The sequence below is a fragment of the Anarhichas minor genome, unplaced genomic scaffold (assembly GCF_050575085.1).
Source record: "Anarhichas minor isolate MPS153535 unplaced genomic scaffold, ASM5057508v1 ptg000005l, whole genome shotgun sequence".
In the NCBI taxonomy this organism is placed as follows: Eukaryota; Metazoa; Chordata; class Actinopteri; order Perciformes; family Anarhichadidae; genus Anarhichas; species Anarhichas minor.
The window spans coordinates 1,699,338-1,805,845 of record NW_027466451.1 but is presented as its reverse complement, the minus strand read 5'-3'; the positions used below and the strand labels follow the sequence as shown (position 1 = coordinate 1,805,845).

The 106,508-nt window shown below is 42.9% G+C and overlaps 2 protein-coding genes and 1 non-coding gene across 5 annotated transcripts in view; 1 reads left to right on the top strand and 2 right to left on the bottom strand.

Moving 5' to 3' along the window:
- Nucleotides 1–5,789: 5,789 nt before the first annotated feature.
- trnap-ugg (transfer RNA proline (anticodon UGG)) lies at nucleotides 5,790–5,861 on the top strand. Its single transcript has one exon. It is a non-coding gene; the product is annotated as a tRNA-Pro (tRNA).
- A 4,718-nt stretch (nucleotides 5,862–10,579) lies between these two features.
- Nucleotides 10,580–69,988, bottom strand: lrp5 (low density lipoprotein receptor-related protein 5). Of its 2 annotated transcripts, none has more exons than XM_076075954.1 (27): nucleotides 69,927–69,988; nucleotides 65,207–65,275; nucleotides 64,909–65,037; nucleotides 59,946–60,142; nucleotides 59,691–59,822; nucleotides 53,786–53,874; nucleotides 53,453–53,671; nucleotides 52,366–52,454; nucleotides 51,001–51,172; nucleotides 25,791–26,007; nucleotides 25,533–25,686; nucleotides 24,655–24,790; nucleotides 23,740–23,984; nucleotides 22,440–22,624; nucleotides 20,738–20,886; nucleotides 20,399–20,576; nucleotides 18,953–19,149; nucleotides 17,597–17,802; nucleotides 17,296–17,486; nucleotides 16,435–16,644; nucleotides 16,209–16,334; nucleotides 15,388–15,624; nucleotides 13,535–13,645; nucleotides 13,202–13,441; nucleotides 12,437–12,579; nucleotides 11,967–12,064; nucleotides 10,580–10,904 (listed from the first exon to the last, which is right to left on the bottom strand). In XM_076075954.1, the coding sequence occupies exons 1-27, from the start codon at nucleotides 69,971–69,973 to the stop codon at nucleotides 10,580–10,582; spliced, it is 4,491 nt and encodes a 1,496-aa protein (XP_075932069.1). In that variant the 5' UTR covers nucleotides 69,974–69,988. The 2 variants fall into 2 exon arrangements, with proteins under 2 accessions (XP_075932069.1, XP_075932077.1); XM_076075962.1 differs by having other exon boundaries at nucleotides 13,214–13,441.
- A 33,217-nt stretch (nucleotides 69,989–103,205) lies between these two features.
- cunh11orf24 (chromosome unknown C11orf24 homolog) overlaps nucleotides 103,206–106,508 on the bottom strand; it is a 7,214-nt gene continuing 3,911 nt past the window's right edge. For both annotated transcript variants that reach the window (XM_076075945.1, XM_076075938.1), the window contains one exon: nucleotides 103,206–105,962. In XM_076075945.1, coding sequence (XP_075932060.1) covers nucleotides 105,094–105,962 — 869 coding nt within the window. In that variant the 3' untranslated portion in view covers nucleotides 103,206–105,093. The remainder of the gene's footprint in view (nucleotides 105,963–106,508) is intronic.

Here is a 106,508-nt window from a genome sequence, read left to right as displayed (position 1 = left end):
TTGCTCTTTTGATTTACAGGATATGATTTTACAGGGCAAACATTTCCAGAAGAGTTAAATGTTTGTGCTGTGATTTGTGTACATTTTAAAATTATTATTCAATGATATCAAGTTTGGTCTTTTAGCTTTTGGGTGCTATCTAGAGAAATAAAAATGGTCCTAAATAATGTAAAATTGTATATATTTTTTTTTGTCAAAACATTTCTTTTATTCACTGTAGGAATTCAGAATGTGTATCTTTATGACTGGGACCCTGCTCCTAAAACCTGAAGGAATAGCTCACACGCCTCAGCTCTACATCTGTCTGTCTGTCTGGCTGGTGTAGACTGTAAGCATCCTATAATATGTTATCGAATGATACTTTAGGCTACAATTAACACAGCGAAGCCCTTTAAGTTTAACACTATGAGTAAAGATACATACACACCACCTTAACTCTATAATGTTTCAGTTGGAATATCATTGGAGCATTGAAGGCCTACAATAGAAGATACATAGCTTCTATACAATCTTCTATAAATTCGGACTTCTTTTCGCAGCCAGAGAAGTCGCCCCCTGATGGCCATTCGAGAGAATGCAAGTTTGGGCTGAACAGTCTGGAGCAGTCGGCCTGATGATCTGAGGGACTCCACCTCAGTTTACATTTATAAAAGAAACCCGAAGACGTACCTTTTTTGCTTGGCTTTTACTTAAGGTGCCTCATCAATTATTGCCTTAGTTTTTAAGTCTTAATCACTGTGTTGCTGCTCAAGAAGGATTCATACAGGAATAATAAAGCAATGTTGATTCTTTTATTAATTGTCTTTTTTTTCCACAAAATAATAAAAAAGAACCAATAAGAGTATCGATAAGGAACCGAGCAAATAAGCAGCATCCATAAGAGTACTAGTATTGATAATATCCTAACGATACCCATCACTGCTGGTGACTGTGAAGGCCTTAGCACATGAGTGACATCATTCTCATCAAACCATTCACTGAGCCCTCTGACCTGGGGAAGCATCTGCATTCAGTATGTTTCTACACTGAGTCATCCAGGCTTCACTACTTACTGCTCTCTATACAACAATCAGAGCATTAAAATAGCACGCCGCCATTTCAGCTCTTCCACCTCCATGTTTGCTTGTGACTTCAGAGGTGAGAGCCGTGTGCAGGCGACCCCGACGCGGAATCTGGATTTTGTTCATAGCTTCTCTAAAGTTGTTAATCGTATGCATTTATCACTTACTACAAAGGAGTAACCTACTTTTAACTGAAGGGCATATATTTTCCCTGGTGTTCTTCCCCATTGAAACATTCCTTTTAGGAAACTTGAGCACATCGTCTGTAAATGACCTGGTCTGCTTAACTGCTGTCCTTCAGAAGGGAAACATGAGAGTGATGTAAACTCCTGCAGCCCTCTGTCCCATCGACTTTGCAAAGTCCTAATGATGAGTTTCAGATAGTTCCCACCATATGTCCCACTTCTGTGGGAAACATGTGATCTGCCTTCATCCTCCCTCTCTGCTTTGACAGGATAACAGTCAGGCCCTCCCTCCCTCCCTGACGCCATACAAGTTCCAGGTAAGGCACTCTTCAGTGGCATATATGCCAACAATAGACTTCTGGGGAGACATTTTCATCGACGTAGGCGTGTGAACGGATAGCGGAAATACATCAAAGGAAAAAAATATCAATGGAACAATTTAGGGAATTTATTTCCTTGCCGTTACAAAATGTATGTGTGAAAAGGCCTTTACTTAAAGGAACATTCGGTCTAATTGCAACTTGGATGGTATTTTCACAGTTTTGCCTATTATTTCTATTGGTTATTATAACATAGGATCTGTTGAAAAACAAAGACATAAAATAACAGAAGCCTCATCTTCTACACTGCTGCACAGCTCTCAGTCCTCCTCCTTCTCTATATAGAATATAAAACACCTAGAAATTGTTTATTTCAAAAAGGTGGCAACTGTGGCTCAGTGGTAGAGCGGTACAGCGGTCCGATCCCCGGCTCCGTTAGTCCATGTGGATGTGTCCTTGGGCAAGACCCATAACCCCAAAATTGCTCAATAGGTGTGAATGTGTATGAATGTTAGTTAGTCCTGATGGGCAGGTGGTACCTTGCTTGTTAGCCCCTGTCATCAGTGGATGGGTGTGAATGGGTGAATGATGACATGTAGTGTTAAAGCGCTTTGAGTGGTCGGAGGACTAGAAAAGCGCTACACAAGTACAAGTACATTTACCGTTTAATGGAAGACCATAGACTGTACATATAAATGGAACACGTGTCTCCACTTCCTCCCATTGTACAAAAGCAGTGGCGGGCCGTGCATTTTATACCTGGGCCTTCACTGCTGTCCTGCAGCTGAAACACAGCTACGGTTATTATTTGTAACTAACTGCAGAATGCAGATACATGAATACGCTGAGACTGCGTCTCCTCTCTGCTCTGACTGCAGCTGGGACTGCTGCGCGAGTAGCCACCTGTGAATGCTTTGGTGTGGCTCACGGCAGCACCCGCTGCTCGTTCACGACAGTGCAGAACGTACGTGCTTTCACGTCAGAGTCAAAACACCAGAAAAGTCTCCAACAACACCAGAACAAGTCGCTAGATTTGTCGCTAGTAGCTTTTGACAAAAAAAGTCGCCATGAGAGTTTGGAAAGTCGCCAGATTTAGGAGAAAGTCGCCAAGTTGGCAGCACTGGCACCGGCTAAATATGTCCCCAGAGCAACATTGGACGTAACAATGGTTCCTATCACATATAAAACCAAACAATAATCTAACTTCATAAAAACATATGTAAATATGTAATATGTAAACAAGCATATTAAAGCTACTGCAGATGTAAAAACAAATGTAGTTGACTTACCAAATGCTGTTCACTTAAAGACAAAGTCCATCCTCCTTTCTTTGTTGACAAAGAGTTTAATCTCACGGTTAAATCTCATCTCACCAATCCGTTTCTCCTCCTTCAGCCATTGAGTGTTAAAAAAACAAAGCTAGGTAAAAAAAAAAATCTACACCAAGCAAAATGCAAAAAATTTAATTTCTTCCATATCTTTCAATTTGAACTCTTACTACTCCGACTAAGCCTCTGCTTAGGTTTCGTTTTCCAATAGTCACGTGCACGCCCACTGACCAATCAAAGCACACGCTGCACCTCACTGCAGAGCTGCACCTGAAAACTGAGCTGTGTGTTAATGCTGACGTAGTTGTAGACCAGCTAGCAGGCTCTGGCACGTCAAAGAATACGCCCAACATGTCAAACTAAAGATCTGATTGGTTGAACACTATGACAATCAACAATATTGTCCCCATTCACTTAAACTGCAAAGGGATTCACCTGAGACTCTGCAGGCCTCGGGCCTCTGTTCTTACCTAGAGACACAGAGGTGAGATCTGATTGGATAAAAGCTCTACTTAAAACAAGCTGCACTGGAAGCAGAGCAACTGAGGAAGACAGTAGCTGTGCAATGAGAAAATAAGATAATGGGAAAAATATTTATATAAATTATAATACATGTAGTGTATTTAAGAAAAATTATAAAATTATAAAATAGCTATAACTTTGTGATTCTGTTTAGGCCAGCAGAGAAGGCCTTGCAGGCCCTGACGGCCCGCCACTGTACAAAAGTACTTACATCCGCGAAGCGAGCACGGCCGCAGCTTGACTGCGTAGGCTTAATATAGTCAGTGGAGATGTTTTTAAGATATCTAGCGACACGGTCAGTGATCGTATGAACTATAGATTGTATATTAACATCTTTATGTACAGTCCATGGTTGACACAGACAATCACAGTTATGGAAAGTTGAATTCACATCTCCTGTCTTCATTTCTCCTCCATGTACAATTCCCGACCCATCAGTTCCGCAACTACTGTACTTCCCTCAGAGCAGCTGTCAATCTTGTTTTTTGCAACCATTAGAAATGACCATATTTGGACTGCAGAGGAGTCACGTAGAGACGCTGTATATGGCCCTGGTCAGTCACAAGGTAGCCCCGCCCTAAAGCATACCCTGCTTTATGGTCTGTTTGACTCTAAATGGACCATAATTTACTAAATGAACATCATGCTGTATTGAAGAAGACTTAAACTAGAGATTGAGACCATAAACTCATGTTTACAATGTTTACTGAGGTAATAAATCAAGAGAGAAGTAGAGTCATTTTCTCATAGACTTCTATACAACCAGACTTCTTTTAACAACCAGACTGACGACCATTAGATAGAATGCAACCCCCGCAGCAACTGAGAGAAGAAGCTGAGAAGAAAAGGAATTCAGCCATTGATTTCAAGATTTGACTTATATGTCTCTTTGAGAGCCAATACTGATAGCGATGTACAGAGGACTTAGCTGAGCGCACACATCGAAGGTATCACATTCAAGTCCAGCTGCAATCCAACTCCGTGTAGGCCCATATGTGTGGTCACTTGGCAGGTGCAACACCTTTTTTTGGGAGGGGGGAGGAACAGCGGTGAGGGAGGAGAGGCAACATTTAAAGAACTTCAGGAGAAGAGAAGGAGATAAAACAGAGGTGAGAGGGGAGGCAGAGAGAGAGAGAAAAAAAGACCCACAGGTTGCAGGCAGCTGGTGTAATTACAGAGCGGCAGGCACACAGAGAGGATAAAGGGGGAAGAAAAAACAAAAAGTTGTAGAAGTTGTAGTGCCGGTCTCCACCTCTTTGCTGCCTCTGTTCTGCCCTCAGCACCTGTCCACCAGCTGGACAACCTGCACTGGAAAGTTTCCCACTTCACCTGCACAAGTTTCTCTCCTATGGGCAACAGAGGCCTTCCTTCAATCCGTTTCCCCATGCTTGAACTTCCAATTTAGTTTTGTTTCGGTTACACTCTGGAGTAGCATGGGCATCATTTATGGATTCCATTGCACCTTTTAAAAGACCAGGCCTTTGAGGTTTGTTCATTAGAATGTATCAGGAGATCATTAGGAGAAGAAACCCTCTTACAACCACGGCAATGACCAGTACTCACACTACACTACATGCAGTTAGTTAAATTAACTCTAAAAATGTAACACTATGTCCAGTGTAACTTTAACACTCTGTAGATAGGGACCATATGTTCACTGACTTAGTGTTGAAATTGACTCTTTAAGTGTTACATTGACTCTGTCGATTTTACTGTGAACAAGTCAATAATGCAGTACAGCAACATATGCAGGTGGACTCAGAGAGGGGGGCAATGTTTGAAAGAAACACAGCAAAAGATTCCTCTTGGATGCCGTTCCAGGGGAGAAAACATGACAAAGTCTTCTCGATGGTGCCCTTCGAGTGGAGTTAACCTTATAAAGTGGACTAGATACCTTTCCAGTGGAGAAAACATGATAAAGTGTCCTCTAGGATACCCTTACCTTGGAGAAAATTAGATGCAGTGCACTAGTGGGTCCCATTAAATGGAGAAAGCATGATGGAGGGCAATATCGCCTGCCCTACATGCTAGAAAAACTTCTGCATGCTGGTGCCCTTTTTATTTATTTTTTCGCCCCTTCCACACAGTCACCCTGCCACTGAAAACAGAGTTGGTGTTTTGATCTTTAGCTTTTCCCTTTAAGTTAAATCCAAATCATTTTTAAAACCTCTTTGTCCAACTTCTGTCCAGTTTTTTTTTCCCTGGTGACTAGTAGTTCTCTTGAATACCGATGTTGAATACACATATTGTAAGTCACTTTGGATAACAGCGTCTGCTAAATGACTGAAATGTAATGACAGTAGTTATCACTCTTTAACCAGCTATCCGATAGCGCAGCACCATAGTGCTAACCGCTCCCTGGATCGGCATGGCGGCTCGTTGGTCTAGGGGTATGATTCTCGCTTTGGGTGCGAGAGGTCCCGGGTTCAAATCCCGGACGAGCCCTTCTTTTTTTGTACCTATGTTGAGATGTAAGTAATCTTTCAGTTACACGATAGGAGCGGTCATCAGCTGCATTTTATGGGTTTCAAACTGTTGATAAAATGCTACAACCATTGTTGGTGTTACCTTGACTGTTTTCAACAAATCAACATGCCACATGGCTTACCATGCCAGTGATTTTGGGAATATATGCTCTGACACGTAATATTAGAAATTATTAGAAGAGTGCTGTAGGAATCAGCCCGGAAATAAGTTTGCATTTTTGCAAATATACAGTTTTTTGTGGTGCCTGAAATAAGGTATGTGTTTAAAGCTTAAGAGATTTAAACTTATTGAGTAGTTTAAATTCTATATATTTTTTGTTGTATTGACACTGAATACAATTCTTTATCTATATGTGTTTCATGGTTTCTACTTTCAAGAAACACACAGATGAGACGAGGCCTTATTAATGAATTAAAGGACAAACGCAGTCTTTCAGTGGGCTTGCACTAGCAGCCGTAAACCAGCCGAGGTCAGTAGTTATCAAAGGATTTGAGATTCACTTCACTTAACTGCAAATGTGATGCACATCTATGCTACTTAAATGAGGTGAATAGTCCATTCTCATATCAAGAACAGCAGAATGAATCCAAAAGTTGCAATCATTTTGATTAACTCATGCAGTTTACGTCAAGATTGCAAAGAAGAATGTGACCATGGCACAGTGTGATATACCGTAACACTACAATCACCTATAGTTATATAATTATTCATTTGTTCAATTTAAATCGGGATGACATTACCATTTTTCTCTCCTAATTGTGATTAGCAATTTTCCAAACTAAATAAATCACCTAAAAAATATGCATTGATAATGTAAATATTTTGTCAAACAGGTATAATATATATGCAAAGATTTATATTATGTTCTTATACTTGAATCCCCAAAACTTAAATGAATTGAAGTACAGGGGACACTAAACATAGCTCGATGAGGTAGAAATAGTTCCATCGATTTATCAGATGTAAGGTCACTACATCCAATAGAGAACATCTGGCCTCATCGGACTGGTTGTCTTGTCTCCCTTCTCTGCGCAGGGCTGATGTACATGCTGCTCAAACACCTCGCAGACAGGTACAACCTGTACTACGCCTACCTGCCATCCAAACTGGACAAGAAGATCCATTCTGGAGCATCCACCAAGCAGGGGCTGCTCCTCCTCTCTGTCTCCTTTGGCTCCTGTTCTCCTCCCCTGTTCGCTCGGGTCAGATGAGGACTCCATCTACAGGCCGCTAATGTCCCAACACGTCCCCATATTCATTTGGTCTGAAGCGCTGTAAAGGTCAAGTTCCTGATAAACAAGAGTCCCTCCACCTTCTCTCCCCCAGGGTTTCTAGCTGCCACATCCATGTTCACATTCGTAGTTTTGATTATCTCATATTTATAATTATATATATATATATATATATAATTAGGTATTTGGTATTAGGAAAGCTCACCTGAACCATCCAATCATATTGGTATTAGTTATTGCTCTCATTATAGTTAGTAGTTTGATTCATATTGACAATATTCCCGCCCTTACGTTCCGTCTGTGTGTGACTTTGTGTTACCGGTTCTCTCTGCATGTTGTGGGACGGCTGAGCCTCACGTAGAGCGGTCAGAAGGTCGTTGGTTCCATCAGGAAACCTCAGCGCTCATCGATCCTTCAACTCAAAGCTAATGCAGACGCAACAAAATTCCTTAAAATAGAACCTTTATTATATAAAAATGCTTTTGATACAAAAAAAAATAGTCACAAAGTGTACATTACATAAAGCATTTTTAACTGAGACAACAAATACAGGTTTTAAGGAGTTTTTACTGACACAGTGGTTTGAGGCGGGGCCTATAGCCCTTAATATATAAATGAGTGCTGCTCAGAGTTCAGAGCACATAGAGATCCTCTCCAGGAATGTCCCTGTCTGAGGGTTTGACGGCATCACACGACAATGACATGAGAGGTTCCTGTGGACTTAAACTGTGATCCAAAGGCGACAGCAAGGCCAGTTTAGAGGAAGCTTGGCGTGTTCTCTCTTTTTTATACTGCTGTAACTCCACAGCCAGGGGGAAAAGTCTTCCTTTAATTCCTGGGAAATAATCTCTTTTCTTTTTTCTAAGTGCATAAAACGTCTTCCCACTTTTTGATACCAGGTCTTGTGCAGCTAATATTAACACATAATGATATTAAGTGCTGGATTAACCCTGAAGACACAGTTTGTCTCCACCTATAGAATGATGGGAAAACAAGGACAACACGCTGCACCATGTAGTGAAAAACAGACCTGAAGCCTATTGAACCTTTGACTTTATGTTTGCAATGGCGACGTTTCTTTCTTTGGGAAGGCATTTAAACTTCACAGCGGTGTTTCATAGATAGGTTCACTCTACTGGAGGTGAGCAACTCAAGGCCTCGGTGTGCTTGTCGGACTGAGTGAGGTCCGGATCAGACGCAGCGTGCTTTAGCAGCCCGGTGCACCCTTTTGTACTGTTTTCAATGATTCAATGAAGTGTTCTGCGCGCTGGTATTGCGTTGCTGAGCACCTCGCGTCTTTGGCTCGAGTTGAAACAACTCAGAGCAGAAAAGCACCTGACGTCATCAGCATTTCTTCTCATTGAGGTGACGAGCTTTGAGTTTACTGACCATGATCTGAACTTACAAACAGCAGGAGGCAAATTACTGCAGTACTTGATTGATAAACTGTTCTAATAACTATTCAGGTTGCGTCACATCCAGCAAAACCTACTAAAAATAATGTGAGTACTTTGTAGGTATCCCACGAATGGGCGGGGCCAACAAAGCTAGAAGCCATGCTGATGTTTTCGTCAGGTAACTTGTGTACTTCAGTAACAGCGCTTACGTTGTTGTTTTAACCCAAATGAAGATCTTTTCCAAAACCTAACTGAGTGGTTTTGTTGCCTAAACCTAAACTGTTGTGTCCTGTGAAGACGGAAGTTTATTTTGAAAAGACTGTATGCATGCAACGAGCGGACATTGACACATGTTGCTGGCATTCGTAGGAAAACACGAAAAATGAGGAGTAATCACACGGACCGTTGGTAATAAGTTGAACTATTAGGGAGCATACAGTTCATGGCTTGTGCTAAGCTAACGTTAGCACTCATTCAGGGGTTGCTCTAGCAAAAATTAAAAAAGGGAAAAAGACAGCGAAATACAAAAAAAGCTCTTTATGTTCGGGGCAACTAAATGTCCGTGCGATGCGCCTTTTCCACCAGCAAAGCACTCTGTACGGTCAGCCAGGTGTGTTGATGACAGAACAACTGCAAATGCATCAGAAGCACACCAAGACCTTCAGTTTGATTTCTGCAACAGCTGTGAACTAAATGTCTCAGCTGGAACTCTTTCACTTTTCTAATCCCCCCCCCCCCCCCCCCCCAAAAGACTCCTTCAACCCCAAACACGGCGACCGACACAGACACATACGCGATGATCTACACACAAACAGAAATACGAATAACAAAAGTCGCTATAAGAATAATTTGTTATTAACTGTAAAATAGCTTCATGGTCTACTGTCAGTATGAGAGTGGTTATTTGGGGCTTTCGGTTTAATTATACGTCATAATAATAATAACTGATAGAGTATGTACACGATAGCAGCAAACATACTTTTGGTAAACGGGACGATGAGGGTGAAGAAGACTCCACGGCAGAGGTTCAGATTCACTTCTCACAACTCAATCATTGACTTCATTACACATATGTACAATAGCTTTACACGTTGATATTCATTTGGTATGTTGTTGTGACATGGTGCTTTCATGGGAAATTAAAAGGAAGGACTGTTGGCAGATTAGTCTCTTGGTTGATTTGGGGAAAAGCTCCACCACTCCCCCCTGTGTTCAACGACTAAAGAATTCACAATTTGAAATGTGAGGGACACTATTCCAAAAAAAATATACAAAAAGTTTTCACACTTTGATCTTGGCCCTATTCCATCCGTCCGCTCGTTCATTCATACCGCCGCACATGACTGCGGTCATCATCTATTTTCTCTTTAATCCTACAACAGCTGTACCATCGTCACTCGTTCACGCACACGCGTCCGTCTGTCCTAGGTTTTTCCGTGCGGAGCGGTGGATCAGCCAGCGTGAATAAAATCGTAAAATAATTCCTCTCTGATTTATCTATCATTTTTAAAACTATATACAGTCCTGCCAACAAGGACGCTGTGAGGAAGGAGACACTCTCACTCACTCGGTTGGTGCTGATGAGTTTTAGTGGAGGCCAGGAGCAGTTACTGTGAGTATGGACAGATGGAGGTCTTTTGATGGAGAAGTGAGGCAAAGGAGGTTTCCCTCTTTTGATGATATGAAAATCTAAGAGGGAGCTGCTGGCCGTGTTCACACATCATCTCCTCCTTTGTGCCCTGCGGTGAGGCAACCTGCCACGACTAAGTGAGAGCAGGACACGTGGTAGAACTGATCCGATGCCGGTCACCCTGAGAGCTCCGAGGGGACTGGAATGATGAGATGACCGATGCGGGGACTTAGGGGACCTTGAGCAAGGCACTTGAGCCGAACCAGCTGAAACAAAAGCAGCGAGTGTGAGCCGGTCAGGGCTGGAAGTTGGCACGTGAGTTCTTTCCCTGGTAAAGTGGGGGCCAGACGAGGCCGGTTCTTTGTAGCGAGCGGACTGCATCCTTCCTCACGGGGATACGGGGGCCGTTGGGAGGGGTCACGAGGAGTCGGTGCAGGGCGAGGGGGGCGGGGGGCACAGGTGGAAGTAGGAGCGCTCGGTGGACGGGGACGGGGGGCAGCTCTCCTCGGCCGACAGGTACTGGGAGCGGGGCGTGGGGGGTGGAGGGTAGGGGTCCGAGTCCGAGTTCAGGTCCATGTAGTACTTGTTGTGTTTGCCGTGGCCGCCGTGGCCCGCGGCCTTCCAGCGGCCCGCCGATGACGCCGGCCCGGCCGGCGGGTGGTGGGGGGTGTAGTCGCTGTCGCAGACGTCGGTGCTGCAGGGAGTGGTGGGCGGGGCGGCACCGCGGACCGGGTGGTAGGGTCTGATGGGAAGGGGACAGTTTGTTTAGATCACGGTTCAGGTTCACTTTTACGTCACAGTCGCACACACACACGTGGTGTGAAAGATCTTCAGCGTGAGTTAAGAAGACATAAAGCTCGCAGTTTGTTACAACTCCGAGTCCAAAATAAGCTGTGGAGGAGCAATCTTAAAAACATTTGGAACAACCAACTTCATCAGACACTTATTAAACTGTAATTCAGTCACAGTGACCGGCTCGTCAGCACAGAGCTGAACAGGTAACGCTGACGAAGGTCGCATTGACTTGCATTATGATGCGTTGAAGCTCTACCCAGTAAAATTTGGGCAAGAAACTTGAATAAATCAAGTTGTTTGAAGGAGCTGTTGTCACAGCAAAATAAAATAGATATTAGAGATGGACTTCTGGTGTTTAACTTCCTGATACTAGCTCGAAGCAGCTTATAATACATCATTGAAACAACTAATGCCTAGATTTCTTTTAATCAGAGCAAATATAAAAAAATGAAATACAATCATTTATTTCCTCATCCTTAACGCGTTTCTTATCAATCATTGTGTGTTTTAATAATAAAGACGTTGGGACGGTTTAAGTAATTTTTCAGGACGGAGGTGAAAAAAGTTTGCCTGGAGCCTTATAGTACTGAGAAAAAACAAAAAAATCGAAATCAGCAAAAATCGTAATGGGCAGGTCAGAAAAACCGGGAATCGGCGCATTTCATCTGTATTTGAACTCCCCTTTCAGAGGTTTCTTTTTTCTATAGCAATCAAAAAGATACCTCAACTATAGCTGTGTTCACCTGGAGCCATCGTATGATAATATGATTAAGATCTCAATCTTAGTGTCTCGTGTGAACACATCAATCAGAATAAATTGGCTCAAATGAATCTGTGCATCATTTTAGACACATTTTTTTGGGGGTCTTTGAAAAATCCAGGATCTCCACAAGAATTGAATAGTTCTGTGGAATTGTTTGACTGGATAGCATGGGTTGCAGCCATGACCCAGCAGTGGACAACAATAGAGCCAGGAGAGTGTGTGTGAGACGGAGTGAGTGTGTGTTACCTGTATGATCTGGTGGTGGACGGACTGTTGGAGGAGTAGAAGATCTCTGTGTTGTAGAGAGAGCGGTCAGTAGCCGGGGACGGAGGAGGGTTCAGGATCTGCAGACAGAAATTATCCCTGTGTTATCTGACTGTGGACAGGAAACAGTGTGCACACAAACTGTGTGTGTATGTGTACTTGTACTTGCTACATAGTGAGGACCACAAGTTTTTTACCAACACAGTGAGGACATTTCTTAAAATTTGGTCGGTTCTCCCTTTTTCAAAGGCCCGTTTGAGGGTTAAGACTTGGTGTTAAGATTCAGGTTAGAAATTGGTTTAGGTTAGGGTGAGGGTAAGATTGGGGGTCAGGCATTTAGTCTTCATGGTTAGGGTAAGGGGCTAGGAAATGTTTTAAATTAATGAGGGTCCTCATAAACGTAGAAGTACAAGGATAAGGATATGTGTGTGTGTGTGTGTGTTTTTGTGGACCTGGGGGTAGAAGGCTCCCTTGGTAGATGATGAGCTGCTGGACGAGGCTCCGGTCACATGGTTCCTGTCATACAGAGGAGCTCCACTGCTGCTGCTGCCCATCAGGCTGACTGAGCTCATCATGGACTTTCCACAGGAAATACCTGCACACAGCAGTTCACACTTTACTAATACCGTAGGGCTGGGAAAACAGTAAATATATATTATCTCAATATTTTCATATTTTCCTTCTAAATATAATTTTCTTCTTTTTATATGAATTCTTTATTATCAAGTTTGGCTAATCATTTACATAATTGAGTCCATTTCTCTCTGAAATACAGCTTACAGGCAGTAGTATATATATATATATATATATATATATATATATATATATATATAAAATTGTTCACTTAATTTATTATTAATACAGTTTGTTTTGGATTTAAAAAATGATTTTGTTAATGTTTATCTTCATTCATTCATTTATTTATCTATTTATTATTGACAGACTGACTGACATATGAAATTGAACGTTCACCGGAAAGATGCTTTTATTTTGCTGTTACCGTAATGCCCATTATATACACTACAGTAAAACAACATAGGGGCTAGTTTGACCGTCCCTTTTGAAGTGGAGGCTGGAATCTTCCATCACCGTTTTCCCAACTCAACACGTATAAACTTGCTCTGGCGCTTCACTTATTTCGCTCCCTCCATGCTCTGTCCCTGTTCTCTTCTTCCCTACAGATATTGAAAAAACACATGCTGCCTGTCTGATCTTACCTTGGAAGGTGCCATGCTGCGAGCTGCTGGGGGCGATGAAGTTGAGGGGCACGTGGGGCGTACCACTGATGTACTCGTGGGGAAACGTTCCACTGGGGCCTTTGTAGCGCCGACACACCAGATGCTGGCAGACTAAGTAAGCTCCACCGATGAATAAGACGAGCAGGATGATGGCGATGACCGGAACGATGGTGTTGGGCCCGGCGTTGGGGATGCCACTGGAGGGAGGAGACACGTACTCTAGAAGCAGAAGCAAAGGATGCAGAGTCAGGGGACAAGCACTTGACCAGAAACAACAACACTTGTGCTTACAGTATATTTCAGTGTTGTTACCACAGGCAAGCTCATCTGATCCGTCGGGACAGTCAGAGTAGTTGTCACACTGTTGTTTCTTGGTGATACACTGGTTGTCACCACAGCGGAACTGGTTCGGAGGGCAGATGGCTGGAGGACACAAGACACAGATGGTCAGTTGTCTTACTAATAATAAGGTCTTGTATGGCGATGTGTTAGAAGACAGGCCTCCAGTTTCATTTGATCAACAATTACTCATAAAACTCTGCATCTAAATAGAATTGAGACTGTTTTCATTTGATTATTTACCACTATGTCTAAATGTCAAAAGTTTGCAGAAGGTCTTATACTAAACACATGTTAGTATATTTGATCAATTATCTGGACATGTATTCATTTGCACTCATAGTACTCTCCCAATAAATGTATAAAAACTATTAAGAAAAGAGGCTTTTGGTCTCGGACCCATCAAGTGCATTCTACTTTACTACTGTGACTATAACAGCAGTGTTTCTAAAACATATGTTGATCATAAATGTATTTATAATAGGGCTGGGCTACTAATTAAGTTTTATTTTTAAATTAAGATTTTGTCTTCCAACGATTATGAAAACAAGACTGTTTTTGCTGCATTCCGATGCTCTGGTTTTGTCTTGTGTTATAAATCCAGCGCACTCCTCGTCTTTACAGCGTGTGCTTTCGTCCGGCTCGGCAGGTCAGGGATGTTTGTTTGGTGTGCTGGGCTGGTCGATATGGGGAGAATATAATATCACTATATTTTTGACAAAACACCTTGTATATATTGATATTGAGACGATATTTTCGGGTTGACCACTGGTGCTTTTACAAAATATTCACACAATGAGATTTTTGATAAACGATCATCAGTAATGTGGTAAAAAAAATGATTATAACGGATAATAAACCAGCGAGAACAGTCCAGTAAGCTCAGAAAATAACACCATTGTATTACTGCAATGCAGCCTTTAAAACCAGAAACAAACAACACGTAGGCCATTTTATGTTATCCAAAATCTAAGATGACGTCTAGTCTTGAACCACAATATTGATATAATATTGATGTAAAGCCCCGCCCTACCTACCGACCCGTCCTGAAACACGGACCCCTTCTCGTTTACCATTCTTTGTGTGTGAATTTTTTACCGCGTCATCACCATTCATATCTATAGTTTTTTATGCGGCCTTTGGCTGCGTCTGAAATGCGATATTAACATGCTGTTTTTCAGAATTGTGTGCATTGGTCCATTTTTTGTGTGTGTACAATGGAGAAAAACTATAATAAAGCATTTTTATTCCCGCCCAGTTGTTAATACTGCAAATGTATAAATATTGCAATACTTTCATCAGAGGGCCATGGGGTCAATCACCTTTGTGTGACCTCCTTCGTGAGAGATGACATAACAGACATTTTTTTTTTTTTAAATCTTTGAGATCGCCACTTTACATACAGTAATTGCAATGTCAATAATGACCAAAATAATTGTAAATTATGATTTTAGCACCCTATAATTTATACATTTTCTGATGTTAAGTGTTATCAGTACTGTGCATTTTCTGGAATATTGTGTTTTCGATGAACCTGACGAACAGGAACCCTCCAAGCAAGCAAATCCAGACATACTCTGAGACTGTGAGCTACACTGGCTGTTGTAATGTAAAGTGCAGGAGAGGTTTCTGTAGACTTCCTTCATGGCTGGATGTGTGGGTTCTCTTCGAGCCACCTGCTGTCATTTCTAACTGGATCAAATAAAAATCCCGATCCATTACAGCACTGTATCTCCGAGAACACTTAACTGACTCGGAACCTCATTTCTACAGTATTAGCGTAGCATCTAAAAGCTAATATTCACAGTTCCCGTGCGAGAACCTACTTTCGCAGTCCTGCTCATCGGAGTGATCGGCGCAGTCCGGTTCGCCGTTGCAGCGCCGCTGGGCATCAATGCAGCCTCCTTTGTCACACTGGAACTGGAAGGCTGAGCAGACGGGGCAGTTCTCTTCGTCGCTGCTGTCGTCGCACTCGGGGAAGCCGTCGCAACGCCAGGCCATCGGGATGCAGTCGATCTCCCCCGTGGAGCAGGTGAACTGCTCCGTGGAGCAGGTGGGAGGCTCTGATATGGACAGGGAGATAGAGGAGGCAGCATACGTTCAGCGTGGGGAGCATCCCGGCGGTCAGACTCGTGGGGCAGTGTCAGTTCTGTTTAACAAAAACTGTGATGGAATATGTTCGTCAATAACCTTTGGCTCCATGACGAAGCGATGACGAGACCGATGTCATTAAACATTAAGCGTGACGATATCAACATGCAGTATCGTTGACGGAAAAAAGAGGAGACTAAAATGTCGTTTGAAAAATAAAAGAATTGACCAAATCTCTTATTTCCGTCACTTTTTCACCTTTTTCTTTCCGTCTCTGTCTCGCTCTTTCAAACACAGACAACACACACTGCAGTGCTGAGTCCGTGTCTTTTCTTCTTGGGTCACATACAACACAACGGTGCAGATCGGCTCTCATAATCGACCAGATGGGTGCAACTCACTAACCCGCCCATCACTAATGAGCACAGTCAGGAATACTCGGTGGGGCAAAACTGTATTCTTAATCATTCAATTTGTGTTTTTCATCAAGATCAAATCTATTCTAATCTATAAAATTTGACTTGAGTTTGCCTAAAATGACAAAATCCTTGCTCACCTCCACAGTGCAGCAGGTTCTGCAGTAGCACCAGGTGCACGGGACAGGAGCAGCGAGGTGTTCCGTCGCCCTTAGCGATGCAGATGTGGGAGCAGCCCCCGTTGTCACGGGAACAAGGATGGGATGCTGGAGAGAGGAAACTAATTATTGCACACCACCCAACAAAGCCTGACTTATGCAACCTGTTGCAAAGGACACGGCAGTAACTAGTGCTGACGGTCCGTACCAAACTCCTGTGGGTCCATCTCCTCCACAGCGTGGATGGAGGTCAGGTAGGAGATCCGTCCCTGTATGCGCGTGCGTCCGTCTCCGGTCAACTTGTCCACCCTCTCGATCATCTGCTGCTGCCGGTCGATCCAGTACAGATGATCGCCCAGAACCGTCAGCCCCGTCGGCTGCAGAATGTTGGAGTCCTGGAGGACGATGCGATTGGCTCCTGGTGGAACGATTTCATCAGATAAGAAGAAAGAAAATAGTATGTCCCCACCAATTCAGTCAAAAAACAAAACGATATATATCTGATACGGCATTTTTTCAGCTTAGGTAGACTTTTTTTTAACCATCTAACTTCCCGTTTATTCCTGTCACAGTACAGCAGCTTCACTGTAATATTTACTCCAGTGACACTGCTGCTCCACGGAGTGAACTCCTTCCTTTTACTCTGTTGTGAATGAAACTTAACCAGCATATTTAAATGGAATATTTAAGGACGTTCCTTATGCTAACAGATTTACAACAAGTTTGGGGAATCTGTGTTACATATTGTGTATTTATTGTACATTTCTGTTATGTTTGGTAGTTCTTCATTTATCTGAACCACAAAAAACACCTAAATTAAGCCAAATTTCATAGCCAGAAACAGTAAAATCAGATATTATTGTCCTTGAATGTATCATTTGTGACAAACACTTCCTGAATCAAAACAATTTTTTTTATCAAAGTCACTTTTTTTGGGGTGAAATTTTAAATGAGACACACAAATGTGACAAGAGCAAAAAAAACACCCTGAAACTACTTCTGGTTCAGAGGGTTTAAAGGTGCACTAATATGTGTTTTATTTTAATCATGTCTGTTTACGGTAACTCACCCGTCAGGTCACTGCTCTCGATGTGTTTGAGGTCGGCATCGACCCAGAACAGTTTCCCCAGTTTGTTGTCCAGAGCCAGAGCCACTGGTCTGATCAGACCAGTGGTGAACAGAGACTCTCTCTCTGTCCCGTCCAGACTGGCTCCCTCGATCTTAGCTGAGCGCTCCTGCACTGTGGTGAAATACATGTATCTGCAAGGAAGGGGGGGTTGACACATTGATATGAGACATAGCTCATAGCTGCAGAGAAACCCCAGTAAGTTCACAGTACACAGTGCATTCTTTTGCGGAGGAGAGCTCACCCTTTCTCAGCGTTGACCACAATGGCCCGCGGCTTGTCGGTGTCGTCCTTCAGGACCACGCCCACGATGTGTCCGTCCATCCTCTGGACGTTGACGGTGTTGGTTGTCTCACAGGTCCAGTATATGTGGCGGCTGTAGGGGTCCAGGCTCAGGTCGTGGAGCTGGTTGTCCACCGGCTGAACACTGCTGCTCACGATCATGGACGACTGCAAACGGATCAAAGGTCATGAGTTCAACATTTTACTCAATTTGATATTTAGTCATGTGGCGCTTTATAGATAATCCTGACTCATTGAGAAAATGAAAATAATACCTTCATACATAAAGCACATTAAAACACGTTACAAAAAGCTTTACATACAATAAAAAAGCAACCAGTTAATAAAATATTATGATTAATACAACAAAAGATAATAAAACAACAAAAAAGTGATTTAAAAGAAGACGATGTGTTCCCTGATCTGGTCATTCCACAACAGAAAAGGCCCGCTGACCTTTATTTTGAAGGTTTGACCGGGGAACGGCCAGCATCAACCTACCAGAGGATCTCAGGATGCATTCAGGCTCGTAGGTCGGCTACATATTCTGGAGCTAAACCCCCCCGATAACAAGCCTTACAAGTGACGGTTACATTTTTAAATCCACTCTAAGAGACACTGGGAGCTGATGAAGGGAACCAGTGTGAGGTGTTCTCTCCTGTTGGGCCTGGTTATGTATCAGCTGAAGTGTATCGAGGTTTAGTTGTGTGAGTTGCATGAATTACTGTTTCTAAGTTCTTGGCAGATAAACAAATTTCAGATTTTTGACTATTTCTTATTTTTCAAATGGAAAAACGTGATTGCACAGCAGAACTAATATGCCGGTTTAAGTTAAGGTGGACAAAGACAATACAGAGGTTCCTGCTAGAGTTATTAATGTGAGGGTGCTTTCACGAGCCAGCATTCAGTCAGTTTTAAGCTCTGGTGCGGTTCATTTGGACAGTTGTGAAGGCAGTAAATGTACTCTGGTGCAGAACAAAACAACCAGTCCTAGACCACTTACAAAAGACGGTTTCTGAATGTCTATCCCGTAATGAAGTGATTAGTAACAACCCGCTCACAGCGATCGAGTGCAACTTCCACACAGTAAATCTGGAAATTTCCAGGTGATCTAACTGATCAAAACCTGCTGATTGCACCGTTAGTTTTGGTTCCGGTGAGGAGAATTCTCTGTAAACCACTTTGTTTGGGGAGGAGAATCAGGATAAACCTCCTAACCTTCTCCTAACAAGTTACTGTCCCACAAAAGAACTCCATTATCAAGATCTGACATGTCAGCGTTTAGGTGTCACTGTGTGTCTCAGGGTGAGTTTCGTACCATGGCTCCGTCGTCTCTGGCCCTGCGTATGTTCTGCCGGCCGTCCAGCCAGTAGACCAGCCGGTCCAGCGGGTCGTAGCTGACGGCTCGGACATTCCTGAGGACGTGGATGGGCAGGATGATGTCGGGACTCTGCCCTCCCAGCACCATCCGGCTGATGCTTGCCTTCTGGGTGAAGAGCAGGAAGCTAGAGGGAGCTGCAGACAGAAAGGCAGAGGAGTGAGCGCCATGAGTGGACACAGGGTTGTTCACAAGGGAAGGCTGAAGTTTGCACGATGCCTATTGTGAAATACAAACACGGGGGTCAAAACACAGAAGCCCGAGACACACGCACAAACACATTAGACCAGCTGGAACCGCTCTGGATGATGGTCCAATGAATTAGGATGTGTGGAAGGTCTGGAAGCAACACAAGCATGCTGGATTTCAGTCTGTGTGTGTGTGTGTGTGTGTGTGTGTGCAGATTGCCACATAGTCTGTGTGCTGGCTGTTGTGCAAGAGGCAACTGAGGTTAATCCTTTCACCTTTTACTTCCAGTCATTTTTGTTTCATGTTGTCCTCGTCTTAACTAAAGCCGACTGTTTGTTCCACAGAATCATCTTAGAAACTGTCATTGAGAACTGTTTGGAAAGATTTGGCAGGTGATTGGATGAACCGCCTGTCAATCAAACTCTTACCGAAGCCGTCTGGAGAGAGAAACGTCTTTCAGTGTTCAGTGTTCTCTTTGCTCTTCTTTCAACGAGGAAATGCTCTCCAGTTGTACTGCAGCGTCTATGCTAACCTGTTTAGCCTCCTCTCCACGTTGCGTTACACACGGCAGTCACTGCCCGTAGCTTCTCACAGGACCCCGATTTGTTTGTTTTTGTCATGTTTTTCTTGTGTAACAAATTGGCTACAACTGCATGTCATTGTGCAACACTGTGTTATCCTTGAACCCTTGGCAATTCCACCCATCTCACTGTTAATGTTTTACAACTCAACTGTGAAGTGTTTCAAGTAGCTGAACCGTAGACATATCAAAATATGTTGGAAACATAAACCAGCCTATTTCCAGCTCTTTCTACAATCTTTCTGAAGTCACTTTGTTAGTAAAAGTGCAGTGATCTTCCTACCTCATTGTGTCTGATACTTAAACTTATGTTTAGTAACTCTCGGCATTAGCTGGGAAATGAGTCTTTGAGGCTGGACCTCTGGCTAAATGGCTTCATTTTGAACAGCAGCAGCGTGGTGAGTATGACATGTCTCTGTTCAGTGTTTTGGCCTTTACTGGAGAACAGCATTTGAACACCAGCTATTATTTTAGAGCAGCAGTACTGTATTTTCCTGCCTTGTTCAAGGACACCTTAACTACACTTATTAAAGGAGGGGTCCAGTCCTGGGATTCAACCCAGTGGCTTTCCGTTCCCAGACATGCCTGTGCTTCTCTCCCAGCAGCTCAGTACTTACAGCTACAATTTCGTCCATCGGGGTTCAGAGTGTAGTGGGAGGCGCAGCGGCACTGGGCACCGGCGGGCGTGGCCAGGCAAAGATGGGCGCAGTTGCCGTTGTTGTGGGAGCACTCGTTGGTCCCCTCCTGGCGGGAGGAGTGGAACACCAGGATGTCCAGCATCAGCTCCAGCTGGCCCTGAGGACACAGTGAGGCTCAGTATCTCTGAATTTACCAACTGATATTTTGAGCCAATGTATAATCCTTAAATATCTCTTTAAGAACACATTAGGATCACAATAACTGTAAAAATAACATATTGCATTTGCTGACACCCCTAAATCGAAGTGGTTCCATACCTGCAGCACCACCGTGCGGTTGAGTCCGCTGCGTTTGTCTGCCCGCTCGATGCTGCGCAGGTTAAAATCCGTCCAGTAGATGAAGTCCCGGTACTGAGTCAGACCGAAGGGGTGAGGGAGGTCGTCTACGATGATCTCCCTCTGAAGGCCTGCAGGAGATACGACAACATCTTCATGTCATCATCTGAGCATCAAGCAAAGCCTCCACCGTCATTGCAGATTTGCATACAAGTAAATGGAGATCAGGCGTGTGTTCATCATCAGGAGATTCATTGAAATGACAGAGTTGGCCTGATGGTGGCACTAGAGGAAAGGTCATAAAGTCTCCTGAATCAGTACGTTTCCCATTTCTTCTGCTGTGAGAATGTGAACTGCAAATCTCGTGCATCAGTTTTAGAGATTAGTCTGGTAAAGACAGACAAATAGATAAAGAGATGAGGTAGTAAATAACCTTCACTAATAGACACGCGGTGGGCAGCAACTATTCAGTGGTTGTGCAAAACGCACAAGCCATTCAATGGGTCGTGATAATGCTAATATTGTTAACTGCATCATGGATTCCCACTTTGTGTGTATCACAAATTATTTGTTTCGACCAATTATTCTTAAGTCAAGGTTCACTCATAAGGCCGTGAGAAGTGAACGCTAGAGACTGGACCCTTAAATCTCTTTGGTTTTAACACAATTTACAAGGTCTTGAATATACTTTCACCCTCAATTCAACAATGTAGTCAATAACCAGGTCGGTGTTCTGGTATACTAACTTCTAATCCTGTGTCAGAGGTGCGTGTTTGGATATGAGTAAGCAGAAGGTTTGTTGACAGAGCATGGTTGAGGTCTTATTCATTCATTTTATCCTCCTGAGCTGTGGATGGACGTCAACAGTCCTGTACAGTTTCCTGCTGCACCTCCGTATTTGTAAGCCACGCCCACTCCTGAGTGATCCTGTCAAACTTGTGGATGAGCTTTAAACACTATATAGTTTGGAGGAGATGAGGTGGTTCATCACTGTTACAACTGAGGCCAAATTATTACCTATCATAACTAAAAACAAGACATTTGAAGACTTTTTATGACCTAAAGTTAAAAAAAATCTAATATATTATATAAAGGGTTTGTTAAGGATCTCCAGGAAACATGAAACATACATACATTCTGCTACCATGTTCATTTCAGATGTTAACTCAAAGTGTGTGCCATAAGTGTGCAATTTGATATCTTCAGGAGTGAGTCCTAAAGTCCAGAAATGAGTTTGAATTCTGGTTCTGTCGTTTGAATGTGTGTTTTTGGCTAGATGCCTGAAATAAGGTCTGTGGTTAACACAAGCTGAAGAGATGTTAACGTTTGGTTCTACGATATAAAACTCTCCTGAATTTGTTTTACGTGTCTTAAACAAGGCGGTTCCTAACAAGCGTCTAAATTAGACTACAAACCGTCATCGCTAGAACACTCGTCCTCCTTTAGCTTAGTGGTGGAGAGGTGAAGTCAAGTGACCGTGGTGTAGTTCCTTTATAGCCTAACGTTAGCTTTTTACTTGTAGCGATTGCATTCCCGCTTCAAAAATCAGATAAACGGTGTTAATTTGTGAAGATTCTCTTGCTGAACAAAACGTGAAAGTATCATGAACGTTTGTTTGCCACAGAGATTATTTTCTGCAACAATCCAATGGCTTGTGCGTGGTTGTCGGTGCGTGTGTCTGAACCTTGCATGTTGGTGCTTTCGATCATGCACATGTCCAGGTCAGTCCAGTACAGGCGATGGTCTACGTAGTCGATGGTCAGTCCGTTGGCCCGGCCCACTTTGTCCACCAGGGTTGTGACGGTGCTGCCATCCATGTAGGCTCTGGCTATACGAGGTCGACCCCCCCACTCTGTCCAGTACATGTAGCTGCGGAGACAAATCACCCATTTCAGCCCAGGACGAGTGCACAGGGAGTCCAGAAAGGGTTACTATCGCTTCCCTAAAATCATTTTTTTTCTGATACAATATCTAATTGGATCATCTATTCCAGAGTGAGAACCTGTTTCCACTTTGTAAAAATTTGTTTTGTTAACTTCTATGAAAGGAGACAACTTGTCTTCATTAACGTGTGTGCATAAGTACTATGTGATCATAAAATGACATCAGATGCCCCACGGGCGCGCGTGTTGACAGTCCTGCGCCAATTACTTCATCGAGATACCACCGAGTGAGTGACATGTGCGAGGGAATTTGACACGCTGGCACAGGTACTTAACGCAAACACACACACACACACACAGAGGTGAATGAGAGTGTCTCGAGGTGGTTTGGCCGAGGATGAACAGTGATTATAACAAAGAGGTTTATTAGCAGCATCCCTCTCTCGGCTGGAGGTTATGGGGGGGAAAGAGGCAGGAAGCTGGCTGTTGTACCTACATACCAACAATGTGACATCACTGCCTCAGAAGGAGTGAACAGACACGCTACATGAAGTCATTGGCACCAACTCGTGCCCTTGAAAGACGCGGACCTCCAGCGTAATACAGGTGTCTCACAGTGACTCACTTCCACTGGGCTGCTCCACAAACTGTTTCGAAGCCACACACTGTACTTCACACACTTGTCCATGTTGGAAGTGGAATGTTGAAAATACACAAGGGAAGCCGAATGACCAGGCTGTAGATGTTTTGCATAATTTAGCAAATTTGACCAATATGTCCGCCAGTTTTTTAATGAGCCATTCACATGTTGCTATTGAGATGTAGCAAGTAAAATATTCTGTGGGACAGATAGAGCTCCGGTTAGTCCTTCGATTAAATGATTAACTTCTCCTCCATCTATTTACCGTAGACTGTTATTTACAGAAGAAAGAAAAGATATCTGGCAGCTGTGATTGGTTGTTCCCTGACACATGATATGTGTTGAATGCTGCAGCATTCCAAAAGTAGGACTATTTTTTAAATTGGGACACAGCCGTGAATTTGAAGGCCCAACAAAGAAAACACAACATGGCCCCTAAATGTTGCAGTTCCCATTCCTACCCATTGGCCGGGTCCAGCGCCAGTGATCGAGGGTTGTCCAGCGAGCGCGGGTTGTCAAGGTCCTTGCAGACCAGAACCTGTCGGTACTGGCCGTCCAGCCGGGCCACCTCGATGCGGCTCGTGCCTGTATCGGCCCAGTAGATGTTGCGACCCATCCAGTCGACGGCCATGCCTTCTGGGTAGTCCAGCCCAAACTCTATGACATGTTCTACAGAGCTGCCGTTCATATACGCTCTGGTGATTGTCTGAGAGAAAGAGAAAGGAGTGAGAGTTCAGTTCAAAGTCGTGAAATCCTAAATAAGCCAAAAACATAAATTTGAATAGAAATACACATAATCAACATCCTAATTTGAAGATTGGAACCAACTAAAACTAATAATGTGTGCCAAGTGTGTAGAGGAGCTATGATGGCCGACGCAAAAATGCCAATGTCTCTCTTTAGAGTAAGTGTTTGATGTCCATGATGTTGATATGAACGGCTTATTCTAAGCCAACGAAGACACAACAATTCCTATTTTCAGGTGATTATACACTAATGAAAAGTTATTGAGCCGTCCTCGACCAAAGAAATCCTTCGTCGACTAACACTTATACAATTTTGTTTCGATTAGATGATTTAGTTTCCCCACAAAGAATCACACCAAAGCACCACTTTAAATATTTTGCTTCGCAGAGATGTGTTCATAATTCTCTTACAAATAAGTCAATCAGCATGAAAAACAGGACAAACAAACTTAAGAAATCTTAAGACGTCTAAAACTAAAACGACCGATAAGTCAGCTAATCTCTACATATTTATTACATTTCTGCCAATAGATGCCCCTAAATCCTACACACTGGACCTTTGAATACAATTTAATGATTTGTATTTAACTTGAGTTCCCCCTCAAACATCAGTACATTCCTCCAGCCCACCTTGGCCTGTATGTCTGTCCAGTATATTCTCCTTTCAGAGACATCAAAGTCGAGAGCGGAGGCCTCTTTCACTCCCGTCAGAGGAATGGGCACGTCGTTGCTGTTGGTACCCAGAGAGATACTCCTGATGTTATCCCTGAGGGAAAAACATAGCATTTTGCACATTTAATGCGAGTTAGGACCTCACCGACACTAATCCATTCAGTTTTCACACACATTTATTGCTGTTCGGGGTCATGAAAAAGGCAGGGCTGGAGGCAAAGCCACTTAAGCTGAAACAGAAGTTGAAACGGGCGTGAAACCAAGTCAAGAGTGAGACGACGAAAGAGTTAAAGAAACATGAAACAAAACAGTGGCCGTTGTTAACCCTGTCAAGAGATGCTGTGCCTTTAACTAAGTAAGAGTACAAGAGCTACGAGTACGGAAAAGTAACTAACTAACTAACTGCAGTCTGCTAGCTGCTAGGCTAATTTATGCAGTGTATAAAGCCATAGACATTCAGGAAGTGCCCTGTTAGAGCTGCTATGTGAAAAGCTTATTTTTTTGTAATGTTGATGGCTCACACAGATGATTGATATAGATGCAGCTTTTTATATTATGGCAGATTTTTTATTGCACTTTCTAAATAAAAATGGAGTTTGGATTTATCTGATTGCTTGTGTTAATTGATGAAAAAGTAGCCATGTGCAGTTATATAGAAACATTGATGCGATACATTGAGATGCGTAACCGAATAAAACAGTTAGGCCAGTGAAGAAGATTTACTGATGTTTTGTGACTGATGAATGTCATCTTTACTAAAAGTGGGTAACAGAAACAGTAGAACATCAAGCAGGTGTTTTTTCCCCGCTCTACTGCAGGTGGACAGGTAGGCGTACCTGTTGGTGAAGAGCAGGAAGGCCTCCGGCACCACACAGGACTGCAGGTCTGAGAGGAGCTCCATCCCCATGGGACAGGCGCAGTTGACAGCCTGCCGACACCAGAAACAAAGGTGGCTGCATCCGCCGTTATCCTCCGCGCAGCCATTTGTACCTGGAAACGGATTGACAGTGTCAGCGTTTATTTCACAAATCTTTTTTTCTCATGTTCAGTTCACGGCTGTTCGGTAAATCCCCTGAAAAACCTGTCCCCCTTACCGTGCGTCTCTGTCACTTTGGTGGCCTTCAGCCCCATCAAATCTGGCAGCTGATCGATGATGATCTCTCGCACGGCCGTGGCTTTGTGGACCCTCTCGATGCTGCGCCTCTGCCAGTCTGTCCAGTAGATGTAGTCCCCCAGCAGGGTGAAGCCGAAGATGTGGGGCAGCTTGTCCTCCAGCAGAGTCTGCCTGTTACTGCCGTCCACGTTGATCACCTGAGACGGGAGACAGCGACACCTTTAGAGCTTTTTCCAAGGCTAGAGTGCACGTTAAAAACATTCGCCATTGTCAAAGCTACTGTAGAATATAATAGTTACATTTTACAACTGTAGGAGAAAAAAAAACCTGGAAAAGTAAAACACTTCCTCTAATGACAACTTTACTTTAATGTCCTTGGTTGCTATTCTGTAGCTGACCCTGACCTTTGTCCTCCCAGGGGAGGAGTCCATCCAGGAAGTGATAGAAGAGCACATATGATACAGAGGTTGTTGGGTTAAGAAGCGTTGGAAAGGGAAGAGGAGAGTTGGAGGAAACAGGATGGAGGGAGAAACGGTCTGATGAGGCAAAAAGAGAAAAAACGGGAACGTCCCCAGGAAGTTATGTGTCCAAATGTGTCCACAAACATCCACAGAGCAGGACAAAATAATGGAAACGTGATTTTCAGCTGAAAGGGGGAATTCCACCCACTTTGACATTTTCACATTTCTTTCTCTGCGTCAGATCACAAGAAGCACACGACGAAAGAAGTGGTCCTGGTCTTTTTTAGCGAGGTGAAATGTGAATCGAAATTGAGAACTTGATTATTTGAAAGCCTATTGAGTTTTATTTAATGTCTCCATGTGAATGGACAGTCCAGAGGACCTAGGTGGTGCTAACATTTAGCCTGAGCTTGATACAACACATGCGCAGCACTAGGAACACAAAGCGCTGCAACAAATACTGGTTCCAGGGGACACTAAAAGGGGACACACAAGGCCGGGAGACGCGTGTTGTTGCCATGGTTTGTCATCAAAGACAGCCATCCGTCAGTGTAACATGTGAATCCAATGCGTCCGTCCATTTGCTTGAGTTTTCTTACTTTGCAGTGCGTTGACTCGTCAAGGCCGAACAACTTCAACACTTCGACAACACAGACATGAAAAGAAACACTAAAACACAAACAAATTTAGAAATTCCCCAATTTGACAACACATCCGTGGCATTAAGACATTTCTTCAGATACAGGAAAACTGAGGCAAAAACTGAACTGAGGTACAACAAAAATTGTTAAATCGATTAATCAGTTAGTTGATCGATAGAAAATGAATGGGCCACTAGTGTAATAATAAATGAATGAAAACAGAGTCAGCAGTTAGAAACCAAATGGTTGAGCAGATGATGTGTGAGTATTTAGCACAAATGGAAATCAAACACGCATATGATTTTGGGAAAATAAAGGGTCCCAGTGCATACAGTGGAGCAGACTGAAATCCCCGTTTTGGCACGTTCCTGGATTCAGCAAAGACATGAAAGAAAACCAATAACACTTCCTCATTGTGGTCTGTTCCACAGCCGCTGGCTTCACTCGCATAGCAAACAGCACATAACAATGACATAGTTATGTGTTGTTTGTAAAATACAGTGGAAACACGGTGGAAGCAACTACTAAAGCCCTCGCAAGGGTTCTTAAAAATTCAGGTTCTGGGAAGCCACACGTTTAGGTTGGTTTCCATATTTTTACGACAACGGCCCCTATTTCAATGCTGGTCATTAACATACGCCTCGTCAACCATCAGATCTAAAGAGCATTGAGCATGAGGAGGATTCAGTTTCTTATCTTCAGGTGTCCTTTCTTAAAGTGACACTGAGGAACTTTTAACTGCTAATTAAAATATTTCAATTTAATACTGATGCCTCGATATGACCCACATAAGTAAACGAGACCATCAGCAGTAAGATAGTCTATTTCTATATAATTATTTTTAAGGCTTGTCATCGATGCCACCGGGTTGGATTCTGGTGAAATCAGATGAAATCATGGAACTTTGAAAGAAACTCTGATGTCAACTGATCGGATGAAAATGCAGAATGAATCCAGGACAGGATGAAAGCAGCTCTGAGTTAAAGTTCCATAAAAACTAGCTGAGAGCTTCTTGTTAATTCTTCATTATCAAAAGTTGTGTTTTCGTTCAATTGAACATTGACGCAAAAAAAAAGAAAAAAAAAGAAAAGCGCTTTATGCGTGTTTCAAATCGACTGGTTTGAACATGTAGACTCGCCTACAGAGTAGTTTGGTCAGTAGTTGGCGCTGTAGGCTACACATGGCTGTAATCCGCCAGCAGACAGAGTAGAAGAAGTAGAGGTGGTGAACTAGAAACAAAAAAAAAAAATTGGCTTGGCCGTCTAACCAGCCATGAGAGAGAAATGGAGAGAGGTCTTCAGGAATTTGTTTCAATTGGGCAAGTTTTAATTGTTCTTTCATGTCAGCTAGGAATGGCCATGTTTCATGCTGTCAGGAGACAAACACAATATACATCCTGGAAGCAGAAACAGCTGATCAGCCGTGTGAGTAGCATGAATTTATTCAGCAAACTCTTTTTCAAAAAAGACAAAAAAACACCTCATGTTAGCGTAAAAACGTTTATTTTCCCCCCCAATTGACGGAAGTTTTATCAAATTTATACAACTTTTGTAACGCAATATTTCAAAATGCGCATAAAAAAATAAGTCAATGGAAACTATTGTCAGTAACAGATGGAGAGACAACATTTTGTCCAGCAGAAATGTTGCTGATTACACACTCATACACCAACACACACATAAATGCAAAACCCACAATTCCCCACAACTCGTCTCTCTGTTCTGTGTTTATGTGTGTGTGTGTGTGTGTGTGTGTGTGAATATCAGTCACAGGGCATCTATTACTAGGCCGTTGAAAACTGATACAGCCACCCTTGCCAGCAAACCCCCCGCTGTGTGTGTGTGTGTGTGTGCGCTTGTGGCTGTGTGTGTGCATGTTTCTACGAGCCGAAAGTGAGAGCTGCAATTGACAAGGCTGCAATTAGAACTGGTGTCCAGCCCTCCTCCTCACCGCCCCGTGCTATTACTGGACCACCGTCGACTGAAATAGCCGCGCGCTTTTATTTTAGACGCGCTACAGTCATCTACAGCCCGCGCCTGTGTGTGTGTGTGTGTTTGCCACGCGCTGCCTGAAATTCTTCAGAGTGCAATGCCAGAGATTTCACAAATGGGAAAAGGAATTCTGCCGGACGGTTTGTGACACTCTGTGTGCGCCACAAACGGGTACGTTAAAAACCGGCCGCTTGGAAAATAGTTTGGTGCTGTAGCAGGAAAAATGACCTGTTGCTTTCATGAGCCAAGGATTAAGGTGGGAGGGTAAACCGACTACCTTCACATGAACATTCGCAGCTTGTGAAAACGCATTTCCCGCCAGAGACAACAAAGATTATCTATCTAGCTGTAAAATAGAGGTGGGGGAAAAATCCATAGTATCGCAATATTTTGCATGGCAATATCGTATCGATACACGATGCCGTGTTTCGATCTTTTATTATATAAACTTTTAATATTGCAATGAGGGATGTCGGGATTAACAGATTTGGCCGTAACTGCGATTATTAAGTCACGGTTTCATAACTGTAAGAATTGATAGAATAACCGATTCCTGCTTAGAAGTTTGTCTTGTGTGCGGTGAAATCTCCTCGTATCGTGTCGTGACTTAGGTGTCGTGATAATATCGCATCGTGGGGGCCTCTGGTGATTCCCACCCCTACTGTGAACCCAGCATGGGGTCAGACTTCTAAATCACTGCGCAAATCTCCAGCTCAGAGCATCAAGTAGGTCCGCCGTTGTGTTCACTGACAGACGATCTGATGGAGCAACCCGAGAAAGAGGAGGTCCTCTTGCTAGCTACCGAGCTACATCCATGGAAATAAACAAATGGCCTCTAATTTGCAGCCATCTACAGATGGTTTACTTGTCAGAAATGTTCACCTCTGAGTGACTCGAGTGGAATTACAGATCAGTCAAGGTGAGCTTTGGGTGACAATACACTAAGCCTGTGTAGAAACATGACAGTGAGTTGTCTAACTTGAAGGAGTAGATCAAGTGTGTACGTCATTTTACTTCTGTTTCGAGAGGTATGACAGATGACATCACCATTTTAGACCGATCAGCAGACTGTGGCATTGTGACATTGCTGTAGCTAGGGATGCCCGGTCTGACTGGACCGAGTACCGATCAGATACCAGTGTTTGATTATGAGCCGTCTGCCTCACTGAGATCAATATTGTACGTGTTAAGAAACGTCAGGCTGGACTTACGCATTGCTTTCCTATCTTTGAAACAAAATATCCGCAGCCATTTTAGACCTGATGGCGTAGTACGCGCACGTGATCAGACGTCAACATAGAATATAATTGAACAGATCGGCTACGGTTGCCACCGATGCCAATTATCATTTGAGTCCGATATTACCACATAATTTCCCCCTTTGGAGGAAGTTTTCAGCTCCTGAACACATTGGTAATTTATTTATATAAAGGATTATTAACAGGAATAAAGGTGCGGGAAAATGTTTTTTTCAGTCAGATGAGGCCATCTCCGCAGCAGATGATGGGTCAGTTGGGCGCTGGGAGTAGGCCCCCCATGGTTCACCGGGCTAAATTCTGCATACTTTCGTTATTTAGCTGATTCCAACAACTGAATTGTTTTAAAGCAAAAATGTACAATCTGATCTCATAGTCACAATATGATTCCATTATATGTAATTACAGCCCAGCCTTTATTGCAAACCTCTTTTAAAATAAGAGAACAGTTCCAATGTTGTCTTGATTTAAAAAGTGTTAACAATGTTCGTCTGCAACTTGTGCATTGACATAGTGAGGCTTAAGAAGAAAGAAAAAAAACGAGCAATAGACAAGTTGTTCTGATACTGATACCAGTATCAGAAAGGCCTCCGATACAGCGTAGTAGTAGAACTAGTAGTAGTAGTAGCTAACGAGTGAGCCACCTCGCCTCTTTCTCATCTCTGTTGAGAGTTGCACATGTGCAGTACAGACGGAGCAGGTGCTGGCGGATTGATCTCTATTCAAGTTATTTTCCTGACTTTTAAACTCAAAAGTTTGATATCATTCCTACTCCGTATGTATTTGTTCATGTTTTACCTGAGCCACAATGATCATATCACATCCATAAAGGGTAAGTAGTATACAGCTGTTAAGAAATAATAATAATATAAATATTTAACCGCTACCATCAGATCGGTACTCTGTATCTGCCATTATGCAAGTCCAGGTATTGGAATCAGTATCAAGGACAAAAATGGTATCTGAATGCATGGATACGAACACCGACTCCTCTGTCCACACACACACACACACGCACACACACACATACACACACACACACACACACACACAAGAAATTCCCATTTTATCCCTCAAACCAGAGCCAAACACAATTAAAAACACACACCGATGTGCTTCCACAGAAAACAAAAAGGAAGTGACTGTAAAGACGGAGAGCTGGAGGCGCTCCAGCGACAACGGATGAAACGTTTTGCTCAAACACGCCGCGGCTTTTGATTTCATTTCGTCATCAAGTCTAAACTCTGCACTCTTTAGTCGTAGTGAATCCACGAAGATAATATCCCGACCGTGAAAAGAGCAGAATAAGTACTAGTGTTGTTGCTGTGATGAGGAGCGGTGATTCCAGCTATCTGTTGAATGAATACTCATTTAAATATCCATTCAGGGGGTGGGGGTGAGCAAACATAAAAAAAAATAAAAAAAATAAACCATTCAATTTGACGGGCCTCTGATCCGAGGGAGGTTCCTGACCCCTCCACAAAAAACCCATTCATTTATCACCGTGACACAATTAGACATGGCCATCCCAGTGAAAAGATGGCAGAGAGACTCCCTTTCTCTGCCCTCTCCTCTCTTTGCTCGCCTCTTTCTCTGCGCTGGCTTTTTTTCAGGAAGAATTATGCACTGAGAGTGTGATTTCTTTTTCTTTCTCCCGCAGTCTTTTTTCATTTTGGGTGTGAGAACGTCTCATTTCTTGATGGACACAGGGGCAAAAAATAAAAAAAAGGACAAAAAAGAGAGCAAACAGAAAAGTAACAAAGGGAGCAGGGAAAAGTCAAGACCCTCGCGGGACAGTTCACATACGTTGTCCTCTGATGGACATAATGAAACACGTGGGATGAATGGAGTCCTGCGGGATGGTCGCACAGTGTTTCATCACAGAAAGCCCAGAAAGCTTTGCACCGACCAGAAATCTTTGACTGCTTACTGTGCGTCCATATGCTAAACTCCACTCTTGCCTCGGCCCATTCACTATTATTTCCATTCTCACCTGACTTCAGCGGTGATAAAGCACATCATGTGGAGCTCTGAGGCGCTTGCAGAGAACTGATGCAGGGCTGCAACGAGATTGTTTTCATTCATTTTATAAGTCAACTACTCTTTAGATTTGTTGAGTCGTTAAAATGTGGGAAATAGTAAAAAAAAATGGAAATGAAAACATTTCACTGAGCCTTGAGGTTTTGTCGAACCAACCAAAGGATTTTCGGTTGACAATGATATAAAGCAGCAAACCCTCACACATCAGAAGCTACAGCCAGAGAATGCTTTTCATTTTTTCTAAATAACATGGAAATTTCCTTCAATAACGTGGACATGGTGAATAGGCACATCGTTATACTCTCACTCTACCTCAAATTAAATTGTATTTTTAAAAATGTAAAAATAAAACTGCAACAAATTTGCACACTTGTGTCTAATGTAATATGGTAGTTTGTTTTCCTAAATATTTGATTTTGTAGTTATTGTCGGTATATTCAAAGTGTATTCTAATCTATTCCTTTTATTGAGTATTCTTCATATTTGTCTAGTGTTAATATGTATATGTACAGCTTCTATGCAATGTGTGGATAACCTGCTGACAATAACTAGTACATCTATCTATCCATCTGTCCATCCGTTCATCCGTCAGTCCATCTATCTGTCCGTCTGTCCGTACATCCATCCATCCATCCGTCCGTCAGTCCATCCATCCATCCATCCATCCATCCGTCCAGCCATCTGTCTGTCTGTCCATTAGTCCATCCATCTGTCCATCCATCCAGCCGTTCGTCCGTCCATCCATCCATCTGTTCGTCCGTCCGTCCATACACCTGTATGTCGGTCAATCCATCTGTCCACCTTTCCACCCACTCATCCATCCACTCACCCTTCCATCCATCCAACTATACATTCATCTATCCATCTGTCCATCAGTCCTTCCGTCCGTCTATCTGCCCATCAATATGAATAACCCATTACTAAAATTGTTGCTTATTAATTTCCTGTCAACCGACTATTAGACTCATTGCCATCGTTCCAGCAATAAACAGATGTAGAACACTTTGTGTGCCTATCTGCGACATGAAAAAGAAGACAAAGCTATATTTGCTACTAGCAGTTTCTGTTAGAAATGTGACAGCTTTGGTGCCACTGACTGTAAATTTGACGCTGATATTACATACAGTATAAGTGCCGATGTATTACATCTAGCTACTCACACTGAGAGATCTTTCCTGTTAGTTTGAATGTGTTGTATCAAAATGTGGAAATGTTATCAGCAGGGCAAATGAAAACACTTTAGTTGATCAAATAGGAATCAAACTGGTAACATATCAGTTACCTGATCTTAAACCTTAAAGCTGGTCCGTGGTGAGAACACACATTCACGACACACCCATAAACAAACAGTGAGGCTATCGGTTTCCTACACAAGCAAACAGAGAACGTAAAGATCCCCTGGGAGTGTTTACTTATGTGTGTGGGTGTTTAATAATGGAGGAATTTCTCAGGAATGTGCAACCGGAGAGTAACCAATGTCTGATGGATGATACACTCAAGTCATCCAAGAAGAAACCATAGTTGATCATAACAGCCAACACTGAGTTCCAGTTTGCTTTTTCGCTGTGGCTGCACATTAATCTATTCCAAACATTTAAATGCTAATAATTCCTAACAAACTAACTTAAAGCAAGTTCCTAAATTCCAAGACATTCCTGTCCAACATACGACTTGATCGTATCATCTCATCTATAAAGAGTCGATAAGATGAAATCCACTTTAATGACATGTACAGTCACATGTTTTAACTATGATCCTGGTCCCATTCTATAAAGCGTTCTATTGCTATTTTCCTTTTTCCAGAGAAAACGAGACAGAAAATCTGTTCAAAAATCGATGACATCCCCCCCGCCCCAGAATTACAAGACTATGTCACGTTCACACCCACCTGTCCCTATACACGCCACCCCCCAACCACCGGATATATAAATAGCAGTCAACTGTCAACAGTATGGGGTATGTAAAGACTGCAAACATGCAACTGAGAGTAGCAGCTTTAGAAGTACTACATTGGTAGTAAAACTGGGGGGTGGGGGGTCGTATCAGAGTTCAGAATGCAAGTTAAAATTGGGCGTTAAGTTGCTCTTCCAACACCATGTCATCTGGTGTACAGGTAATGTTTAGCACGCTGGAGAGAAGAGAGAACCAGGACTGAGCGGGGCGGACTGTCAGGCCCTGCTGCAGCTTTTCTAAAGGGACTCTGGTGCTCGGTGAACACTACCTCTTTTGTCCACAGGGACCGCCAAAATCAACACAAAATGAAAGTTGACATCACTTTATACTTCTTTTAGTTTTATATCCATTTATTGTACTAGGACAAATATGATTAAACTAAAATTGACATAAATAAAAGTTAAAAAAAACATTAATCAGAATGTAGTAAAGGTTATTAAAAATGAATAGGTAGTCCATGAAAATAACTACAAATATCAGTAAGGCCATTTAAAGCTGTCGTTGTACAGAAAATAAGTTGACTCGACCTCTATTGTGTCCCACACGGGACACAGTGGAAATAAACACACACATCTGTGGGCTAGTAGCCGCTATTGCATGCTCACCACAACAGTGCTTACATCAGACCACAATATTATCATCCTAATACGAGACATGAGATCAGCCACAACACACACACACACACACACACACACACACACACACACACACACACACACACACACACACACACACACACACACACACACACACACACACACACACAGATGTGGGCCAGAGGCTCCCAGAGGAAATGAGACATGCAGCTACTGTCACTGTTGCTAACAGCGAGGGGGACAGAACGAGGGAAACAGGAAGGAAGAAACAGGGAGGATGGAGAGCTGGCAGGACGCCGTGGAAACTCTGAGCAACAGCAGGTGTTTCTGTTATTTCTCTAACCTGGCCGAGAGCTCGGGCAGGATTTATGGACACATGTCGGAGCAGCGTCAGAGGAGCAATCCGTCCTCACGTCATCATCGGGAGAAATGAAAAACCTCCAAACATGCAGGTTGATAATTATGGGGCTTGAAAGAGGACAGTATATGACATGATTATGATGGAGTGGTGTGTCTGATACTATACTGGTCTATATATTATGAAGTTCGTCATGTTCAAGGGGTGGACACTGTCTGTAAGATCTCATAGTGCACTTCAATACAAAACCTAGCGACTAATAGAATGCCGTATTTACGTGGCTTTTAGACGTAGTTTGGTTTTACACCAAACTACATGATACTACGACAAATCCGTGACAAACTGTGACTTTCTTGACGTGCATAATTATCAGGGGCTACCGTACATGTTCTTTTCCTGAAATAAGGTCCATGGGGGGACACTGGGAGGGGCGGGACTTTGCCTCTCTTTATCAAAAGCCTCAGAAACCGATTCAGGGCCACGAAAATCTCCAACATGCTCGACTTCGGAATGAGCATTATATTAAATTACAACAATGCACACACGGTATAAACTCACTATGTCAAATGCGATCCAAATAGCATACACCAGTAGAGTGAACTATAGCTAAGCATAGCAGGGCTGGTATACTGTGTATATATATATATATATATATATATATATATAAATATATATATTCATATATCCATCAAGCATCTTCAGGTGGTTGGTCAAACCAGTGAACAGACAACTTAGTTTACTTGCTGCCTGTCAGGGAGTCGGAGCCAGTGTGTGTGTGTGTGTTTGCCCGCTCCATTATTACCACTGCCAGTGTTTTAAAGAGACACTCTGCCGTTTCACAAAGCCGCCTCAAATCGTCTTTCACGGCCCTCACAGGGGATAAAGCACCAGGGCAGCACAGACCCACTCAGAGGCCGATGTCCTCACAAAACTGTGTTTCAATCTTTTATCTAATTGATCCATTCAGCTACGCGCCGTTTGCCAGGCAGCCAACCAAAGCACAGATCTTCGCCGTTCTTTCAAGAAACGCCATGAAAGAGAAGAGTCAACATCTATGTCACATTTGTAGAAGACTTATCCTTCATGCCCTTTCTCCTTTTTACAGTATATGTTCTAATGATATTCTGCATGGCCACATGTCCTGATGCAGATAGTCATACTGTCATGCAGTATACATCATGTTTAAAGTAGTGTTGGGCAACAATTAAAATATTTAATCGCGATTAATCGCATGGATTTTTTGCGATTAATCGCATTGTTATGGCAAAGTTCAATAATGAATTCAAAAGTAGTGTATTGCGCACTTTTATTTTAAAAGTACTGCTATATGAACAAAAGGGCAATAACATTTGGTTCACGAGATGCAGGTAGCATGTTTTATACTTAATGTGAATATAATTCATACTTTGTTGGCATCTTATTCTGAAAACCGGATGTTCGTCTGAAGAAACCGGATGTTGTCTCACGTTAATCTTTCCGCTAACTTTCAAAGTCCTTCGCTCGCTCCCGATCTGTGCCGTTTAAATGCGTTTACCGTGAATTTCAGTATATAGGTGCACTAAAATTACTGACTATAGGATGTTTGCTGGCTTTTATCCCACTGTTCTTGTCATCCTCTTGTTGTTATGTATATGTATTGTCTCTTGTCTTTCAATAAAAAAAAATAAAAAAATCATAATAAATTTAAAATATGCGTTAACGCGCGATAAAATAATTGTCGGCGTTAATTAATGAATGCGTTAACGCGAAATTAACGCGTTAACTTACCCAGCACTAGTTTAAAGTTAACACAATACTGCAAAATAGTCTCGGTGGTGTTACCGTTCTGGTCACCATTATTGGCACCCTTGAATTTTTTGCACAACCTGTACAACATCTTAAGAGATAAAGTGAAATGTACCACATTTGTATCTTGAGAATATTTGAGTCGGATGTCCAAAGTAAAAACATTATTCTTCAACTTGCATGTAGTAATTTCAAAGAAGAAATATAAAAATGGCATGGCCAGTAATAAAGTCACCCTTCGTTAATATTTGGTTGCACACCCTTTGGCATCTACAAGTTTCTTGCAACTGTCAGCTGGTAGTTTTTTCCCACTCTTCCTTTGCCAATTGTTCAAGCTCTTGAAGGTTTGCAGGATTTGTTTCCCCAGCGGCAGATTTCAGATCCCTCCAAAGATTTTCAATGGGATTGAGATCAGGAGTCATTGTTGGCCTGTTTAAACCAGTCCATTTTTGCTTTGGGTCTTTATTGTGCTCTGGAAACTGTGATCTTCGACCCAAACCAAGTTTTCTTACGCTGGGTACTACTTTCACTCTGAAAACCCTTGGTAATCCTCTGATTTTATGATTCCTCTGATACAGTCAAGGCCTCCACTACCAGAGGCAACAAAGCAGCCCCACAACATTATGGATCCTCGACCATGCTTAACTGTAGGTAGGGTGTTCTTTGCCTTATAAGCGTAATTTGGTTGTCTAAAAACTGGTCTGCATTGCCAAAAAGCTATATTTTGGCTTTGTCTGTGTACAGAACATTTGTCCAGAAGGATTGTGATTAGTCCAGGTATTCTTTTCTTTTCTTTTCTTTTCAGCAGTAGGGTCTTCCTTGGCCTTGGCCCATAAAGCCCTTTTTGGTTTAGTGTGCCGCATTTGGTCCCTGCTGAAACCATGACTCCAGATTGTTTCAGGTCAGCCTCCAGCTCTTTGGACATTTTACGTGCCATTTTTTCCACAGTTCGCACCAACCTTCTCCTATTCCCTTTTTGATTTTTTTTTACAGCTATTGTTTCATTTGCTGTTCTGTACCAAACATGAGTATCTATAGACCGAAGCTGTTTTTTCAGGTGACATTCTACGTGATATACTTTCAGTGGTGCCATTAATGATGACCAGAAATCGATGTTAACCCCTTAACCGCTTGGCAGAATCCTGTAGCCGTTTTCTGCTACAATTCATTGTAAGCTGAGCTCAAGATGATGTTTGGATTCAGATGTTCTTCACATATTTCTTTGTTATTGAGGCTCTGAGTGTTATGTAAATACTGTGTAAGTATCGAAACACTCAATCCATGAAAAAGTAGACAATATTAAGAAACTGTGCCCGTAAATGAGAACTTTACCATGTGTAAGACCATTTCGCAATCTAAGGTGCCATCCACATGTTGCGTCTAAAAGCTCTTTCGATTGGAAGAAGAATTTCTCTGAGTCACAGCTTCCCAGGTCTGGGTTTGAACCGTGGATGATTTAAGAGAACTGGATACAGGAAGAATGCCAAGCTTTGAAACCAATTTGACATATTAGCTGAACCGTATAATTACAACATCCAGGTTCGTCACATGAGGCCATTGGGCCCAAAAAGACCATTTCCCATGGACTAACATTGTGTAAATCAGCGGATAATATTTTTTCAACTGTTGTGGCAGAAATGAAGAGAAGAGACGTAGTTGTTGGCGTAGCAACCAGCAGAGACTGTTTTATTCTTGTGTACACAAGGACAGTTCACAACGAATCCCAAGAGTCAGAATTCTTACATATGACTTTTATACCCTAGTCCCAAACCTGACACCACATCTCACCAATCAAATCTCATTGACTGAACCAATACAAAACACATCTGGTCCTCTCATTGTGTCATGCCCTCCTTCTCCTGACCGAGTCAGGTTGACACTTTTTGCAGGTCAAATGATGTTTGTGTGTACTTTTCTGGGACATGTTTTGTTGATCTTTTAAACATGTTTATACAAGCTAAGATCAAAGTACCAAATTATATGAGGTCTCGTAAGGTTATTCTATAACACAACTTCTTAATATGTCCCAAATGTTGGGCAGCAGTGCTAACTGCTGTTGATGCTATCGATCTTCACGTAACGCTTGTTTTCTAGGTGGTCTCTGCTGCTCCTGTTTGACCAGATGCGACAACCATTCAGAAAGGTGAGATAATGTCCACCCTCCCTGGCTTCCGTCCGGTCCAAGGACTGGATTTTGGAGCAGAGGGTCTCGTTCTCCCTGGTCTTCAGCTGTAACAGAACTTGGAGTGTGTCCACCTGATCACGGAGCTCGTCCTCGCCCTGGGCTCAGCTCCAGGATCTGACATAGCAGAGTGGAATTTTCCTGGCACACCAGCTTGTTCTGAACCTGGCCTGGAACTTTTCCTCTGTGATGTTGAGGTGGCGGTTCAGCAACCCCGTTTCACCGTGATGGGGCGCCTGTTTCATTTGCAACGTTCCCTCAGGTTTTGTACCAGCTCTTTGTGATCAAGACGTTGCTGCTCCATCTCTCAGGCCCTCAGCTGCAGCTGCACTCGCAGAGATTTTTCCCTTTGGAGGTTGAATTTGTGCTTCTCATTTTCCCGTTGCAGGGTATCGTATTTTTGCCTCGTGGCCTCCGTGTCAGCCTTCAGTGCATTGTAGTTTTCGGTCCAGGCTGTGGGTGCTGTGGTACAGTCTTGAACTGCAGCTTCATGGAGCCTCTTTTCAAGTTAGATTGTTTTTTCGTACTGATCCAGCAGTTTCAGCGCCAGTTTATCTTGCTCCTTCATGTTCTGACGCAGAGCAGCATTTTCTGGCTTCAAGACAACTTTCTGCTTTTTCTCCTTCAAAAGCATTTTGTCCAAGTGCTGGATTTTAAGTTTCAAATCCCCAGCTTCGTCTTCCTGCAGTTGCTGTTTTGTGTGGATCAACTTGTCGCACTCCTCTCTTATGTTGGGCATCACCTTCTTTTGGTGAAGCTCGTTCTCTGCCTCTGAGGGCTTCACCTGCTGGACACTCAAGCTTTGTGCAGAGAGGAGCTTTGTGTTGAGCTTCTAAATGTTTTATCTCAGACCTTCAGCCTGCTGCCTTATGGCCTCTTTTTCTTCCTTTATATTTTTATTAAAAGACTTTCAATTCTTTGACAGGTTCTTTAAGCTCTTGAGTGTTTTGCTCCTGGGAGGGAATTTGTCGGCTCATGGCTTCTTTTTCTTCCATCAGTACATTCAACTTTTCATTAAATGCATTTCCATCTTGAAGCTTTGAGTTGAGCCCCTGAATCCGATCTTTAAGAGCTACTATTTGTTGACTCATGGCCTCCCTGTCTGCCTTGTTTTTCTTTTTCTGGTTGTTGGACCAATGTCTGGTACTCGCGGTGCAGGATCTCGTCCTGTTGGAGCTCCTTAGAGCATCATTCTCTGCTGTCAGAACTCTTTAATACCAGTCAGTTACAGCACCTAGATGTGCTGTGAAGACCTGAAGTTTTAAATTGTCATACTAGTTTCAGTGCAGAAATGCTCGTAATAACTTTGATTAAATATGTTGTCAGGTCTCCTTTGTTAAGATGTTCTGATTAAATCAGATTATATTGTGAGCACGGTTTCTATGGAAATAGAATGCGGCATATAACTAATTAAATTAAGTACAAATATATAAAGGTAGATTGTCCATAATTATCTAAACAGTTATAAAAGAAACAGTATGTTTTATGTTGCTTGAATTTACAGTATGTTCATGTTGTCTAAATTTACAGCACGGTTCTGTATTGGGTTGTGTTTTCTATATCCGCAGTGTGTTTGGTTATGGTGCATATGCATTTTTAAATGCAGACTGTTTTCAACTTCTGGAGCAAGAACTGAACTTCTGACTCACCCAGAATCTCATAGGTATTTTATTATTGCTTCAACTAAGTTGTCTTTATAGCTGTACTTAGGCTTGCCTCAGTGGTGATTGGACTGAAATCATGTCCACACTACTCCGTTTTTACTCCGTATTTGCTACGTTTACACTGAGCAGCCACACTACGCCGGAGTTTTGGAGCACCCTAAACGGAGGGATCTGAAAACTCCGGCGAGGTTGGAGGTGTTTGAGAACTCCGGGGTTGCGTTTGTGTGTGGACGGTCGGATACGGATGTGCTTAGAAAAAATTACGCCCACACCCGTGTTCGCTACTGGATTGGTTCTTGGCAACCATGACGTCTCCGTCCCTGATTCGTCACACTCACTATCACATGACCCGTACCCGGAAGAAAACAAACTGGGCTACCAGCGATTCATTTCAACATGGATAACTAATTGCAAGCGTTGCTGCTAGCACAACAGCTAGCAGCAGCTATGCAGTAAAAGTCTGCATTTCTGTGGAGGAAGCAGCTGTTATTGGAGTGATTAGCGAGCGGCGTGACCGGCATCAGCCCTATGGAGCAGCTCGTTGTTTTTAGATTCTAATGAGAAGACATGCTGCTCTAACGTTTTACTTCTTCCGTTTGGTAGCCTTGAGAGACCTTAGTCTGTAAGTATGTATTTATGAAGCATGAAAAGATGTACGTAGATATATTCTATTCGCGTGTTTAGTATAACATTTGTGTTGTATTAAATGCTAATCGCGGTTAGCATTTCTCCATTGGCGGTAATGTTAAAATTAGCTTAGAAGCTAGCTAGGCGGACATGTTACATGCTGGCTATATCATGGATTGTTGTTTTGTATTCGTGTAATGTGTATAGGGACAGTTCGTAAAGCCATATTTCATATTGTGCTTCCACAGTTTTACAAATAAAGATTAACACTGAAGTCTTGAAACTCTTCTATGGATTCCATGGTCTTTATTTCACGGATCTACTGTTAGCGATCTGCTAAGCTTTCCTGCACGAAGGAAGAGCAGAATAGAGTGAGAGACGTGTGTTGACCACATGTATGGACCCATATTCTAGTAAACGTTTACGTGTAAGTGTTGATTTTAAAGTAAATTTGATGTGAGAGAGATAGACCCGCACCGCTGTAATGCTAATCGCGGTTAGCATTTCAACATTGGCGGTAATGTTAAAATTAGCTTAGAAGCTAGCTAGGCGGACATGACGTTCAGAGCTACTAGTGAGAACAGACATCAACAACACGGAGGAAACGAGTGAGAGACCACATTGATGGACCCATAATCTAGTAAACGTTTATGTGTAAGTGTTGATGTTAAAGTAAATTTGGAGAGAGAGAGACAGAGCGAGTATTTTTTATTTTTTTAACTAAGCAAGCAATTCACTTCCTGTTTACACCGTCACGCGCATGCCCAGTGTAGTTAATGGTCACGTGCTGTCCGCCTTCGACGGCTGCCGTGTGGACGCAGATCAACTCGAGAATGATGCTGAAACTCCCGTGTGGACGGAGATCGTTTCTATTTGACAAATCTGCATCCAAGGAGAAACGGAGTAGTGTGGACAGGGCATGAGTTTCTGCCTGTCTGAGGAGGTGTGATTTAGTCTCAGCTGCTGAATAGCTTTGCTAATTGCAAGGGAGGAGCCTACACTCCTGGCAGACAATCAGTAGATTGCTGTCCTTAAGCACTTCTGTAGGCTGGAAGCGTCAGCTTTCAAGCGTCTGGCAAACGAAGGCTAGGGCGAACAAAGGCAACAAGGTGACTTTTTCAAGCCCGACTTCGTCAAGCTAAGACTTCTCGAACGTGTAGTTACCTCATTTTTATTGTTCAAACCATGTGTTTGCATCCGATCTCGGTCCTCTCTTCTGCTCGGTGGTCATGTAGACATTGGGCCACTCCCAGGTGCCGTGACCCCGCTAACCTCATTTATCCTACTCTCTCAGCTCATGTTGAGCAAGTGGTATCGGGAGGGCTCTGGAATTGCCAGTCGGCAGTGCCGAAAGCTGAGTTTATCTCGGGCTACGCTTCCTTGCTCTCTCTCAGCTTTCTTGCTCTAACTGAGACCTGGATCACGCCAGAAAATACCACCACACCTGCAACTCTGTCAGAAGTGTACTCTTTCTCTCACACTCCCAGAGCTGCGAGGCGGGGTGGTGGTACTGGCTTGCTAATTTCCCCAAAATGGAAATACACTCTTGTCTCGGTTCCTCAGTTCTCCCCGTCCTCTTTCGAATTTCATGCGGTTACTGTCACTTATCCAGTCAAGCTCACCATTGCTGTTGTGTATCGCCCACCAGGCCCTCTTGGTGAGTTCTTGGAAGATCTCGACACATTAGTCTCACACTTCCATGATGATGGCTCCGCACTCATCCTGCTCGGAGACTTTAACATCCAGACTGATAAATTAGAACCGCTTCTTTCCTTCCTCTCCTCATTTGACCTTTACCCCGCCTCTTCTCCTCCTACCCACAAGGCCGGCAACCAGCTGGATCTTATCTTCACTAGACACTGTTCTACTGCTAACCTCTCCGTCACTCCCCTCCAGCTCTCTGACCACTATTTCATGTCGTACTCCCTCTCCCTCTCCTCTCCCCCCCTACTTCCACCACCTACCCACTTGGTTTCTACCCGTAGTCATCTCCCTCTCCCCGGCTGATCTTTCATCTTCTGTTACCTCTGCTCTCCCTGACCCTGAAGCCTTCTCTCTCCTATCCCCTGATATTGCTACTGATCTTCTCCTCTCCACCCTTTCCTCTTCTTTGGACAACCTCTGTCCCTTCACCTCCAGGCCTGCACGGCCAACCCCACCTGCCCCGTGGCTGTCGGACTCAGTGCGTAATGACAGACGGAGCCTAAGAGAGGCTGAGCGTAAATGGAGAAAAGGCAAACTCCCGGGGGACCTTGTTAACTTCCAAGCTCTTCTTTCCACTTTTTCCATCACTCTATCTACTGCTAAAGCTGCTTTCTTTTGCTCCAAAATCCTAACCTCTGCTTCCAATCCTAAAAAACTCTTCGAAACTTTCTCTTCACTCCTCCAACCCCCACCCCCTCCTCCTACGTCCTCCCTTCTCCCTGACGATTTCGCCAACTTCTTTGACAAGAAGGTAAACGATATCAGATCCTCCTTCTCTCAGCCCCCCTGTCCACCCTCTCCCTCTCTACCATCTCCAGCTCTTCCCCCACAGCTCTCCCTCCCCTCTCCATGCCCCATCTTACCCTATCTTGCTCCCCTCTCCCCTAACGAGGTCCTCAACCTTGTTACATCTAACCGCCCCACCACGTGCTCCCTTGACCCGATCCCCTCCCCTCTTCTTCAGTCTATTGCGACTGAACTCCTTCCTTTTCTCACCCACCTCATGAACACATCTCTTGTTTCAGGATACTTTCCCACGGCTTTCAAGACTGCTAGAGTCACCCCCCTTCTGAAGAAACCATCACTTGACCCCTCTGATGTCAAGAACTTCAGACCGGTGTCTCTTCTACCCTTTCTTTCCAAAACACTTGAACGTGCTGTCTTTACTCAACTATCCTCCTATCTCCACCAAAACAACCTCTTGGACCCTCACCAGTCCGGGTTCAAAGTGGGTCACTCGACTGAGACAGCCCTCCTTGCGGTGACGGAGTCGCTTCATGCAGCGAGATCTAAATCTCTCTTCTCTGTCCTGATTCTCCTGGACCTGTCTGCGGCGTTTGACACTGTTAACCACCAGATCCTCCTATCCACCCTCGAGGGGATGGGTGTTTCAGGCTCTGCACTCTCCCTGTTTGCATCCTACCTGACAGGTCGATCCTACCAGGTGTCATGGAGGGGCTCTGTGTCGGAACCACGCATACTGACTACGGGGGTTCCGCAAGGCTCAGTCCTGGGCCCCCTTCTCTTCTCGCTCTACACAACATCTCTGGGTTCTGTTATTCGCTCGCATGACTTCTCCTACCATTGTTATGCCGATGACACCCAGCTGGTCTTGTCATTTCCCCCCGGGGACACTCAAGTGGAGGCACGCATCGCTGCGTGCTTGGCTGACATCTCGAAGTGGATGACGACACACCACCTCAAGCTCAACCTGGACAAAACCGAGCTACTGTTCCTCCCGGGGAAGGGTTGCCCGCACCGAGACCTGTCCATCACCATTGATGATACCGTGGTGACGCCAACTCAGACTGCGAGAAACCTGGGTGTGACCCTGGATGACCAACTGTCGTTCTCAGCAAACATTGCATCGGTTACACGCTCCTGCAGATTCCTGCTCTACAACATCAGGAGGATTCGCCCCTTCCTCACTGATGAGACGGCGCAGGTGCTAATCCAGGCTCTTGTCATCTCCCGCCTGGACTACTGCAACTCACTACTTGCCGGAGCTCCGGCGCTGGCCATCAGACCTCTGGAGCTTCTCCAGAAAGCTGCAGCTCGCCTGGTGTTCAATCGCCCCAAGTTCTCCCACACAACTTGCCTTCTCCGTTCTCTACACTGGCTACCTGTAAGAGCCCGCATCCAGTTTAAGACTCTGGTGCTAGCCTACAGGGCAGTGAAAGGAACAGCTCCTTCCTATCTCCAGGCCATGGTCAAGCCCTACACCCCGGCCCGACCACTTCGCTCTGCTACCTCGGGGCGACTGGTTGCCCCGTCGCTCAGAGGTCCCTGCGGCCGATCGACCCGGTCGCGGCTGTTTTCTGTCCTGGCCCCACAGTGGTGGAATGAACTCCCCACTGACGTCAGAGTCGCTGCCCATCTTTCGGCGCAGGCTGAAAACTCACCTCTTCAAGAAGGCCTACCCTTCCGCTTAGCACTTACCTAGCATCTACTGTATTCATACTAGCTTATTGCACTTATTGTTTTTATATTAGCTTGTGGCACTTATTGCATTCCTTTGTTTCTGCACTGTACGTTGGCTCTGGTTTATGCTCTTAGATGCTTGTTTGAGGTAGGGACATGCACTTATTACTTCTGGTGACTAGTTGTTCTCTCGAAAACCGATGTTGAATACACTTATTGTAAGTCGCTTTGGATAAAAGCGTCTGCTAAATGACTGTAATGTAATGTAATGTAATGTAAATATTTTCTTCATTTGATTGTGTTTTGTCACCTCATATCTGTTTTCTCTAGTTGCCGTGCATTGAGCTCTGGGGCCACCAAATTAAAGTCCTGCATTCTAAATCTTATTAACAGAAAAACAACAATATAGAAAGTTTATTAATTGATTGCATTCATGTGGAGGTGCATTTTACTCTTGTATTTACAAAAACAACTGTCAGATAAATATAGTATAAAAAGTAAAATATTCCCCTCTGAAAGTAAAAATACCATAAAATGGAAACACTTAAGTAAAGTACAAGTGCCTCAAAATGATATTTAAATACCGTACATGAGTAAATGTAACTGGTTGGTATGTCTAAGTTGGTGTTGTAGAGACATTGAGCTGGACGGTTACAGAAACAAGACACAGGCTCACAGACTAGCTATTGAATCAAGGTGCAGGGCCTTAAGCAGGGGAAATTCCACCATATACACCTCCCTGAGCTCCACCTCACACACACACACACACACACACACACACACACACACACACACACACACACACACACACACACACACACGCACACACACACACACACACACAGAGTTACCATATGGTTCAGCAGTGTGATTGAATGGCGCTACACACAGTCAATCTGCATAATCACAACAAAGCAGCCGTTTTTTGTGTGTGTGTGCAGCGAAAGCAACACATCAGTCAAAGCGGCTAACACTCTCAAACACATTCATGCACGCACACACACACACACACACACACTCCTTTTTAGAAAGGGGTGGCTGGGGGGGGGGGGTGCGGTATCTTCAGAGGTTTTTTTTTTCCACAGAGGAGGGGGAGGGGTGGGAGGTTCCAGAGGGGGAGTCAGATTTCTTTAAAAAAGACTTGAAAACATAGAGGGAGAAAGAGAGAGAGGGTGGGGGGGGGGAGAGCATTCCTCCAGTGTTCTTGGACAAAGTCTTCGGTCTGGCTCAGTCATTTATCATTCTCTCTCTTCTTTCTCTCAAAAGGTAAAAAGCTGGGCGCTGTTCAGTTTTCGGCTACTTGGCAGGCTCGCTTTGCACACGCCACTCATACAGTAAATAATATGACATCTTACAGATATTCATACTATCAGGTGACCCAAACATGTTCAATTGACTATAATGCAAGACCAAGAAAAGAAACAACGAAAAGTCACATTTGAGAACCATCAAAAGCACCTTTGATTAAATGGTAAAAGAGTCGCCGTTTCTTTTTCTTTCAAACAATTAATCAATTATTTGTAGTAATTTTCTTTTAAACATTTCAGGTGTCTGTGTGACATTTTATTCTTTTAGCTGTTAATATACCCAACTCTGTTTCATCTATGATCTCCCACACAAACTAACTTAATGGACAGATTTGTAAACGGACTCAAGTCAAGTTCAAGTGAGGCCAAAGTCAAATTGTCAGAATGCGTGAGCGCTCTTCAATCACTCCTCATCTGATTAGAATAAGCCATGTTGCTTGTAGCTTTTCATAACATAGGATTAACCCCGTTTACAAATATAAAATTTATATTTGATCTTGGGATAAAAACAACACTTCATGACTTCACCTTCATTAGTTGCAAATTAAAACGTAACACCACGTCCTAACAGCAAGCTGTGTACCTATCAGCTCCAGATCAGACTGGAGACAGAAGCATTTAAAAGATGGGTCGAGTAGTACTTGCTGTCTTCCTCCGTTTGTACTTATAATTACACATTTTATACGGTGATATTTACTGGAAATTACTTGAATAATGTAGCCAAGAGCAAGTAGGAAACATTTAGGTGATCTCCCTCCACCCAGCTGCCTCCTTATTTAGGTTGTCGAATCTAGACAGTGTCGTAGATTCACAGCGACATAATGCGCACAAATAACAGGTCTTGTCCTGGCCCTGATATGACAAGTTTGGAACCCAATGCAGGAGCCACAAGAGCCACAAACCTGCAACCTGAACGAGTCCCATGCACAGCAAAGATGACACAAGTAGCCTCGTTGATCGTGTCACTCCAGACAGTGTCGGGGAGTTTTGTCAGCCATTTATTTTGAATTCAGCCAGAAACACAAATGAAATTAGAACCAAATCAAATGCAATCTTCTGAATGCTCGTGTTCCTTATCCCCACCTCGACAATGTCACTGTGATCAAGGATCTCAGCAATTCATTTAATAAACAAAAGAATGGACAAAACAACAAAGAAGTTACCGTCAAATTCCAGTGAATGTACAGTATGTGATTGAGATGCAAATTCAGCACGGCTAAAAATCTTAAGGTGGGCATCCTGAGCCATCATACGTGTGTCACAACAAACACTGAACAAAGTCAGACTACACACACACACACACACAGATAGAGAGACGCAGGCAGACATACAATAGAAATGTCTTCACACCCAGCAATTTCTTTTCAACTGGATAAAAACAAGGCTGAAACGTGAAAAAAAGCCCTTTGAGGTGGGTCCTTTTACCCTGACACACACACACACACACACACACACACACACACACAAAGAGAGAGAGAGGGAGGAGAGAGAGAGAGAGAGCAGCCCTTTTCAATTGGTGAGCATTCAGCCAGAAAGCTCAGGCATTCACTATTTTGCACTAGCGTTCACCCTTCTCCTCTCCACCGCTATGAAAATATGTTAAACTTGTCCAATTCTGCGGGCGCCACAACAACCACCAAATCGCAGCGACGACAACGCTGAACAGACAAAAATCGGATACAAATGCTGAGGAGACAGAAATGGAAAGAGAATGGAAAACTGATCAAAGAGTAGTAACAAGCTGAAAGTTGAAAAAAATAAAAACCACAAAAGCAGAGAGAAGAAAAGAGCAGGAGACTGATTTCTGTTTTTTGTAATGTCCAAAACAAGAGACAGTTTGTGATATCGACAGAATGAATGGAGGACACCTACTTTAAAGGAACTAGAGAAGTCGGGGAGAGGGGGGGAAGGGCAGCCAGAACAACAACCAAGCCCGGCCTCTTGGGTGTGGACACCTCCACTGTTGCTGCTTCCTCAGCTGAGTAACAAAATGTAGCCAAATATCTACAGAGTCGGAAATATGTAGGTACTCTATTTTCAAGCTGACCAAGTGGTCTTTTCTTCAATGCCCCTCACGTACACATATAAGAAATATAAATCACTCTCCTGTTAGTCGGTTCAGTTGTCCCACTCTCCTATCAGACCCACGCTACGTTTTAATGCCTTTGATCATTCCGCGATGTGAAAACATCACATTTCCACAGTCTGGTCCTGGTCACAGTTAAGTTCTTAAGTCCTAGCCTCATGGACAGGGTTCCAGCTCTCTTCTACAGATGGTTTTCCAGGACAGATCGCCCCATGCACTAATTCATCTCTTTGTTCTTATGAGTTATATTGACCATTTCTGCCTGAACAACAGTAACACAAATATTAGCCTACAATTTTGACAAATCCAGACTTTAAATACCTAAATGTACCGTATTTTCCGCACTATAAGGCGCACTTAAAAGCCTTTAATTTTCTCAAAAAACGACAGTGCGCCTTGTAATCCAGAGCGCCTTATATATGGATCAATTGGTTAATTGGTTGATCCATACTGGTTGTACACGGCGCTCTGTCAAAATGTTTCAGTACGACTGGTAAACTACAAAGCCGCACCGCGGTAAACACCGGTACTGTGCTTACTCCTAGTCCAACACCACTTGTGTGTATAAAGACCCCAAAATGGCACCTTTCAAGAGACACGCTTACGACGCTATTCTATTCTATGCGCCTTATAATCCGGTGCGCCCTATATATAAAAACAGTTCTAACATAGGCCATTCATTGAAGGTGCGCCTTATAATCCGGTGCGCTTTATAGTGCGGAAAATACGGTACAGAATTTAGAGAAAAGTTTGTTCTAATTATTAACGGTTACTGTCTTTTATCGGTCTGTGTCACCATACTTTAGCCGTTAGTAGTAAGCTAATATTAAGAAGTGTGTTTAAGAAGACTATTCACACCCACTGTGAGCTGCCGCTACAAAGTTTAAACATTTAATGTCATGGTCCATTTTACCATAATAATGCAGCATCACGATTGAAGAGGCAATGCTAGCAAAGTGAAAAAGTCCCATTAGCCGGTGTTTTGTGCTCCCATTCATTGTTTGACCCGATTTCCAGGTAGTTATTATCCAAATCTCTCGACGCACATTTGAAATCATTGCTCCTAGCTAAAGATGAATCACAAACCTTCAACCTTTTGCTGGCAAAACAAGCTCGTCAACTTTAGCGACTGAACCAAACGTGCTAACCAATTTTACATTATTCCACCACTTCGCAAGAAAGTAACGCTAATGTAAAGTCACGTGCTACCATGTGACGTGTTCCACAACATAACCAAAATACTACATAAACTAACATTTGAATGTTATTATGATCCTGAACATGATCAAGCTCTGATAGATAGCCTTGTAGTTCATAATCAGCTAACGGAAAATAGGAGAACGGTAAAATAATTGTAAAATCATATTTCCAGGACATTTTATTTTTTCTTCTCAATTTCCATGTGTTTTCAACCGTTTTACATACAGCACATTGACCTGCTTGACCGACTAAGTGACAAGATGACAGCTGGTAGCATGCAGTCATTTCTGAACATGCTCTTCCTTAGTCACTCGCCAGGCAGGAGTCATAGAAATAGCGTTACTTATCGAAATAATGCCACACAGCCAGAATATCACCGTTTAGACATTGTCATAAGTCAGCCATCCATCGTTGATGGTATCCCCTTCAGGGATTTCTTGTCAGTCCAAAGGGTCAAGTGTTATTTAAAAGATCATTATTTGATTTTTCTATTGTAGCCCCTAACTCATCTTCTTTGTTTCGTCTCACCAAGTTGGAAGCGATCATTCAAGATTCAAAAGTTCAATATTCAGCGACTTGACACTTTGCAGGATGTAAAGTGTATCTGTCGCGAAATGTATGATAGGTCAGACTAGACCCGAACAGACCATACCAAACCGGACCAGACAGGCCGGATCACAACGGACCAGTAGAGACCGGGCTAGATGTCAACAATCTTACACAATGGTGTCCAGCTATTGCATAACTCCACATTCCATTGGGTCACCATTAAAACACACATGCATGCACACACATCCAATTTATCCTCATGCCACCTCTGATTTCTCACGTTTCCTTTCGCTCTTTCAGCGGTCTCCCGGCTGAGAGGGAGCTGGTGAAACCATACATAGACATTGTATGGACCTCCGGTGGACGTACCTCTATCTTGTCGGTCTTGGCGTCCCCCCAGTATAGCTTTCCTTCCGCGTAATCGATCGCCAGTCCATTGGGCCAGCCCAGAGAGCTGTTGAGCAGAACCAACCGCTCCGTTCCATCCAGGTGGGCCCGCTCGATCTTGGGATGCTCGCCCCAGTCGGTCCAGTACATGTAGCTGAAAGAGGCCGAGGCGATGAGACGAATGGAGCTTACTTGCAGTCATTCAATCATACATTTGAAACATTTCCCATGTAGATTAGATGGAGTTTATACATTTCAGTTTAGGAATATTCTTATGCAGATGATGTGCATTTCCACCAACAGCTTTCTAAAGAGGACGAGCCTTGATACCAGTAGAGTTTAATATGCTCTTTATTTCTGGATTGTTCTAAACTTTGTGTCATGTCCTGTAGTTTTTTGATGCATGAGATTGAACATGTTGTTGTTGTTGCTTGATAAGGCCAGGCATTATGCCGGGCTATAGCCGGTCTCTAAAATGTATCAAATTTTGGAATTCTTAATATTTTTTTGGTCTGTCATTTATTTCCCAACGTGAACATCTAAGGTCGCGGTTACGTTTGTCTTTTCAACACAACTTGGGACTCAGCTGTGTCTGCAGGTGTGTGTCCACACTTCGATGTGGGTAGTGATCAGATATATTTTAAAAGTAATTTTTGCTTCTTACTCTTCCTCCCTGAAGTATTAGTAGACTTGTTTTTATTAAAGAAGAGCCGCTAACAAAGCTCCACTAATTCAGTGATGAATATTTTCCTTTGAATTTTTCATAATAAAAGTCCCACGTTATTTCATTATTTAAAAGCTCTTATTTTGAACAAGCAAACCCAGGAAACCCTGTTTTTTCTCCTCTCTTCCCTTTGCTAGTCTCTGGAGAGGAACTCCCGTGTGTGGGGGGAAGACGATGGAGACCTACATTTGATAAATTGTCCGGATTGTATCCACATGCTGTGGACACCTCACTGACAAGCAAACTAAATGTGTGGTCCGATCGCAGAGCGTCCAGACTTAGGTTAATGGCATGATCCTGGCATGATCGGATGACAAAAGTCGCATTGAAAAAACAAGTGGAACCACGGCCTGGATGCTGCAGCAAAGTCTCGTCCACATTAGCAATTATTTATTAGCATTTAGTTGGTCAGAATTTGGACAATGATTTGTTTCTATTTTGGTCAAAATGAAATGTACTGAGCCTAAAAAGTACTTAACTACTGGTTCGTTTTGAATTGTAGAGCGTTAACTCTCTCAAGATTGCCCCCCCCCCCCCCCAAAAAGAAATTCAGACAATTTGACCATACCGTCCTCAGTGATAGCTTCCGTCTTGCTGATACATACACAAATGCTAACACCTACCCATTCATGGGGTCCAGGACAATAGCTCTGGGTTCATCCAGGTTCTCGGATATCAAAATTTTCCGAGATGTTCCATTCAGCCTGGTGACCTGGAATAAAGCATGATACAATATGAAAATACAACATACTTGCAGTTAAACATTGTTTATAACCATCTGAACTGTTTGTTCACATCTGGCTGGTTTCTTTTTTCTTATTATGAATAGGGCCGAACAATTAATCTAAATGTTAGACTGCAATTTTCAATTTGTTTAAAGCAAGGGTTGGTAATGTTGTACAAAAATATTTTTTTATATATTTGTTGAAATTATCATTAAATTCTGACAGCAATCAATAAATCAAATGCTCTGAGAAAAAAAGATATATATTTTTTAATTTGGCCCGATTGGAAGGATTAGACGGCCTACCTGCGTGCACTCTTCACTGGAGTCTTCCACAAGCTGCTAGCTTGACAGCTTTGAGTACTTACAGTAGCCATGTTGGTTTTTTACGTTCATAGTGAAATATTTTGGGGGCGCGGCTTTTGCGGGAGGCCTGAAGAGATGGGCTGTCAGTGTTGTCGGCTTCCTCGCTAGCTTGATCCCCTTTTGGATCTAGCGCTGTTAGCTACTTTTATTGGAAAAGAGTTAGCGACACCGGGTTGGGTTTTTCTGTTGGATCATTTTTAAAATCTAGCATATTCTTGCTGGTTTTTTGAAGATTACAAACCCAAGCATTAAAAAAATTTGAGTCAAAATACCATTGTAAATGGAATATGTTGTGGAAATGAAAATGAGAATAATGATGTAAAAAATGATCATTCCCTCGAATAAAGCTAATCATATCGCAACAGTCAAAATAGTCGCAATTAGATTTTGTTATTGTTTGTCAGCCGTAATTGCGAATCGCCCCATGATGGTTTTATTCTGTGTTAAGCTGCACAGGATAAACCAGTGAGGCCTGACTGGGACTGCATTCCTATTTATCAAGCAATAATAAAGTACACCACGACAGCAGTCAGTGTTGTAGATATTCATTTCAAGAAATTATTGTGACAAAGTACCTTGTTAGCAGTAGTTAGTAGTAGAACCCTAATGTAAAGCTGTACCTCAATCCGGTCAGTGCCAGTGTCGGTCCAGTATAGGTTTCTGGCCACCCAGTCCACAGCTATACCGTCCGGGTGGTTGATCTCCGTAGTAACCAGCATCACGGCATTGCTGCCATCGATGTGGGATCGCCGGATGGCCCGAACCTCATCGTCCGTCCAATAGACGTAACCCTCGACCGGGTCATAGTCTATTGCGATGGCATGGCGAATGTCATCAACCTGACAACCATGAGCAACCATGAGCAACAACCATGAGCAGAGGAACAATGACGAAGATGTGAGGGGGCAACGAGACCGGATGATACGTCTGTGTGTGTGTGTGTGTGTGTTTACCTGGAGTACTATGTCAGTGAAGTCTGGCAGGTCCAATGAGATTCTCCTCAGGTCAGTCCGTCGAGCCAGCAGCAAAACCTGCTCTGCTCCTAAACAAACCAGACACGTTTCGTTGATTGATAAGGGTCACAGGAGGGTTTGTGACAGACATAAGATACGCATTCCTCCCTTCCCTCTCACATAATCCGTAGTTCTCTCACAGCCCAACAGCTAACTAGCTAGCTAGCCCTACCACATCTACCGGCATGAAAATTAGGAAGTCAGTGGTAGTAAAGCTTGCTTCTTGCTTGATTCGATTAGCTGTCTGGGCCAACTGTGACATTGAAGAGCGGTGCGACTCTGCGTCTGGCTCTGAAAAGCTTTTTTCTATTATTAGAAAAACTTTTATGTGGGTTGAAAAAGCGACAAAAAAGCGACAAAAAACCGCGCGAGGCCTTTCTAGCGGCGCGTCTCGGTGTAATTGAGGCCTAAAACAGTCCAAACATTTGTAAAAAGGAAGATATCTCTCCCAAATCCAAGAACTAGATAGCTAAAATTCAAATTTGTTTTTGGAAATTTGGATCAACCTTTCAGAACCAACACAAATACCACATGATCTATATGGTCCAATGCAAATATCTATGCAAGTAGCATGAACGTACAAACGCTTCATAAAGTTTGATGAGATAACGATGAAATGATATGAAAACCAATGTTGTCAAAAGTAAGTCAATAGAAAATAGAATTAAAAATCTGTGGGAAAGATCCTTCCCATTGATAATAATGAGGGATATTTACAGTTTCTTTTTCCATCTTGAAACAAAATGAAGGGACATTTTGTTCAGTTGTTTTTAAAGGTGCTCAAAACGATATTCAGAGTATGTCTGTTGTCTCAACACGGCTCTCAACATGGCGACGGCTGAGCCGGTGGCTAGCAGCTTATGGTGCTAACAGCGCTTATAAACTGATGGTACAGTATATCATGTCTAACAAGGTTTTGATATCAGACTGATGAGCCCTAATGAAATTGTTGACAGCTGTGCACTTTTTAACATTAGCTCAGTCCGACTAGAGGTCCTCACAATCCAAAACAGACCCATGGTAAACCTACTAACACCTGACTGCATGAATAGTTTTTACAAATAGAAAGACCTGATCGGACGTGGGCACATCAAACCTTACTCAAGGATACTAGACCCAATCCAAAATGTGTTCAACCCAAACAGACCCTAACAGCAGTGGTAGAAGATCCTTTACTTAAGTCAAAGTAAGTATCGATAAAATACTCCCCTGCAAGTAGCAGTATTTTAAGCTAAATGTACTTAGTATCAGTCAAAGCAGTGGTTATGCAATTAAAATGTCCCCTGTGACTGAAATATTAGTATGTAAGACATTATCAGATTGTTAATACTGATGTATCAAATTCGGAGCAGTATGTTACTGTTGTAGCTGCTCAAGTTGGAGCTAGTTTTAACTACTTTAGATCCAGTTAGCTCCAAAAAGTCACTAGCTAAATCTGAGGGGTCGAGAGTCAGTATCATTATGAACTTGACAGCAGACATTTTTCCCCCCATTGGGGAAAAATGTTCATTTCTCCAAAGCTTGTGTTATTAAAGTATAGATGTCAAGGCACCATCCAAGCAGACCCAAGTCTCAGTACGTGGTATCTGGATTAGAGCCAAACCCCACGGTCCAATAACAATCTGTTTCCAAACAAAACAAAGGTCTGCTTCGCAACGACTTTTCTCTAATCTTTGCTTCTATATTTATGCTAAAAGTAGGATAGTTGGACGTTTTTGGGCTTCAAACAATGTGAGAGGTTCAGGGGGGAAAATGTCTGTTTGGTGGAACAGCTAACAACTCATAGAGATCTGATACGTGGTTTAATCTTTAACAATTCAGAATATTTTATGAGCTTATCATGTGTTGTAAAAGCTTAATATGAAAAGTTAGTAGTAACTACAGCTGTGAAATAAATGTGGAAAGTACAACACTTCCTACCAAAAGATAGTGGAGTAGTATAAAGTATAAAGTAGCATGAAATGTAAGTACTCAACAAAAGTAAGAGTTCCTCGAAATTGTACTTTAAGTAATGAAATGAAAAGTGCATTTTCGACCCTATTAGATCACATCATATGACCGGGGGAGGGATTGCCTCCACACAGCTCTCAACATGGGGACTGCTGAGCCGGCGGCTAGCCGCTCACGGTGTTATCAGCGTTAAGAATGCAAACAATAGCAATGGTGCTTACAGAGCTATCAGTGTTTACCTGATGGGGATGCTACGTTTCTGCAGTGACGTTATCAGCTGTAACCGGCGTATGAGCGCAGTGCATAGCGGCGGCTGTGAGCCGTTTGAGCGCAGTGCATAGCGGAGGCTGTGAACCGTATGAGCGCAGTGCATAGCGGCAGCTGTGAACCGTATGAGCGCAGTGCATAGCGGCGGCTGTGAACCGTATGAGCGCAGTGCATAGCGGCGGCTGTGAACCGTATGAGCGCAGTGCATAGCGGAGGCTGTGAACCGTATGAGCGCAGTGCATAGCGGAGGCTGTGAACCGTATGAGCGCAGTGCATAGCGGAGGCTGTGAACCGTATGAGCGCAGTGCATAGCGGCGGCTGTGAGCCGTATGAGCGCAGTGCATAGCGGAGGCTGTGAACCGTATGAGGGCAGTGCATAGCGGCGGCTGTGAGGGATGCACTAAAAGGAACACGCAGCAATGTCATGTTTACATAGCTAATAGTCGTTTGCTGCTATATTAATGCTCTGAATTTTGAATCTAGCACCTTTAGGTACAGCACTGGAGTAAACATACTTAGTTACTTTCCACCCCTACCTAAAGAAGAGAGAACACTACATGTAACAATTACCGAGCAGCCTCGGTGGGAAAAAAGCTGCAATATAGCCTAATAATAACAATAATAATAATAACGGCCTAACAGACAAATAAAGTCATAGACACCAATTCCAAAAACATCTGTCTGTCTGTGGTGAAAAAGATTTGAAGTGTGAATCAAGCTCTTCTGTTCATCCCTTTCGTTGCTCCTTCCAGTCTGGAAACAAAGGGCTCTGCTGTCCTGAGGGATCCTCACTGTGTTTTAGCTGTTGGTTTCGGATTGAACAGCCAATCTCCCCTCATGGGAGACAATTAACTGTTTTTCTTCTTTGTCTCTCACACCTCTGACTCTGAAGAGCTCCCATTTAAAGCAGTTCAAAGTGTGTCTCCCTCTTTCTATTCCCTGCCCTCTCCCTCTCTCTCTCGTCTCACATTTAAGGCCGATTCACCTGAATCTCAGAGATGAAGCCGCGACTGTATAGAGATTTAAATTAGTACAATTTTATAAAAATCTACAAAGAGGATACATTATCTGTAGTTAAATTGTGCCCTCATTATACACTACATAGTACATAATTGCCAATATCTAAAATAATGTCAAATAGCTCAAGATATTTAAAAAACACATAGTTCTACAAATCACGTAAATCTTTCTCTGTATCTCATTCCAGCTGTAATTTCACAACCAATCAAAATCTGGCATCTCTCAGCCTTGGCACCAATCAGATTTGACATTGAAAGTTGTTCCGTCGTTACCTAAATGACTGAGGCGAGGGAGGGGGGGTAAATGAAGGGAAAGAATGAAAAGGGAAGGTGTTAGGATCCCTGTCTGCTCCTAGTTTGCGCTCCTCTGTTTTTCTCCCTGTCTGTTTTGTTATTGTGGGCCATGTGCTTATGTTTTGTTTTTGTGTCAGCCTATAGTTTCCACCCCAGTGTTCCGCCCACTTCACGCCTCTCTCCTTACGCTCAGCTGTGGCTCATTCCAGTGATCGCCGCTGGCTGACTTAAATACCTCGGCGTTTCACCGGCGCGTCGTCAGTCCGTCCGGTTACCAGTCTGGTCACGTAAGTCTGAACACCGATTCAGTGAAGATCGTAATCCGTTTGTTTTTCTGTTCCTTCAGTATTGAGTGCGGTCGAGTTTCCCTCCCGACTCCGGAGCCTATCTGTCCCGGCCTCGGTTGAGCTTCCCTCCCGACTCCGGTGGAGAAAGAGGAGTGACTTTAATTTGCTGGACAGTTAGTCTTTGTTTTTTGTTTGTTCATTCTTTGACTCCTCCTGCACATTTAAATAAAGTCTTGGCTGGAGTAAAACTGCTGTGTGTGCGTGCGTTTGGGTCCACCAACTACACTACCCCATAACAGAAGGAGGGAAAGCATCTGTGATTCCACTCTTCTCTTCACTCGACTTCATTCTGAGACACTTGAAGACCTCTGACAAACAGTCTCTCACTCACACACACACACACACACACACACACACACACACACACACACACACGCTCTGCTGCCAGCATAATAACAAACGGCCTCAATTTAACCAGCGAAGCAAAACAAATTAGAAGCACACACACACACACACACACTAGAGCATTGTAGTTTTTTTTTATTGTTAACAGTGGCTAAGTGATTGGTTGGCATGCTTCGTTCAAATTGAATACGTTCACATAACGCAGCCTAACCGACACAGACGCGCTCCAGCACAGTGTTGTGTTTTTTGCAGAAGAAGGCTCTATTGTTTTAGCACCGTGGGAATCAACATGGCGGGCCGGTCAGCCAGTCAGTGCCCCACTCTGCTAGCAGAGAGGTTGTTCTTTACTTGTTCTCAAGCTGATGCGCTCTACGCTGGGACACGACAGTACACACCGCAGACAATGGCCACATACGAGATACTCTGTGAATCCACTGCGAGCTAGGGCTGCACCGTGCATCCTTTCAGCATCGGCAGGTCAGCAAATTAACTAAACACGTCGAGCTAGCGGTGTAAATCATCACGACACCATATCGTATTGAGTCTTTGGACAACGATACGATGCTTACTGACGACACGTCATTTCCTTGGACACATTATAAAAAGGCAATTGTATTTGTATTTGATACAAATGTATAATCCTGCAAAACCCAATTCAAAAATGTAAAAAGTCTGCCAGGATACAATTTCCATTCAGAGGCCTGCGATCAATATCCTCTGCCTATTTAACACAATCAGTTACATTAATATCAACTCACAAAAAGCAATTAAAGTATGATTTGACAATGTGAATACTGGGCTCTGTTGGCAGGAGGAAATGGTGACACAAGTCATGTCTTGGTAATTTCAAGATAAAAGCCTTATTTTAAAGATGAATCGATGTTTTCACTTAGCATTGATGATATTGGGTCGTCGATTATTGAAACGATACATCGATCTATCTTTACCCTCCTACGGCATTCTACAACTTATTTTCCGTGATAAAAAAAATAAACTCCCCCGACTAATCCACTGTTTCCTGTTAATTACCTATAAACTAGATAGGGGGGATCCTCTCCCTGGCTGCTGGCTGGCCGGGGGCCGTGACCGGCTCTAGTATGTAGGCTTAAGAAGGGGGGAAAGCAGCTTGCGGCTCCGGACGCAAGCTTCACCGCACCCTGTGCCCAGATCTCGTCACTTCATGGGGCCGTGGACTTAGTGCTCACTGCGCCCTCTTTCCCTGCAGGGGTGGACGGGGCTCCCGGCGAGACTGTCAACCGGAACGGAGTGTCCTCAGTGCGAGGGGTTCTGCGGCGATGTCGGCAACCCACCGACCCATCTTGAAACACGGAGCCCACGTCTTGTTAACCACGCTTCGTAGGTGGGACTATTTTGCTGTGTCAGTGTGATTGCATTGTTTACTTGAGCACAAAATTGTTCTTAATAGCGTCTTCATTTTGCTCTCTCTGTCCTTTCCAGTAATTTGGGTTTCAATAGAATGTGTCAAATCTGACTTCAGCATCTTATCGAATCCTTTTGGGGTTTCAACATCTAGAAGTCAATCAGTTTGAAAATAACTCTTCTCTTAGGGATTGCCAGTGGCTGTTTCATTAGTAGTCGTACTGATGTAAATAGGATCCATACCTGGTTTGCATGTCTTTCTATCTGGTTTCAGCTGGACTCCCGTGGGGCAGGCACAGCTGTAGAAGGGCTGGACTGGAGAGAGTAGGCAGAGATGACTACAGCCTCCGTTGTCGTCACTGCAGGGAGTCTGGACTGCATTGACGTCGACACAGAAAGAGAGAGAAAGAAGAAGAGACAAGAGATGGAGAAGATATGATTAGCTTCATGCATGTGTGCTGTACTGTATATTAAACATAAACCCAACATTTGACTTACTGTAAGGCTGCCGATGGGACTCCAGGACCTGGATGTCCATGGGAGAGTAGATCCCACTGAGGATCTCTCTGGTTTTGTCTCCGCTGTGTTTGTTACAGGCGTGGATGGAGCGGGTCTGCCAGTCGGTCCAGTACAAGGTCTCCTCAGACAGTGTTAGTGCAAAAGGATGGGTCAGGGTGCCCTCCACCACTGTTTCACTGCAGGACACAATGAAAGAGTCTTGAGAATCAGAGGGCGGCTTGTGTTTTGTGTAGAGAATCCTATTACAAAATGCTACTTGTCTGCCATGGATTATTACTTTAATGGCTCTTAAATTACATCACAATAAGAGACGTATTTTCCTTAATCATTCAGATGCACACAGTTGTGAGCAAACCATCTTTACAATTTTGAAGACCAGAAAGAGTTGTCCGCTTAATCCACAAAAATTGCAATTTGCACATGAGTTAGTTGTAAAACAAGGCAGCATTATCCCGTCAAAGCCAGTATCAGAATTATGCAGAGCTACCCGATCAGCCGAAACGCAAGCTCAGCTTTACCACTCAACCCACCTCGGGCTGGGTAACGTTTAAAATGGTTGGATAACGGTGCCAGTATGGGTCGCATTACCAACACCAAAATGAGGCTTTATCCAATACCCTAATAAGGTCAGTCACGATATTCACAGATCATCAACTTATTGTATTATATATGGACATGACCTCGACCATTTTTACGTTATCGACTTATTGTCCGATATATGGACATAACCGTGATCATTTTTGCTGACCTCGATATTGTCCGTTGTGGTTACATGCGTCTTTGTTTAAATAAGACTGTCATCAATATATTAAATGGTAAATGGACTTGTTAGACTTGTGCATTGCACGTTTTTGTTGCAATGGCTGAATAAAAGGCACAATTTGGATTGAAATAGAGTGTTTTCAAAATAAACAGGCTGTAAACATGTTTATTTCTGCTGTAAAGTTGGGCATTTTAACATGAGGGTCTATGGGGATTGACTCACTCTTGGAGCCAGCCTCAAGAAGCTATTTGAGGAACTTGCAACAAAACAGCATTGTGACTGTATTTGCAATGTTACTGGTTGTGTGCTGGAAGAAAAACAGAGGCCTAAAAATCTGAAGCCCCTCTATTCACCCCTAAACCGCAATGTTCATTAAACAACACAAAACAATGGTGTTGGAGAACAACAAACAGAGGATTTGGGCTCATCAGCAGTGAAGCTTAAATATAAGGGTCAAATGTGTCATGAGGGTGGCAGTATATGAAAGCCATTAGGTCATTAAAATCACAAGTGTGTCCTCTTGGCAGAATATTTTGGCATGAGGGTGGTTTTCAAGAAAAGCTTTGAAAATAAAATAATTGAAATGTAAAGGCGTTACCCTCTGGGGGTGCACACATTTGTTCGTTACAATTTATTATGATCTGATCATTAGATTTCTTGTGCAAAAGTGAAAGTTTGACCTGATGGTGGCACAAGCAAAAAGGCCAGAGAACCAATAGTAATCACCCCTCTTGGACCGTGAATATCTCGACCACATTCCAGTGCAATGTGGACGGCAAGTATTATTAAGGCAACACATTTAGAAGAGTGTGCAGCTTTGGAGAAGGTATTCCCTCTCTCGAACCTTAGGGCCAAACAATTACAAAGAGCGTGACGGCTGGAGAAGTGTGTGTTCTTTTCTAAAAACACACTTTAGAAATCACTTACAGCAAAATGCACTCGCACAAACTCACTTAGGCGCCGGATCAAAGAAGGCTTGTATTTAGAATATCAACACACCAGAAACTGGCTTTCATCAATCATCATTTTGTGTGTGTGTGTGTGTGTGTGTGCTGTAAAAGCAGAGGAGGCTGCCAGCAGTGGTTAAGAAAAAAAAAAGAAAGAACAAATTTAACCAACTCCAGATTTCAAAGCTCTGTTCAGCTTTTGAATGTGTGTGTGTGTGTGTGTGTGTGTGTGTGTGTGCAAATTAATTGGAAAACAGGCAAATAATTGTATTACTCAAGCTGTCAGGTATATTCACATTAAAGCCTCCCCCTCTAACAGAGCTGCACAAATATCCTATCGTCTTAACATACCTACACACAATGAGTGCTGTGGTTATGTAACAACACGGTGTTGTGCAGCATCGAGCTAGTGGATGTAGTGATAGCAGTGATAGTGGGAACAGTCGCTGGCTGAGAATACCCCATTTTTCCAACAGCGTGAATACATTTCCACTGAATTTTGGTTTAATCCAACCTCTACGCCGTGTTGTCACAAGCTAAGTAAGTTAGCTGCAGGTAACATTACGCTACACTGGCAGTAGTTTCCAAGAGAACAGCCGACTTTACAGTCATTTGTGACTCACCACGTTACAGACTGCTTAAAGGGCCCATATTTTAAAAAGTTAGAATAAGCAAGCACGCTAACGATCCCATGAACAAGTTGGATAGCTACACTACACTGGTTAGAGAAAATGAGTCATACTAAATGTCACTTATCTGGCGATAGCAGTGTTCTTTTCTACGCTGTGTCAAGAGTTTGTGGATGAAACATTAAGTTATTACATTTTACTCTCTACGCTTAGTAACATTACATGTACTCAAATGAAGATCTTCATGAAGTTGGTAGTGCACCTCTGAATTTTTGCAACTTGGCGCACGACCAACGGTCACAATAGAAACGGTACACATAAAAATTGCAACGATTTGAATGGGAATGTCTGCTTCTACTCCTTTTCTTAATCTCTATGGCTAAAACGGAGCGTTTCAGACAGAGTGAATGCATGTTTATTCAGAGTTAAAACATGTAAACACGTTCTAGGAGTAACCCAAAATACGAGTATGAACCTGGAAATGAGCATGATAGGTCGCCTTTAAATAATGAGCTAAAATAAGCTCTGCTTTAATCTCATGCTGATTGAACACGTCGGTCTCATGTCTGAACCTTTTCACTTTTACCTAAAAGTCACAATCTTACGAGGTCGGATCTGGAACGTTCTGAAACAGAGCGAACGATAAGATGTGGAGAAAGAAGGCTGATGGGCGGACTAAAGGAGAGAAGGCCAGATTGAGCTGTGAGAGAGTGTGTGTGGTGCTGTGTGTGTGTGTTTTTACTGGGGCCTCCATACCACAGCTCTGTTTGTGTTGGACAACTCTCTCATACTCTATTTTTCTTTCACTCTGTCTGTGCAGCTATTTTTCTCTTCCCCTCCTCCTTTTCTCTGAAGAAGTCGAACGGGGCGAAAAATCGTTCAAGTTTTACTAGGGGATCTTGAAATTGAATTTGAACTGTAAAGTTTGTGCATTTTATTCCCACCTAATCAAACAGACAATGTAAGTTTGTCGGTAAAAGCAGCTGATACCTGAGACGACAGAAAATGACTCTACTTCTCTCTTGATTTATTCCCTCAGTAATACATTGTAAACATGAGTTTATGGTCTCAATCTCTAGTTTCAAGTCTTCTTCAATACAGCATGATGTTCATTTAGTAAATTATGGTCCATTTAGGGTCAAATAGACCATAAAGCAGGGGATGCTTTAGGGCGGGCCTACTGTGATTGACAGGTCGCTGCTGCTACCAGAGACGTATCCGGCGTCTCCACGTCACTCCTCCACATTCCAAATATGATCACTTCAGTTCATCAGTTGCAAAAAAAGCCAAGATGGCGACGGCGAGATCGATAAACTCGAGGCCTCAAAACATCTGTCCACAAACCAATGGGTGACGTCATGATGACTACGTCCACCTCTTATATACAGTCTATGGACTGGACCAAATAGGGGAGTGTGGGCTTACCAGTGTGGTGATGATACCCTCAGAATGCAACACAAATTATTCATAAGTGGAAGAATTACTCCTGCCGAGTTCAACAGTGATCTGTTGTTCACATTGTAGGGTTCATCCTCATCAGGTTTGTCAGCGCCTCGCTTTTGAACAACACGATACAGCGTGCACATGGCAACTGTCGGAAAGCATCAATAAGAGGAATCAATAGTCACAGAGGCATGCGATTCCAAGAAGTTGGACAACGAGGAATTCTCAACTCCCAAACCCAACAGAACGTCATGTTCAGCTTTATCTCTGCATTCTTCTATAGCAGCCTCCCTGTTCCCTGGAATCCAGCTCCCGCACAGACAAGAGAGCGGCTCGCACGAGTATGTGCACGTTAATCGTTGCGTACAGTGCACGGGGGCACCCACAGAGGAAGTCACGCACACAGCATACTGAAAGCTCCACTTTCCCGCGTTACACCCTCCCTGTGAGGCTCACGGCATTATGACAGAGTCACAGAGGAAGCATATGTCTGTTGCCAGGACAAAAGTGCATGGGTGCGCGCACACACACACACACACACACACACACACACACACACACAGTTACTCTTACATTCTTATACATTATTGGAATGCATGATTCCTGCATTTAGAAGAAAATGAGATGTTGATGATGAGTGACCGCCAAGTCTTAATTCATCTTCATAGAACTGTTTTCTTTGCATTATGCACTGACAAGAGTTTTTGAGAAACATGTCATGAAGGGAGTGAAGTCGAAGTTCAGACTCAAGTAGTTTAAGGTGTACAAAAAAAAAAAGTAAAGACGTTCCCCCTCTGTTTTGCCAGAGCTTTGCTGCTCTCTGCAAATATATCTGCTAGCATCATTATTGCTACAGCATCGCCCCTGCGCTCTGATTCTGGTCGTCTGGGGGAAGATATTTCATATCATCTGTTTCTGGCTTTAGTGTATGCTGCAGGAAAGGGATGAGGCCTGAAGCCAACTCTACAGCCAGGCTATAGTCTCATGTCATTACACTTTTCTCTGTGTGTTGTTTAACTGAACCGTATCTGTAAATATCCCCTCCTCTCCCTTAATGTAAGTTTGTTTATGATTACAGGTATTTACCATTAAGTGTAGCTTGTTAAAATTAGCTTTTTCTTTAGAATATTTGTCTGAATTCACACAAAAAGGAGCCGCACCGTGCCGATCCGTCCAGGTTAGCTCTGTGGATGAAGCTGAGTTTGGCGTCTGCCCAGTACAGCTTCTGCTCCACCAGGTCTATGGTCAGACCGTTGGGCCAGTAGATGTCCACCACCACGATGATTTTCCTGTGAAGAGACAGAAGGCCATGATCGTACAACTGCTGCTTTCACTTTGTTGCGTTCTTGTAGAACTTGGTACTGCTTCTGCACATCTGGCTGCACTGGAGGATACTGTACTCTACAAACATCACTGTGGCTACAGAAGCTGTGCTTAAGGGTCATGCAGTTGCTGTACCTGTTGCTGCCGTCCATTCCAGCACGCTCTATCCTGGGCTCCTCCCCCCAGTCTGTCCAGTACATGTAGCTGTAGGGAAAGAAATATGTCAATGAAACAAACTGCATTTAGCCATTTAGAGGTGAGTATAACCCTGCGTACATACGTGTGTGCTGGCTTGGCTCGACTCGGTTGGATAAACACATTTGAATAAATCTCATTTTTGCTGCTCACTCTTCCTCGCTGCAGTATTAATGGACATGTTTTATCGATGAATAGCCGCTAACAAAGCTCCGCTACTTTGCCGATAAACACATTTTAATTTCCTACAAATTCTTCACAAGAAAAGTCCCCTGTTATTTTACTATCCAAACGCTTTTATTATGAAGCAGCAACAATCGGTAAGTGTTGGGTTTTCATCATCAGTGAGGACTCTTATACAGCTGAAAGCGAGGCAGTAAAAATAAAGCACAATCAAGGACGCAGGAGACAAACTGAACTTCAGACCACAGAGATTCAGAAAGAAGCTGCAGAAGAGCTGAGAGCTAAACGTCTGTCTCTCTGGTCTCCTGCACAGTTTGGCCCCGACCCCGGAGACGGTCCGACACTGGTGCGACTCGATGCGTTAAAACTGGTAATGGTTTTATCCTCACTACATTTTAATCCAATGTGTAGTAAACGTGTTGAACAAGAACATGAGGAATAAGTTTAGTTATTTTTTAGCAGATTAATTATCGATTAATCAAAGTAATGATCTGATTATTTGATTAGCAAAATCAAGCCCTAACCTGATTCCTTCCTCATGTGAGAGAGTCATGCTAACCCTTCAGCTAATGATACTGAAAGACAAAATCTTACAATTGTTTTCAACTTGAAATGATTTTTTTCTTCGTTATTCCACCGTATCTACATATCTCAAATGCTTTTGTTTACCTCTCCAATGCTTCTCCCTCCATCTCTGTTTCTCATGTACACGTCATTTTATTGTAATTTTCTCTATTTTATGATCGGTCCATGAATCTATTGTCACTACAATAACGCTTCTCAATAAATGACGCATTTCAGGGGGAAAAGATTGAGAGGATAAAAAAAAATAGAAAAGAAAGTGGATATACCGGTAAATAGGTGTAGTACCAGAGATATGTTTTTACCAAACCATAAATTATATCTACAGTAAAACTACTCCGGCTCTGCTCTGCTCCAGTTACCAGTCAAATAAATTGAAGCCCAATAAATCAGCCTGTCAGACAACCGATAGTTATTGGTTTGAATGCTACTTATTAAATGCCGTGGTATCGTGTGTGTCTAGCTCTCTTTCTTAGACACACACACAGTTATGTGTGTGTGTCCATAGTTTCAGAATCAATGAATGAGATCTGCATTCCTTTGGCCGGCAACGTAGACACGACAATTACAGAGCAGGAAAGCAGAGAGAGAGATGGTGCTGTGATTGTATTTGTGTGACTGATTCCGACAATGCATGAGTCGACTGCACTATCTTGAACTAAAGCGAAAATAACTTTTTGAAATTACTCGCATTTGGTTTGAGCGGATTTGATTTCATTGGTTTAAACACAACTGAAGTTGACTTGAATATAACTGGCTAAACACTGACTGAGCGGCACTTAACTTGTCCTTAACTAATTTGAACTTTGACTATCTTGAGTGAAATCGATAGACTCAAAGTAGATAAACCTGGCTTGAAAGATGAATGTTTGAAAACGACTTATTCTTACAGCAATTTGATCAGATTTAGGCAACAAAAAACAACCTCAAAACCAAATGTCAATAATCGGCTCCTACTGAAAACGTAACTCTTAAACAAAACGTCTCACATATACAATATAGGCCGGTAGTTTCACTTCTAAAAAGCCTCAGTAAACTCCTATAACAGCTGGTCACTGCAGCTTTTATCAAACGTTATTCAAAAGGAAAAAAAATAGTGCATTTGATGGGGACTATTTTCAGCTGCGGATTAATCCACATGTGGTGCTCACGTGGGCTGTAAAAGCGTGTGTGTTTATCGCAGTGAGACGGAGGGTTGGCTTGGACGAGGCCCAAGGTGAAGGAGGCTCTGGGGCCGTGGACCAGCACCTGATTATGGTGACCTTGTATATATGCATGCTCAAATGACCTGGATTCATATACTGTATACCAGAGTTGTTCCAATAACCCGTCTGTGAAATGTCTCCAATGCAGACTAAAATGCTGGATTGGGTATTGGAGAAGACGCGAGTCCATTGTACCGATCCGACATCACGTGATTGCGTTATCATGTATCAGCTCATTTACGCAGGAACAAAAACAACACGTGTAACTTGCTACTCCCATCATCAGCTCATCATCAGCTCTGGAAAACACAACCGCTGCATCTAAAAGCCATGATAATATCCCACGAATAAAACGGCGATGTGCTTTTAATGCTGTGGTATCGAATCGGTACTCGGTAACAGCCAACAAACAAGTTCAGGTATCTGAACATCTCTACTGCAGTGGTGGGCCGTCAGGGCCTGCAAGGCCTTCTCTGCTGGCCTAAACAGAATCACAAAGTTATAACTATTTTATAATTTAATAATTTTTCTTACATACACTACATGTATTATAATTTATAAAAATATTTTTCCCATTATCTTATGTTCTCATTGCACAGCTATTGTCTTTCTCAGTTGCTCTGCTTCCAGTGCAGCTTGTTTTAAGTAGAGCTTTTATCCAATCAGATTTCACCTCTGTGTCTCTAGGTAAGAACAGAGACCCAGGCCTGCAGACGGAGGCCTGCATCCATTTGCAGTTTAAGTGAACGGGGACGATATTGTTGATTGTCATGTTCTTCAACCAATCAGATCTTTAGTTTGACATGTTGGGCGTATTCTTTGACGTATCAGAGCCTGCTCGCCGACCTATAATGACGTCAGCATTAGTGCAGCTCAGTGTCTGCCGCGAGGTGCAGAGTGTGCTGTGATTGGTCAGTGGGCGATCACGTGACTATCGTGAAACGAAGCTTAACAGCAGAGGCTGTCGGTTAGTGAATCACATCACGTGATGCAGCTCAGCCAATCAAATATGGGCATTCTGACTGAGTGAGATGTACCACACACCATGACACAGGAGACTGAGACGAGGAAAGACACTGCAGAGCAGTACGTACAATGCTTAAGTTGTGAAAGTAAAATCATAAGACGATCTCTTTGGGCCGCGACTTGTCATTAAGGAGTGATGGTGGGTCCCACAGCCAGACCAGCTGAGAACCACTGTCCTCCATGAGCGCAGAAAACATTATATTTTCCTGAATATAAGCTTCTGCATTTTCCAGATGCTCTAGTACTATTCAAACGTATTGCAAGTCTCGTACCGAACTTTACGTACATTTAATACGTACATAGTTACAGCCTTAGAAACTGATCATATCTGTGGCGCCATCATGTGGTTATAAGGTGGTATTTCAGCTGCAGGACAACAGTGAAGGCCTAGGTATAAAATGCACGGCCCGCCACTGCTCTACTGTATACTGATATAAAGGACAAGAACAACCTGGATCTTGTTTGTCTTCGTTCCTGTACCTACATTTTACGCGGCAACCACGAGCCGTTATAAAAGGACAGTTTTGGGGTCGTCACTTTCACTTAAATGAAGTGGTTGAACTGCATAGTTTCACTGAGGGCTTCCTCTTCTCTCCCGCCTGCCCTGCACCCGTCCAGCTTCAGTTACAGTGTGACCAACAGATATGCCAACAACTCCAAACACAGACACACCCTGTGGTTATCGTAATCTATATAAATGTAAACCGTACAATCGGACTGGTCTTGGAGCTGACGTGTTATTCAGGCTGTTTACAGTACGAAAGACCCATAAGGATTGAGCAATACGGGATAAAAGAGTGTTTAATTGCAGTATAAGGAAAGGGTTCAGTGCATTTAGCCTGAACTAAGGAGCTCAGTGGACTCACTGAACCTCTTGGTTTAAAAGCAGTCTTCAGACAAGCTCTGCAGAGGTCATGGTTGGAGACTTCTGTCCCCCATGTCATCATGAAAACTGTTAACACGCAATCATAAGTAAACGACATATCTATCATCTGATCTAAAGATAGAAGGGAGGTCAGCGTGAGGTCAAAGCATGGAGGGAGCAGGCCTTCTCCCCCACCATCTTCTCTATTCACTCTCATATCTTTGCACCCTGCACCTTTAGCTCAAGTATGCTAGGCTACTAACGATATTTCGGCATTGTTTACACTGTGTTGCTACTATAGTTCAAAATGTTCATTTAAAGAAGGCATGCTCTTTGTGCGGCTATTAAAAGGCCAAAGGGCCTCCTAACCAACAACAAACTACGTAGCATTCAAAGGCAATCTTTTTTAAACGTCCGGCGCAGTGCTCACTCCACATAAAACGCATCCGTGCTACATTACATCGCTTCCGGCAAACTTCACGGATGAACAGTGGGGATCAGTTTTTAGCTGAATATTTTCCGGTCCAGCTCGGGTAAAAACACAAAAACACAGATTCTGTCAGTGTGTCGTTTGTTACCGGTGCAGGCGACCTTATCTTCACGAGAGCAGAGGATATCAACGATTGTGTGACATTTTAAAACTTTTTAGAACAGATACGCTTTCATTTTCAACAAATGTAACAATCCACGCCAACTCGGAGAGAGACAGGCTGATTAAGCTGTCGCCTTTATGTTGTGAACTCATAAACTACATTTATAATCTTATCTTGGAGTAGTGTGAAGAGCGTGTTTTTGTTACCTCTGAGCAGGGTTGAGGGCAATCGCTCTGGGCTGGTCCAGGTCCATCCAAAACAGGACCTTCCTGGAGGTGCCGTCCAGGTTGGCCACTTCAATCCGATTGGTCTCCGAGTCTGTCCAGTAGAGCTTTCTGCCCAGCCAGTCACAGGCCAGCCCGTCGGGACTGTCCAGCCCCGACACTACCACAGTCTGGCCGGTTCCCAGCGCTTCTTTAAGGGCTGCAACCACAAAACATACACAGTGTGAAAAAACCTGTGGCAAGAGGGGGGATGAGTTCTTCTCCAAAACCCTTTAACATGTAGCTACAGTAAATGTTTGGTTTAATGAGGAAGCAGAAGAATAAACGGCCTTACAGTTGGATGACTGATTCCAGTGCGTCTGTTTGATGGCCTCCTCGCTGACATCCGTCCAAAATATCAGACCCTCGGAATACAGGAAGTCCACCGCCGCCGCGTCCTCTAGGTCACTGACGACGATGGCCGACTCGCCCCGCACGCCCTCGGCATCCACCAGCCGCACGTCGCGCCGGTTGGCGAACAGGAGGAGAGGTGAGCCTGGAAAGGAGAAGATAAATAACATTTGAAACATTACAAACCTTTTTTGTTTTTACCGGCACCAAGTACACAAGTCCAACATCCTGCAACTGTGTTCTGTAACTAAAGAAACTCACTTCTCACACCTTTGAATGCTGTCATTGGTAAACAGTGAAGTTGTGACTGCTGTTTGGTTTTGGGTCGAGTAAATCATTATTATTATTGCATCAGTCTTATAGAGAAACAACTGATTTGAACTGATCCGATTGAAATTCTCCAAGTAGAGAAGCAATAAATTGGCTCCATTTCATACAACAAGAGGTTCTTCTTCACCCCAAATGATGCATTCTGACTATTTACCCAGAGGGCTTTGTGATTTTTACCTCAAGGGCAAAGGAACGATTTATTTGGAATGTTATAATCTGAAATTATTGTTAGCATTTATATCTGAGCGAGTGTGTAAATAGTCTTTTGACAGACAGCTGTTTTTTTCAGTGTCACCGTCCTGAGACTGACTTCACTGATGCTGTATTTCCCAAATGAACATGGCAGACAACTTTTTGCAGTGTGCAAACGTGCAAATCGGAACACTTCTGATCCATCTGATCACCTGTTGAGGTGACACCGCATTTCAATTTTCCACTGAAGCACCAACTTTAGTTATAAAAACAATACACTTTACCAAGTGTACCAAGTGTACTATTACCAAGTGTATCCAGGTTATTACCTGCACACCACCACAGTGCCACATGCCAAAGTCAAGTTCACAACAAGACACCAAAACAGCAAACAAGCTTTGGCTGAAATAAAAAAAAACTCATTGGAAGAATCAGAGGCCATCCAAAAGAAAGACCTAACAGATCTTTTGAATGTGCACAAACAAGTTTTACATTTCTGTCCTTCAAACGCTACCAGATAGAAAACAAACAAAAAAAAGTTGGACCACATATATAAGTGTGTAAAGTGTGTGTGTGTGTGTGTGTGCGTCTGACTCGAGGACGTTGACCTCCCCTGTCGGAGGCCGTGGCTGTCACAGCAGCTGCCGCGGTGCCTCTGGGGAAGCTTGTGGTCTGGCCTGGCAGGACGGCAGAGCACTACGCTGCGGTTTGGCAGCGCGGGGCTACTGTAATCCCACGGCATTAAGACACACCGCCTCATCAGTGTGGACACTGTCCCACAGCAACCCAGTGCCCTTCAAGGAGACACAACATTAATCCATTCGCCATTAATCCACCATGTGGAGTTTAACAACCAAGATTCCGGTTTTATCGAGCTTTGAGAGTCTGTTCCTGATCTCTATCTGTGTATTATATTGTGTCATAGTTAGTTTGTATCATATGTTGGCGGCAGGGTAGGAAATTTACATATTTTTTTGGGGGCAATTTTTGCCCCCACTGACTGAAATCCAGGGGTATTTTCAAAAAATTGGGGGCACTTTTTGAAACTTGTGAAATAACATTTAACCTTTGTTCAAAAGAATACATATACTTATTTAGGCTTACAGTATATGAGCAATTGTCATCAAATGGCAATAATAAGACTATTAGGCAGTAGTCTACAGATTCAAAGTATTTTCTTAGATTTTTTGAACAAAAAAACAAACATAAATCAGACAATCATATTCAATTTTATTCTTATTTCTTTGTTGTTATTTATTGTTATTATTACATTTTTTAAACAACTATTAACAATTATTAAGTCAACGAATCTCCAACGAGTCCTCAAATATTGTGATATTACCCATTTTTGTCCTGAACTTATGCATTAGTCATTGTGTGGAATTTTTGAGAAAAACATTTTTATAGCACCTTAAAAATTTAAAAAAATGTGCCATTTGAAGGTACAAATTCAGTTCAGAGTTTTTACTTCGTAAAATATCTTAATTGACTGTCAGTCAGGTATTATTCATTTCCAGCAACCCTCAAATCAAAGAATAAAGACACTTTACGCACAATTTAGGTGTATTTTACCTTTAACTCACGAGATGCAGGTAGCATGTTTTATACGTAATGTGAATATAATTCATTTAATCTAATTTCCATTATGCAATATGTATACTTTGTTGGCATCTTATTCTGAAAACCGGATGTTCGTCTGAAGAAACCGGATATTGTCTCACGTTAATCTTTCCGTTAACTTTCAAAGTCCTTCGCTCGTTCCCGATCTGTGCCGTTTGAATGAGTTTACCGTGAATTTCAGGATATAGGTGCACTACAATTTAAGTGTCTGCTGAGTTGACCGCAGTCTCGCAGTCACAGGTCTGATTAAGAAGCGCTCCATTTATTTATTCGTTTAGAAAGTTCGGGGGCATTTTTTGCCCCTCTCCTAGTGATATCAGGGGCAAAATTATATTTCTTAGGAGCAGTTTTGCCCTTTGCCCTCGTGTATTTCCGACGCTGGTTGGCGGTTAGATGATAAGACCTGATAGATGTGAAACACATAGTGAGAAAGAGCCTGGATTTTAAAGTCTTCGTGTCCACTAATCGCATAGAAAGTAACTTTCAAAGCTTGCAGCCTCACTGAGACAAAGAACAAATCACTATGGGAAGTTTGAACTGAAAGAGGTCCTGGCATCAGCAACCAAGCTGTGGTAAAACAGCACTCTTAAGACATTTAACTCAAGCTGTAGTACTGCAGTTACGGACCCTGTACACAGCATATATATACTCGCATGTCATAAGTGGAGCACTGAGGGCTTATTTTAGTGTTTCCCGTGCATAATCTTTACTTGGTCGGGCCGCCCAGGTATATTAACATCCGCCAAAGTAGATTTGGTAACCCATTTTAGCGTTTCTAAAATGTTGAGTGTAGATTGATGCACGTTAATGTGGAACCAAAGCTCTGCAGTGCGAGTCCCGCCCAGATACTTATATTTGCTGTACGCTGTTAGTAGCATGTGCCGAGGTTAGCACAACGAGCGGACTCGCCCCTCCGAATTATTTGAACTTGGCGCATTCAGAGTTTTTCAGATGTGACTGTCGAAAATAGTTCACTGATAAAAGCACTTAAAATATGTCGGAGGGGTTTTTACAAAGAAGACCGATTTGTTTGAAGATGCTTCAGAAACAGGAGGTCTTACAAATATTTTTTAGCCAAATCAAATTGTTTACAGGATATTCAATCTTTGATTCTTTATAATACAGGTAATACTCGACTCCTTTCTTTACAGGGCTTGTATAAAAGCAATAAAGTAGTCCATGAATATGAGATATGAGTTTACAGATAATTACAATTGGTTTATGGTGCTTTGCCGGCTACACTTGTTGTCTTCTTGCTTGTTGTGAGCATCGACAGCGCTGTGATTCTGACATTTTTAGGATTCTGTTGGAAAAACGAGACATTTAATGGCGTCACCTTGTGCTCGAAGATATCGTGATGGAAATTTCTGATTCCGGTTTTATAGACCAAACATATTCATTGAGACAACAAGCCTCAAACTAATCTGAAAAATCACTGTTTAAAATGTTCCCATCAAACAGGAAGTAGTGATCTGGCTTACACAGGAACCGTAGAAGTAAGCTTCCATCTACTGAGCTAACGCGATAGCACAAAGTGACGGCCCAAGCCCGCAGCTGTACGACACTAAACAACAGGCCCATCACCGAGACAGACAGAACAGAGTGACACGGATCTAAATAGATATGAGAGAGCGTCCAGACCGCACACTGGGGGGCTCTTAAGGTCACCTCTGGCCTAACAGAGATGCTCCAGGAGGATTAGTGCTGGCTAGCCGGGGTTTCCTGGTGACGGAGAGCACGAGACTGCTGCATCTAAACTTCACATTCACACATGGAGAACGTACATTTGAAGGGTCTGGCACACAGACACAAAAGGAGGTTTTTTTAGACCCCTTTTAGTCATGCACCTCGTGACGTAAATGCAAGGCCAATTTTACAGGTTTTCTTTAACACATAACAAATTTCCCCCTGGGGATGAATAAAGTATACATCTATCTATCTATCTATCTATCTATCTACAAGTCCTGACGTTAGCATTTCTACCACACTTCCAACCCGGCACAAGTCTAGTGATGTCACGAAAGCAGATATTCAGAAGTCGATAATAAAACAAGAGAAATTCCACTATTTTCAATACTAATTCAGTACCATGGTAAAGAAAAAAGTAAAATAATAAATCCCATGTCCTTCACTCCTTTATTACTGTTTGCATACACGTTTTGTTAGGAAGTCAAACAGGTCATAATTCCATTATAATGTTATATTGCTGTGAAAACATCTCCTTCAAACAACTGCATTTATTCAAGTTTATCACCCAAAGACTTGTTCTCTCGTCTCCAGCCCTGACCAGACTGTCACAGTTCTGGCATCGACTTGGTACCAAAGTACCAGTTTCTCGGGTCATCCCTGCACAAGTCTAGTCTGAATGCTGTCACATTGACGTCAAGACAGCGGCTGGCAGCACAATATTAAATACCCAACTGTATCGATGAAAACACTATCAGGCAAAACACGAGCAGAAAACCATTTGCTCACATACAGCTTGTGAGCAAATATGTCATGCTAGCAGTTTTAAATTCCCATCAGAGATTCAAATTAATATATACTTTTCAACTCATCGCTGAAAAAAACAAAAACATATCACAATATGTCAAAAGACAAAGACAATTGGCTAACTCTCCTACATTCTGGCTCAATACTCCTTATTAACACAGTAATGATTCATTCACGCGAACATTATTCGATCCAACACTGACGCACAGATGTGAAAAACATTTATTTAAATCACAGCTATGAAATGCTACAAATGTTGTTAAATTTGAAATTGCATCATGTGGGAAGACAAATGACATCACTGCACCTGGAATTGTTTGGATGGATGGATGTGTGTGTGTGTGTGTGCGTGCGCATGGGTGCAACACAACACAAAAGAAGACCAAAAGACTACATTTGAGTTTGTCAATGGGATTAGCAATTGAAGTACGATGGGGGGGGGGGGGGGGGGCTTTAGTGTGTGTGTGATGGGGTGTTTGGGGGGGAAGGAGGTCATACTGAGGTGGCAGCATGAAAAGAAAGAAGGGTCCCAAAAGAAGTTTCTAAAGCTCAGGCAATGCACTGCTGCACCCCTTTCTGGATGTGTGCGCACGCACACACACACACACACACACACACACAACTCAGCTCTCCTGCTTTGTTCTACTTGGAGAAAGCTTGCAGGCTCCCTCGCTTTACATCTTATCAGAACCCATCTCAACAGCAACCTCTGTGAGTGTGTGTGTGTGTGTGTGTGTGTGTGTGTGTGTGTGTGTAGGGTCGCAAGAGATTTTCTTAACACCTCCCCAGTCGAGAAAAATGTGTGCAGCGAGCGCAGTTATGCAACCTGTGTGTGTGTGCGTGTGTGGGACCCTGGAGAAATCAAGGTAGACTACCACAGACTTCCTCTCTCCCTCCACCTCTGCCCCATTCCTCCCTCTCTACTCCTTTCCTCTTCTCTTTGTCTCGCCTGTCTCCTCCCCACTTCTCCTCCTCTCCTCTACATTCCCTCTCCTCTCCTCTCCCTCCCCACTTCTCCTCCTCTCCATTCCCTCTCCTCTCTCTCCCCACTTCTCCTCTCCTCTACATTCCCTCTCCCCTCCCTCCCCACTTCTCCTCCTCTCCTCTACATTCCCTCTCCTCTCTCTCCCCACTTCTCCTGAATGCACTGAATGCAATGGTCCATATAGAGCGGGCTAATGGAGAGCAGTGAGGTAATCACCTATTGGTTGATCTCAGCGGTGGAAAGAAAAACATACCCAGGTTGGCAGAGAAAGTTTGTTGTTTGTGTTTCGAGTGGCCCACCCAAATAGACCAGCCCCACCCGAAAAAAGATTAATTTTCCCATTCACACGTCAGTTGAGCTGCTTGTGTATGGACGGTTAAAACGTATGACAACTTTGGCTTCTTTTGTGAAATAAAATAAATTTTGGGGGGAAAAACAGCCATTTCTTTAATGAGAGTAAGACATTAAAGAAATTATTGTTTTAGTGTTGTTACAGATACTTCGGTATTCACTCTTTGATAGATACAAAATATTACCCAGCCCTACAGGACAGAAGCAGAACCAGACAGAGGTGATGGATGTTGGTCAAAGAAGATGAGAAAGTAAGACGGACTAAATCAAATATTTCAATATTTCACCTATGGACAAAAAAATGTCATATTTTCAAGCTTGTGGAGAATTCATGATTTTAATCTTTTTTTCTTTGTGTAAAATGCAGTAAGATGAAACCATAGTTAAGCAATCATAACTTGCAGGACTTTTTCACAATTTCTGACATTTGACAAACTATTAAAGATTAAAACGTAAAGAAAATAATGGTTAGCTGCAGTCCTACGCTGAAAGAACCTGTTGGTTTCTATGCTTTTTAATGCTGGAAAAAATAAATGCATTGCTGTTTGAACATTGAGATATTAGCATCCGAAGAACAGGACACTGGCTTTTGTTTTTTTACGCAGGATTAGAAGTGGAAACACAGCTACAATTGGTAATGAAGTAATGAAGGTATACTCAAAGTATAAGATGGGTGTTGGACCAGGACCAGCAAAAGGAATCCACTTTTCAACGTCTGAGAGTTTTTAAGACAGAGTAATGCACGACCAAATAGACAAAAAGAATTTATGACGCGGCTGCGCTCAACACACGAGACACTTTGCTGAGTCTTTCCTCGACGTCTTCTGTTACGACTCTCAGCTCGTCAAACTAGTAGAAGCTGATGCGTGTGCAGCGAGGTCTGCCTGACACAGAGGATTGTGAATGCATCGCGGAGTCCTTTCAGAACAAGCCGGAAGTTCTTGCTGCCCATCGCGTTGCCGTGCATCACACCATCCTGTCCTGACCGGTGGACCACATGCACGCCGGCAAACTTGGATTCTAAATTGGACTAGAAGATGAACACATCCTGCGAGTGTGGGATAAACGCTAGTAAACGGTGAAAGTTTATCCATCCACCGATAAAGACCATCTGAGGTGGTTGAAAGCTCTGGGGGAGAAGAAAAGCTAGTAAGTGGACCTTGTGTTACGATCGTCAAAGAAAACGAGAAGTCAAGATTTTTTTTTGTGCTGCTATCAAAGTCAAAACTAGGGATTTAATAATAATATAATGTTTCAATAGTTTTGCCAGTAAAATACCTGAGTTTCATCCCAAATTCATGATACCAAAGCAATGCTTTTCCCCCCCAATACCTTAGTTCAGAGTATGCAAAGCTGCTCACTGCATCAGTGTTAGTGCCTATAATAACATAATATGAAAGGCATGGCTGTCAAACATACGGCCCGTGGGTCACAACAGGCCCACAGGCGAATGATACGAGAAGTTGAGAAGATAAATGAATGGTCGGCAGGTTTGAGAGATCAGAGAGACGTCTCTTGGCTACTCATCGACTGTTCTGTAAAACCGAGTTCATTAACTGTGAACGTTTGCAGAATGTACGTGTACCTATTGACACTCAAAGAGAGGGAAGCATTCAAAGTTGATGTCATTTATTGGTTATTATGCAATGGTTTTACTTGAAATCAAACTGGGCCCATGAACTACAGCGAGTTTGACATGTCCCAGTTTGGAATGACTTTCTTTCTTTCTTCAAAAAGCAAGTTGACATTCTATGTTACTCTTCATAACTCAAAGCTACAGGCTTTACTCACCAAGTATTGAGGCCCGATACCAATTTGATGCAAGTCTTATGAGTGTCAGAGTAGTGTGGTCAAAAATAAATATATGAAATATTTTCTCCGACAGCGAGTTGACACACCCACGAATGATGTATCTTTCAATAAAAAGCTACATTTTAAGCCCTCAATGGTGCGTGGTATCGAAAATCGATATTTTTCGAGGTATTATAATCAAAGTAAGAAAATTCCAGTATTGTGGCAACAATATGTTGGAGCGAAGCAACACTGTCGTGTACAGGACTCTGAATGCACCACGGGAACCACTTATCAATATATGAATTATTACTCAGGCACTCAAGTAAAACACTTCTTTAGCGCTGGGCAGCAGTTTGGGAAGGACAATGTCCTGTATTTATTATCACCAGCATATTTCATACAACAGAAACAGAGAAAGGTGTCACTGTGGACGGAGGTCTCTACTAACATGGAGACACAAGTTTGTAGTTCTCACAAGAAAGCAGCATTTTAAAGATCAGACGCTGTGGTGTAGACTTCACATCATTTATGAAAAAACGCACCATTTACTGAGTGATCCGACAGTCCACACACACACACACAAAGCTGTGATGTTTGCCCTGCAGTGGTTTTGACACCTCTGTGGTGTTTCTGACCAATGGGTGTGAAGCGTGCGTACATGTGGTCACCTCAGTGCCAAACGTGGGACATCATTCTTATTTGTTCAGGACTAAACGAGAGCGAGAGTTTTCTGCACACTCACGGTTTGAGTCAGACAGACTCGCAGTGTTTTTCACTGTCAATAAACATAGTCATGATACTTATGAGCCATCCTGTTGTCATGGCGATATGAGGAATGTGGGAGCTGTTCTCCCGGATCCATTTGTCATATTATGTTTACAATATATCTATGGTTTTGTCCCGCTGATGAATACTGTAGTTTGACTTTTTTGTTATTCTGTATGTGTATTGGCAATAATGTGGTGATACAATACGTATCCTGACACAGGGGCTATGATTCAATTCATTGCGATACTGTAAGCAATGCAATTTTTATTTTGTTAAATCTAATTTTAGGAAAACTGTGTATAATCTGAGTTAAAAGAAGAAGAAAAAGAACAGTGTGATTTGCATTTGCATTTATCACAGTCCATCCGACGTCTTAGCCCTACTCTGTGTGCAACCTGAGAAAAGGAAATAACATTCTACATCAGTCAAAAATACATACAGTCAATTAAGTTATTTTTTCCCCCAAAAAATTTGATTTCAAAATCGAATCAATACACTATCACAAAACATAATATCACCATACTCAAATGTTTTTTTGTTCTACAACATACAATTATTCAGTAAATACACCACTCGTAATTAGTTTTTTGTAAAATTGTGACGCTTTTATATTTTGTTTAAGTTCCTAACGAGTGGCTAAATGAGACTACAAAACGTCACCATGGTGAACACGCCTTTAGCTTAGTGGTGCCGACGTGACGTCATGTGACCGTATTGTTGGTATTTTTTATAGCCTAACGTTAGCTTTTTACTTTTGCCGATAGCATTCATGCTTCAAAAGTCATAAACATTGGTGATCATCGTGAAGACGATCTCGCTGAACAAAACGTGTAAGTATCATCAACGTTTGTTCACCACAAAGCGCATTTTCTACAAAAATCTAATGGAAGAATCCCATTCGCTTTTTGTTGAGGGAAGCAGTGTGATGCTAACTTCCTGCTTAGCCTACAAAAAGTAGGTTAGTTACAAGGTAGGTTAGGGTCAAAGGTTGGACGGTGTCTTTTTATGTACAGATAGTAACGCCCCTAAGGCACATTTGTGATGAGTGATATTGGGCTACATAAATAAAAGTGATCTGACTGAAGGTCCTCTGTGTCGTAACGTTCTGAATAGAGGTAGGAGGTGGTACAAAGTTCACTCCTGCTATTGTAAGTAGTTGCTTCCATTGGTTATCATGATGCTTTTGTAAATCAGTTATTTTGGTGTTGACTCTTGACCCTGATAGAGTCAGAATGTTTCGTGACATGGTTTGACTGGAGTAAAAGTAAAAGTGAGGCAAAACATACTTGAGTCAACGATTGTTTTTTTGCACTTATGATATGTTACGTGTTGGTTATGATGCGTTGTTGAGCAGAATTACTGTTCTGTAATAAATGCATTTTTTCAGTGGACTATTCGGGAATATAGGGCTGTCGTCACTTTAAGAGATTATACAAAATGATCTGAATGGACACAGCCTTACAAATCAAACGATAATTTTAATTTATAAACTGCATGAAATGAACAAAACCACAAAGAAATATCGGAATAAAGAACGGGTAAAGGACTCAGAAGCCGACCGACCACACATTCAGTGCCAACTTTTGACACGATGCAGTTTTCCATCATAAATCTTTTGCCCCTAAAAAAATACTAAAAGAATACTAAGGGCAGTACATTGATATAATAATATTCAACATTTTTTTAAGTAGCACCTCGCTCCAATACCCACAGACCCAGTGGATACATTTCCTTTGTTTTTTTAAATACTTAATTTACAGCACAAGACAAAACTCACCATCTTTAACAACATCAAACCTAAATTTGGATGTATATTTTGTTTGGATATCTTATTTATCGTCATTTCTACCATTTAAACATTTCGAAATAAACCATTTAATCTCCAGAGAATTGCACCCTTTGGGACCTTTGGGACTCTTTACCAACCGTGTTTACCTGGTTTAGAGAGGGTTATAATCAGGAGGCAGGCTTATAAATGTGTCTCAGGGGAGGTCAACGTGACATTTAAAGGCAATAATCAAACGTGAGAGCATAACATTCACTCACTGAGGGTAAACTCACTGTAACGCATCCTGTTCTCTGTAACTAACGATGTGCACCATTATGAGAACTAGTTCCGAGCGGATGCTGACAGTTCTATGAAGGCATAGCTTTAAAAGGAAAAGGACAGATATCATGTCTTTAGTGAAAATAATTAGATTATCATCACCAGATCTGGACTTGAGGTTAATATGCATCTTTTACTGGACTACAGTTTATAGGTCTGTGTGGGTTATACTTATATATATATATATATATATATATATATATATATCAGAGCATGAAATATCAAGCTTTAGTTTTAAGATGCAAGCAGACAAACACGAGCTAGCTAATGCCTTGCATCCATATGAGAGGAAGGTAAGCTCCGCCTCTGACTGGGCACTTAAAGATAAAATAATAAAAACCGCAAATTAGCCGCTGGAGAAAGTACGACTTATAAAAGACCTTGACCCGGAGTGAGAAAAACATTTTTTAGCGTGTCCGGCAGCGTTTTCTTCCCGCAAAAATAAGACATTCCAGCTTTCTTTTTTCACTATCAAAGCAGAAAGTCTGCGTGACACCCGACACCGAGCAGGAATGGCTCGCTCTGCCGAGGCCCGAGAAAAATAGCCCAGGCTCGGCTTCAAACTTCATTTATGCTCCGACACATTTAAACTCGTCAACCGCACCGGTTCTGACAAAGCGCGAGAGGCTGTTTGGCTACACTGGGCTTTCTCCTCCAGTGTGTCGCGCGCACCTATGCAACATTTTCGAGACTTTTCATTGCAACTACTGTGTTGTTGTACCCTTGGGACACACAAAAAACCTCAACTTTCAGAACAAGGAATCACAGCTAGCGCTGTGGCTCGACTCAATGCGGGAGCGTTAGTGGGGAACGAGGCGCACGGATACAACAGCGTGTTAACGACGGTGTTCTTAACGCGCCTTTCTCCCGGTGGCTCCGCGGTCCTTGTTCCCTGCGGATCCATGTTGTGAACAAATAAAGTCAACGTACCGTCAACCGCCGACAGCAGGCAACTCCACAGCAGCAACACCACCAGCCGACCGCCCATTTCAAGTCCTCTACCCGTTAAATCCATAACTCCCGATCCATTGTTGGGTGATTTACTCCGTAATTAAGTTGTAAAGACGTCCGCTTTTCTGCGTGTACATGTGCACGCACGGGCCAGTATTCCGTTGACCCACTAAATATGTGTCTGCACGCGTTAGTGTGCGCTCCTCTGTGCGCCCCTCTCTATCGACAACACTTTTTTCTCTGTTTAGGGGCTCGCGCTACTTGCTTTATACTTTGGACTGTCGAGCTCGCGCACGGATAGAAAGGGCAGGCGGACGTGGTGTGACGTCATCCGACACGAGGCAGCAAGATTTATTTATTTGTATTCACTAATTTGACTTTTGTGTTATTGTTATAACTTTGTGAAACGTATTTCCTTTATAATTTGTTGTATAATATTTTTGGGGAAAATGTATGTATGCAAAAATATGCAAACCATAGATTATCTTATTATATATGTTACATTTCCAGAAAATAAATCTGAACATTGGATAAAGCCAGGGTTTAACAATCTTGTTTCATGTTAACATATTAGAGTCAAAGGTTTTTAACAGAAGGAATTTTGAATATCAAATTTATCATAACAACGTTGAGAGTTGATTACTTTTATTGAGGCAATTTTTTATTATTTTTGAATACCAAGTTATCTGGAATGTTATGTTTGAATATGCAAATGAGGCATTATATGGTAACTCTTGGTAAGTTTAGCAGAAATCTACAGATAATAGACACTAAATGTGTATTTTGGATGTTTTCTCACTAGTCTGAAAGAAGACATGTTATGGAAGCAAAATAATCCAAAATCTTAAAAATGACCAGTGCATAAAAAGCAATGGATTTGCCTCTAGTGTCTCCCCTTAAAACAGAAATGTATTCCTTGTCCATGTTATTCTGAAATAAGATTTCAAGTAATAGGTTAGCCCCCCTTGACAAAAAAGCTTTTACACAATTTAGCATGAAACAAAGGAAATAACCAGTTCAGCTATTGTGTAAAGTTGGGACACAAAAGAATCAGAGGCTCTTCAACCAAAAAAATACAAAACAAAAACAATCTATCAAACAACTCCTTATGATGAAATTGATAATTGTGCCCGTCATAACTTTAATTTAACAAAAGAATTTGAATAAAAACTGATTTTTAAATATACAGCTAAATAACGTCCTTCCACAAAGCTAAACAATGAAAACATCTAGTATACATGTAACTAACCAGACTAGAAGGTAAGTTGCACTTCACTGCATAGTTAACAAAAGTAAAAGTGCATATTTAACTGCCTGCCCTCCCTCTTGGTATGGACGTGTTTCAAAACATCAAAGAAAAGAAAAAGAAAAAATGTTCATACACAGTCCGCAATCATTTGATTTACATGATGAGTAGGTCGTCATAACGATTGCAAATGAAAAAAAGGAGAATACGGAGTGAAAGGGAACTGAAAACCCTTGAGGTAATCCTTTATAGTTATAACAAGACTAGCTTACAGTTTGCATATTGTTATAATATATCAGTGCCGAATGCAATTTAAAGTGCTGCACAGATTATTCAAAATCAAAACTAAATAAAACAATTGCTTAGTGTTTCAGATCCAAGAAGCCACTTTAACAAAAACAGTTTGGCTCTCTGCCCAAGGATAGAAAGCCTTTGGAGCAAAATATTCAGCATCTTCTCCAATATATTAACTAAAGCCAGATTCAAAACTGAATACGCTGGGAACACCAGAGGCATTTAGATGGCTTAATCAAAACAATGACTTAGTATCTCAAAATAATGATCACAAATGGGCTTCTATACTCTTGCTTCTGTTGCTCTGGTTTAATGGATGATGAAAGCAGATACTACGTCATTATTTGAGATACTAAGTCATTATTTTGAGATACAAACGCATTAATTTGGGATATTTAGACATTATTTTGAGATAGTACGTTATTATTTGATCAATTCATTAACTTGGTATCTTAAAATAATGACTTAATATCTCAAAATAATGTCTTATTATCTTGAACTAAGGACTTAGCAGTGGCGGGCCGTGCATTTTATACCTGGGCCTTCACTGCTGTCCTGCAGCTGAAACACCTCATTATGACGCCACAGCTATGGTTATTTGTTTCGTGTAAAAATGAAGCTCAACACCTATAAACACACTAACTGCAGAGTGCAGATACATGAATACACGGAGTGCGTCTCCTCTCTGCTCTGACTGCAGATGGGACTGCTGCGCGAGGCTGCTGTGAGAGGAAACGCCTGTGAGTGCTTTGGTGCGACTCACGGCAGCACCCGCTGCTCGTTCACGACAGTGCAGAACGTACGTGCTTTAACGTCAGAGTCAAAACACCAGAAAAGTCTCCAATAACACCAGAACAAGTCGCTAGATTTGTCGCTAGTAGCTTTTGACAAAAAAAGTCGCCATGAGGGTTTGGAAAGTCGCCAGATTTAGCGTGCAAGTCGCCAAGTTGGCAACACCAGCTAAATATGTCCCCAGAGCAACATTGGACGTAACAATGGTTCCTATCACATATAAAACCAAACAATAATCTATCTTCATAAAAACAAGTTGTACAAATAATAATATATAAACAAGCATATTAAAGCTACTGCAGATGTAAAAACAAAAGCAGTTCACTTACCAGAGCTGCTGTTCACTATTTAAAGACAAAGTCCATGCTCCTTTCTTTGTTAATAAAGAGTTTAATCTCACGGTTGTTCAGTACATCCGTGCGTTTTAGTTCTAGTAAGAAGTGCTTCTGGATTCATGGACGCCAGTGAAGACAGTCGAGCCTCCCCAGTTGTATTTCTTGAATAGGTTTTAATGCGTTTGAGGGCTGAAAATGTCTGCTCGGCAGAGGCAGCAGATTTTGGGATTGTCACCGCCCAACATGTCACACTAGTCCACTGACCAATCACGTATGGCTAGGCCAGCTAGAAGGCTCTGGCACGTCAAAGAATACGCCCAACATGTCAAACTAAAGATCTGATTGGTTGAACACTATGACAATCTACAATATCGTCCCCATTCACTTAAACTGCAAAGGGATTCACTTGTGAGTCTGCAGGCCTGGGGCCTCTCTTCTTACCTAGAGACACAGAGGTGAGATCTGATTGGATAAAAGCTCTACTTAAAACAAGCTGCACTGGAAGCAGAGCAACTGAGGAAGACAGTAGCTGTGCAATGAGAAAATAAGATAATGGGAAAAAATTTTATAATACATGTAGTGTATTTAAGAAAAATTATTAAATTATAAAATAGATATAGCTTTGTGATTCTGTCTAGGCCAGCAGAGAAGGCCTTGCAGGCCCTGACGGCCCACCACTGGGACTTAGTATCTTAAAAGTATGAGTTAGTATCTCAAAATAATGTCAATCATATTTTCAGAAATGGGCTTCTACACACTTGCTTCTGTAGCTTTGGTTCAATGGAAGCCCATTTCCACAAATCTGAGTTAGATTAGATTCTAACTTACTATTTTGAGATAGTTTCTCATTATAAGTTCTTACAGCATAGTTTTATCACAATGGCAGGAATGGGCTTCCATAGTACAGTAGCTGGTGTCCTTTAGTGAAACCTAGCCTGCCCTATAAACACTGCCGCACTGACCGTTGCACCTCACAGAAGTGTTGTACAGTAGTCACTGACATGTTATTCCTACAGCCTTAACAGCTTTAACAAAGGTTTAGTCAGGGATAAAAGGTCTGACACCAGAGCTTCCTGTAGCCTACCAGCAGGTTGCAGCTTCAGCGCAACAATTGTTGCTACTCAGTGGAAACAGCCTGCACATGATGCGTGGCATTTCACTGTTTTGGACACATTTATTGCAGTAAATTCAGATGTTAGAGCATACACCGCCAAACACAGTGCAATCTCAATCTGTTAGATAATGCCAGAGGAAAGATCAAGGCTTTGATTATCCAGCTGTTTATTTGAACCACCTGTAGATGTTGGAGGGTTCTCTTGTCTTCGACGTGTTGAGTTTTAACTGGCATCACACAGCAACCAGCTCAAACTGTTTTTGTTTAAGGTTTAAGTGAATCCTAAATCAGCTTTGTTTAGTGTTCATGTTTGTCTTCCTTTATTGTGAACCAGATAACACTCCCCTGAAAGGCTATGTGCTGTACTTTTGCCAATCTGTGGCCTTGTTGTTTTGGGTCTTCTAGTTTTGCTGGATTCTGTTCAGAAGCAATGATAACCATGTTTTGTTTTTAACCACACAGAAGTCTTGCAAAGGTAGTTGGAGAATGGTGGGCCAGCAGAGCCCAACACTTTGGTATTTATAACAAGAAAAGACAATGATTATTGAATACAAAATCAATATTTAACCATATTTATAAGACCATGATCATTTCCGAACTTCAACAAAGTGCTGTGGGAGCGTAAAACAGAACCATAAAAAACAATATCATGCTTCAGTAGCTACAAGCTGTTTCTTTTTGATTGTGGCTTTGCCTTTTATGTCCAATTAAAGGAATAGTTTGGAAACTACTCTCATTCACTTTCTTCCTGAGAGTTATAAGAGAAGACAAATATCGATTTCATGTCTGGAAGTGCCCTGAGGCCCTGAGGGGTTAATTTTAAAGGAGGGCATGACACAAAGGGCTTTGTGTCATGTCATGCCCTATCTGATGCTATGGAAGGAGACTTGATTCAAATTATAATAATAATGTAATTCCACAATTGCATTATATTTTTCAACGTATGTGTTAAATTTAAAAGGGACAGTGTGTGATTGTCACCGGTCCTGTTCGTGATTTTCATGGACAGGATATCTAGGCGCAGCCTGGGGGCGGAGAACGTCAGTTTCGGGGGTCTCGGGATCGCCTCTCTGCTATTTGCAGATGATGTGGTCCTGTTAGCCTCCTCGGATCGTGACCTCCAGCATTCACTGGGACGGTTTGCAGCCGAGTGTGCAGCGGCGGGGATGAGAGTTAGCACCTCCAAATCTGAGGCCATGGTGCTCTGCCGGAAACCGGTGGATTGCTCCCTCCAGGTGGGGACGGAGTGCCTACCTCAAGCGAAGGAGTTCAAGTATCTCGGGGTCTTGTTCACGAGTGAGGGTAAGATGGAGCGGGAGATCGACAGACGGATCGGTGCAGCTGCAGCAGTAAAGCAGGCGCTGCACCGGACCGTCTTGGTGAAGAGGGAGCTGAGCCGGAAGGCAAAGCTCTCAATTTACCACTGGGTAAATACGAACTCTGGGTCGTGACCGAAAGGACAAGGTCGCGGCTACAAGCGGCCGAAATGAGTTTCCTCCGTAGGGTGGCCGGGCTCAGCCTTAGAGATAGGGTAAGGAGCTCGGTCATCAGGAGGGAGCTTGGAGTCGAGCCGCTACTCCTTCGCGTCGAAAGGAGTCAGCTGAGGTGGTTCGGGCGTCTAATTAGGATGCCTCCTGGACGCCTCCCACTGGAGGTTTTCCAGGCACGTCCAACTGGGAAGAGACCCCGGGGAAGACCCAGAACACGCTGGAGGGATTACATCTCCCAGCTGGCCTGGGAACGCCTCGGGATCCCCCAGAATGAGCTGGAACATGTTGCCGGTGAGAGGGAAGTCTGGGTCAGCCTGCTTGACCTGCTGCCACCGCGACCCGACCCCGGATAAGCGGTGGAAAATGGATGGATGGATGGATGGGACAGTGTGTAGGATTTAGGGGGATTTATTAGCAGAAATGGAATACAATGTATATGTTTTCATGAGTGTATAGTCACCAGAAACTAAGAATCTTTGCGTTTTCATTAGCTTAGAATGAGCCCTTCATACCTACATACTGAGCAGGTCCTCTTCACTGAGTCCGCCATGTTCCCCCACCATGTTTCTACAGTAGCCCAGAACGGACAAACCAATAACATGGCTCCTGAGAACCTTTCAAGTTTTTATGTTACCTGAAGGCCACCATAGTTCTCTGACACACTTGGAGCGCAGAGGTATTCAGTTTGTTGCAATCTGCAACCTCACCACTGCTAAATACTACTAAATACACTCCTTTAAAATGAACATGACATTTCAGACGCCCAGTATATTCATTTTCACATATGGGTGTTCCATGACCATATTAAAATGAAAATGAAAAGTCACTTTGACATTTCATTTTTAAAGTTGTACCCAGCTCTACAGTGGAGATTATCAAAATTTGAATTAAATTTTGAAAATTGAAATGCAGTATAAACAATGTAACTTGATTTTAAAGCAGCTCTTACTGCTCCGGTGTACAATTATGTCTCAGATAAAGTGTCCTTCCAATTTTGTGTCGACAGTTTTTTTGTCCCTCTCCTGTTTCAAACTGACAATGCCTCCGCCCACAAAACCAGCTCCATACAGAAATGGTTTTCCCAGTCTGCTGTGGAAGAACTTAACTGACCCGGACAGAGCTCAGACCTTTCATCTTTGGGGTGAACCGGACCTTGAGCCAGACCAGTTGGACCTCACTAATGCTCTTGTGTCTGAATGAGAGTAGATCCCTGCAGCCATTTTCAACATCATGGTGGAATGCCTGAAACCAGAAGAGTGGAGGCTGTTTTTAGCAGCACATTCGTGTTCTGGTGTCCACATACTTTAGTGTATATTCAAAACGTGTTCAGGCAGTGTGTGCGTGTCAGTAAACAGCTTTAAATGAGTCTTGGTAGCATAAAGAATGGACACTGAGCTTCACTGCAGTACATGACAATAGATCTTCCATAACATCTTCCAAGAATACACAATACAACAGCAGAAGATCCTGAATAATGAGGAGGGATCATCTGGTCAATGTTCTACACTGGACTCCACAGCGATAAGGCCGTTGGAGAGACTTTATGGCATCGTAACAGCACACACACACACACACCATTGTTCACACACTGATGGAAACCAAGATGAAACGTCCCAGAGTTCTTCACACTCACCTGAAGCCAAGCCAACCCTGGCATTTCTCCTCTCCTTTCTGGATGCCTTGTTCCTCTGTTCCAACTGGCCTCCACTCCAAAGGCTCTGTAAACTCAAAGCACATGTTCTCCTCCTCTGCCTCTCCGTCTACATGTGAGACAGGCAGGCAGTCATTCCACACTGTAGAATATGCAGCACAGACCAGGTAGAACAGTTTTGGCAGCAGTGGTGGCGGTAGATGTGGCTGTAGAGGCCATTCTAGGACGTTTCATTGTCGGGAGCATTCCGATGCTTAATACCACCGTGGAAAAATATTATTAAGTCCTACCTTTTATATTTTACTTCAGTAGTATTATCAGCTAAGTACACATCATGAAAAGATCAGAGTATTATTGATTATTGATACATTAAAGAATGGATGGATTAAGGGCCTACCGGGCACAGGCCCAGGGGCCAAAGTGTCAGGGCCACCCCTTTTCTTCTTCTTTCTCTTTATTCATCTGTTAAGTATAACATATTATATGTGGTTGTTTTTTTAGGGATAGGGGTTTGGGGGTAGCAGTCACTTTCTTTGTTTCTTTTGGAAAGCAATTATTGTAAGTATGAAGGAATCACAGGACTTCTGTTTAAGAGGCCGCTGTTTGTGCCTAAAATGAAACGTAAATGTCGACATTTTGTCATGTGAGTCGTTAGTCACATTAATGTTCGGTGCTCACGTGAGTTGTTAGCCGGTCAAGTTGGCGTCGACCACACACTTTTCCTAAACCTAACTAAGTGGTTTTGATACCTAAGTGTAACTTCCTGTGAAGACAGAAGTTTGTTTTAAAAAGACAATATGCACGTAACGAGTGCAAACGTAAACACCGTCCCTGACCCGTTCGGTGCTAACTGTAGAGCGGGACCTATCCATCACAGTTTACAGCTTAAGGCCACTGACCATTGGAGGTATTTGGCGAGTTGGGATTGACAATGTGTTGGCAGGCTATAGCCTAACTGGAGTTTTTTGATTTGCCCGTAGATTTGATCTCTCCATCGTTGAACACCGGAGACCCCAATATTCAGAGGAAATCAATAATCTCGGTGCTCAGAGATCAACCTAATGCTCAACGTCAGTAAAGTCATAAAAATCGTTTTTTTAGTTTTCCTATGTAGCATAAAGGGACTGCATTTCATTGTGTAACCCGGGGTTGTACAACGCTTAAACTAACCTTGGACCTCTATATGTGTCTGCCTTGTGAGAGACGAACAAGCGGTCCAGGAGGGAGGGGTGTGTATTTAATATTTAGCCGATTGAAATTCATGTTCTAACTAATGTTCTTGAATTGATGCTCTATTTATGTTGGACAGCTGCTACTTTCCCTTCAGGGGAACGATTCATTTTAGCGATGTTCCAGTTATACTTATCAGGCCCTGTCACATCCCTTCTATTCATTCTGTTTCTAGGCTCCCAGCCCGGCTGCTGGAATGCTGTAATGAAACATATTTTCTTTCCCCAGTCACCTGCAAACCCACAGCCGCCGGCCTCGCTTTGATCCACGCACTGCTCTCCACACATATTAAAACGATCTCTGCATTGGTCCGCGCTTTTCGCTCTATAAAGACGGAGGCTTACGAGTTATATGGCCGAGTGTAACAAATACCTTTCTCTTTCTCCGTGGGTAACGAGGAACAGGTGAGGCTCCCCGCTGTCTGAGGCCGCAGTGAGGAAAGCTCTTTGTGAAACAGAACCGTTTCACGTGTGGGAGGCTCGAGCAACATGGCTGCCTTCAGTACACATACGGCAACATGACATCGAGTATATTTCAGTGTCTAGACTTGAATGTACAGCATTGGAGACTCTTTTCTGTGTGTAGGCAGAACTCAGAGTGCAGGAAGTGCTTTCCATTGTTCTGGTCCTGATATGTTTATGTATGTGTGTGTTTGTTTCACCAGCAGCAGAGATTTGTAAAGATATAGAGGCGTAATAATGTCTGCTCTCCCTCTGTGTGTGTTTGTTTATGCAGGTTTCATCTCCCTCTAAGTTTGAGAAGAAAAAAAAAAAGGTGAGATTTGAGCCATATTTCTACAGTGGTAAACCAAAAACAGAGAGACAGACACAAACTTGAAAACAGGGCTGAATCGTTGCCTGCTCATGAATATGACTTGTGGGACTTAACCAGAGAAATCCATTCATTCAACTTCACAACTAGACCGTCAAAGACACAAAGCTATTAGTTTTAAGGCTTAACTTTATAACAGCCGGGACTCCTGCTCCACCTGCTGGCTACGAACTAAATAAAAAGTGCTGACCAGACTTTATCGCGCAGGTGTTTTTTGCAACCGATGAACGGAAGTGATCATATTTAGAATGTGGAGGAGTGACATAGAGACGCTGTATAGTCTCTGGTAGCAGCAGCGACCTGTCAATCACAGTAAGCCCCGCCCTAAAGCATCCCCTGCTTTATGGTCTGTTTGACTCTAAATGGACCATAATTTACTAAATGAACATCATGCTGCATTGAAGAAGACTTGAAACTAGAGATTGAGACCATAAACTCATGTTTACAATGTTTACTGAGGGAATAAATCAAGAGAGAAGTAGAGTCATTTTCTCATAGACTTCTATACAACCAGAGGAGTCGCCCCCTGGTGGACACTAGAGAGAATGCAGGTTTAAAGACACTTCCGCATCGGCTTCACTCTTCAGAACCGGAGGTTGCCTGCATGAATGATGCAGCCTCTGTCCCAGCAGAACCTAACTCATTGATCCTGCGTTGTCCCCCTTGTGTTCCTTGTCAGCAGCTTGGTGGGATTACAGCTATGATTGGAATGGGGATAAAAGGGAACAAACATGCATATCTGGTACTGGGCCACTCTCACATGGTGCTGGCAGAGATGCATGTTGTTTTCTTAATCTAAATTTAGAAACAATAATCAATCAGCGCTGAACCATCTGGGCTGGTCAAGTTTGGAGCGGACCTACTAATGAGAACTTCGACGTGGCTTGTGGTTTTTTTAGTTATAGGATAGCCTTTCTGAGCAATGCTTCAATGTGTCATCTGTCAGCTGGTCTCAAATCAGCCCTGCTTTTCCTCATCACAGAGGTCAGACAGGCTACAGACATGAGCGAGTGCAGGCCCTCAATGACCCCAAAGTCAGAATTGGGCAGTTTTGTTTTTGTTTTAAGATATGTACTTTATAGTTTATAGTGTATGCTGATGGGTCCCAATGACTGGGACTTTTGAAATCACTGCTAGATTTCAATTCAAAAACTTCAGAAAGGAATCATTCTTTTCATTTCATGTATTATTTGTATTATTGTGTGTTTTTGTTTTTGTTGTTCTTCTGAGCTCGCTCACCGACATCCACTTTTTTAAAATTCACTTATTTTTCTGCTGCATCTCCTACATTTATGTGTTGCATACTTAAAATACACTGTGACAATACATATTAGAAGTAAAAGATGCTGCATTAATAAATTGAAAGTATGAAATCATTACCAACTAAATATACTCATCAGGCAGAAAAGTGGTCCGTGTTAGTAGCACATTGTTATATCTTCTATTATTATTATTATTATTATTAATAATAATATATCACTGCATTTAATTGCTATTTCAGTTGACGCTTATTATCACAGATAAGACACGCCTTTCCTTCTCTCTCCCTCCCTTGTTTCCTCTTCAGGGGCCAATCAGGGGATCGGTTTCCACCTGTGCAGTCCAGTCATGCTGCTCCATGGGCTCCACAGATTGAAAACTGGCCAATCAGCAGAGTGGGGCCCAGAATACAAGGAGGAAGCCTCAGGAGTTCAGTCTATTGCTTCATTGTGTTCTCTGCATGTTGATACTGACACTGACGTTAAGTTGTGAAGGTTTGTGGAGGTTGAGGACAGTAGGCGAGTCTGGTTCCCTTTATATTGGTACAAACACAGTTGTTTTTGTCTACGCTAGGTTTATTGGTCGGTGCCCATCTGTATTTGTTTTGGTGAAGAAGTGTTTAGAGAAGCAGTTAAAGCCATTTTGCTTGTTTTGTTTCAGAGGTAGTTTAGTTTAGTTTGTTATATTGATTTCTATTTGTTTGGCACGACTACATGTGTCCCATCCTCTCCCACTCTGTCTGAGAATCTTTTGTTTGAAAATACCTGAGCTTGAATAAATATTGTTAAATTGTTACTCTCACTTGGTTGTCGTGTGTTTGTCCCTACTTATCGTCTAGACCAGTGGTTCTCACCTGGTCTGGCTGCGGGACCCACCATCACCCCTTAATGACAAGCCGGGACCCATGACCCAAATTATATATACAAAAATTGACAGTTGCGCTGTGTCCGTGTTGTCTGTGCTTTCATCAACAGCTAATGAAAAAGCCACGTAACTGCTCGACTCTTCGGCTAGCTGTGTTGTCAGATTGCTGCTAGTTCCTGAACTCTGTCTGCGATGGTGTTCCTTGACAAACTGACATTTTTAAAAGCCTGTACCTGGTCGGGGCACACCTGCTCACAAACCTTGAGCATACACTCCTTCAAAAATGCACCCTCTGAAAATGACTTGGAAGCTCGGGCGATTTCTTCAGCCACAATAAAGCTAGCTTTCACAGCGGCATCATTTGTGGCTGCAGCTTTTGTGAATATGTTCTGCTGCGATTGGAGTCTGCCTTTTAATTTTTGAACAAGTTGATGTTTTTCTGGGAGGCTAAATTTAGCATACTTGGCTCCGTGTTTGGTATCAAAATGCCGACGTAAATTGTATTCTTTCATCACCGACACTGCCTCATAGCACAGAAGACATACCGGTTTCTCTCTTTGAAGAACAAACATATGTTCGCTTTCCCATCTTTCATTAAATGTCCTTCCCTCTGTATCAATTTTCCTCTTCTTAGACATGTTGGGATTATTTGTCGAACATTTTCAACTCAATAATTTGTTGGAAAACCGATTTAGTTAACATTAACGCTGCTAGCGGCCGGAGTCCGTCATTTCGCGGGTCACAAACTCAACATGCATTGTGGGAGATGTAGTTTATGGTCACTGTAGTGTACACTATGAAGCAGCATAGAGTTTAATTTTAAGACAATCATGTGCCTTTTATATGGAAGCCCATTTCAGAAGAAAAAAAACAAATAAAGTTAGACTTGATAATAAAAATATATATCATAATTATGACTTTAAATTATTATTATTATTTTTTTTGCTGATGGAAATATGCCTTCGTGGGCCACATAAAAGACGTGGCGGGCCGGATTCGGCCCGCGGGCCTCGAGTTTGACACATGTGCTCTCGAGTAATAGAAAAGGGGACGTAACAGTGCTTTTAATCTTAGAAAAGAACTACTAACTATAGCGAATAACACACCAGTACAGCTCTAATACTGGAGGAATGCTTTTCAACATTGATATCACATGCAAAAAAGGTTTTATTTTATTCTGCAGGCAGAAATATTGTATTTTTCCAGTGTGAACATGCAACACTTTTACACACCTAACTGAAAACTAACTGTTTTTAACAGTCCTTCATAGCAGCAAGATGCACAGACTGTTAAGCTGTTTGGCCTCTTTTGGTTGTTGTCCTCTCTCCTTGTCCTCGTTACACAGCTCTCTGTGGTTGTGTGTCTCTTTATGGTTATTTTGTGTCTCACACTTCTCTAAAATTTACTATTTTTCAAAACTCTTCTCACATTTATCTGTTTGCTCTTTTTTGCAGAGAGTGATTCCAAGTGCACAAAATTAAACTAAAGTATTTGTAGTATTTGTAATGCGATGCAAAACTATACACATTCATAACAGTGGTGAACAGGACAGCTACAGATAGAGATATACAAGTAGAAATTGGACTGTGCCATTCTACTACAGCCAGAGGGGTGTTCTCAAGAGCCCCTACATCTGCACCACACTGTTTGAAGAAGAGGAATGTCTTCTCTCCCCTGCAATCAACTATGGACTGGCCAGCATAGTATATATATTCATGCCTTTAGGAGATCTTGGTCAGAAGAGCACTTACTACGTTGTTTTAAATTAAGTTCTGTTTAGTTAAGTTGTGCTTAGACTCCAGAGCAATTATGTGAAGTTTATATAGCTATTTTAATTAATCACTTCTGCTTCATTTTGTTACCCATCTTAATTCTTGTAAAGTATCCGTATTTCTTCACCTTTGCTCGCTCTCCCGGCTTTATGCGTACCCTGGTCCTTCACAGGGACCTTGATGGCTCCTTAACTTAACGTTCTGAAATGGGCTATCCTGTATAAAGAATACTTTTACGAATGTGTATTTTTAAATGCAGGATTTTTACTTGAAGTAATCTCTCAACTGTGGTATTGTTACTTTTACCTTAGGAGTACTTCCTCCACCACTGCCCGAAGTTGTGTCCCGCCCCATCAAGAGAAAAAGGCACAGAGTTGTAATGGTGACTGTTTGAAAGGAGATACGTTCACGTTGAAAAGTTGAGACAAGTTCGACTTGGCAGCCGTAGAGGTCCCGGATTCGTTGATTGGAGATGAGCACCTGCTGCGACCAAACCATTGAAAAATAACGCCCTGTAGTGCTTTGGAAACGTGAAGTGTATTCACATTACTGAACCTCATTGAACGCGGCAGCCTGAAACACGCCTTCTGACGCCCAAAATGTGTTTTCTCAGTTTTCACACTTAATGGCTCCCACGTTTTCCTCTTAAAACTTTTGTTTTCCCTGAACCTTAAACGCCCCCCTGCTGTGTGAATGTGGGTGCGCTGGTGAGCCGTCAGTGTGGGTGCGCACTTGAGGACTAATTCATGTGCACCTTACATATCGGCACTATCGTCCAAATGGCCGATTTTTCAGGAAGTCTGGTTTCCAATGAGAAAGATGCTCCCAGTGCTTTTGAAAAGAATATTAGGATTTTTGTATTCCAGTTATTTAAAGGAAAAAAAACATTGGGCAACTAGAGAGGTGCACTCAGTAGAGTGCAGGTGCCGCAAAACACTTTATTTAAATTTTAAAAAAAACAAGCAGTGAAGTATGCAGGCAATCGGCTCAAAGTTGTCGAGTTTGACATTTCATACAATCTGACGGTATGTAAATTACAACACAGGTGTTGGATGCCTACAACCTCCTGCGCACACACACACACACACACACACACCTCTAAGTGTGTTTGTCTCCAGCCAATTAACTCCTTCTTGATCTTCAGATCAGGAAGCAATCAGCTCTCTGCAGATGGCTCTTTGTTTGTGTCTCAAGCTCCTTGATTATCGTGAGGCATGACTCATATAAAGTGCCCAATAAAAAAACACCCTGAAACTCTGGGAAACAACACTTTCTAAGCAGATAATCTTTACCAAACACACACAGCATCAGTGCTGGGAGTCAAAAGACACAGATGTTGTTTAGATTCGTGAAGAATATGGGAGAATCACATTCACAGTCCGTGGTTTGCATCCAATGAGGCGCTCAAAGCTGACTGCATCTATGTGTGGGCGGAGACTAATTGAGCTGTGAAATGACCCAAGAAGTTGGCTTCACCTGCCCGTCTCGTTACCAGAGGCTCAAATGAATATTAGCCCTTAAAAGTAGATTTGACACGAGGCTCCTCCAACACAGGGCCACAAGGTCAAGGACCTTAATGCCCCTATACACCTTCAGTTGATATTGTACTTTAAACCTGCATGTTCCACAAAAACAAACCAAATACCAAGAACCAAGTGACACACAGAGAACGTGGCTGTTGAGGCAGATGGGGATCTGTGGCCCCTGGGGCAATAATTCGAATAATCCAGCCTTGAGCATCTGGGTAAGCCTACTAGCTCATGAATGAATGCGGTGTGCTGGGCTGCAACTTTTGTACCATTCTGGTCTGCAATCTATGAAACATTATTTTAAAACAATATTTATGATAATGAGATACAACCAGACTGAGCAGGAATTGCATTTGGCTCCTAAAGGTATGTTGCACTCTCATGTGCACAGTCCAGGGCCTCAGGCTTCCTGTCATTATTGGCAAAGGGTTGATCCAGTGGAACTCTGCCAAACCACCACTGCACTCATTGGGGCGACGGTAAACGGGTGGAAAATGTTATGGCACACATCAAGAAATGTCTCAAAGCCCTTTCTTAAAGAAACTTGACTATGTTACAAAATATGAAAGAGTAACTTCGGTATTTTGTTTTCAACCATGCTTTAAGTAGCTTTTTTTTTATTTTATTTTTTTTTAAATAGGTGCACTATTGAGGGAGAGCTCTGCAGCCGGGCTGCAATGTAAGTCGCTTGTTAGGCATAGTCCCCTCCCCCCAGTGCATCAGGCAAATCTTGTTTGACTATATGTGTGTTCTGTCGATGGCAGTCTTGGCATTGTTTACTGTGATCCGTGCCATCTTGAAATGAGAGTACATTCCCACATTGGAAATAATAGATTTTAATTGAAATACTGTATTCTAAATGATTCATCCAGAGTACGCAGGCTGAGCTGTTTGTGTGTCTGTGAGCTGCAGGGGATGGCTGAGGAACGTGTTTACTGTGTGTGTGTGTGTGTGTGGTGTTTAGTCTGCGTGTGGCTTCGCAGTGTTTGGACTCCCATGCACCCTGACTGATGTGTTGCTGTGTGCGTCGGCTTTGTTGTGGGTGTATTGGCAGAGTTACGGCGGATGACTAAGATGAAAAGCACTCGCTGACGCTCTGGAAACCAAATCAGCGCAGAGGTGAGGCATGGCGAGCCTTGCGTCGCTGCAACACGCGGCGGTGTACATGGAAACTGTAGTACTGAGGGATCGGTGTGTATTTCCAGCGGTTGAAAGTGTTTGGACTGCAGTACAGTCGATGTGAAGATCTTTCTGCTGCGTTTGTATTCCTTTAGTGGGTTTTTTGTAACCTTCCTCTCATTCTGCAGCAGGGCCTGACCCATGACCTTTAGTTCCTAAGTCGTGTCAAGAATCCTTCAAAAATCCTGGATCCTACACTTCCCACAATGCAACATTCATTAGTTGTACCTCTACTCCTCTACATTGTAGAGACAAATATTGTACTTTATACTGCACTACAGAAATGACTGCAGATTAAGATTTACCAGCAGAACATGGGCCCACAAGAATACAGCATGCTGCTAACAAATGCATCAGTGACATCATTCCAATAGTTTAATATACAAATATAACCGAGTAACCATTCAAAGTACTTCTCCTTTTTATACTTTAAGTGCCTTTTATTCTTTTACTTAAAGAGTAACTTAACACCAGGGTGAAAAAGTCAGTTTGGAACTAAAAGGCCCGCCCCCCATGATGTTTAAAAGAAATGCAGCAAAAGTGCCCTAATGCCCTATGGGCATAATGTGTCATCTAGGGTGCCCCTCCAGCGGAGAAAACGTGATGAGGCTCCCCTCCAGCGGAGAAAACGTGATGAGGCGCCCCTCCAGCGGAGAAAACGTGATGAGGCGCCCCTCCAGAGGAGAAAACGTGATGAGGCGCCCCTCCAGCGGAGAAAACGTAATGAGGCGCCCCTCCAGCGGAGAAAACGTAATGAGGCGCCCCTCCAGTGGAGAAAACGTAATGAGGCACCCCTCCAGCGGAGAAAACGTAATGAGGCGCCCCTCCAGCGGAGAAAACGTAATGAGGCGCCCCTCCAGCGGAGAAAACATAATGAGGCGCCCCTCCAGCGGAGAAAACGTAATGAGGCGCCCCTCCAGTGGAGAAACCTTATTAGGCGCCCCTCCAGTGGAGAAAACGTAATGAGGCGCCCCTCCAGTGGAGAAAGCGTAATGAGGTGCCCCTCCAGCGGAGAAAACGTAATGAGGCACCCCTCCAGTGGAGAAAACGTAATGAGGCACCCCTCCAGTGGAGAAAACGTAATGAGGCGCCCCTCCAGTGGAGAAAGCGTAATGAGGTGCCCCTCCAGCGGAGAAAACGTAATGAGGCACCCCTCCAGTGGAGAAAACGTAATGAGGCGCCCCTCCAGTGGAGAAAACGTAATGAGGCGCCCCTCCAGTGGAGAAAACGTGATGAGGCGCCCCTCCAGCGGAGAAAACGTAATGAGGCGCCCCTCCAGTGGAGAAAACGTGATGAGGTGCCCCTCCAGCGGAGAAAACGTAATGAGGCGCCCCTCCAGTGGAGAAAACGTAATGAGGCGCCCCTCCAGTGGAGAAAGCGTAATGAGGCGCCCCTCCAGTGGAGAAAACGTGATGAGGCGCCCCTCCAGTGGAGAAAACGTGATGAGGCGCCCCTCCAGCGGAGAAAACGTAATGAGGCACCCCTCCAGTGGAGAAAACGTAATGAGGCACCCCTCCAGTGGAGAAAACGTGATGAGGCACCCCTCCAGTGGAGAAAACATGATGAGGTGCCCCTCCAGCGGAGAAAACGTGGAGAGCCCTCTGGGTGGGGCAACCAGAGGGCTCTCCATGTATAAACATGACAAAAGCCCTTCCCGTGGAGAGGAGATGCAGTGTTATAGAGGCTGCTGTAGAAAACTCTGTGCGCTGGTGCTCCACAGCCCGAGTCTGTCACTGCGTATGGCATTGCATGCAATGTTTTTACTGAATTTCTACTGCATTGTACAGCTCGGCTCAACTCGATTCACGTTTGGTATCAGTTTTAGTGATTCTAGTGACAATTCTCTCTGACCAATCAGTGGTCTGAAGGGTTTCAACTCCACCTTCTCGCTTGAAACCTTAACTGAGGCATTACCGCAAAAAGAACCTGATATTATCCACAATTTCTGCGAATGGAAAACCAAAAAAAGTTTACTGGAATCCAAAGGCATAAAACAATAATGTTGTGAAAAATGGCTGATTTGTGGTCAGTGTGCTCAAGCTTAAGGAGTATTGGAACAATCACTGAGGTAAGTTTGGAAAAAAACACTTTTCTTGCCAAACCACTGTTTAACACGGGCAGGAATTTTATCAGCGTGCATTTTGCCATCTGATTAAAAAACCCAAAAAAAACCAAAAAAAAAACACACCAATAAAAATGATTTCACCTTTTACAAATACGTGGTGCAGAAGCCAAGCCGAACTTGTTGTGCATCCCCGAGGCGAAGGCGGAGCTGTGAGAAATGTGATGTGCAGATGGAGCAGCCGGCTCTGAGGGACCCACACGGACTGAACCGCTGGCTAAACCCGGCTCCAACTTTGATCAGTGAGTGCTCCCTACATGCGGAATGACGGTATTACACCGTAACTGCAGTACAGCTCGCTCCTATGAAATACACAACGATTAGACAACATCGATTGACTCAAACACCAGCGAGATCAATTTGGTTCTTTTATTTATTATTTATTCTCTGCAAGTAAAAATATCTTTTTTAAAGTGCATTGGTACAATGTTGAGTTGGCACACGGCAGGTGTCTCCTCCCGTCATTCTGCTCATCAGACACCGCAAACACAAATCCATCTTCAACACAATCTGTGTTGTTTCAAGGACAGAACAGCTCACTTTAGAATTACCGACGTCAGCAACTCCAAATTACAGTTACAAAATCACCAAATCTAGATAATGCTTCACTGACATGCTGGACACCGACTCATCAGTTTGCACTACATTGTCACAAGAACAATTCTAGTCATCACTGCAGACCTCAAGAGAGGCCTTCGATTTGACTTCCAATGATCGCTGAATCATTGTTTTTGTGAATAACCCAAACGGTTTCTGCATGACGGTGCACGATGCTAATCCCCTCGAAATACCAGACACCAGGCAGTGATTCCCTAATGCTTTTATCCAATGATGGTTAGATGGTTTGAGTTATGCAGACATCATGAAATCATTTTCTGATGAGGAAACTAAACTTATCAAAAATGAGTCAGTGATCACGAGAAAATAAAATGTTAGTAATTACACTCATGTATGGAAGCTGAGAGCGGACAAATTATTTTTTCCATTTTGATTATTTAAAGATCTCAAGATTTATAATAAAGTAACTTTTTTTTTTGTCTGAAGATAACGCGATAAACATCTCGTTTTCTCAAGAAACGAGCCGCCAAAAGGTTTTGTTTTCCTCAAGAGAGCTGAACAAAGATCTGGCTTTCTTAAAGGAATAAATCTCAAATTCTCATGAGAAAACAAGCTTCTTTTCAAATCATCAGACACCTCATTTTCCCGAGATAACGGAATAAACATCCAATTTTCATGACAAAAACATTTTGCGAACAAAGCCGCTCTCTGCTTACGTACTGGTGGCGTCTTGTAAACACATTTTAACGTTTCCCTGCATTTCTAAAATAACATAAAAAAAAAGAAACAAATCCATTCTGGCTTGACATCATCTTTAAAGATGTGGAAAATGAACACAAAATGAGCAGGTCCAATACAATAAAGGTTCGGGTCAAACCTAATGCATTTTATATACGGCAGAGATACTGAATAGCACACGTTTGACAACTTCCTCTGCTGTGAGCTTTCACATCCACCAGCCGTCTCTTTGTCATGTGGTCAGTCACATATTGATAATGGCTTTATGTTTCCCTTGGCTTTATCATACAATAATGTGCTTCAGTGATTATTTGGCAATCGTTCATCAACCATGAACCCCTCAGAAGACAAACGTTCACAAACGTGTAAGGAAAAGAGAAAAGGCAACAGTAATTCAGTCATTGAGAACAACTTCAGGTAAGATGTACAGAGTATGCCTTCATCACGTTCTCACATATTATTCATTCTGTGCATTCACGTTTAGAGCTTCCATATCTCGGAATTGTGACTCATAACTATGAGATTCTAACAGTAATCCATCTCATGAGCTGGAGAACTTCACCTAATTATTATAATTCCATAATTCTGATAACACATGGGATACTGAGGAAACTGAGTAACATATATGGAATTCATAATTACTTGCTTTGCTGAACGCAATGTTTACAGGAATGACGAGTCTCCACAAACATATTGAAAATAAGCGAATGAATGGATCCATGTTCATCAGTGAAATATAAAAACAAGAGAGAATGCATGGTGAGGTAAACATGAAGCTATATGAAGACTCCGTTTAGGAATTATGGACAAAATATAACCCACAAGCTGGTCATGAACGTAGACAGACGGCAGATTAATACAGAAGAAACACAACACAACATATTGTAAATAGCCGAGCGTTCAAAAATACATTCACCGTGAGCAAAAAAAAAACCGTATAAAATATATTGAAATAAACTAGTATGGCCCTGTACCCATGTGTGCAAAAACATTGAACAAAAAGATCAAATAAAAAAGACGAAATGTCATTGGCATCAAAGAAAGCTAATGGAATGGAAGTGAAATCGTAAGACTTTGAAATAGAAAAGACACATTTGCAAGAAAGGCTTCTTTTGGCACTGAACCAGTCGGATGAGAAGATCTGGAAGATGTTGTACAGACCTCTCCAGTAAGAGACGGGCCCAGAATGTGTTGAGCAGGGGAAAGTGCTCGCCAAGCTCCATCAAATGTGAATGTGTGTTCCAGTCTTTGTGCTAAGCTAGGCTATTACCACAGTGTCTAAACACGTGTGAAACTGTTAAGACATCGTGGGGCTGTCATTAGCTTAGCTGTGGATTATTTAAATTAAATAAAAAAGGACTTGTACTTGTATTGCAGCCGTGTTTCCATTCAATTGTCAAGCAAATTTTAAACAAACTTTGGAAATGTTGCAAAAAGGAATTGCGCATTTAGTGCGTCTGTATTGACCGGTTTGGAGCAAATGAACTCGGCTACAGAGTAGTTTGGTCAGAAGTTGGCGCTTTAGGCTACACATGGCTGTGATCCGCCAGTAAACAGAGAACAAGAACAACAACAACAAAACAAGTCACCTGGGCCATCTACCCTAACGACACACCACATGGTTTGTTAAACAGAAACATCTGACAAGCCGTCATTGGAAAAAGGTAGGCACTTCAAAAAAAAGTGTGTCGTCTCCCACGCACTAAGCCACGCCCCTAGCTGCCTCGCAGGATGCTGATTGGTCCGTGCACTAGCAGGTCACAAACGCATTACTTGAAGCCCGACACGATTGATTTCTCACATGATACGAGGTCCCGCTATTCTGGCGTGATCTCGTGACACCGCGAGAATTGTGCGATAGAGAAATGGAGAGAGGTCTTCAGGAATTTGTTTCACTTGAGCAAGTTTTAGCTGTTCTTTCATGTCGACTAGTATCGGCCATGTTTCATGCTGTCTGGAGACAAAGACGAAAATTTGGGAGAAAATCAGAGAAGATGCCAAAAGCAGAAAGCTGATCAGTCATGCGAGTTCAATGTTCGCTACGTCAAAATGTATTCGGCAAGAACGTTCCGTATCCCATGTAGCGCCTGAACGCTTTACACAAACACCGCCTCAAGCGAGCGTAAAAACTGTTTGCTTAATTGAGGATTTTTTTTTTCAATCTAATTTTGTCGTTTCCACACCGCCATACTTCAAAATTTGCTTAATAATGTGTGAATGGAAAGACGGCTTGTGACCATGTCAAATGTGAACTTGAGAGCATCTCCCCGTGAACTTGAGAGCATCTCCCCGTGCACTAGAGCTGAGGGTTTGACAGCAAACACACGGATTTCCCAAAATGTCTGATTTAATCTTGAAATGAAGAGATGTTTTAGCCAAACCAAAACAATAAAGAAATGCTGCACAACCGAGGCTTCACACACCGTCAGTCATATTTCATGTGAATGTACTAAAAGTGATGGTTATTGTCTTCTCCTTGGTTATTATCTCCAGAACTTTTCTCAAGACAGCTACAGTGAAAAAGGGAGTATTTCCTCCAGTCCCCAATCCGAGCTACAATATGGTTTGTGTAGTGCGACCACATAATCAGGGTGGCTAATCTTTTTTAGGAATAACAGCTGTTGCTGCGCCTGATGTCAAAATATTTGAAGTCATTGATCAAGTTCCTGAAAGAAGTGTAACTACCGTGACCAGGATTGATTTGATTCATTCTCAGAGTGAATCAAATGAGGCGGTTTGTTTTAATACGGCCGTCTTTTCTTTTCTTCAACATGGCGAAGCAGCTGCCAAACAAACAGACGGCAGAAAAACACAGAGCCAACGTTAACCGGCCGACAGGACGATGAAGAAATCATCAACTTGTTGACTCGACTGAGACGACTCGGTGGTGCCTCTCTGGCCTACCGACTGAACCAAACACACAGAATATTCTTTGGCGCTGGCGCACCGGGCCACATCTGGGGAAACTTAATTCCTGGCGATGGATATATTCTCTCCCTCTGTGTAAAACTGCTCTACCTCTGTGGAGTCCTGTGAAGCTTTTCCACGCGGTTATTTGCTTTTAAAGTGAAGTATGGAAGAGGCTGGTTCAAGTCCAGCTCTCTACCCTGTGAAGTCACTCAGGTCAGACCTGCTACATTCAGAGGATTGGTCCGCTGCAATGCATGCGTTACAGCGTGCATCTCATTATTGTAGTTTCGGCCATATTTTATAAGTAAACGACAGTTTATCCAGATTCTCTAAACCACTTTGTTTAGGAGGTTAAACTCAAAGTGAGTGGACGCTTAAAAAGACAACAGTCTTCTGTTCACTGAACTGACGGAGAGGAGGCTTTGTTGAGCTGCACAAGGTTGCACACGGTAATAACAAGGGCCATAAGACTGACATGTTGTCGGCTAATGGCTACGAGTAGCTCTCTGCTACTTTCATTTCCTCAAATTAGAAGTAATTAGTTCATTTCTAGGAAATTAAATTCACGTCTCTGACATAACATCCACAAATATGCTTTGGTCCTTAATAGGGCTCTCACTTTATATTCCAAATTTGAACATTCGCTCGAATGTGGGAAAAGAATGTTGGTGTTGGTTCAAATTTGTTCCAACTCGATTTTCTTTGTTTTTTCTCAAGAGACAGCCCTCAATGAGCTCTACATTCTTCTGCAAAGGTACAATAACTCAAACAATTTTGACATATTTTTCAGTAAGACATGAGAAATAAAAAATAAATCTGCTGCGTTTATCACCTTGGAAGCATCCCGTTTAGTCCAGCCAGCCTGGAACCGACCACAGCTGGACTGAGGTTGTGTCGAGGGCCAATAGAACTAGAGTTACATCCAGGTAACCGCTTATTTTGCTGCTCCACATTTGGCAAAACTGGGACAAGCCAAACTCCTCACATTCAAACCATCGAAGAAAGGAAAGCAGGGAGAGAAGGAAGCGTTAACTGGAACATTTGTGGTAGGAACAGATCAGAGACTGCTTCAGGGTCAGTTCAGTGAGCTGGTGCTCAAGTTTAGTCCATTCCTCCTTCTCCATGAACCGTCTACACTCACCTTGTGAATTCACAGCATTGCCGCGTTACCATCCAGTCCATAGTCTCAGATTCAAAGCGCAAAAAAAGATCCCCGCGCATTGTGCTTAGCCCTCCCCCCCCCCCCCTCCCTCTCACACCCCGGAGTCTGAGTACATGCCGTTGATGAGGTAGTCCACCTGGGTGTAGTCTTTCCTCCTGTAGCTCTCGTAGGCCTGCGTGACGAATACGGCCACCGTGACCAAGAAGAAGAGCAGGCCGAAGAGCAGGACCGCTAGTAGAGACGCCGTGTCCACCAGCTGGCTGGTCAGAGCTCCTCCCGCTACGTCTACCACGGCGACCCTCGTTCCCGAGGAGACGGGCTTGTCGCGATCGGCGGTAGCGCTGGTACTGGTGACGGTCGTAGGAGCTCTGGGTAAAGAGGTCTGAACCGGTGGCATCCCGGTGCTCGGGGCGTTTGGCTGTGGCGGGGCAGCTGATGGTGGTGGTGGAGGGGACGTCTTTGTACCTGTGGTTGTAGGAAGAACGACGCTTGTGTTAGCTTTTGTGAGTGTGGTTGTTGCGTCTGCAGTTGTTGCAGGTTGTTCTGCAGCTTTAGTTGTTGGTTCTGCGGTAGATGTTCTTGTTCTTGTTCTTGTTGTAGTAGACGCTGCCGTTGTAGTAGACGTTGCCGTAGTTGTAGACGTTGCGGCTTTAGAAGTAACCAGTGAAGCGGTTGTGTGTACATTCGTCACATGCTCCATAGTAGTGGATGTAGTAGTGCTGGGTCCAGTATGAGCAACCTGTGTGGAAAAGCCTGTGCTTGTAAAAGGAAGAGGGACTGTAGTCCGAGTGACCGTCGCCGGTAATGGACCCTGATGGACTAGTGATGCCAGCTGCTGATTGGGTAGTTGGTTTATTGAGTCATTAACTGTGCGGTTGGATGAAGACGAGTCGGGAAGGGAGTGGTCCTCCGGTTTGCCTTTTGAGTTAGTTTTCAGATACAGATCTGTGGCATTTACACCTACACCACATGGGGAACAGACAACACCATGAATGACCAAGTGAAAAAGAAGGTAAACAACATCAATTAACTATAAAACACATTGCAATCTCCACCAAAGTCGATGCAAACACTTTCAGTAACTTCTTCAACTTGCAGAATATCAGTTTATCTATCTCTCCATCTCTAATAGTTTAGCCTGCTGCAGTGCAGCTGAGGAGGTTAGCAGAAGGCTAAGCTAAACTATTAGGAACTATTCTCTCCATCTCTGAATCGCTATGATGATATTGAAGCTCGTTAGAGCTTCAATATCCCAGTTTTTGTTATCACATGTATGAGATGTCGATTCGGGTACCCGACAACACAACAAGATGATATTTCTGATGTGTAACTTTATCCCCCTGAGGTGATTGTTTGCCTCCAGTCATCAAAGTGACTAAGTCCACTTCTTATATACAGTCTATGATATAAATGCAGCTTAAATACTGAAAAAATCCCGCAGTTTTAAAAACAAGTTACCAGCTTTTGGTTTGGAATTAAAACAGCTGCATACTTATATACACATTT

Coding starts and splice junctions, on each gene's coding strand:
- lrp5 (XM_076075954.1), bottom strand. CDS start 69,973: ATGGACCTGGACCAGCCCAGAGCGATTGCCCTCAACCCTGCTCAGAG. Junction 26,008..51,000: donor CCAAGACCGACAAGATAGAG/GTACGTCCACCG, acceptor CTCCCGTCTCAG/GTGATCAACGTGGACGGCAG. Junction 15,625..16,208: donor GAACCTGCTGCACTGTGGAG/GTGAGCAAGGAT, acceptor TGTCCATATCAG/AGCCTCCCACCTGCTCCACG.